Below are 144179 nucleotides of genomic sequence, written 5' to 3'. Positions count from 1 at the left end.
TTTTTGAGACAGAGTCTCACTGTTGCCCAGGCTGGGATGTGGTGGCCTGGTGCCCCTGGCTGCTGAGTCTCTGTAAGTCCCCTGCTTATTCCATAATCACCAGGCAACCCTGTGATGAGGACTCCACATCTCTCATGGGGTCCACCCATAGGAGAGAACATCTCAGTCACAACTCAGGAATTCTGAACAACTCACTGTTTATAATTCTCACTGGAATTGAGCACACTGATTCTGGCGTCATTAAAATAAAACAAGTACCATGGTGAGTCCTTGCAGGGAACTGCCCACACATGTTTGTCCACTACCATCCTCCCTCCTGGGACAAATATTGAAATGGTTCCCCCTTTATCTCTTCCCACCCCCAAAATAAGAAGGGGAGCCGTGGAGGAAGAGAGGAAAAACCAACAGTAATCTTGCAACTATCTTATCTCTTTGTAAAAGAAAAGCAGTATTTACTGAAAAATGTTGTACAAAAGAATCTCTCCCCACAAGAAAAAAGATGTAATCATCTCTTTAGTGAACAAAAAAAAAAAACAAAAACCAGTTTCTTAAAAACACAGTCATACTCTGCATATGGTCTGTTTAAATGCATTTTATTAAGAGTTATACCACTTAATGATGGCTTAAAGAATCGCTACATAAACAACACCATTTTAGCGTAAGAGGGTTGGAATATTCTAATTTGAGCCAGTAAAAACTCACTCTTCAGTGGTTTATGAAACTTGAATACGTTGATGTGGCGGCACTCAATTAATGTCAGGCCGTATGGATTTCAATCTGGCTTGAAATATATTTAAACAAATGAAGTAGATACAAATGTTAGCTCTTTGGCCAGCCAGAGCTAAAAAATCCATTTTCTATCCCATTTATAATAAGAACTAATTTGAATGTAATTTATCTGAAGTACAATGTTTCCTAATTTTTACATGCAACCATTACTTATAGTTTAAGTAATAGTTATATCCATGGATCTTAGTGCACTTAATTGAAAATGCATGTTATTAAAATGCAAGACTTAATCCTTCAAAAATAAAAGCATTATCCTAAAGAATAATTGAATACTCAGACTCAGATCAAGGGGAGGGGCCGGGGAAAGCTTTCTTTAAAAAAAAAAAAAAAAAAAAAAAAACTCCCCTTTAAATACCGCACTTCTCTCTCTTTACGTGGTATTAGAATTATGTCAGAGTGAAATTAGCCACTCTCGACCCGTTATTTCAATTCAGATTACAACTGCCTCTCATCCAAGTGTCAGACTTGGCACCAGAGTCAAATCCGTCTGCCGAGGAGTGACATGTCAAGGGTGACAGTGACAAATTGTCACTAAGTGAGGAATAACACATGACAGGGCATGTGTCCGTAATGAGGCATATGCATGCCAGTAAGCCTCGGGACGCGCGGGGCTGAGGGCGGAATGCTGGAAGCGCTCCGGATGCTGTGAGTTCTCATTAGGGCTCTGCGCATCCTTGGATGGGAGTTTCCATCATTAAAATAAATAAATAATAAGTAAGCGCCTAAGTGAACAACACATGGACAAAGGCCTATTCTGCTTTAAAATAAAAAAAGAAAGAAAGAAAGAAAAAGAAAGAAAGAAGAAAGAAAGAAAGAAAGAAAGAAGAGAAAAGAAATCCAAATGTTTGTAATTTTTTTTTTGAAGGTTAAAATAAAATAAAATAAAGTTTTCTTTCTTGACCTCATCTTCCATCTTCATGATTTGTTTCCTCCTTTAATTTCACCAAGATCAAGGAAACACAAACTTCCAGAATGAAATGATCCTTTCTCTGTGTGTTTGTACAGCTATTTCCATGAGCACTTTGAAAGATGGTCCCGTTTGCCAAGCAGAGGCTGTCGGAGACATTTCACAAAGGCACCACACAAGTGAATTTCTCACTGGTCTCCAATGAAAATAATGGCATTTTCACCCCAAGCAAAGAGCCAGTTGCTGGGATGAGGGCATAGAGGCAGGAGAGAGATACCATTATGAAAAATTAACTCAAGGCCACAAAATAGGAAGCATTCAGAAAGGAAGACTGAATCCCCTGTTGTTTTGTTCTGCTTTACTTTGTTCCATTTTGTTCTCTTCAATTTCCTATATGAGACCTCTGAAATTGTTGCTTGTCCCAGTGAACAGAGATGCTTTTACACCCAAGTCACAGGTATGCATAATGGAGTGCTGTTCTCATTAGGGCTCTATCCAATAAAAATATGGATTTTATTGGATAGATGGATAGCTGCATGGATGAATGGATGGATAGGTAGATGAATGGGAGAATGGATAGCTGATGGATAAGTGGATGGATAGGTAGATGAATGGGGGATAGATAGGTACATGGATGAAGAATGGATAGGTAGATGGATGGGGGAATGATGGATAGATGAATAGGTGAAGGGATAGTTGGATGGATGGATGGATGGGTGAATGGATACATGGATGGATGAGGGAATCGATGGATGGGTGAATGAAAAAGTGGATAGTTGGGGGATGGGTGGATGATTAATGGATGGATGGATGGATACATGGATGGGAGGATGGGCAGATGGATGGATAGGTGGAGGGATAGTTGGATGGATGAGTGGATGGATGGATAGATAGAGGGATAGTTAGATGGATGGGTGGATGGTTAGGGGAATGGATGGAAGGATGAATAAATGGATGGATGGATAGATAGATTTGGGGATGAAGAGATGGATGGATAGGTGGAGGAATAATTGGATGGATGGGTGGATGGATGGGGGATAGATGGGGGAATTGGTTAAATGGATGGATGAATGGATGGATGTAAGGATAGATGAGCTCAGAGGTGAGTCAAAAAGTGATGACTCGCAGGAATGGCTGGGGCAGGCCCTTTGGGGAATCAAATGTCTTGCTAAGAGCTTAGACTCTGTTCAAGGTGGAGGATTTAAAGTCGGGAATGACGTGGCTAGGTTTGCGTGGTAGAAAGATTACTCTGGCTTCAGTGTGTGCAAGCAAAGAAGACAGTGATAGTGGAAGCAAGGTGATGAGAGAGCAGTCTGCTGCAAACTCCCATCTGAGAAATAATATGGCCCAAGAGAAAGTGCTGAAAGAGATCAGGAGAAGTGAACGGCTTTAAGGTATGTTAGAAAGCAAAAATCAACAGAAACTGGTTAAGTAGCTGGATTTGTAAAGTGGAGAGAGAAATCCTAAATGATTCCCAGGTAGAATAGTAGAACCACTGACTACGACAGCAACTCAAAAAGAGAGCAGGTTTTAGAAGGCAGTGAGAAACTGACCATTTGGAAAATGCTGAAATCTTGAGAAGGAATCTAGATTTGGGAGCCCTCAGCACATTGGTGGAAATTCAGGCTGCAAAGGTAAAAGAGAGAACTCTGAAATCAAAGACTCTCCAATTTTGCTAAAATCAATTATTTTAGCAAAATTGTAGAGGGCTCAGGGGCAACATTTACACATTTCTATAGCACCTGTTTTTTTACGTGCAAATCTACATCTTTTAAGTTTTAAACACTAGTTTATAATCAGCTTCTTTTCGCTTAATAAAAATATTATGGACATTTTCATTTATCCTTTTTCTTTCACATCATTTAAAGGCTGTTTCAATTTATGAACATGTCATAAATTACTGAACCTATCTCTTCTGGTCAGGTATTTACATTATTTCTAGGTTTCCACTATCGTATGCATCTTCCTGTGATTTTGGCTCTAAATAATTGATCTTTGCAAGGGCTCCCAAGAGCTCCACTGTGATCAAAGGGAGGGTGAAGAAGAGAGGTGAGATGCAGAAAGCCAAGGCACTCTCAGTGATCATGCTGGGGACTAGAGGTTCAGTGGTGAGAGGTAATTTAGGAATCACACACCATCTGGGGTGAGAGGGAAGATGAAGATATCCAAGGTGGCTCTTCTAAGAATTCCTGTCTATCTCTGCAGCTCCACAAATTTCATGGAGCCTCTCCAGAAAATTTCTTAATAAACTATTCATTTGAAAGTCACTTTTAAATTCAATGTCACAAACACCTGTGTGCAGCTTAGACTGGCTTAGATTGGCCAGCTGAAGTAAGCAGCCTAAATACGTAGTGGCTTAACACAACAGAGTTTACTTTTGTTTCTGCTAAAAACATCACAATGTCTATTATGAATCTGCAGGAGACTCTGCTCCACAGTGTCCCTCAGGGATCCAGGCTGACAGATGCTCCACCACTGAACAGTTTCACCATCTGGAAGATTCTGCCTCTTTAGCTGCCATGGTAGAGGAAGAGAGATTAGAGAATCTCACATGGGCTTTCCACTACCCCTGCCAGGAAGTGACAGACATCATCTCTTCTCACAGTCCGTGGGCTAGAACTGACCGCAGGACCCAACCCACCTGCAAGGAAGCTGAGAAATGTGGGAAGATAAATGGAATATTAGGTGAGTTTTCTTGTCTCTGCCTTGGACATAAATAGCATATCCAAGCTACCCCAACCTGGGACAACAAAATAAGATTACTCTTCCATTAAATGCCCACTATACAATGGCAAAAGATTAGAAATGGCCTAAATGTTCATCACTGAGAACTTATTAATTATGTCACATCTATCATAAAATACATTTTAATCACAGAGAAGGCATTGATATGTTTCAAAAGAGAATGTATCGAAATAATTTCAAAATATATTATGAAATGAAGACATTATTACACAAAACAGAATGCACAGAATACTGCCAATGGGTAGAAGGGGATATATACAGTTGATGAAATATTTGTGAAATGTCTCTGATAAGACACACAGGCAGCTGGTGACATTGGTTGTCTTCAGGCAAAGGAGGAATGGCTGCAGCACAGGGGTGGATGAGACAGGTTTCAGTGCTATTCTTTCTTACTATTTACTTATTTAATTAATTATTATTTTTATTTTTATTTTTATTTTTAAGATGTAGCCTCACTCTGTCACCCAGGCTGGAGTGCAATGGCACGAAATCGGCTCACTACAACCTCCACCTCCCGGGCTCAATTCTCCTGCCTCAGCCTCTCAGTAAACTGGGATTACAGGCGTGTGCCACAGAGACAGGATTTCACTATGTTGGCAGGGCTGATCTCAAACTCCTGACCTCAGGTGATCCACCCACCTCGGCCCCAAAGTGCTGGGATCACAGACATAAGCCACAACACCCGACCTATTTATTTATTTATTTATTTATTATTTATTTATTTATTCATTCATTTATTTTGAGACATAGACTTGCTTTGTTAACCAGGCTGAAGTGCAGTGGCGTGAACATGGCTCACTGAGCCTCAACCTCCTGGGCTCAAGCAATCCTCCCACCTCAGCCTTCTGAGTACCTGGGACTACAGGCGTGCACCACCATGCTCTGCTAATTTTTTATTTTTATTTTTATTTTATTTATTTATTTATTTATTTTGTAAAGAAGGGGTGATTTAAAAAAAATTTGTAGAGATGGCGTCTCACCATCTTATTTATTTATTTTGTAAAGAAGGGGTGATTTAAAAAAAAAAAATTTTGTAGAGATGGCATCTTGCCCAGGCCAGTCTCAAATGCCTGTGCTCAAGTGATTCTCCACCTCTGCCTCCCAAAGTGCTGGAATTACATGTGTGAGACATCACTGGAGCCTTTCCTACCTTTTAAATGTTGAACTTTGACCTGTTTTTAAAAATAAATGCATAACCTATGCAAACAACATATAAAATTATTTCGTAAAAACCTTCAGTAATACTGACTTTGTGCCCCCCACACACCCATGGAGAAACTTACACACACATACCCCCTGAGCGCACCGGCGTTACTGAGAAGTTCCAGTCTCCTGCCTCTCTGGGACTCTTCTAAAACCACCTTGTCACAGGCGTGGCTGCCAATAGCCCTAAGGAGGCCACTCTCCTCTGGGAAGAGCCTTTCCCCCGTGGTGATTGCTGCTAACACTGCCCTCTGGCCTCAGGGAGGAGCCCCTGCCCTGATTCTCTCTGACACAGCCGAGAACAGGCTTTCAGGTCTTTCCATTCATCAGGGAAACCTCAAGCCTGACAAAGCAGACAGAACTTCTGCCTCTGGGCAGGGGGACCCGGAGGCCACAGACCCTGCTGAACGCTGCTCCCGCTTTCCAGCCCAGGGGCCACTCAAGCCACACCATGGAAGCCGCCTCCAAGTCCAGGCCCCACATCCGGCGAGGCCCAGAGAAAGGAAGCCCCCTCCCATCCTGAATTTCCTGTCCAAGGGTGGGCCTCTCTGTGGACAACTGACAGAATGCTGCTCCCAAGGAGGTGTGGCCTTGCCCTTTGACTCCCATAGGACAGGAGCCCCAGAATCCAAGAGCCCCGCCTCCGTCCGTGGGCAGGTACGCAGACGCGTGAAGACTTGCACGTGACGCTCTCCCACCCAAGCAGTGGTGCAGTGGGGAGGAAGCCAAAACACAGAACATCCAGGGCAGTGTGCAGAATCCTGTGCCAAGCTCAGCCCTGGCAGGGGTGAGATTCCAGCCGAGAGAGAGGTTCATGAAGGCTCCAGTCCACTAATTAATTTCAAGTGTTTGGGGAAATCAGAGAAAATTTGCTAAAGACAAATCCCAGACCTCCAATTGGCCAACTGCTCCCCCTGCTCCCCCCGCACTGATGTCTGGTTCTCTTGCAAATGTGTCCCCAGCCAGCCCAGCTCCTTCTGTCAAGCCCCCTCCCTGCCACCAGCCCTCCCCAGGAGGTCATCCAGCAGCTCCAGGGAGGCTTCAGACATAAAATCACGGTGGCTTCAGGCTGCCATTCCTCACCTCAGCAACAAGTGAGTCTTCAAAGCCTGCAGATTTCTTGTTTTCTTTTTTTTTTTTTTTTAAGATGAAGTCTTGCTCTTGTCACCCAGACTAGAGTACAATGGCATGATTTCTTCTCACTACAACCTCTGCCTCTTGGGTTCAAGCAATTCATCAGCCTCCTGAGTAGATGGGATTACAGGCACCCACCACCATGCCTGGCTAATTTTTGTATTTTTAGTAGAGATGAGATTTCACCATGTTGACCAGGCTGGAAATCCTAACCTCAGGTGATCTGCCCACCTTGGCTTCCCAAAGTGCTGGGATTACAGGCGTGAGCCACCATGCCCAGCCTGGTTGTAGATTTCAATTGTGTTGCAGGATGGACTGTGAGTCCTTGGTCTGGCCACTGAAACCCCAGAGTGATCACAGAGGTCCCAATCCAGAGATTCCAGGGGCAGGAGCTAATGCTGACTATGTCCTGGGCACTGGGAGAGAGCAGTGACCATGATAAAAAGTCACCCTGTCCTGTAGGTCCTGTTGAAGACACCCACATAGACCAAGAAGGATAAACAAAATGATTACAAACCAGGATACATAACACCCTAGGGTACAGATGATGACCAGAGCTGGCTTTGGACAACATGGACAGAGCCTGAGCCCCTGAGGGGAGAGGACCAGTGTAGACACCGCCTGAGCCCCCGGGGGAAGGGGACCAGTGTAGACACCGCCTGAGCCCCCGGGGGAAGGGGACCAGTGTAGACACAGCCTGAGCCCCCGGGGGAAGGGGACCAGTGTAGACACAGTCTGAGCCTCTAGGGGAAGGGGACCAGTGTAGACACAGCCTGAGCCTCTAGGGCAGGCGTCCCCAAACTGTGGCCCGTGGGCCGCATGCGGCCCCCTGAGGCCATTTCTCTGGGCCCCCACCGCACTTCAGGAAGGGGCACCTCTTTCATTGGTGGTCAGTGAGAGGAGCACAGTATGTGGCAGCCCCCAACGGTCTGAGGGCCAGTGAACTGGCCCCCTGTGTAAAAGGTTTGGGGATGCCTGCTCTAGGGGAAGGGGACCAGTGTAGACACAGCCTGAGCCCCTGGGGGAAGGGGACCAGTGTAGACACAGCCTGAGCCCCTGGGGGAAGGGGACCAGTGTAGACGCAGCCTGAGCCCCTGGGGGAAGGGGACCAGTGTAGACACAGCCTGAGCCTCTGGGCTGAAGTGACTGAGGGCAGAAGGTGAGGAGGAGGAGAAGGATCGGGTGCAGGGAGGGTAGGTAGTCATTCGGGCAAAGGGAAGAGTGCGTTTTGCATGGGCCATAGAGGAAAATGAGCTGGGTGTGTTACCACTAAGGAACATATCCAAGTCACACAGCACCAAATCACGTTAGTGGCGGTGAATCCATATGGGTCTGCAGCAGCCTCAATTCTTACCTCCTCAAAAGAAAGAATTCCACTGAGGCAAGTTTTAGAGCAGGAGTGAAAGTTTGTCAATAAGTTTTAGGGCAGGAATGGAAGGAAGCAGAGCACGCTTGGAAGAGGTTCCAGCGGGCGACTGGAGAGAGTCGGGTGCATGGTTCGATCTCTGGCTTGGGTTCTGTATGTTGGCATGCTGCTGGGAGGTTGCTTTCCTTCTCCCCTGATTCTCCCTTGGGGTGAGCTGTCTGCATGCACAGTGGCCTGCCAGCACGTGGGAGGGCTGCACGCACAGCATGTCTACTGAAGCGATGCGCATGCTCACTCAAGGCATTTTTCTTTCACCAGTTGAGTGTTTAAACTCTGCTATCTTTGTCTCTTACTGCACATGCTTGAGGCCACTTACCGAACTCTTGAGATCTTATTGGGAAGTTGCTGATCACAAGCTTCAGGTGTTTCTGTCTATTGGGAGACCTTTCCCTCACACTGGCTGCAACCAATTATTATTGTATAGAGACAGTTCTAACAACTTCCCGACCATCACCTGATGGTTCCTGACGTTCCTGGTGGGGCAGGGGACGCCCCTCCTGCCCTTCCCATGTCTGCCTGAATGCCCCCTGTAACAAGCATGTTTCAGAAACTAAAAAAAATAGAGCACAATGCAGTGCAGGGAGGGAGGGTGCAGACTAAGCTAGAAGGAGAGAGGAACCCAAGGAGGGAGAAGCAGATCATGCTGCCACCTGGGTATGCTTTTGCCCTAAGGGCTCAGAATGGGAAGCCATCAGAGGGGTTTAGCAGAGGACAGCCTGATCACTGGGACAAGTGTGGGAAGAATGAAGTCAAATTTAAAACTTCCATTCATCATTACACGAAAAGACAAATCACAGGTTGGTAGAAGGTGTTTCCCATTTGTATCAACAGCAAAGGGAAAGGATCTAAACATATATAAAGAACATCTGCAAATCAACAAGAAAGAGACAAAAATAACCCAAGAGGAGACTTTGAACAGACTTTTCACAGAAGAAGAAACACCAATAGCCCACAAACATGTAAAAAGATGTTCTGCTCAAAAATAATTCAAAGATGCAAATTTAGTGTGCATGAGCTTGGGAAGTTCTGGAGGACCCAATGAAGCACATGTTCCATTAGGAAGCAACTTGTGGCTATTTAAAAATAAAGAATATATATTTTTAGATGTATATGTATTGTCTTTCAAATGGCTACTAAATCATTAGGACATACATATGTTTTTTGACCTAATATAATAAACAGAACTCCTGGGTGTTTGGTTGAGGGATGAGTAGAAAAATTCCTGAGATCTTAATAGTGCCTGAACTGATTATGTTTGGGGCCTGTGGGTTGGAACAGATGAACTGTCCTGGAATAAATCTGTGAGGTTTCCCCTGAACCAGGCGGGCAGAGAAGGCAGAACCCAAGAAATCAGGGGCTGCATTCTGCAGGGGATGGGGATGATGGAAGAACAGACACAGTCTTTTTTTGGGGGGTCTGTAAGGATTCCTCCATATGAAACCGTTAAGTTCATGCTGGTCCCTGTTTCAGGAGGGTACAGAAGCAATATGGCTGGAGGTCTGATGGAGTGCAGAGGAAATGGTCCAGACCCTGAGTAGGGGGTTGTATTGTGTCCCCCAGAAGAGATATATCTAACTCTTAACCCTTGGAACCTGTGAAGAGAAACTTCTCTAGAATTAAAGGTCGTCACAGACATAATTAGGTTGAGAATCTCTATGCGTGATCACTCTGGATTTAGGGTGGGTCCCAGCTCCATGACTGGTATTCCTCTACAAGAAAGGCAGCAGGGGATTTAAGACAGAGGCTTAGCAGGGAGGCCATGATGTGAAGACGGAGGCAGAGACTGGAGTGATGCTGCCACAAGCCAAGGACACTGGGAGACAAGAAGATCCTACTCCAAAGCCTTCAGAGGGAGCAGGAGCGTGGTCCAGCCCACACCTTGATTTCACCTGACTTCCAGCCTCCAGAACTGCCAGGGAACAAATTTCCATTGTTTTAAGCCACCAGCCTGTGTTGATTTATTATGGCAGTCCCAGGAAGCTCTAATGCATCCAGTTTGGCCACTGCAGAGTATGCAAGGAAATTAAATCTTAGAACCCCAAACTCATTAAGCCAAAGGAAAAGTTAAGCTTGGAACTAGGTCACACAAAACTTCCCTGACCCCACTTTTGATTCCTAAATAAGATGACTACAAGAGGAAAAGCTACATGCCTCCGCCATATTTTGCCCACAAGGAAATTCCTAGTGAGCTCCAGGATGCTAATCCTAAGGTGTTCCTGTTAGAATTTCACCATGGCAAGGTAAATTGATAGCTTATCGTTACAGGTGCAGTCACACACCCCCGCCCACCAAACGCAGCTGCATATCTGATTGCTCCCCTGCCCCACTGTGTCTATGTTTCCGCATGTAAAAATGCAGACTCACTGAGCCACACAAAGTCAGAAATGACTATTTTCCCCTACCCCCACTTACATAAAAGTTGTATATTTCTCACTGTCCCGCCCTTTCCCCTTTAAATTTGGAGCACTCAACATCATCTTCAGAGAAAGTCATAATCCTGTCTCCTGGGAGCATGTCTTTAACTTTCACAAATAAACCTCCTAAAATGATTGAGATTTGTCTCATTATTTTCCCCGATTGGCAAGAGAAATGAGCAACAGCTCTAGCTGACACCCAGGTCCACCGCCTCCTGGGAGGGCGGCCTGGGAGCTGCTGGCGGCAAACCCACTGACCAGCTGACTCCAGCCCTCTCTCTGCACCATTAGCAACTCTGCACCTTGGTGTAGAGGCCTCCTGATGGGGGCTTGCTTATTTTCTCCAAGGTCAACGCTGTGTTTGGGGGAAGTAACAGCCACACACACAGTCTTGTTAGGCACGAGCAGGCAAGGAAAGGTGGTAGGGGAGCCCTGCGCTGGGTTCCGGCCCCTGCTCCACCTTTCTGCGCTGTGTGGCTGTGGGTCTGCCATTTCCCTCTCTGGGAAATCTGGAGCCCTCTTGCTGGTGGCCTCACTGACCAATGAGTTGGACCCTGCACAGCCATCTGCAGAGAGCCATGGTGGGTGTCTGGTGGCCTTAGACTGCTCAAAGGGGAGTCCCGCTGGGAAGACGTGTCTACCCTGGGTGACAATGAGGAGAGCACTTTCCTGGATGTATTAGCCTGCCAGGGCTGCCGGCACACAGTATCACACGCTGAGCAGCTTAAGCAACCAAAACGTATTGCCTCACAGTTCTGGAGGCTAGATGTCTAAAACCAAGGTGTCCGCAGGGTTGGTTCCTTATGAGCAACTTGAGGAAGAATCTTCCACTCTGCTCTCTCAGCTTCCGGTAGCCTCAAGTGTTCCTTGGTTTTTAAATGACTGAGTTTTCTTGTCTTCACATCCGGCTCCCTGTGTGTCCATGCCCAAATTTCCCTTTTTACCAGGACGCCAGCCATATTGGACTAGGGCCCCTCTAATGACCTCATTTTAACATGATTTCCTCTGTAAAAAGCCAATCTCCAAATAAAGGCACATTCTAAGGTATTTAGGGGACAGAATTCAATCCATAAAACTGGAACAACCACCAAAAAAAAAAAAATCTCTATCCAGCTCTTTCTCACATCTAAGTGAGGATAGGGCATAGATTCTTCCAGAAGTCAGTCAACCATTTGTGGCTTGGGGAGCTGGAGAGGGGAAAAAAGAGAAATTGGAGGTGACATTTGTTGGGTTGTCTTGGCAAGGAGGCCAGCCCTTGGCCATGCTGCCTGGGTTTGAATCTCCAGCTTTGTTCTTTGCTAGCTCTGTGGCCTTAACGCAATTTTTTTTAAAAAAAACCTGACAAGCCTCATTCTTCTGTAAAATGAGAATAAAATAATAGTACCTCTCCCCTAACAGTCATAGAGTGGCTGTGAGAATTAAATGGAAGGATACGAGTGGAGCACCCAGGATAATGCCAGCATACAGCGAGCCTTCAGCAGAGGGTAACTGGAATAAACGTCTCCGTGTCTCCAGTCTCTGGCAAACTCAGGAGTGTTTAATTCACATGTGGCAAGCAAGAAAGAGAATGAGAGAATAAAATATAAACCAATAAGTTGGCAGAATTTGCACAGGTTTAGAAATGACCATTAGCTGTGCTTGTCCATGGAAACAGACAAAGGTAGCTGGCCAGTGGAAAGGACTGCTGATGTCATGGCCTTTTCCCACCAGTGAATCCTCTGTGGGAGAAGGTAAGTTCACGGTTGCTCCCACTGTCGACTGGTAAATGTTTTATACTATTTACGAGGCAGAGAAATTATGTATAATTATTCCATAATGCAAACACATTATGAATACTTAAAGTACCATTTTCTTCCTCCTCCTAAGGAATCTGGTTGAACTCTGTGCTAAAGATGTTTTGTGTAATTGAAATTTAGAACAGGTGTAGAAAGGAATAAAAAGCCTTTCTGACTGAGGTTAAGGAAACTGCAATAACCTTTTTTGTGAAAATAGGAAAGCCGTTCTAGGAAGGCCTGGGAAGAGCTCTGTCATGGAGGTATCCTGCACGGCAGAGCATCAAACACAGCTGTGCAGAGAGATCAAGGGCTTTAGGGAAGCGGTCCCCCATAGCCAGTTGCTCTCTAACATCTCCCTTTTACATTTCTGTACCCCACTTGCCATTTATGGAATTATCTTTACTTTTTCACCTGTCCATGGCCTGCCTCCCCCACTAGAAGGGAAGAATTGGTGGTCCCATTCGCCAGTGTGTCTCCGTAGCCATGGCACCCAAATGAGGGCCCAGCACACAGCAGGCACTCAGTAAATATCTGTCAAAGAAGCAAGCAAATAAAGGAATAGCAAGACTGTATTAGTCTGTTCTCATGCTGCTAATAACATCCCTAAGACTGGCTAATTTATAAAGGATAGATATCTAATGGATACACAGTTCCACGTTTGGGAAGGCCTCACAATCATGGTGGAAGGTGAATGAGGAGGAAAGTCACGTCTTTCATGGTGGCAGGCAAGAGAGCTTGTGCAGAGGAACTCCCCTTTATGAAACCGTCAGATCTTGTGAGACTTATTCACTATCACAAGAATGGCCTGGGAAAGACCCATCCCCATGATTCAACTACCTCTCACAGGGTTCCTCCCACAACACATGGGAATGATGGGAGCTACAATTCAAGATGAGATTTGGGTGGGGACACAGCCAAACCATGTCACTCCCTGAAGGAAGAAGTAAGTGGAAAAGGAATCATTTCATTAAGTGGGCACTTGCTATACGGGCGCAGTCGCATGATCTCATTTAATCATTACAAGCCCTCTTGGGGTTCAGTATTTTACCCACAATGCACAGATGAGGACATTGAGGCTCGGAAATGTGAAATGATTTATTTGCCCAATATCACATAGGTACAAAGTGTGGAGATGAGGTTCTCACCCAGGCCTCAGCCCCTTTCACTCTCTGGATTGTCTTTTGCATCAAACATCAGGCACTCTCATCAAAGGAGCAATTTGAATGGGCAGCCAGATCACCATAAATCACCCAACTGGACCATCTCACTGTAATAAGAAGGGAGCAATCAGACACAAAAGCTGTTTGCAAAAAGGAAAAGAGAATCCCAGTGGCTGGGGGAGGCCATTCATTAAAGGGGCTCAATTGCCTGACAGCTGAATAGAAACTTGAACTGCAGCCTCTCAAACCTGAACTTCGGCTTGGCCTAATTCCATATCGAGTGACAACAGTTTGCCATCTGTCCTGGGTCTGGTCCTCCGAGGACCTCAAAGGGCAGATCCAATCTCCTTTCACTTGGCCTTGACATACATACCCTATCTGTTCTTACTTAAGAAACAATATTGGCATTTATTCTCCGGCTCCTCTCACAGATGGCTGGACAGTCGCCTGTTGCCTTATCTGCCACTCCACCTGAGAGAGTTAGGGGTAGGAGTGGGCACTCTAACAGTGAGGACAGAGCTGATAAAAGTACACATAGGCAGAGTATTTCAACTGGGGTGGATCAGGTGTAACCCACCCCCTTTGCTCTAAGCGTTGCTCAAGTGTTGGAAAGGATATGGCCTTGGGAGTCAAGCGCACTGTGTTTCAAATCCTCGCTCCCTCATCACTAGCTGTGACCTTGAGCCAGTCGCTGTACTTTCTCTGCTCAGCGGTCTTATCTACAAAAATAACTCCTTCCCTGTGGAGTTCTTGTGAAGATTTAATTTAGTGGGGGTAATGTATGTAAATCACTTTGGATCTGACATTGGGAACGAGCTTCTTAAACAGCAGGTATTATTATTATTAGATTACATAGATTCTCAGTAAATGTCTCTTAAACCCAAGAAGTCTCCAGGAACATGGATGAAATTGTTGTTGTTGAACTAACCTCTTCCCAAAACTCAGAGAGAAAATTAGCACAACATAGAGCTATGAAGATCATTGGAAGTCATTTATCAGTCCATTTTACAGGTAGGGACAACAAGGCCCAAAGAAAAGGAGACAGGTAGGCCAAGGCCACCCAGCAAGTCAGTGGCAGAGCAAGGAGGTGAAGCCCAGACCCCTGAGCTTCTCCTCATAACCCGCCTCTCTATGTTCATTTGCCTCCATTACTACTGTTGCATAGCAAATATCCCCAAAATGTAATGGCTTAAAAAAACAACAGTCATAGTTTACTAGGGCTGACACCACAAAAAAACACAGACTGTGTAGCTTAAACAACAGACATTTGTCCTCTCATGGTTCTGGAGGCTGAAAGTCCACAATCAAGGTGCCAGCAGGTTGGTTTTCCCCGAGGCCTCTCTCCTTGGCTGCAGATGGCCACCTTCTTGCTGCGTTCTTGGTGGCTTCTTCCCTGTTCATGCATATTCCTGATGTCCCTTCCTCTTCTTGTAAGGAAACCAACCCTGTTGGATTAGGGCCCACACTGCTGACCTCATTTGACCTTAACTACCTCCTTAAAGGCCCTATTTCCAAATACAGCCATATTCTAAGGCACTGGGGTTAGAACCTCAACACACAAATTTGGGCAGTGGGCTGGTTGTGGAGGGAGAGTTCAGTCCATAGCATAGACAGGTAGGCCAAGGCCACCCAGCAAGTCAGTGGCAGAGCAAGGAGGTGAAGCCCAGACCCCTGAGCTTCTCCTCATAACCCGCCTCTCTATGTTCATTGTTTCTGTCAGTCAGGAATTCCAGAAGGCTCAGCTGGACAGTTCAGGCTCAGCATCTCTTTCATGTCATTGCTGTTTCGGATGGGAGAATGGAGATGGAATGGCGGGGGCTGGAGCACCTGGAGACTGACCCAGCATTTCTGTCTTCACATAGTCTCAAGACTTCTCCAGATGGTCTCTCCATGTAGTTTAGTGTGGGCTTCCCCATGGCGTGGTGGCCCTCAGGCAGGCAGTCTGCTTATACAGCAGTACAGGGTGTGACCCAGGGGGTCCAGCGAGCAAGATGGCAGGTGTACAGAGCCATGCTGCGGCACCACCTCCACCTCCTCTATTGGTTACAGTCACACCGTGCTCGGCTGAGTAGTGCCCTAAAATGCAGGTCCACCCAGAACCTAAGGATGCCACTTTATTTGGAAACAGCGCCATTACAGACATATTTAGTAAAGGTGAGGTCTCACTGAAGAAGGGCTATATTAGTCCATTCTTACACTGCTATAAATACGCTACCTGCCGCTGGGCATGGTGGCTCATGTCTGTGATCCCAGCACACTGGGAGGCCAAGGCAGGCAGATCATAGTTCGGCAGTTCAAGGCCAGCCTGGCCAACAGAGTGAAACCTCGTCTCTACTTAAAGTGTAAAAATTAGTCAGCCATGTTGGCATGTAGCTGTGGTCCCAGCTACTCAAGAGACTGTCAGGGAAATCACTTGAACTGAGGAGGTGAAGGTTGCAGCGAGCTGGGATCGCACCACTGCACTTCAGCTTGGGCAAGAGTGAGACTTCAAAAAACAAAACAAAACGGAAAGATGCTACCTGAGACTGAGACTGGGTAATTTATAAACAAAAGAGGTTTAATTGACTCACAGTTCCAGATGGCTGGGGAAGCCTCAGGAAACTCACAATCATGGCAGAAGGCAGAGGGGAAGCAAGGCACATCTTACATGGCAGCAGGAGAGAGCGTGTGAGCAACGGGGCATCTGTCAAACACTTTTAAAACATCAGCTCCCATGAGAACTCACTCACTATCACGAGAACAGCATGGGAGAAACCGTCCCCATGATCCAATCACCTCCCACCAGGCCCCTCCCGTAACACGTGGGGATGACTATTGGAGATGAGATTTGGGTGAGGACACAGAAAAATCATATCAAGGGTGGACCCTAAATCCAATATGGCTGGTGTCCTTGCAAGGAGAGGGAGGTTCAGACACAAAGGCATCACTGAAAAGGCAGAAACAAAGGCCGCATTCCTACATGCTTGCATTGCTATAAAGAAATACCTGAGAATGGGTAATTTATAAAGAAAAGAGGTTCAACCAGCTGGTGGTTCCACAGGCTGTTGGAAGGAAGCATGGCAGCATCTGCTTTTGGGGAGACCACAGGGAGCTTTTGTTCCTAGCAGAAGACAAAGCAGAAGCAGTCACCTTCATGGCCAGAGCAGGACCGAGAGAGAAAGGGAGGTGCTGCACAAGTTTAAAACAACCAGAACTCATGAGACCTCACTCACTGTCACGAGAACGGCATGCAGTGGGAAATGCACCTCCATGATCCAAACGCCTCCCACGGGCCCCTTCTCCAGCACTGGGGATTTGGGTGGGGACACAGATCCAAACCATATCAAAGGCCATGTGAAGAGGAAGACAGATTGAAGCAATGCAGCTGCAAGGAACACCAGGGATGGCTGCCAGCCACCAGGAACTAGGACACGGCTAGAAAGGACTCTCCCCTAGAGCCTTCAAAGGGAGTTTGGCCCAACCAACACCTTGATTTTGGATGTCTGCCTCCAGAACTGTGACAGAATACATTTCTGTTGTTTTGTCACCCAGTTTGTGCTAATTTGTTACAGAGCCCTAGGAAACTAACATACAAGCCCACCCACATTCGAGGGGAAGGGAATTTCCACCTCTTGATGGAAAGTGGCAGGGTTCCAGCAGAACACATGGGACAGGAGATACTGTACCACCCATCTTGGCAAAGCACATTCTGCCACAAACTCTGGAGTGTATATGATGAGTGGGGCAGAAATGCTGAGCGTAAGTTTAGGGCTCCAAGCACAGCAGAGGTTTATTTCTCACTCATGTAAATCACAGGACTCCAGACCCTTCCAAGACAATCTAAGCTGTCTGAGGTTGACCATCCTAGAAAGCTCCTAAAGGATTTCTGATGTGTCTGGACCTGGGAAAGGAATAGAAGCTGGATAGTGTGGACAGAGAAGCTGGAGGGGTGGGTGTGGCCCCTGGCTCGCCCCAGCCATGGGGCAGGACTCTGAAACCAGCATGAAGCAAAACAACACCCCACTGCTCTTGATGCCTTAATAGGGATATTTACCAGGTAATTCTAGGAATGTGCCTGCACATTAAAGAAGTCTCATCTCTTCAGGGTGGCTGAGTCTTGAAGGGAGGGAATCTGTCATTTGTCCCCTGATTCTAGAGGTACTCTGCCCACCAGGGACACCTGTTCTAGGCTGCTTAGCCAAAGCCCACTCTTGCTGTCTTAGTCTTTTCAGGCTGCTACAACAATAAACTTGATGGCTTATAAACAACAGAAATTTCTCACAATTCTAGAGGCTATGAAGTGTAGGATCAAAGGGCCAGCAGATTTGGTGCCTGGTGTGGGCCTGCTTCCTGGTTCATCAATAGCCACCTTTCTACCATAACCTCACACAACAGAAAGGACAAACAAGCTCCCTTGGAAGTCTTTTAAAAGGGCATTAATCCCATTCATGAGGCCTCATGGCCTAATCACCATCCTGACCCAATCACCTCCAAAAGGCCCCATCTCCCATTGTCATTGCCTGGGGGATTCAGTTTCACATATTAATTTGGGAGGACACAATATTGAGACCATAGCAGTGCTGCCATAAACTAAACCTCTGCCTTGAGCTGCCTTGCCTTCAAAGGAAATGTTTTGCTTGCTAAAAATACAAGATTAGAAGTGGGGTAAACTCCAGGCACATTGTATTCATTCAAGGATCCCTAGCAGCAAGCAAAAGCAAACTCACAGATGATTAAATACTGAGCTCCAAACACAACTGAGATTTATTTCTCACTCATGTGAAGCCCAATGCAGGGTTCTGATTAGCAGGTGTCCCTCCTCCGAGGGGTGATTGAGAGGTCCAGGCTTCTTCCATCTTGTGGCTCTTCTATCTTCAACACGTGGCTCCCAATGTTGCCATGGAAACTGCATCAAATATGCAGAAAGGGAAAAAGCACAGAGGACGGGCTGGGGGCTGAGGGTAGTGAAGAACTGTCCATCACCACCTACAATTTATTGTCTAGAACCCAATCACAGGTCAGCACCTAACCACAGAGAGAGGCTGGGAAACTGAGTCTGGCAGCATGCCCAGGAGAAAGCCTAGCAAGCCCCAGAGGGAGGGGCTTGATGAAGAGATAGCCAGCATCTGCCTATAGGAAGGTCAGAGGCTCCTTGGCTCATTATGTCCTCAAGTGCCTGGGCTCTCTCCCTCTCCCCACATCTGCCCACAGAGACCACTCTGCCAGTGGTCCAGTCCATCTCTAGACTCCCCCGACCTCTTCAAGCTTTATACCCTACAGCAAGTCCATTAGCAAATCCAGCTGACTCTGCCCATAGCATCTCCAGACGCTGGCCTCTTCTCCATCACCATGGTGCCTGTCACCATCATCTCTCACCTGGGTAATCATGGCTGCCTCCTCACTGGGCTCCCAGCTGCTACCTGCTCCTCATCCAGCCCTTTCTTATCACAGCAGCCTGAATAATCCTTACAAAATGAGATTGCAGATCTGGTCTATGCCAAAACTGCTCATTGGCAACACATCTCACCCAGGCCAGTGTCTTCAAAGTGACTCAGGGGTCCCAGCACAATCTGCCCCATCCCTCCACACATGTTCTCTGAGACCTCATCTCCTCTCCCCTCCATCCCCCTTCCCTGTACACTCTGCCCCAGCCCTACCAGCCCCCTCACCACCCCTCCAGTATGACAGGCACATCCTGCCTCAGCCTTCCTGTGAACCATTCCCTCTCTCTCCATCACACAGCTACATCCCTCTTACCTCCTTCAACAGTCACTTTCTCAGCAAGGCCCATCCTAGCAATCCCATTTGAAACTTCAGTGCCCCTTCACTGATTTAATTTTTATCCTTGACACTTACCACCAGCCAACAAACTATAGTCTCACGTACATTCTGCCTCCCCTACAAGAATGTAAACTTCATAAGGGCAGAAAGTTCTGTCTGTTTTCTTCCTTGATGTATTGCTAATGCCACAAACATTGTGGACCCTCAGTGACATCTTAGTTGGATGAAGGAACAAAAAGTCTGCAAGGGCAATTGAGGCCGTATGCCTCCCAACTCATGCCCACAGGACAGGGAGAGGGTGTGTATTAGTCCATTTTCACACTGCTCATAAAGACATACCTGAGACTGTGCATTTTACAAAAGAAAGAGGTTTAATGAACTTATAGTTCCACGTGGCTGGGGAGGCCTCATATTCACAGCGGCGAGGAGGAGCAAGTCACATCTTACATGGATGGCAGCAGCAAAGAGACAGCCTCTGCAGGGTAATTCCTTCTTATAAAACCATCAGGTCATGAGACTGACTCACTATCATGAGAACAGCATGAGGAAGACCTGCCCCCACGATTCAAATACCTCCCACCAGGCCCCTCCCACAACACGTGGGAATTCAAGATGAGATTTGGGTGGGGACATAGCCAAACCATATCAGGGGGCTTTTAGAAATGTTTCTCTGGCCATGAACTATAGGCCTCCTTTTCCAGGTCTTGAATCTGGGCACATCTGGGAAGCATGTCTACCATGAAACTAAAATCCACCATCCTCAGTGAGGTTGCTCTTGTTTTGATTATTCTCCCCATGGTTGCAAAATGGCTGCCATGACCCCAAGCATAACATCACACCACAGGTCCCAAAGCAAGAAGCAAGAAGAGGCACTCTCCATATCCACCTCTCTCTTCTCATCAGAGAAGGAAATCTTTCCCAGAAGCTTTCCTATGAGTTTCATCATCCAAACCCAGCACACATGACCACCCTCAGTTTCAAAGGAGCCTGGGAAAGGGCATGTTAGGCTCTTTGAGCCTCAAGAGTAGAAGGCGGATGAGATTGAGGTGAATTTGGAAGGGATGCTACCTAGGCAACTAGTGAGGTTTGCCAACAGCCTTGCCGAAGGCAATCTCAGAAGTGGAGCACTGTGGAATCTGAACAGTGGAGGCATCCAGGCCAACAACCAGGCAAGTGAGAGGGGCCAGGCAAGGCCAGAGTTGGCATGGTCTGCTCAAGTTTCCCTATTTAACTAGGGGAGAGACAGCCTGTGCTGAAGTCTCCAATGGCCCAGTCCACCATCCTCAATCCAGTTCACATAAGTCCTACTCCATGAGAAGTAAGGGAGGAAGTTCTGGAAACAGCCCATGAGGCAAACATCATAGGTCAAGGCTGCTTCCCCTTCAACAGAAGTGCAAGGACAGAGAGAAAAGGCTTGGCTTTGAATAACAATCACTGCTTTGACCAAGCCCTGCATTTTTTGCAATGTTTGTGGTCCTCTATGAAGTCAGCAACACACTGAGGCAGGAAGGCTCCAGTGCCAATCACCCACCCACAATACCCACCCAGAGCGATTTTCTTCCTAGTTCATTTCCTCTCCTTTTGCCACTTGATAAAATATAGTACAATATTTTTTTCCTGGAAAGGACAGCTATTTTATCAGTATTACAAAGCACCTTCAATTTGAACTCAACTTGTAACCACAGCCGAAGACTATTTTGCTTTTAGTCACTATTATGTGGAATGTTATTCATTACTTTTTTTTTTTATTTCCAGCAATATGTTTTCTATCAATGTGTATCTTTCGTAACTCTTTTTTTTTTTTTAACCTGAATGAATTTCTCTCTACCACAATATTATGTGAGTAGACAACAGGCATGCAAAACTCGAGTTTCTTTGACTTCTTGGGAAAGAAAAAGCAAAAGAGAATTGAATTAACTCATTTTCCCTGGGCCCTTCCCTAGGACTTGCAGCAGCCCAAGCTCCTCCACTCATTCCCACCCTCACTTGCCTAATGAGAATGAAATTCCACAGGCCCAACAGGGGAGGGTGGATCTTTGTGGGTGTTCCAAGGTTTGGGTGCTGGGGTCTGGGATGGAGAAGAGTCTGTAACTCTGGACAGTAGCACCAAGTGTCACCCCGGCTTCTGCCACATGACTGGTTACAAGCAAGGAGCACATGGGGTCAGGTTCTCGATGCAGACTTCCATTTTTAGAGTGGGTGCCCTCAGAAAAGTCACAGAGCCTCAGAGAGCCTGAGTGAGCCCTGATGTCTATCTCTGCAGAGTTAAATCACCCTGCAGGGTTGGGTGAGAGCTGCAGTCTCTTCTTGTCAATGTGCTTGCCCAACTCTGAAGAACTCTCTACATGGGAGCTGTGGTTGCTCTTTAAGAGAAGCAGAGTCCCCCAACTTGGTCGCTGCTCTCAGGGCCTTACAGTTTGGGAAGGAAGGCCAGAAATTCTTCTTGTCCTCAAGGCCCTGGTCTCATGCTGCCTCCTCTAGGAACCCTTCCTTGTCCCTCCATACCTGCTCTGTGCCCGGGCAGCACCTGGCAAGCTGCTCCCTGTTGCCCCTTTCTCATTACACTTTGTGTTAGCCTGAGTGCCTCTGCCATGTCTGAGCTTCCCTCAATCGTCTCTGGAAGCCCAGAGCCTAAAAGCAACTCTGTGTTCAGAAAATACTAGCTGGCTTGATGGAGACACCAGGGCACAGACACAGGGAGCTGTTAATAAACAGCAATGCCATGCTCCAGCCTGGTGCATGGCAACTGCAGAGCTGAAAGTGGTGCCCTGAGTGGCATGAGCACTCTTTCAAAACGCTTCTCCTTCAGGAACTGCTTTGGGTTAAGGTGCAGCACACTGAGGGGCCAGGTCATGGCAGGGTGCTCATTTGGAAAAGCTAAATCTTCCCATATCATCACACTGAGAACCTATAACTAAACAGTACCCAGAAGACACATGGCAGTTTACAAAGAGCTCTGGGTCGGGGTGGGGGGGTGGGTTGCAGAAAAGAAAAACATATTTGAAACATCTAAGTCAGCAATGGATTCTATTTAAAATATGCAAGAAACTCCTGCAAATAGATAAGAAAAAAAAAGCAGACCTAATAGGAAAAATGGGCAAAGGAAAAGAACAGGCAACTTACAGAGGAAGAAAACAAAAGAACCAGCAAGTACATGAAGAGACACTCAAATGTTTTAGCAATCAGAGAAATGGTATTTAAAACAAAGATCACTTTACACATATCAGATTCACGAAAATTAGAAAGATGACTTGTCTCAAGTGATGGTGAAGATAACATGTGGCACAACTTAGTCAAACTAGACACCTGGTGCCACAAACAATTCCAATTCCAGGTTTATAGTCCACAGGAATTCCCACAGTGGCCAGCATTGTGACTTAGAAGGCCATTCTGCAGCATCACTGTATTCCCTTCAAACCAAGGCTCCCTCCATTGTGAGATACATCAGTATTGTATGTAACATTAAGAAAGGAAAAACAATGAAAAAATGTTCTCCTGTCACTAGAGACTTTTTATACAATTGTAATTCAAAATGCCTATTTTGAATCTTTTAAACTTGTTTAGATTTTTTTTTTTTTCAAATCATTTTTCACCCTTAGGCACATATAGAAAGAAAAATAGAAATAAAACAAATCGAGTGGGTCTTCATAGCTCTCCCTCACATCCCAAGCCCAGCTCTCTGAACCACCTCCTGACCCAGAATGGTCAGTGTCCATCTCTCCCCACACAGTGCTGCCTTCAAGAGTGTGACCATGAAGCATTTCTTCAGCATGCTCCACTATCACTTCCTGATATTATGCCACGTTACAGTCACCCCTGAGTCAGTTCCAACATTACTACTGATGTTCCTGCAAAGTAGGCAGTGGCAACTGTGTCACAGCTGAATATAGCAAGCACAAGAAGCCACCCAATGTGAGATGTTAAAATAAACCAAAAATGTGCATCTTAGAACCTCTAAGACATGGTGTTTGTGGATGTGGCAGCCATGATTTGTGTACCTGCCCAAATCTCATGTTGAATTGTAACGCAATGTTGGAAGTAGGGCCTTGTGGGAGGTGATTGGATTATGGTGGCTGATATGGTTTGACGGTGTCCCCACCCAAATCTCATCTTGAATTATAGCTCCCATAATCCACATGTGTCATTAGAGGGACCTGGTGGGAAGTAATTGAATCATGGGGTCAGGTTTTCCCATGCTATTCTCATGATAGTGAATAAGTCTCACGAGATCCAATGGTTTTATAAAGGGCAGTTACCCTGCACACATTCTCTCACTTGCCACTGTGTGAAGGATATATTTGCTTCTCCTTCCACCATGTTTGTAAGTTTCCTGAGGCCTCCCCAGCCTGTGGAACTGTGAGTCAATTGAACCTCTTTCCTTTATAAATTGCCCAGTCTTGGGTACGACCTTATAGCAGCGTGAGAATGAGCTAATACAGGATGTGTTTTTCTCCCTTTGGTGCTGTTCTGGTGATAGAGTTCTCATGAGATTTGGTTGTTTAAAAGTGTGTGGCACCGCCCCCTTGGTCTTCCTTTTCCTCCTGCTCCAGCCATGTGAAGACATGCCTCCTTCCCCTTTACCTCCCGCCATAATTGTAAATTTCTTAAGGCTTCCCCAGCCCCCATGCTTCCTGTACAGCCTGCAGAACCATGAACCAATTAAACCCCTTTTATTTATAAATTACTCTGGCTCAGGCGTTTCTTTATAGCAGTGCAAGAACAGACTAATATAGACGGGGAAAATGAAGTGGAGATATACCATGGAGCTCTGTGGAGCAGCTAGAAGCACTGGACAGAGGGCACACACACATGTACTGTTCATGTACATCAAAATGGTAATTTCCTCAAAACTTACTGGAACAGTTGCTTATATGGAGGGAGGATGAAAGGAGAAGAGAGTGGAGAGAAAGTGGAGTAACTACATAAGTAATTAACAGGAATGACAATGACAAAAACAAGAAAGGGGTCTTGCAAATGTTGGGAGGTCACAGGTTCCACTCCCTTAATACTCACAACTCCTACCATCTGCAGTGCGGAGATGGGTAAACTGAGGCTCTGAGAGAGTGGAAAGGGGAACTGAGTCCAAGAGAGGGAAACCTCCCATTTACTGAGCACCTACTGTGTACTGGACTCACCTCATGATATGCTTAGCCTCACGACAATCTGCCAAGGCAGAGAGATTGCCATCACTTTACAAGGGCAGACACAGGCTCAGAAAGAGGAACTGTCTTGCCTGGGGACCCACAGCTCATAAGAACCAGTTGAGATTTGAGCCCAGGTGTGAGACTCCAAAATTTACAGTCTCTCCATGATGTGCCTTTTTCACGATGTACCTATCAAAGGTTCAGGCCAGAAAAGGGTGGCAGAAGAAATCCCAGGGAATGGGCACCCAAGGCCATGCCTGCAAGAAGTAGAGAGGCTCTGTACATTGGGAGAACATGGGAGGGGTGCATCAACCCTGGGGAGGGGAGAAATCCCATCTCATAACGTGAAGCTACATGGCAGTCAGGTGGCCTCGCTAGCTGGGGCCTCACGTGGACAAGCAGGCATGGCTGAGGAGAGCTCAGCACAGGAGCAGGTTTGCTGGACAGACCATCACATCTCTGCTTCACCCCACTCTGTCTGACCCTCTAGGCAAGGCACAGAGCTTCTGTCCCCTGAACCACCATCCATCTGCCCTTCCTTCCAGCCACCCTCCCAATATACTAGTTACTTTGCTTATTTACTTGTCTCTATTTATGCCCCCAAAGACTGTAGGATCCATGAGGGAAGGGATTTTTGTGTGCTTTCTTTGCCATATCCCCAGAACCTGCACATAGCAGACCTCAGTAAAAGCTTTGTTGAATAAGTGAAATCATCAAAGGCCATATATCCCATGCCAAGGAGTATAGCTTGCTTCCTGAGGCAATGGGGTGGCCACTGAAGGATCTAGGCAGAGCCGTGAATGTTCAGACCTGCCTAACAGGAGTAGTAGGTGCAATGATTAGGAATGTAGACTTCACACAGCCAGGCTGCCAGGTATGACCCCTTTTGCTACGCAAGTCTTGTAACCTTGTACAAGTCACTCAATCTCAGCTTCCTCATCTGCAAAATAGGGATGAAAATAGTACCTCTTTCATGAAGTTTTGAGAGGATGAAATGAGTTCATACATGTGGTGTTTAGGACAGTACCTGGCACGATAATAACATAATAGTTAGTCATTCATCAGTTAGTTCTTGCTGCATAACAAGCCCACTAAAATTAGTGACTTAAAACAGCAATCTTCTATTTAACTCATGTCTCTGTAGTCTGGCAATCTTGGTTAATCTCGATCAACTGTGAGGTTCTTCTGATGGTCTTGGCTGGGCCCATTCCTGCTCAAGTTGGCAATCAGTGACCTCACTCATGTGTTATCTGGTTATCTAGCTGCAGCTGGGGTTACAGGGTACCTGGGCCATCTGTCTCTCTCAGTGTCCAGCAGGCAAATTCAAGCTTGTTCATGTGGTGGCAGCTGCAGGGTTTCCAAGTGCAGAAAGATAAAGCAAACCCCAGTGTACAAGCACAATCCAAGCTTCTGCTTGTGTCATTTTGCAAATAAGTTCCATTGGCCAAAACATATCACGTGGCCAACCCAGCTTCAAGGAGTAGAGAAACGGGCTCCACCCCTTAACAGGAAGAGAAGAATTGGTGGCCATTTTTACAACCTATGACTTCCTTTGCTATTTCAGAAATGACAAAGCCATCTAAAGAGAATTCAGGAGGCCTTTGCTAATGAACAGATTTGATGAAAGAACGGAAGCCCTACTGGGTGTGAGAAATAGGAAACCATCCTATCCTATCCCATATCCCTACTTTCCAGCCATCTGTGATAAGAACTAGTTATTTTGAGTGGTAAGTGGGCTATGCCAGAAGTAGGTTTCTGCTCTGTCTCAAATGGCCCTTGAATTTTGGGGGATGGAGAACAGAGTGCAGGCTTAGAGCAGATCTTCTTCCAGGGAGTGGTCAGAGCTGTCTGTCTATAGCACCCTGCGGGTGGCATCCCTAAGCCTCAGCCTCCACAATCCAGTCTGCAAAAGCCGATCTCACTTAGCTCTTTCTCAAACAATAATTTGAAATCAACGAATCCTGTGCTGACATACTCCTCCCCTATGATTACTGAGCTCTAGACGTGAGGAAACAGGCATTTCTCAACCAAGCCCTCCATCAGTGATTACCATTATTGCATAATTGGGGACCTCGGAAGCAACAGAGTGCCGTGAGCTGCCGGGCCCAAGCTCCTGCTCAAATGACACTCTGAGTTCAGCTGCTAGAGAACAGGAAAATGTGGCTAATTGAGACTAAAGACTGCTCTGAGTAGCTTTCTAATTTTCCACAGTTAGTTCCTTTTTATTCTGCAGTGGTATCCTTTTGGTAATTGACTTTCAAATAATACTTGTTACATATCATACTTAAACAGAGGTATTTCTGGCAGGGTTGAGCTATACAATGGATCTAGAAGTGGATTTCATTAAGGAAGCCAGCTCTACAGATCTGAGGCACTCCCACAGTGTCAGCCACACACTGATGTTCAAGAAACAAGGCCCATGAGATACGTCCACACAGTTATCAGTGTACAGAAATCACAGCATCATTGAGGTGTGCATGCAGCAACCACACACATGATCAGAAAATTCTTTTCTCTCATTTTTCATGGCCCTGTGAGTTTAAAAGGACAAGCAACAAATGAAGAAATTGAGGTTCATCAAACTTGGATCACAAAGCACGCTACTGTGCATCTACTATCTGCCAAGCATTGGAATACAGGTATGAATATGGCAACACCTGCCTTCAAGATGTTCACAACATGGGGGCATGGATGGGGACAGACAAAAAGCAAACAATTTATAATAATGCAGTGGGAAAGTCAACATTATAGAGATGTATACACATGCAAGATGGGGCACAGAGGAGAGTAACTCTGGGGACTGAGGAAGTGAAACTCAAGTTGAGTCTTGAAGGATGCCTGGAAGTCACCCTGGTGAAGAGGAGGCTAAGACATCCCAGTTAGAGCATCCCAGTTAGAGCAGCAAATAAATGCTGCCCATTGCAGGAAAGGAAGAGGTTTCCCAGGACCCATGTGCCAAGGATATTTAACAGAATGTGGACTAACCTCATTTAACAGAATGTGGACTAATGTGGAGTTCCCAGCTCTGACACGGCATCCATAGTTTTCATGTTTGTGTGCTGTCCAACTGTTTGGCAAATACGTCTACTTCTATGCTTCCATGGAAGCTTTCATAATGCCCCTTGGGAAACCACATACTCATTTCACTGGGGCTGTCATTGCTCCAACCTCATTTGGATTTTTATTTTAGAATTGCCATCAGAGTCCATTGTAAGCCATATAATGCTTTTGTTTTTACTGCAATACATTGTTTTTGATCCCAGGTGCTATATTCCTTGGCGCAACTATCCATTTTGTTGCTAGATTTGGCTCTAAAGAATTTGGAACCATTTCCAAACATTAAATGTATCCTCAAAGGTTGATGATGGCCACTGCACCGATCATGTTCAAAGAAATGTGCTCTTGTAGGAGAAGGGCATGTCTCAGTCTGCCACCTTCCTCACCCCTGCCCAAGGGAAAGGAACCTCCATCTTGAGCTACTCTGGGCAGAGTGCCTGGCGCTGGAAGGCCAAGGACTCTGTCTATGGGTGGTACTTGCCCTCCATTCAGTGGGATTATTAAGCTGATCCTGTCACCACCTCTGTTAAGGATGCAGCCAACTTATCCACTCTCATCTCAACATGCTCATTTTCACTTCAGATTCTTGTAGCACAAGGCCTGCCAGATGAGCCTAAAACCCCATGGTTTGGATTGGGAGTTAGGGAGTAATAGGAGGCTCCGTTTACTTTGATAAACGACATACTGATTAAGATGCAAGCAATGTGGAATGTTTGTTTTTAAAAGTCTGATCATTCATTTAAAAGCCACACCTTGAATATGGTTAGTGCCAGGGAGATTAACAAAGCACTTTCCATTAAAAATGTTTGCAAAATCCTTTTTAAAGAAGAGAGAAAGATTCTGAACCCAGACAGACAATGGAGACCCAGAGTTCATTTCTGGGCCAGCATACTAGTCACAAGCTTCTTCTCATTCAAAGCATTGTGCACCTGCCTTCATGAACAGAGGAGCCTCCTTGACCCCCATGCCGCCTCTCTAACACTGGTGTGTAAGCCCCCAGTCCAGAACCCTCACCTCAAGGAGGAAATGGTGGTTCTACAATGTCCACTTCAGCTCTCAAAATTACATGCTGTGAACTATTGAAAACAAAACCCCAGAACCACACAGGGCATCACAGAGAAAGAATGGCATTTCCAAGCTGGGGATTGCAAATTGAGGCACCTTGGTGAGGTCTGCAGTTCCTGCTCCCGAGGGCGACCAGGGCAGCTGGCTGCCCTGCTTTCCATGGGAGCTGGCGAGCAGTGTGACACTGTCACTCACCAAGAAAAGTCACTTCCCAAAATACCACACGCTGCAGGTAAACGGAAGAAAGGTCAGAATGATGTAGGTGTGCATGCTATAAACCATCTCGTACATAAAAATTGCCTAATTACTGGGGAGATATGAAAAAGCATACATTACTCCTCAGAGCGGCTAACCCTCGGGGCTGGATAGGAAGCGGGGCACCTCTCAGAGCAGCTCAAACACGTCAGACCTTGGGCCTGCTCCAGTTGCAGAGAAAATACCGAAATTCTTATGCCCTTACCCCTACCATATGACTACATATAAAGCAATCTGTGAAAACAGCATGAAAACGTCACATAAACTTGAATCTTTGTATTCATTTCATACTTAAATAATGTGACTAATCATTGTTTCTTTACCCTTTGTCCTTGAATTTTCATTATGAAGAGTCAAAAGATATAAATTTCATCCATTAGGTTTGGAAGCATACATAGTAGGCTATTTGAATGAATTAAATTTTGTTGACTTCTGTCTGTTCAGTCCGATTTTGAAATAAGGGGAGTGAACCTCACTTCCTCCATTGTCTTTTGTTATTTTGCTTGATATCTAATCTCTATGTCCCCCACCAACTCTGCAAATATGGGTGCCTTATCATTCAAAGATAATCCATTTTGAAGCAATATGGTTCTTTTAAAATCACTTTGTAATTCATTTGTACTCCCCCACCCCCATTGTTTGTTGAGTGTCCACTATGTTCTAGCCATTGAGAATCAGAGACTAAAGTCAGCAGACAACTATTGTTCCGGTATTTCCATGAGCTTGTTGGAGCAATATAACATATATCATTATAAAAACAGTTGTCTACCCTTGTAGAAGAGGGAGCAGATAGGAGAGACTCATCAGCTAGAGTGATAGGGTTGGGTAAGGCTGCCCAGAAGTGATGCCAGACTCTTAAGGAATTAGTAGGAATTAAGTGGAAAAGAGGAGAACAGGATTTGGGGGCAAAGGCTGTGCCATGTGCAAGGACTCGGCAGCCTGAGAGAGAGAAAGCAGCTCATCTGAAAACTGTGAGTGGCTTCTTTATGACGCATCACATCAATATGAACTTTGAGTGGCAAGTCTCTTATTTCTAGTTGGTTTTCTGTGCAATAGAGGACCTCCCTGAATCTTCCTCCTTTTTCCCCTTAAGGTATGTGTGTGAATCAACGTCACTAAGTTTACTGTATGTTTGTTTTGGGAGATAGGCAACATTAGAAAGAACACATATGCCAGGGTAACAGGGGCTTCTAGAGAGATGACTGAGTTAAAGGACTAATGAGAGCAGAGTAGCTCCTGGAAGAACCTGACGAAGCAAGGATCAAAGCCCACAGGAAGCAACTCTGATCATCTTTTCTGATCACAGAAAAAATGGTAGATGCAAAATCCCTGAAAGGGCTTGAATTCTACAGTCCTATCTCCCAGGACGCGTGTTTGTGTGTGTGCAAACACACAACTAGGGGACATTTGGGGAGGCTCTTGGGTCATTTACTCAGGCAGAGGGCTGACTAGACCAGTGACAGTTGTTGCATGGCCTGGGAAGGAAGCCCGGAAATAAGGGACACTTCATCAAAAAGGAGTAATTGCAGACTGGAAGCTGAGTTGTCTACAGCACAGTCATTGCCAGGATGCTAGTCACAGAAGCAAGGGCATCCTCATGATTCCTTCCACCTGCCCCCTCAGGAGAGGAAGTGTCTGTAACTATGGAGGAGGGGAGCGACTTTACCCTCCTGAGGTCTTCCAGAAGCGCTGCTTCTTTGTGGTGCCCACCCACGTAACGTGTCATGCAGTTATCATCTAGGACTTTCCATTCACCAGAATTTCTTCATCTGTAGTAACTGCAATGTTTTCTTGATTTCCAATATTTCCACTTCCTCCAAGAAAAGGGAAATATAACAACTGGAACTCTTCCAAAAAGTCAATTACCCAAGGGAAACTCCTTATCGAATTCATTGATTATGCCAGCGCACTAGTTCTGCCCTCAACCAGTCTCTCCTAAAAATGAGTGGCAACAAGGCTAGCTGCTTTGTGATCACAGAAGAAATGGAAGGCATGGACTCCATGTAAATGAACTCTTGGTCCCAGGTGGGAAAATGAGATTCACAGAGGAAATAACGGCACACAACAGAATGCAGCCAAAAGCCTGAAATGTATGTATTGAACTGAGATCTAGTCACCAGATCCTTACTGAGCATTTATTTAATCACTGGTTCATCTATTTCTCTCTCTCTCGATGTTTCCCAAGTGCCTTCTAGGTGCCAAAAAAACATGGGGAATATAAAGGTGAAACAGAAGCAAAGAGCTTCTTGCTTAGGACAAGCAAGAAGTGGAGACATGACTGCGATGTCAGAGAGCTGCGCATATGGTTCTATGGGAATTTAGAGGAAGGAGAGCACCATCCACCCTCACCCTTGGACAGCGTAGACTTCATGTAGGTGAAGTATTCCTTCCAGACCTTGAGGAAGAAACTGCAGAGACCCCCGATTCTCAGGACAAATCCCAGAGTCTTACCAGTCCCCCATCTAGGCATACATGGTCCTGTGGCAGCTTCACACTGGAGACACCCATCACATACCTAGCAATGACTTGAGCAACTATGGGAGCTGCACGTGTAGTGAGAAGAGCCTTGGACTCGCTCAGGAGGACTTGGTTGGATTCCAGACCTACTGCTGGCTTGCCAGGAGACCTAGATGTAGTGACATATCACCCCGATGCCCCTGCAGGACTGAAGAGTCTTCTTCCAGTTGTTAGGAATATGGGCATTGACTGCTGAGAGTTGCTAAAGAACTGCCCTTGGTGGAAGAGAGCCGCTTTACCGTGGGGCAGCCTATATCTAATAACAGTCCACATGGGGAAAGGAGACATAAAGGTTCTACCCTTTGTCTCAGTTTGGTACTATGCTGAAGCACCATCCCAGCTCAAACTTCCTGGGATTGGCCGAGGCCTTTCTTGTGACTGCCCTGTGATTTAATTTCTCTCTCTGCCTAGCCCAGCTTCCCTCACCTGTCCCCCACCAACAGGCAGTGGTGCGCTGGTACTGATAGCACCAGCTCGTGACAGCCAATTCTGTGCACCTCTTCCCAATGCCACATTCAGTGACTTCGAGTTGGTAGCTTAGAAATAGGCCATGGTAGGAGAAATTACACTAAAATTGGTGAATTCCACAAATCAAGGCCCCCGCCAACTCCCATGCCAGAGGATTGTTACACCTTCAGCAGCACATGGCTGTCCACAACTGTCAGTCCCAAGGCACCCCTCTGCAAACTCCTGAACACAAGACTCCTCCCCACCTCAGGGTCTATTTCCTGCAGACCCAACTTACGACACCAGATGACCTTAGGTGAGATGTATCTGCAAAATCAAGGCTGTCAGAACCACTGTGACTTTGAACATTTCACCTAATCTCACTGAGCCTCAGTTTTCTCATCTCAAAGTGGGAAATGGGACCCGAATCTGTGGGTTTGGGGGCTGTGCTAAGTGAAGGCTGAGTGCTCAGGGCATCTTTAAGTTCATGGAAAGGATAGTGTATCTCCACACGGTCTGAGAAGCGACCATTAGAGGCCACGTCTATCCAACAGTGATGAACCTCTCAGGTGGCTCTGAGGAGTAAATGACACCAGGAAACAAAAACCTCCTACTTCAGTGCCTCGCCCAAAACCTCCCTACAAGTGAATGCAAAATACTGATATATCCAGTGCTCCTGGACTGTGGTCCCATGAGCAGAGGATTCACTACCCACCCAGAACCTAGTGGCTCAAAAATGTGTTAAATGATTCACTGAAACAGCCCAGGTCTGTCTCTTTGCACAGCAGAACAGAATGCGGAGAGAAATGATGACCAACCAAGTCAAACATAAGATTTTTACTCCCGTTTTTTACTCTGTTGCTCCCAGAAACACAAGGACAGGCTTTTAATGGCCAAAGAGTTGAATGAAACCACCTCTTTAGAACCATTCTGTCTTGCTTCCCACGGTTAGGCTACTGGCTTGTGTACAGAAAAGGCTCTGCCCTGGGTTTTGGCATCACTCTCTTGCTTCATAGAGCAGATTAGCCTTACCCCTATCTACCTCCGTCCAGCTACAGTTGAGGGCTAATTGTTACCTTGGAGAGTGTTTACTACTGCAGTTCTCTCCTTGAGGAGGGAAATGAAGAGGATTTCTAGTAACCCAAGACGCAGAATCATTTCTTTCTTGGAAGCAGATGAAAGGCGTTTGTCTTTAGCATTCTGTTTTACACCTTACTGATTCCCGAATTACGTGTTAGGGAATACAGTCTGAAACATTGCAACCGTGTAGCCGTTTGGCATGCACTTTCTTGAGCTCTGTCACCTATCATTTGAAAATTAGAAGCAGTTGTATTTCAGGTGGGGCTTGGCAAGCAGATATACAGGACGCCCAGTTAAATTTGAATTCCGGATGAATAATCAACACTGGTTTTAGTATAAGGATGTCCTAAGCAATATTGGGGACATATTTATACTAAAAATTTCTTCATTGTTTATCTGAAATTCAGATTTAGCCAGGCATCTGCTCTGGTTTGAATGTTTGTGTCCCCTCCAAAATTCATGTTGAAACTTAATCCCCATTGTGGTGGTATTAAGTGTTGGGCGGGCGGGGGGGGCGTTTGGGAAGTGATTGAGACAAGAGGGTAAAACTTTGTGAATGGAATGACATGCCCTTGTAAGGAGGCTTTCAAGAGCTGCCTGGCCCTTTTGCCCTTCTGCCACACGAGGACAACACATTTGCCCTCTGCCATGTGTGCATGCCAGGAAGGAGGCACCATCTCAGAGGCAGAGGATGAGTCCTCACCAGAAGCCGAATCTGCTGGCACCTTGGTCTTGAACTTCCCAGTCCCCACCACTGTGAGAAATAAATTTCTATTATTTATGAACTACCCAGTCTAAGGTATTTTGCAGCAGAAATCGCCTGAGACAATATTCCATATTTTATTTGGCAACTCTAATTTAACAAAATTCAAGAAATCAAAAAGGGTAAGAGAAATGTGTAAGGTTCCAGTTGAAGCAGCTCTGGCCATGTTCCTTACTTTGCGTTCTGAGGGACGGGTAATCACTGTCAACCATGGACCCTTGCCAACTCTAATCCTTCCGCTGCTGGGGAGGGGCATATACAAGAGGAGAAGAATGGCACATTTTAATGACTTGAAATTAGAATTTCCTACCTTTGAAACCTCGTGAATTTTAGAGGTATTCCTGTATCCTGCAGCAAGAAAAAAGGGGAGAAAAAAGGCCCCCCAAGCTTCACATACATAAAACACGACTTCTGCCATCTGGAGTGTCTTCCAACTGACCTCAATCACTGCCCCTTTACCCACCATATCTATATTCTGAAAATGGCGGTCATGTATCAGTCAAGGTCAGAACCTCTGCCCTTTACACACTGGTTTATTTCTGGATTTGGTACCTAACTTTTCAAACAAGGACAGATAATTATGTTATGAGTAAGAGGGGAGGAAGAGAAAGAGAGAATCTGAAACTGTGTAGACACAGGACTTGTGCCCTCTGCTGTAGACATAAAATGCTTGACGGATGCCCGTGTATGTTCCTATACCAAATGCCAGACACCAGAAGAGAGGCATGGGGTGCACCCCAAAGTTCCTATATCTCAGTTGACAGTGGCAGCAGTGATAGCATAGCTCACCCTTCTACCACGAAGGCTTATTATACCCAAGGGAGCTACAAAATGAGAACGACCGTGGGTAATTATAAAACAGTAAGATATCTTTCCATGAGCCACAAGGAAATTCAAACCTTATTACCTAACATGCATGCCATTTAGGCCATGATCTGACACCAATAATTCACTTTAATTTCCTATTGCATAGGTGTGAAAGCCACTTATGTTGGTCACCATAAATACCTGCTCTGGGATCACAGCAGCCTAGGTCATGGGACATGGAAAAGAAGCAAATCCTTGTGATTTTTTTTTTTTTTCTCTGAAGATGTTACTTTTTCTTTTAGAGCAGTTTTAGGTTCACAGCAAAATTAAGAAGCAGGTGCCTACCCCCTGCCTCCTGCCCCCACACACGTGTAGCCTCCCCCACCTTACCCACTTCCCCTATCAGCGTGGTGCATTTGTTACAACTGACGAACCTCACCAACACATCATTATCACTCCAAGTCCACAGTGTACCTTAGGGTTCACTGTCAGCATCGTACACTTTGATGGGTTTGGACAAGTGCATAATGCTACATATTCATCATTATAGTATCATCCTTGTGATTTTTAAGCCACAAATTTTTGGACTCGTTTGTTATTGCAGCAGGACTTAGCTCACACTAACTAATACATTCAGGATTTAAAGTATTTGGGGGTTACAAGGGCCGCACTGCAACGGCTGTACGCGATATCAAGGTGGGGATTATAGCCACAGGGATAACTGCCAAGAGGGTGGCTCCGGAGCAAGACAAGTTTGGGCTCAGATGCTACTGTACAACTTAATAGCTGTGACTTTGGGCAAGTCACTTGACCTTTTTAAGCATCAGATTCCTAGAAAATCACAGCACTCCTGTCACAGGGTTGCTAATGGAGATTAAATGACACAAGGTGTATAAATTAGCACAGTGCCTGGAACACTGCAAGCTCCCTATAAAAGTTAGCTGATATTAATGCTTTGTCATTCTATTGTTATTCAAAGGCGGAGTTTCTAATGTAAGAATCCCACAGTAATACATTCGGCACTCTCTACTTGAAGTTTCCAAAGGTGAGTTCACAGCATCTTGGGTCTTCTGGTTCTACTTGAACTTAAATACCTATCAGCGTTGTGTCTTTGCTGCGACATCTCCCCTTAACTTGCACCTCCCTGGGCCTAGTTCCGCCTTCTTCAGTGACTCTGAAGAGTCATATTCTTCTCTCCTGTGACAGACTTCTGAGTATTCATAGACACTGGCCTTCTCCACGACATTCCCCACAACCACCTCTGTGTGCCTCTCCAGAGGTCTGTTTTACCATTTCCTTGTGTAACGGGTTTCTTAACCATTCTCCATGCTGCCCGCCCTCATCTGGAGCCACCTCAATTCTTCCAGTTTCATACAAATGAGGGCACCAAGATGCAGCCCACTGGGTGCAGAGCAGAGCGCGTCGGCTAAGCAGCCTCCACCCGGCCAAGGCGGTGGCGATCAACTCCAGCCTCCTGCCCTTTCCCATGCAACCTGCTGCTATGTCTCCTCCAACCTATTTTTGGTTAACTGCTATTCTTTTTTCTTAATATAAATGTTTGGCAGATTGATTTCATTTTCTAGTTCTACTCATCTCCTGACCAGTCATTCATTTACTCAACGAATCTCTCTCCTGCACAACCAGATGTGGGACTCAGACACTGTGCTTGGTACAGAGGCTGAAAAGATCAAGAAATGAGGTTCACAGGCTGCAGGAGACTGATTTGGAAATAGAAACATCCTCCAGAATCTTCTGACTCTATGTATCATGCAAAGTATAAACCGTTTTATCTGCAAGCATGATGAGTCTGACTTGGATGTTGATACAGTCTGTGTCTCCACCCAAATCTCATCTTGAATTGTAGCTCCCATAATTCCCACGTGTTGTGGGAGGGACACAGTGGGAGATAACTGAATTATGGGCATGGTTGCCCCCACACTGCTCTCGTGGTAGTGAATAAGTCTCATGAGATCTGATGGTTTTCTAAGGGGAAAGCCCTTTCACTTGATTCTCATTCTCTGTTGCCTGAGCCATGTCAGATGTGACTTTTGCTTTCCTCCATGCTTGGGAGGCCTCTCCAGCCACGTGGAACTGTGAGTCCATTAAACGCCTTTTTCTGTATAAATTACCCTGTCTTGGGTATGTCTTTATCAGCAGCGTGGGAACAGACTAATACAGGTGTCTTCATGTAGAAATGTGATGACTGTGGAAATAAGGACTGGGCACCCACAGCAGAACAGTGGCTCCTCTGGGTGACATGCGTCCTAGCTGCAATTCCGCCTGACGCTACCATGCCAAGATTTTGCACTTCTTCCAGGCCCCTTTGGCTTGTTAAAAATAAACTTTCACTCCTTTTCTTCCTTCTTTAGCAAACTAAGTATACTTTCACTCTTTATTCTCTCCTGAGGGAGAGAAGGAGGGAGGAAGGAAAGAAAACTTAATAGAGAAGAAAAAGGAAAAATTTAGGTTAGCATTATATATTTAAATATGTAAACCCAGGTAATATTGCAGGACGCTTGAAAACAAGTACAATATTTTCTCATTTCAAGTCTCTGTCATTTTTTTTTTTGAGATGGAGTTTCACTCTTGTTGCCCAGGCTAGAGTGCAATGGCACAATCTCGGTTCACTGCAACCTCTGCCTCTCAGGTTCAAGAGATTCTCCTGCCTCAGCCTCCTGGGTGGCTGAGATCACAGGCATGTGCCACCACACCCGGCTAATTTTTTGTATTTTTAGCAGAGATGGGGTTTCGTCATGTTGGCTAGGCTGGTCTCCAACTCCCGACCTCAGGTGATCCACCCACCTCAGCCTCCCAAAGTGTAATGATTACAGGAGTGAGCCTGCCATCTCTGCCATTTTTTACATTTTCCGTGATTACTCAGAAATCCCTAACAGTGGTCCAGCCATCATGCAACAGCACACTGCAGCTGATCCCGGTGTGCAACAGGCCAATGCTTGGACGCTTGGATTCTTTTGAACTGAGTAACTATCCTCTTGACGTCATACTTCTCTTGAGCTTTGAGCATCCCTTAAGGAAGTATTTTCCTTTTAAGAAAATGGAAACAAATTAGCAGACAAATAGTACTGCTGGGCTTTTCATCCACCAACATTAACACAGTGCCTGGTAGAGTGTGAAAACCTGATAAATATGTTAGGTAAGTACATTGCGATCAGTAAGTAAATAAGTTAAATAAACATATTTTTGAGAAGTGGAGAGGATGGAAGAGTAACTGAGCTAACAGAGCCGAAGAGGCCCTTCGGGGCTCCCCTGAGCGACACGGCCCTCCAGCTTCCTCTGGAAGGTGGGGACATAGGCACAGAGTTGAAAATAAGGAGACTCACTTGGACCCTAGCCTTCCTTCCCCACTCAGCAAGGCCTAACCTTCCAAAACCTTACTAAAATATCTCTAAAAATGCCGAAAGATAAAACAAAAACCTCTTCAAAAAAAAAAAAAAAAAATAGGATGAAAAAATAAAGAGAGAAAACAGGAGAGAAGTGCAACAAATAATTGCTGAGAGTTCTGGGAACACCGACAGAGACACCGGAGGGGAGGAAACCATCAGAGAAGTCATATGAGAGTCTTTCCCGGAACTGAAAAGCACAGTATGCTGGTCTGAAAGGGCCACTGAGTCAAAACCCACCGCAGGAAAGTCTGAAACAGCCTCCTCTGTGGTCACCCTGCTACAACTCGTATTCCCTCCAGTGTCAAGCAAAGGGAATATGGAGCAGTGTCAAGCAGAGCCTCCCACTGCTCTGAGTGTCACTTGCCAAGGGCTTTTCATTTCAAACGGGATAAAATCCAAAGTCCTTCTGGTAGCCCCTCATGATACGGCTTCTGCTGAACTCTTGGCCTTCCCACCTGCCACTCCTCATGCACTCTGGGCACACGGTGCTATCTGTTCCTCCCACATGCCAGCCACAGGTCCCTTCCACTTGCTTCTGCCTCCACCCTCTATCTTCCCCAGGAGGCCTCCTCCTTCTCACCTCTAGGCCTCAGCACTCGCATCACTTCCTCAGAGAGATCTTCCCTGGTCACCCTAACACCTACAGCCCAAAAAATATTCCTCAACTTCCCTTTTCAGTTTTATATTCATTGTACTTGTCACTGACTGAAATTACTGTATTTATGTATTTCTTATATTCTTTTCCTCTATCAGATTATAAGCTCCAAAAGGTGAAAATCTTGTCTTATTCACTGCAGTATCACTGGAGTTCAGAATAGTGCCAAAGAAAGTGTTCAATATTTGACAAATAATTGACTTACCGGCACAACAAATGACAAGAAGCCTCATTAAAGTGCAGGGCCATGAAATGTTACAGCAGAAGGACAAAGAGAAGATCCTAAGAGTTTCAAGGTGAAAAGGGCATCAGAATGTACTAAGCTTCCCCCTCAGCAAAATTAAATCCTAAAACGCAAAGAATGGTGGAACATCTTTAAAAATCTGAAGAAAAATTGACCTTCTTCACAGAACTGGAAAAAACCACCTTAAACTTCATATGAAACTAAAACAGACCAGCATAGCCAAGACAATCCTAAGCAAAAAATAAACAAAACTGGAGCCATCAAACTACCTGACTTTAAACTATACTACAAGTCTACAGTAATCAAAACAGTATGGTACTGGAAACAAAACAGAGATATAGACCAATGGAACAGAACAGAGGCCTCAGAAGTAACACCACACATCTACAACAACCATCTGATCTTTGACAAACCTGACAAAAACAAGCAATAGGGAAAGGATTCCCTCTTAAATAAATAGTGTTGGGAAAACTGGCTAGCCATATGCAGAAACCTGAAACTGGACCCCTTCCTTACACCTTATACAAAAATTAACTCCAGATGGATTAAAGATTTAAACATAAGGCCTAACACCATAAAAACCCTAGGTAGAAAACCTAGGAAATACCATTCAGGACATAGGCATAGGCAAGGACTTCATTACTAAAACACTGAAAGCAATGCCAACAAAAGCCAAAAAAGACAAATAGGATCTAATTAAGAACTTCTGCACAGCAGAAGAAACTATCATTATAGTGAACAGGCAACCAACAGAATGGGAAATAATTTTTGCAATCTACCCATCTGACAAAGGGCTAATATCTAGAATCTACAAAGAATGTAAACAAATTAACAAGAAAAAAACAAACAACCCCATCAAAAAGTGGGCAAAGGATATGAATAGACATTTTTCAAAAGAAGACATTTACGCAGCCAACAAACATGAAAAAAATGCTCATCATCACTGGTCATTAGAGAAATGACAATCAAAACCACACTGAGATACCATCTCACGCCAGTTAGAATGGCAACCATTAAAAAATCTGGAGACAACAGATGCTGGAGAGGATATAGAGAAATAGGAATGCTTTTACACTGTTGGTGGGAGTGTAAATTAGTTAAACCATTGTGGAAGACAGTGTGGCAATTCCTCAAGGATCTAGAAGTAGAAATACCATTTGACCCAAAAATCCCGTTACTGGGTATATACCCAAAGAATTATAAATTGTTCTATTATAAAGACACATGCACACATATGTTCACTGCAGCACTGTTTATAATAGCAAAGACTTGGAACCAACCCAAATGCCCATCAATGATAGACTGGATAAAGAAAATGTGGCACATATACACCATGGAATACTATGCAGCCATAAAAAAGGATGAGTTCATGTCCTTTGCAGGGACATGGATGAAGCTGGAAACTACCATTCTCAGCAAACTGGGATACAGAAAACCAAACACCACATGTTCTCATTCATAATGGGTGTTGAACAATGAGAACACATGAACACATGGAGGGGAATATCACACACTGAGGTCTGCTGGAGGGTGGGGAACTGGGGAAGGAGGGGATAGCCCAGGGTGGGGGTTTGGGGAGGGATAACATTAGGAGAAATACTTAATGTAGATGACGCAGGGATGGATGCAGCAAACCACCATGGCATGTGTATACCTATGTAACAATCCTGCACAATCTGCACATGTACCCCCAAACTTAAAGTATAAACACACACACACACACACAAATACTCAAAATTCACTCCTTTCACATTAAACAAAAATCTGAAGAAAAATAATTTTCAAACCAGGGTGCTATACCTAGCCAAACTATCTAACAGATGTTAAGATAACATAGATATTTTCCGACATGCAAGGATTAAAAATAGTAGCCTTACATACACCTTTTTAAAGAAGCTTTTGCAGGATGTACTAGTGCAAAGCAAGAGAGAAAATCAGGAAAGAAGCTAAAGAAATCAGGAATGAGAGACACAAAACAGCAAAATGGTAAAGAGAAGTCCAAAATTATGGTGAGTAGAAGCTTTAGGTGAAGCTCTGCACAACTTGATACTATGTGGAACAAAAAGAAAGGCTTCAGAAGGGAGGCATCCAATTTAAAAAGAAACTGATACATTTTCTGATAAGATTGAGCATGTGAAATAAAAAAGCTACTGATGAGTGTTATAACAGATCTGATGGGATAACTATAATCAAAAATATGTAGAAAACAGAAAAAAATTAATGAGGCAATTTTTAATTCCAAGAGAAGCAAAAAGTTTTATCAAAAAAGGAAATGATATCACAATACACTGAAATAAGTAATATCTACCTAGTCAAAACAATGTAAGCACTGACTACCAATTTATCTAAAAATACACAGTTACACAAAAAGGACAGGGGAGGGGGAAGATTATAAGAGATCTAAGATCTCATCTACCATAATAAGAACTCAATACTTAAGTTTTAAAATTGATAAATAGTAAATTCATCAATGTGAAAGCATGCAAGTTCCAAGCACAAAACTCAAAAATTGCATTTCTTTACACTAACAATGAATCTGTGGAAACTGAAATAACACAATACTGGCCAGTCACAGTGGCTCACACATGTAAGCCCAGCACTTTGGGAGCCTGAGGTGGATGGATCACTTCAAGTCAGGAGTTTGAGACCAGCCTGGTCAACATGGTGAAACCCGTCTCTACTAAAAATACAAAACTTAGCGGGATGTGGTGGAGGGTGCCTGTAGTCCCAGCTGCTTGGGATGCTGACGCAGGAGAATTGCTTGAACCTGGGAGGTGGAGGTTACAGTGAGCTGAGATCATGCCATCGCACTCCAGCCTGGGCGACAGAACAAGTCCCCATCTCAAACAAACAAAAAAAAAAAAAAAAAAAAATTACAACTGCTTCAGAAAAAGGTAAAATACTTAGGTATACACTTAACTGAGTTTCAAATTGGTATATTGAAACTCGAAGATCTTTTAAAAAAGGGATATATTGTGTTCATAGATCAAAAAATTTAACATAGTAAAGATGGCAATACTCCCCGAAACTGATCTATAGTTTCAATACCATTCCTATCAAAATCCCAGAAAGGTTTTTTATAGACACAAATTTTATTCTAAAATTTGAATAGAAAGGCAAAAGTTCTCCAAAAGCCAAACCAATCTTTAAAAAGGACAAAGTGGGAAGACTCACTCTAACAGCTAAGCTCATGATATAGCTACAGTAATTAAATCAGTGTGATACTGGCAGATCGATGGACATAGAGCCAGCTGAATATAATAGAAAATCCACAAACATCATGGAAACTGAACAACTGGCTCTTGAATGTTGACTGGATAAAAAATGAAATGAAGGCAGAAATAAAGATATTCTTCAAAACCAACGAGAATGAAGACACAACACACCAGAATCTCTGGGACACATTTAAAGCAGTGTCTAGAGGAAAATATATAGCAATAAATGCCCACATGAGAAGCAAGGAAAGATCTAAAATCGACATCCTATCATCAAAATTGAAAGAGCTAGAGAAACAAGACCAAAAAAAACCTCAAAACATAGCAGAAGACAAGAAATAACTAAGATCAGAGCAGAACTGAAGGAGATAGAGACACAAAAAGCCCTTCAAAAAAAATCAATAAATCCAGGAGCTGGTTTTTCGAAAAGATCAACAAAATAGACCACTAGCCAGATTAATAAAAAAGAAAAGAGAGAATAATCAAATAGATGCAATAAAAAATGATAAAGGGGATATCACCACAGATTCCACAGAAATGCAAACCATCATCAGAGATTATTACAAACATCTCTATGAACATAAACTAGTAAACCTGGAAGAAATGGATAAATTCCTGGACACTTGCAGCCTCCCAGCCTAAACCAGGAAGAAGCCAAAACCCTAAATAGGTCAATAACAAGGTCTGAAGTTGAGGCAGCAATTAAGAGCTACCATCCAAAAAAAGCCCAGGTCCAGATGGGTTCACAGCTGAATTCTACCAGACACACAAAGAGGAGCTGGTACCATTCATTCCTTCTGAAGCTATTCCAAACAATCCAAAAAGAGGGAATCCTTCCCAAATCATTTTATGCGACAAACATCATCTTGATACCAAAACCCGGCAGAGACTCAACAAGAAAAGAAAACTTCAGGCCAATATCCATGATGAACATAGATGCAAAAATCTTCAATAAAATACTGGCAAACCAATTGCAACAGCACATCAAAAAGCTTATCCACCATGATCAAGTAGGATTCATCCTGGGGATGCAAGGCTGGTTCAACATACGCAAGTCTATAAACGTTAATTCACCACATAAACAGAACCAAAGACAAAAACCACATGATTATCTCAATTGATGCAGAGAAGGCCTTTGCCAAAATTCAACAGCCCTTTATGCTAAAAACCCTCAATAAACTAGGTATTGACAGAAAGTATCTCAAAATAATAAAAGCTATTATGACAAACCAACAGCCAATATCATACTGAATGGGCAAAAACTGGAAGCATTCCCTTTGAAATCTGGCACTAGACAAGGATGCCCTCTCTCACCACTCCTATTCAATATAGTATTGGAAATTCTACCCAGAGCAATCAAGCAAGAAAAAGAAATAAAGGATACTCAATTAGGAAAGGAGAAAGTAAAATTGTCTCTATTTGCAGATGACATGATTGTATATCTAGAAGACCCCAACATCTCAGCCTAAAATCTCCTGAAACTCATTAGCAACTTCAGCAAAGTCTCAGGATACAAAAATCAACGTGCAAAAATCACAAGCATTCCTATACACCAAAAACAGACTTAAAGAGAGCCACATCAAGAACAAACTGCCATTCACAATTGCTACAAAGAGGATAAAATACCGAGGAATACAACTAACTAACAAAGGATGTAAAGGACCTCTTCGAGGAGAACTACAAACCACTGCTCAACAAAATAAGAGAGGATACAAAAGATGGAGAAACATTCCATGTTCATGGTTTGGAAGAATCAATAACATGAAAATGGCCATACTGCCCAAAGTAATTTACAGATTCACTGCTATCCCCATCAAGCTACCAATGACCTTCTTCACAGAAGAAGGTGGAAAAAACCACCTTAAACTTCATATGGAACCAAAAGAGAGCCCGCAGAGCCAAGTCAATTCTAAGAAAAAAAAACAAAAACAAAACAAAACCAAAAAAAGCAGGAGGCATCACACTACTGGACTTCAAACTATACTACAAGGCTACAGTAATCAAAACAGCATGGTACTGGTACCAAAACAGAGATACAGACCAATGGAACAGAACAGAGACCTCGGAGGCAACACCACACATCTACAACCATTCAATCTTTGAGAAATCTGACAAAAACAAGCAATGGGGAAAGGATTCCCTGTTTAATAAATGCTGTTGGGAAAGCTGGCTAGCCATGTGCAGAAAGCAGAAACTGGACCCCTTCCTGACACCTTACACTAAAATTAACTCCAGATGGATTAAAGACTTAAATATAAGACCTAACACCATAAGAAAACCTAGGCAAAACCATTCAGGACACAGGCATAGGCAAGGACTTCTTGACCAAAACACCAAAAGCATTGGCAACAAAAGCCAAAATAGACAAATGGGACCTAATAAAATCCCACAGCTTCTGCACAGCAAAAGAAACAGTCATTAGAGTGAATTGGCAACCAACAGAAGGGGAAAAAAATTTTGCAATCTACCCATCTGACAAAGGGCTGATATCCAGAATTTACAAAGATCTAAAACAGATTTACAAGAAAAAAACAAGCCCATTCAAAAGTGGGCAAAGGATATGAACAGACACTTTACAAAAGAAGACATACATGAGGCCAACAAACATATGAAAAAAATGCTCATCATCACTGGTCATTAGAAAAATGCAAATCAAAACTACATTGAGATACCACCTCACGCCAGTCAGAATGGCAATCATTAAAAAATCTGGAGACAGATGCTGGAGAGGATGTGGAGAAATAGGAACACTTTTACACTGTTGGTGGGAGTGTAAATTAGTTCACCATTGTGGAAGACAGTGTGGTGATTCCTTAAGGACCCAGACATAAAAATTCCATTTGACCCAGCAATCCCATTACTGGGTATATAGCAAAAGGATTATAAATCATTCTACTATAAGGACACATGCACACTAACGTTCACTGCAGCACTGTTTACAATAGCAAAGACCTGGAACCAACCCACATGCCCATCGGTAAGACTGGACAGGGAAAACGTAGCACATATACACCATGGAATACTAAGCAGCCATCAAAAATGATGAGTTCGTGTCCTTTGTAGGGACATGATGAACCTGGAAACCATCATTCTCAGCAAACTGACACAAGAACAGAAAATCAAACACCACATGTTCTTTCATAGGTAGGTATTGAACAATGAGAACACATGGACACAGGGAGGGGAGCATCACACACTGGGCTCTGTAGGGGGGAAATAGGGGAGGGACAGTGGGGGGCGGGGAGTTGGGGAGAGATAGCATGGGGAGAAATGCCAGATATAGGTGATGGGGAAGAAGGCAATGCATCACACTGCATGTGTGTACCTATGCAACAATCTTGCATGTTCACGTGTACCCCAAAACCTAAAATGCAATAAAAAAAAATTGAGGGGGGAAAAAATCCACAGACTCATCTACAAATAGGTCTAACTAATTTTTTTTTGCAAAGGTGCAAAATCAATTCAAAAGAGGAAGAGAAGTCTCTTCAAAAAGTCATTCTGAGGCCAGGCGCAGTGGCTCATCCCTGTAATCCCAGCACTTTGGGAGGTGAGGCAGGTGATCACAAGGTTTGAGACCAGCCTGGCTAACATGGTGAAATCCCCATCTCTACCAAAAATACAAAAATTAGTTAGGCATGATGGAGGGCATCTGTAATCCCAGCCATGTGGGAGGCTGAGGCAGTAGAATTGCTTGAACCTGGGAGGCAGAGGTTGCAGTAAGCCGAGATCACGCCATTGCGCTCCAGCCTGGGTGACAGAGAAAGACTCTGTTATCAGAAAAAAATAATAAAATAAATTGTTCTGAAACAATTGGACATCCATAGACAAAAAGCAGAATCTTGACTCAAAACTCACAGCTTATACAAAAACAAAAACAAAAACCCTCAAAATAGCTCAAAGCCTTAGATGTAGAACATAAAACTACGAAACTTTTAGGGAAAACTGAAAAATCTTCAGAATCTAGGGCTAGGCCAAGTTCTTAGACCAGACACCAATGGCATAATCCCAAAAAGGCAAAGCTGATAAATTGGATGGTGCTCTCTTAACCATGGCCTTCAAAATTTCTCTGGGCAACAGAACCTTCTCTAGGGAAATCGACCAATCCAAAAGACCTTAAGGTAATCATACGACAGCACACAAGGTACCTCCTGTACTGTGTGCAGCGTAAAACCCTCACTCATGGCAGCCCAAGTGATGTCAGCCAACTCTGCACAGGCTTCTGATGGCCCCTCTCCTTTGCTTCTCTAGGGGTTGTATGGGATGTCCGCCAGGAACACTGCATTCTACACGTGCAATTCAGGAGCGTGGGAAAGTTAGTATCCAAATGCAGGTTGTGAGATGCATTTCATAGGTTCCTTGGAAGGAACTGTAGGATTTCAGTGTCAGTCAGTTGACCAACTTAATGATACCTCCCCAGGCTGGCTCTCAAAACTTAGCGGGGTGTGGTGGAGGGTCCCTTCTCATTCCTTTGTCTGTCATTTCTCCTCCCCAGGATCACATTCACAAAAAACCTAACTCCATGTAAGCCTCTGTCTCAGGCTTAGCTCTCTGAAGATCCCAGGGGAAGAGATGAAGTCCTTCTAAAAATGGCCCACCTAAGAAGTTAAAAAAAAAAAAAAAAAAAAAAAAGACAGTTCTAAAGCCCCTCTCTGCCACAAGCACACTCTTGGAACTCCCAATCACCTGTTTAATGGCTGACTCTCATATATGAAGCTAGAGAGGATTCTCTTATAAATCAGAGCAGGGGCCGGGCATGGTGGCTCACCCCTGTAATCCCAGCACTTTGGGAGGCCGGGGCAGGTGGATCACTTAAGGTCAGGAGTTCAAGACCAACCTCGCCAACATGGTGAAACCCCATCTCTACTAAAAATATAATTAGCTGAGCATGGTGGCCTGTGCCTGTAATCCCAGCTACTCGAGAGGCTGAGGCAGGAAAATCCCTTGAACTCAGGAGGCAGAGGTTGCAGCGAGCTGAGATAGCACCACCACACTCCAGCTTGGGTCAGAGAGCAAGACTCCATCTCCAACAAATCACAGCAAGGCTGATCCTGCTTTGTCTCCCATAAGAGAAGCCATCAAACTCATCTTTCAGACAGTTTTTGACATGATTTCCAAAGCCAGTTTTACTTTTATTAAAGTCTAATTAGTTACACATACATTAATACACATTAATTTTACTGCATTTTAATCTGAAAATGGATAAAACGGCCTCTCTTCCCTTTTTCTATCAGCTTCTGGTATAGAACACCACCAGACACCATCCAGCATTTCTGTTGCTTTGCTAAGACATGTGAAGCTCTTCACCTTGTCAGTGAAGGCAAACTTTCATTTAGATGCCTCGGCCATCTAGCCAAGACTGAAAAAGTAAATACAGATGAAAAATCCCATGTGAATGTGGGCTACTAAAATGGAAATGTAATTTTACTAAATATTTGGGTTTCGCTAGAATTACCTCTACCCAGATTTTGTCTGGCACGTGGCCTTCAGTGAAGATAGCATCATCAAAGACAAAGCTTGATCACAGTTCTGGGAGTGACAGAGAAAGCTAGCTGTGGAAGAGTGGTCAAATATAGGGAGATGGAAAGTATTTGACCCTTCTAGTGACTTTTAAAAATATAAGGTTAAATACAATTTCTAATAACTTCTGAATGGGGGCAATAGAAAAAACCATCATTTGGAGTCTTAAAACATCTGTATATTTTTGAAACAGAAAAACTATTCTTTTCAAAATAGGACATTGGCAAAATGGGGCAGGGTTGGGGTGGGGAGTTGTTCAGTTGCACTGGACTCAGTCAAGGTGACAGGGTGTGTTTGCCCACCAGTGTCTCTCCACGTCTTCATTCCTAGGGTCCTAAAGATTCAGAGACGAATGTAAACTGAATACACCCTGTACTGGTCTAATTTCTTTTGACAGCCTGCATTACCAATTACAAAAATTTTTGAAATTAAGTATGTTTGAAAATAAAAAACTGAACTAACGTTCCAATTTGGAGGAAGGGGGACTGAATGTAGAAACTAAAATCATGGTAAACAAAAGGGTTGGGGAGTGTTAGAAATGGTCTTCTGACTTTAACCATAATAATAACGAGGACTATCAATTAGGCAAAGGGTGCTCTGAGCCTATGTGCTGGCTCCACTACAATTTTTTTTTTTTTTTAATGTCTGGCAGAATGTTTTACAAACTAAACCCAGCAAGACTACAATTCTACCAGAAGGTGCCTCAGATGGTTTTGCTAATAATTTTGATAAGCTAAAATGGAGAAAAACATCATTTCAAGTATTCACTTTTCAAAAACCATCAATTTTAAGTTACAATATTAAATGTCTCTTCCTTCCTCCCTTCACCAAACGGAACCAAAACCCAAAACCAAAACCCAAACCAAAACCCGCCATCAACCAAACGGAACCAAACCCTGGAAGAACCCTCACTAAAAGGTAAAGGGGGTAGGCACTGACATTGTTTAATATGTTAGCATGCTAAAATCTTGTCATTCATTTCTTGCTGCTCAGAAGTTATGTCCAGTTTACATGTAACTTTGTTTGAGGAGAGTAAGTCCCTTTAGAGAACTCAGGGGAAGCCGGCATTGCTACTGTCACGAAGATGTAAGTGCGAACCACCATATATTGGCTTTTGTTTTAATAGCCTTTTAACCAACTTTGTTAATGGACTGAATGCAATTTAGATATGGAACTTGGCTAAAACGTAGCTTCAATTGGCTATTAAAATTTAAGAGCCAACTAAGATAGCTAATTACAAAAAAAAAGCTCCAGTGATAATGCTAAGCAGAATTAGTAATAGCAAATGACAGTCTGTCTAGTCTTATTCCCATAGGGAAAGAAACTCTTAACTGAGAAGTCAACCAGACAATGTGCAGCAAACCTAATTGCATTACTGGAATTACGGCATACGAATCTGGCAGCTCCCTGGGACAAAATAGGGAATAAAATCTGCCGAACTCGAGGCAGAAAGCGACTGACCCTCTTTTACATGCCAGTTAGAGAAGATTCCAGGAAATGTTATTTCTATTCAGATGAGTAAATGCTCTTTTACTAAGGAACATTCCTGTAAAGCCGTAGTAAGGACTGAACAGTAAGGACAGAAGGAAACAGACCTTCCAAAAAGCACAGTTTCAAACGAATAGATCAGCCACCTATGCAGAATTAGATTTTTCCTTTAGATATTCAGGTCTAAAAAATACAATAAATACCTGCTAAAAAGTTTAGAGAAAAAAAATGTTCTGCTTTTTGCTTCATTACAGATACCCTCATTATGGCATCAGCTGAAGTGCAGACTGGCTCTCCTGTGAAGATTTATCATGTGTGGTGGCCACTTTGAATTGGAGGTACTGCAGTCTTTAACATTCCCTAGTCAAGTGTCTCCCTGCTGTGCCTGTAAATGTCAGTCCAGTTTTTTCACGGCTGTGCGCACAGATTAGAAACAGCAGGAGCGCTTGGGAGTATGACTACAATACCAGTAAGGACACTTGTCTTCGTGGCACTGCTCAAGTGATTCTTGGAATGCAGGACCCTGCTGTTTTCTAATATTTACACACAACTGGAGTCATCAAGAGCAGTAAATGCAGTCTAAAGGCAGCTTGCTTCTTTGTGTTAGGGACTTCACATTCAAATAGGGATATCAACAATAACACCAAAAAAAGAATTTTTTTAAAAACTTTCATATTTCCCCTCAATTTTGCTGCTACAAGACCAACCAGGTATTATCACGACTGTTCACTTAGCTTGACCCTCCCTTCCAAACACTTTCTACGTGCATCACACAGTTCACTGGGAACAGCAGGTGTTTTAGATTCTTGACCTCAAATTGTGTTTTTGCAGGCTGTGGTTTCTCTGACCTCTACAGGAACAGAGCGAGCCTTGGAAACCATTTTGATGTAATTTCAACCACCTTTGCTTTCTGAACACTTTGCATGACATATCAAAGACTTATTTTGAGGCTGCAGCACCTGGAATACAGACCACTTCTCTTTCAAAAGTCTAGTTAGAAACTTAAAAAAAAAAAAAAAGAAAAAGAAAAAAAAACCCATTGCAACTGTACTTGTATCTTAAGAAATGTCTAAATGACCCCACTTTAAATTATGAATGCTAGGATACACTACATTTTCTAAATGGCAAAAACCGCACTTTGGCACCAACCTAATACTTTGCCCTAAGTTTAATTATCTGCCAAGGATTTCTGGACTAGAAACTTGGGGTGGGAGGTACACAGGGACTAAATCATATACTTCTACAATTACAATGATAAGCAGACTGGGATGTACATTACTCCTCCAGTTAAACTGACTCACGTTTGCACCAAAATGTTCTGTAATAGTTAATGAAATAAATGAAGACAGGAAAACAAAGTTAGGGTGTTTGTGGTTGGAGCGGGGGAAGGAGTAGGGCAAACTAAAATGTCCCCAACATCAAAGGTCTTCCTAAGAACCTTGAAGGTACGTTTCTCTACCTTCTTGAAAAAGTTCAAGAAGTTTTTCTTTCTTCGCCAGGCAATCTAATAGTATCACTTCCCAGTTGTAACTTTCCCTGAAATACAACGTACTGTCCTGTAACTTTCCAGTCTTCAAGTTTAGCAGACCCTTCAATAGCTGTACTTTAAGTACTAACACATATTGGTCCCTTACGGGGAAAATCAACAAAAAGTGTGTAGGGATCCTGCTCACATCTGAGAAGCATACCAAAGACCATCACGAATTTCTGAGCTACGATTTTTGTGGAAAGGCCAGAGAGAATATTGAATACGGCAATTTTTCTACTTTTAAAGAAATTGTTGCCCAGATGTTATAAGGTGTTCATTTTAAATATCTGTGATGGCCTTTCACTGGCTTCTGCATCAGAAGCAGAAAGGCAACCCACAGAAAAGTGGAAATAGCATCCAGACTACTCTTTCACCCTCTCCCCATACTCTGGATTCACTCCTCCCTGCTGCATCCCAGGCACAAAGATTATATTATCGTCTCCACTCACACTGCTGACATCTCAGAACAACGTTCTAACATTGGACTTAAGTACGTTAAAGAAGAGGGTTTCCTGAAGATGATTTGTAGTGGTTTACAAATGAACCGGAATTTTCTCAATGCAGAAATTTTACTGGGAACTTCATGACAAGCCAAACTACACAAATGCAAGAATGCTATTCGTAAGTTGCAAAATGCTATGCCGTAATAAACTCACCACTGTATGTATAAACAGATCCTCAGTACAGTGGAAATAGTAAGCGTTTTGTGTAACACAAGTGATAGAGTTGTCTAAACCATCTGGTCAGCAGTAGACTACATACCATTACTAATACAGTGTATGAGGCTATCTGTATTTCGAGACCCTTTTATAATATTAATTCTTTACTGTAATTGTACTTTCCGCATCAGAACTTAATAAATTAGAAGATTACAGAATAAACTGTGGAACTTAAAAAAACTACAAAATTTTATCCATGCAACTGTTAAAACTAAAAAATTAAGCAGGCATGAAAACAGGACTAACACAGCCAAAGGACAAGAGTTAAGACTTCTGTAGTGGTGGTAGGATCATAAGTGAATTTTGATTTCTGTTAATGTGGCTTGAGCGATAAATTAGAATTAATAAGTAAAATGGCATTAATTAAGTCAGTGTGGTGCTGGCATAAGAACAGACAGATCAATGAAATTGAGTAGATAGTCTAGAAACAAAAGTATATAATAAAGCAGGCATCACAAACCAGGGGGGAGAACGGGTGGGAGAGATTATTTATTTAACAAATGGTACTGAAGCTACTGGCTAGCTGCTTAGAAAAAAAAATCTTTGTGATCCTCACCTCATAGCACACATATGCCAAACTGAATTCCATTTGAATTGAAAATTTAGAAGCATTAAAACAAAAAAAGCCTAGAGAAAGTCATGGTAAATATTTCTAATTTCCAGATGAAAAATATTTTAAAACAGTTGCAGAAATTACAATGAAAGATCCATAGATTAAAGCCATAAAAGCTAAACTTCATAAACATTAAAAATATACACAAAAAATAAATGGGGAAAAGTCAGCAACAAAAATGGCAAAGAGTTAAGGTCATTACTGTATAAATAGTACATACCAACACATAAGAAAAGAGTGATTAGTTTACAAATAAAGGTTTGGGTGCACTAGCAATAAAAAAGAAAATTTACCTTATCAAATTATAAAAATAAAACTTAATGTGTTAGTCTGGGTGGCTTAAATAGCAAACATTTATTTCACACAGTTCCGGAGGCTGAGAAATAGAATTTCTGCCAGATCCTATTCCTGGCGAGGGCCATCTTCCTGGTTTGCAGATGGTCACATGACAGGGACAGGCATCATCTCTCTCCTGTCTCCTCTTATAAAGGCATGAATCCCATTCATGAAGGCTTCACCCTCATGGCCTAATCACTTCTCAAAGGCCCACCTCCAAAGACCATCATCTTAGGGGTTAGGCTTAAACACAGGAACAATGCAGGGGACACAAACTTTCAGTCTATATTCCTCAAAAATGACAAAAATGTAGGCTGAGCACTCGGACCTACTGGGCGAAGTGTTAACAGACAGATTTTTGCAAAGCAATTTAATAATATGCATGCACAACTTTCCATTTCAAAGTCTTTGACTCAGTGGTTTCCTTTTGAAAATCTAAGAATATTCATATATGTCAATGAAGACTTCTGCCTAATTTTGTTCAAAAATAGTTTATAATATCCCAATATTGGAAACAATATTATGAAAATGGTCATGAAAGTCTCAAAAATCCATAAAAAAAAAAAGAGGAAACACAGCAGTTATATTCATGAAGTATAATAATATAAAAAGTATTTAATGTTAACTTTTAAAAGCAGAATATAAAGTTATATATGAAGTATAACTATTTAAAGATAAAAATGACAGGAAGAAAATGTGTCAAAACATTAACAGTGGTTGCCTGTGGGTGGTAGTATTATGGCTGGTTTGTCTATTGATACTTTTCTGTATATTCTAAACTATTTTAAATGGCCATGTATTATTAATACACCCTTATAATCCAAAAATATAGAGCATTAAAATAAAATTTTGAAGGATAAACAAACATATAACGTTCAACTGTGGACATGTATATCGCCCTACACAAATACAAATCAATTATTTATATTTCCACCACTTTATTGCTATGCAACATGGGTCTTTATGTGCACACGTAATTTAGTAATTCAAAGAGATAATCAGGGTTTTATAACTGGCTTATTAGTGTTTGATTTGTCTTACATCACTGTTAAAGAACACCTACAAGCTATTTCACTTCAGGACTCAGTCAATTACCAAAGACTTATCAGTTGCTTTCTAGAAAACATATACATCCTGTTGTGTGACGAACAAGAGCCTGGCAGTGGTGCTGATCCTCAACAGACTAAAAAAACCTCAGCTCAGTAAGGACCTAAGGAAAACGGCAGAGAAGGCAGGAGAAAATGGAACTAACACGTTAGAATATGCAAGTTGGATTGTGAAAGGAGAACAAAGAATGGCAAATCCACTCCATTCAGGGATTAGAAAGAAAATAAAAGCAATCCAAAATAAAAATACCAAACATAGAACTGAAAAGGACAAGGGAAAAAATAACTCCGAATGACGAGGTTGCTTAACCATTTCTTAAAAGGGGAACAGAATAAAAAAGTACAAGGTAGGGAATAAAATAGCAGAACGAGGGTTGTAGCTAACTAATCAAACTGGTTACTATGGCTAGTAGTTTTTCATTAATTTCTGTAGCCCTGCCAATATGGTAACATTAAAAAAAAAAAAGCCACCACTTGTTTAAAACAATATGTGAGGACGTATTTGTTTTCTTAATATTTAACCAACAAGTTTTGCTACGTTTTTGTGTTCTGAAAAATACAGCGACTACGGTATATACAGAAAAACACACCACACATGTTTTATTCTATTTTAAGCATTCATGTGTTTAAAACAGAATTTGAGAGTTGATTTAGATGTTACAAATAAACTTGAGGACATTAACACTGGTAAGTACTAAAAGCTAACATTCTACAGAAAGCAGGAGAAACCTCTGCCCAAAATCAAATTTTCTAATCTGTAAAGATACGTAGCTCTAGAACTTCAGGAGGCATTAAAAGGTTAATCTTCAAAGGGAAGTCTGCAGAGGTTTTGCGTTTTTCAGTATCTAACCATTTTGGTGATAAATGATTCTGACAACTGAATAGCCACATGAGAGGGCCAGAAGTTAAAAAGAGTCTTTAGGCCGGGTGCAGTGGCTCAAGCCTGTAATCCCAGCACTTTGGGAGGCCGAGGCGGGTGGATCACGAGGTCAAGATATCGAGACCATCCTGATCAACATGGTGAAACCCCGTCTCTACTAAAAATACAAAAAATTAGCTGGGCATGGTGGCGCGTGCCTGTAATCCCAGCTACTCAGGAGGCTGAAGCAGGAGAATTGCCTGAGCCCAGGAGGCGGAGGTTGCAGTGAGCCGAGATCGCACCATTGCACTGAAGCCTGGGTAACAAGAGCAAAACTACGTCTCAAAAAAAAAAAAAAAAAAAAAGAAAGAAAGAAAGAAAACAAACAAACAAACAAAAGAGTCTTTATACTGGTTCATAGTTTCTCAAACTTGGTACCATCCTGGTATGGTATTTCTGGTATGTCCATATCCCACCTGTACATTTATTTTTTTCCCTCAAATCAACTTGCCTTTAAAAATTGAAATACCTACTTTAGGCTTGTCCTAAGTAGTAGAGAAATCACCAGTTTAATGTGCTAGCTGTATACTGAATACATATTAAAATACTTAAATATTTAAACGAAACTATGTCCATATACATTCTAAACACACTGTGTACGTTATAAGTGGTAAGTTATACCACCCATCAGAAAATAGTCCGATCCCAATTTCTCTAACCAAGTAAAATTTGAGTAATGAATCCTGAAATTGTTCATAAATATGTTAAAATTCCAAGCTTTTGTTCCCAAGGTAACTTTAAAAATTCCAGATCTTAAAATTTCTAATCACTGAAACTCGGAAGCACTTGGTTTACTGTACAAATATTACATGCTATGAAAGAGAAACCTTAAGAAAAATAAACTCCTGTGAATGAACAATAGACTAGATATATTAATTTCTAGCCACAGGACTTCCTTGAATGAAGCCAGTCTTTATACCATGTTTAACCACACACCACTTGATCATTTATCACTGGTTTTCTTGTCATACAGCTCGCATACTGACGTAATTCTTATGTAATCTAACTTTCACCTTTGTAGATTTTCTCCCTCATGGATACTCATGTTTACTCCACTTTTTATTTCATATTCCTTTCTCAGCTTTGTTACTTCCTGTCTCATACAGCAGGTGCTTAATAAAAGATTCTGGAACAAAACAAAATCAATACAAACCAAACCTTATGACCACAACATATTGTGCATTTGTATCAAACAAAAGAGATTTTTATTTTAAGCTTTGCATTTCCTTAAAAGTGAGGACTTTGTCAAACATTTTTATCCACTCTGAGAAATGTACAATGATTAGAAAAGTGCATGTCATAGTAATTTTCTTATATATGTACTCCAAAACATCAAAAACATATGGCTTTGGAATAACTTAAGGAGTAAAACCTGAAGATTTTGAAATGTCATAAATTAGCCTTTAATAAATTGTACAAAATATTTATTTTTATAAAAAAGTTTATGTTTTCCAAACACATGGGTATTTAATTATTACTTCCACTTTGCAAGACTCACATGAAAATAAAACACTTTCAAATAGAAAAGGAGAAAAATGTCAAAGAAAGCAAAGAAAAGAGAAGCTGGTTCACAGCATCTGAATTACTTCTGGACTCTCTTTCTGGTTCTTGAACCTTGAAGACAAATCAAAGACACTTAAATCATTAATCAATAATTTACGAAAGCAAAAGAACAGAAATATAAACATCCCTTAATATAGTTATTAACATTTTAAAATTGAATTGAGTCTGGTGATTTGCAAAGATAAAACTGACACACAAAGGTATAAATGCTAACACCCTGAAAATCTTAGAAAATTGGGTCAATTTTTTAGTATGTCAAAAAATATGCTGACGGAACCTACCTTCTAGTCTTAAGCCATGTAAAAATCCTTTGACTTATAAAATCTATCCAATTTTTACTAACACTGAAATTGTTTTCTCCAAAATTTACATTTATTGTAAAATTTAAAATATTATCTCCACACATATAAACTGTAGCAATATAGAGAAGCATTCATTCCTTAGGGGGAAGAGATGAGGTCATGCATGTTATGAAAAGCAAGGGAATGGGTTGCTTTTTAAAGCCTATTACCTACAGCCTTTAGGCAGGAGAGTACTGGGATACTCTGAAATGGAATGTCTTTTCCATTAGGAATTACACGGATCCCAAATGAGTAGCCTCCTAGGAAAGGATCATAGGTGATACTGGTCTAAGTCCCTTATGACAGCTTCTATCTAACTAGTCTTGGTTTGGAATAAATCAGTGACTCTCTATTAGGGACATGGGAATTCTGCCTCACCAAGGAGACATTTCACCCCACCTACTACTCCTACTCCACCTCTGGGCGCAGCAGTCAGCCTGATCATGGCTCCCTAGTGCTGCCAAAAGATGCAGGGCCATTTCCTTCCCACTGTTGCATGTTACGCTCTGCCAGGAAAGAGCAGAGCCACCAGAGTGAGGGAAAGCATGGTGCTCACAATTAATCAATGACTGCATAAAAAACCAAAAAGATCAATAATTATTTTCTCAAAAGTACAAAACATTCTTTGAATGTGGAACAAAATTCTACCACATATATCTAAAGGTTTTCTGATTATGGGTTTACTTAACATACAGGTCAGTTTCAAAACTAGCATTTTTAATTTTTCCAAATTATACATAGTTTCTATATAATTGCCATACAGTTCAAATGACAGCAAACTATATGAATATCCCTTTTTCTGCCACTCATAATACATACCCTACATATTGTACTATGATTGATTTCAAAATTTGAGTTTTTTCTTCAATTTCTGTAACATAGCCTTCTATTAAAAATATCCCACCATAGACTTTTAGGTTTTTATTTCAAGAAACCAGTTAGTCAGTTAGCTAGTTAGTTAGTTAGTTACTTAGAGAGGTAATTTCGCTCTGTCGCCAGGCTAGAGTGTTGTGTCGTGATCTTGGCTCACTGCAACCTCCGCCTTCTGGGTTCAAGTGATTCTGCTGCCTCAGCTTCCAGATTAGCTGAGGATACAGGCGCCTGTCACCACGCCTGGCTAATTTTTATATTTTAGTAGAGTCAGGGGTTTCACCATGTTGGTCAGTCTGGTCTCAAACTCCTGACCTTAAATGATCTGCCCATCTTGGCCTCCCAAATGCTGGGATTACAGGCATGAGCCACCACACCTGGCCTGTTTCAAGAAATTTGAAATTAATTCTGCACAGAAAACTGAAAATGCTGTGATAGCAAGATGGGCATAAAGGGGTATTACAAAATCAAGGTCAATAATCAATACTTATATCTCCTTTCAATACATTTTCAATCTTTAACCACACTACAAAGCACACTAAAGTTTAACAACTATAGAGCTATAACTTAAATAGCATTATTCTCATTAATATCTTAATTTGCCATTTTACTCTGAAATTAAATATCATTGTTGCTTATCTTCATCAATCTAAAGTTTTTCACTGCAACTGAAAGTGGTATTACTGCCTGGATTTATATAATCAGTCCTATGCACCTTGTTGCATATATCAATTCAATATTTTCCCTAATAATCAATTCTGATTATTACAGAAAAAAAAAACTCTTTAATAAAATATAACCATTTCCTAATATACACTACTGGCAGAGGGTCCAATGATAAGACTAATGTAATAATTTGATATGTGGAAAATAACATACAAGTTTGGGATGCTCTTCTATGGCTCTGTAATGCAGTAGGGAAAAAAAGGTGGAAAATTCCTTTGTAGGGTTCCCTTAAAAATATCTACTTTTTGGCTAGTCAAAAATGCTTTCTCTGAAGATTCCTCTGGAACGGTCCAACATCAGTACCAACAAAAGCAGTCTCCATTTTATGAACTGGAGGGGAAAGTACACCAGCCATAAATACCATGGCTGTATTAGCTAATTTTTAGCACAATTCTGAAATACTGGCATGATTCTGAAATGCCAGAATATGTATGATTTTTAAAGGCTATCATTTTGTGAGGGGAAAAATTACTTGCAGCAAATAACCAAATTTTCTCAACTGGTAAAAATTATGCCTTGCATAAAAATAAAAGGATTAGAGGCCTCTGTTCTTCTTGAAAACCATCCCATCACTTCCTCTCTTTATTTGAGAAAACCTACACAATACACATTTTGAAAGCTTTCAGAATGTGTTCTTACACAATAGACCCCCAACTATTCAAAATGAGTTCAGGTGTATCAGAAAATTATACACGCTTTTAAAATGGTCTAAATAGATATTAAAGGAAAGTTGCTCCCATTTTGCTAGGCACAGTATTATGAAAGATCACAGTGAGAAAAATCTCTTACCATATTGTAAATCATAAATTGTGTTTGAAAATAAAATTGTTAATGAAGAAACTGACATTTCTAAGGCTGCTGTTAGAGGTAACCATTCTTGAAACATGTTTATGACAGAAAATCTTAAAGCTCTAAAACACAGAATTCACTGAATTGTATTATATATCTTGAAATTTTTTAAAAAATCAAATGTAATAATTTGTCTTCTCCTTCAAGTTACTTTAAATGGATAAATTTAAAAGTACACATTTACATGAACTCTTGGCTTTTTGTATTGGAAGCAATAACATTTTACCATCAGATAATATTTATCTCACTTATTATTATTTTGATAGTAAAATACCTTAACTTGCCTTGTACTTTAGGGGGAAAAAAGTGAACTGTAATGGGGGAAATAAACAGCATTTTAAGAAAAGCAATTCTGCATTTACATAAATAAGGGTGAATCTGATTATTCTTTATTTTCTTAAAAACTTATGTCAAACAAACTGAATTGTTCTTCTTAAATTATTTATGACTTTACTCTTTTCTCATTAATAAGATAACAAAAATACTAACATTTTGACTAGTCATGCTTTCTCCAAAGATCCCTCAGGAATGGTCCAAAATCAACACCAACAAAAGCAGTCTCCATTTTATGAACAGGAGGGGGAAGTAAATTTTTCATGGGAAAAACCATCAGTAGAAGACCTTACACTAAAAATTTAGGTTAAAAAATTTTCATAATTATACTAGAATTTAAAAGCATTTATCTATCAAAGTAAAACCCTTGACGTTCATTAAGCAAAGTTCAGGTAACAAATGACGTCCAGGCAGTCCAGAGGAATGAGTCTTCCTGATGCGCAGCTGAGACTGACATAATGAGTGTCAATCTCACTAAAACAATTCAGGATCTACCAAAACTAAACTTGCCAGGTTTAAAATTTAAGGAATTGTTTTTTAAGAATATTACTGTATCTTTATAAATGCTCCTTAATTTTGTTCCCACTCACTGTCATAGCTGCTGCAGCTAGCCTCTGGCTGAGACATGCTTCGGTGTATTGCTCCTTGGGACTCCTCACTTCCTAATAACAAAATGAACAAGACAGGGGAAGAGGGAAAAAAAAGACAGTAGCGAATGGAAAACGGCGGCAGAAAAAAGAGAGGGACTACTTCAAAACCTTTCACCTTCAGTGTGGAGTTACATATTCCCTCTTCGGATACCTCAATTTTTCTTTGGTTAAAGCAGATTAAACCAAAGGATATTCTAATCATAATAACAAAGAACACATTAATAAAATCAAGCCAAAAATAATTCTCTTTGAAAGCTGAACACTTTGCTTTCCACAAACATGCACTGATGCCACTAGCAAAAGGAAGGGAAAATAAATTGGTGGTCTTACTCAATATGGCATCTATGCTTTAAAAAAACAGGTTTTTTTTTTTTTAAATCAAAAATAAGCCTTTTCTGTTAGAAACCAAGAAATACTTCAGAATGAACAAAATAGTAATTCAAAAAAAGGGACAGGAGAAATCTTTAAAAAAAAAAAAAATGTACTGTGGGTCACACTGAGTAACTCTCCTTATTGAGTCAAGTACATCATCATATCATGTGAATCCTGGAACACATTGGCTGGTAGTTTATTAAACGTATCAGACCAGAGTCCAACTTAGTTCTGCTCTTTGCAGATGTTGCCTTTGCTAATGTCATTTCTGGAACTACTCCATTACTGAAGTACCTTCAGTGCCAGTTTATAAGCCATCTCAGAAGTGACTTCATACCTTGGATTTTTGTTTTAAGAACTCTGAAAAATGATCATCCACAAAGCTTTAATTTCTTTCCTCTTAACTTGCTCAGAAAAAAAGAAGCTGACAAACTTTATAAGGAACAATCAGGCAGCTCAGTTGCAATAAGTCCATGTCGGACCCCTGACACTCACTATCACAACCAGAGTTATGTGAGATCAATTTGAGGAAGTGGAAAGATATTAGCCTGAGAGTTAAGAGTTCTGGTCTCTATCACTAACCCTTTCGCAACAGCTCAGTCATTTATCTATTTATATTTTAGAGATGGGGTTTCTGTGTTGCCCAGACTGGACTCAAACTCCTGACTCAAGTGATCCTCCGGCATCAGCCTCCTGAGTAGCTGAGACTACAGGTACACGTCACCATGCCTGGCAGCTCTGCCACCCAAATCTGCAAAATGAAGGAAACTTCCCGGTCTCAACTTTATAATTATTGTGGAGAGTAAATAATCTATTGTGTGTACAAAAGACACTACAATACATACCATTTAAAGATCTTATGGTATTTTATTATAAAATCAAAAGGTCATGACCCAAATAGCTGGCCCCTCATCTAGTGAGAGGAAATGAAATGTATGTTTACATATGGAAGCAGCTAGGCAAAACTGTTCAACTTACGGGTCTGTATGGGCTCCTCTGTCTGTGTATTTGAGCATTCCATATCTTCAACATCAGATTCCTTGCTTTCTTCAATTTCTTTCTTTCGCTTCTTACATATAAAAATTTGAGAGAGAGACAGAGAGAGAGAGAAAAAAAAAAGATATGGTCTGACAGTCAAGTAAACGACAAACTTGTTACATATTGGGTGTGGGTGGGTGTGTGTGTGTGTGTGTGTGTGTGTGTGTGTGTGTGTGTCAAAACACACAGGAAGAATATTCTCAGCTTCAGGATAGTGGTTACCTAAAGGAATGGATGAGGGATAAAAGAAAAGGGGAGTCAGAGAACTTTCAGCTAGACAGTTAACCCAGATGGTAGGTGTATTTGTTATATCCACCTCCAACTTTTCAGGCTTTATATACTTCATTATTGAAAGCTATGTTTTAACCATCAGGACTGATGGTTACAGAAACTCTTCTAAAACAAAATTTTTTACAAACTTGCTATCACCACTCAGGCCAATGGTACTCTTCACATTGTACAATGTGGGTGAGTTGGAGAAAGGACAATCTATTTATTAAATGGAAAAAATATATGTCTTGCCCCATACATTGCATCAGTGTTTGTACCACATAACATGGGTGGTAAAATTCTATTTATGAATCAATAATGGAAAACTTGTAATAAATGTTTCTCTTTTAGCATACTGTTTATTAAAAGTTTAAGAAGGCCATCAACCTTAAATAATAGTCCTAAAAGTACAAAGCTCTCCTAAAATCTTAAAAACCGTCTGCATTTCCCATATTCTCTTGGGCCTGTCCTATTTTTCTAGTAAAGTGTCATTTAGGATTCAGTGCTTACATTCTGTCACCATCCATTCTTCCCAAATGGTCCTTCAATTTCATTTTATTACTTTCTACCAGTATACAACATTTTTTAACATACCCAGTTCTGTGTGAAGTTTCTAAATTCTCCAGCATCTCTATACATAGATAAAATTATAGAGGGACATTAGTAATAAATACAAAACTTGGAATTTTTTATATAACTTTATCTTGCGTAGTTTCAAATTTAAACAGGTTAAAATCCAAATTTTAATCCAAAGCTTCTCTTGGTTGCCTAAAATAAGACTGTATCATTTAGAAAACCATCTGATATGCCCCAAATTTCACAGGTTCACAATGAAACAAAATGTCCTCATTTATATTTTCTAACAATTAACAATAAGTTAAACTTCAACTGAGAGGGTTCCTTGCTGCACGCCATTCTGTATACAGCTAGAAAAGAGGGTAATACCTGCTGACAACACATTGTTCGTTTTCCTAATGGCAACCATGGGTTCTGTTTCAAAGAGAATTACATGGGAAAGCTGAACTCTATTCAAGCCACATTATCGTAAAACCTCCAAATGGTCAGAACTGTTATTATCTATGTATTACAATTAATCCCACTGTTTCAAAACATTCTTAAGGTAGCTGTGGAAAATTAGAACTCAGAGATACCCACCATGTTCCTAAAGAAAATGCTTCACATATACAAAAATAACAACTTGACTAAACCTCGAAAAACTTTAAAAGGCATTCACTTAGCAGATTTGTATATGGAGGTATTGTCTCTCAAAAATAACTGTGCGAGTGGCTACAACTTCACATAACTGACAAGAAAAGGGGAGAATGCCTTACATCTTTCTTTTCCGAAGTGTTGCTTCATGATTACCATCTAAACCCTGCTGGGCTGAACAGATTGGTTCGATAATTACATACAATAACTGCAGTGGGCAGGTAACCCTCAGCTGGCACAGGGCAGCTCCCCTGTGAGAACTTCCATATGCAAACTGCACTGATGGAGTGCATTAGGTACATCTTTCCTGCCGGTGCACAGGCCTGATTAACGCCAGCCAAGACTCCAAGGTTAGCATGTCAGCAGATTTGTGATGCATTAGGCAGGAATAAACACAGACACTTTTGTTCGTTCAGACCAAAATTAAGGAGGAATATTTCAGTGCTATATTGCTTTCCATACAGCAGAGAATGCATTTTCCAGTTTTTGGAGGGCAGATTTTTAAATGCTCATTATAAAGGGAGCTAGCTATCCAATACATTCTACCCAAGCGCCTAAGTGTATTCATCTAGTTTTCAAGCTTATTTAATAAAAGGGGGCTTTCTTAGTCTCCATGCAGGTAAATTACATAGGAAGGAAAATCAGACAGTATTCAACCAACAAAAGAAACACCTGTGCTTTAGGCAATATGCATTAGGTAAAGCACTCTACTGCATTAATCCACACTTCAGCCAGGCAACTCCTGCCCAACTTTTCCATCAATGTACGTAGTCTGGATAGAAAGGGCCAATGGTCTACAGACCAATTAAAAAACCAAACTAAAATGCTTCAAGTTTGGTAGTATCTGTTACTCATTTTAAAAGGCAGTGAGTAAAATTCTAAGCAATCTGCTGTCAGCGTCTTCCTTCTAAAAATTTCCAAATGCTTCATTTTATTTGTCAACATCCTTAGGCTTCAGATAGAGCATATTTTGGTTTCTTTTGAAGAGAAAAATGGCTTCACAAAGTGACTATGCTAATCTCCGATTTTGTCACATTCTGCATCAGGTCTCACAGGTGCCTTTATTTGTGTTTAATATGAAACCAAAACATTGTATGATATACTAGAGCAACTTATAAAATAAACTTAGAATATTCTTTTAATTCAGCACAACGAAAATATCTTAAAAACTAGACTTATTTCAAAGGGCACTAGCATATATATTACACATTATATTTTTGAGTTGTTCAGATATGCTAGCCTAAAGTTTAGTTAATTAGCAGCTTCTCACTTCCAATTTAGAAACAGGAAGAAAAACAGGCTAAATGCATTTGAACTGATAATTTACTAATAGTCTAAACACTGATTGGAGACCTGCTATAAGCTTAAAGCTGTTTTAACAGAAAAGAGAAAAAAAACTTCAGAAGCGAAAACCAAAGACCCAAGTTAAGCATCAAAAGATTAACTTTGCTTCCCAAGTTAAGCATCAAAAGATCACCTCTAGATGCTTTCAACAGCATCTAAGAAAAGCCAATCAGGTTCATGGCTATCTCCAAAAGAGATGAGTACTCAGGCAGTGTTACTTGGAGTTTTGCCCATCCCTTACGACAAAAGTCTACATGTTTATTTTAAAAATTTAGACTATATGGCCTAAAGTTTTAAAATGCTCCACATAGCACGTCATAGAATAAAGCACTTTAAATACCGTATGCACTAATCAGTCCATGTGACTACATTAATCAGTTAATCTTATTTTATTTATTTGATTAAATTATTACATTCTCTAACAGTGGTTGAAAATAGAATATTACTCAGCAGTAAGTAAAAGAAAAAAGATAAGACACATCTTTTATGAAGGTAAAGCAAATGTTATTATACCACAGTATTTACGAAACTGATAGATTTAGTTAAAATCTACTATACAGACAGAAAAAAAGCCTGAAGCTATGGAAAGAAAAAAACCAAAGAGAATGTGCTCAGTATTTCTCAGCTGGTAGTGACAAAAAGACCTGAACTCAGAGCTCTTTATTCTTATTGCAATTTCCTTTCCACAGAACTATGCTGTCTCCCTATGTGAACTTACAGCAGGCAACAGCAGTTTCTAGCTGCTGTGTTCTTAATGCATTTTTTCTAGAGTTATATTATAGTACAGACACCTGTGTACTTCATGTAAACTAATTCCATAACCTTCTCTATTTCTCTTATTATGTATGCTCCCTGAGGGCAAGGACTATAGTTTTCCTCATTTTTCTAAACCTCAACGAGCTTGAGACAGTGTTTTGCACACATACATATGTGCACCTGTAGAGTAACTATTCAACTATTATTGTAATAAAGAGATAATTTCGTATCTTCCTCTAAGTCTCCCAAAAACTGTTAATATTTAAGTGGACATTAATTACAGATATGTTTTAAGAAAATGCAGAAAAAGGTCAAATATAATTAAAAGGAGAAGAAATAAAAAGATGGAGAGTTAGGAAATGAATAAATGACTTAAAAAGAGACAGATGAATTTGACGAATAATCTAAAAATATCCTGCTAGAGGCCCAGCACAGTAGCTCAGGCCTATAATCCCAGCATTTTGAGAGGCCTATGTGGGCGGATCACTTGAGGTCAGGGGTTCAAGACCAGCTTGGTCAACATAGCGAAACCCCGTCTCTACCAAAAATACAAAAATTAGCCGGATGTAGTGGCGCGTGCCTGTCACCCCTGCAGAACTGCTTGAACACAGGAGGTGGAGGTTGCAGTGAGACAAGATCGTACCAATGCACTCCAGCGTGGGTAACAGAGTGAGACTCCGTCTCAAAACAACAAAAAAATCTGCTAGAATTTACTATTTTCAATAAGTTTCAGTGATGAAGACTGTAATAAAAATAATGAATATTGCAATTTTCTTCCATAACAGCACTGATCTCCATCTGAACAGAGGTTAGAGGTGAAGATCACCACCATATACTTACTAAGCATCTACTGTGTGCCTGGCACTGTCATGTTCAAGCTGAAAAGAGACACTATAAAATGGTTAAAGGAAAAGAGAAATTTTATTTTCTTTTATAAAAACATTAAACATACACGTGTTTAATTTCTGCCAACTATTTGTTTTGATGTAAACACTGTAAGAAATCCTTTTAGGGTTCCATAAATGAGCATTCTTACATAGGTGTCCAATGTAATCCCACTACCATGGAAATTCATTCTGTGAACTATCAATCCATATGTAAATGTAACACACACATTACCTCACAGTCTACTCTTGATTTGTTGTTGTTGTCTACTTGTTTAAATTTAGATCTCTCTCCTGTCAACATTTTTAGTAGATACCATCTACTATGGAGACAGAGGAAGTACAACTCAAGCAATTTTGCTAATTATTAACAGGTCTGAAGAAATGAGTTTAGCAAAAGAAAACGGTTAAATATATGGCAAACAAAGTTTGGAATATCTGTGTTCTTCACTAGTTCAAGCTATCCTACCCTACAATACCATGAAAAATTAAGAATTTACTGTAACTATCCAAAAATTGTGTACCAAAAATTAGGTAATTTATATAAATGTGCCAAAAAATACTGATACAATGGTAGACTTTTTCAGAATAAATAAACAGGGAAAAAAGCTATCTGGCTGGCTATTAGGGTTGATCAGTCCATAGGCAATACATTTTTTTTCTTTTTCAGCAAAAGCACTGCTTCACAAAGTCAACATAATTTGTCTGTTCACTTATTTTAGAGCACATGTATGTCCCCTGAGCTTGGCTTACTAAGGAACCAGTGAAAGCTGCTTTCAAGCTCTACTGTCATTCATTCTCCTAGAAAACACACTCAGTTGACGAGCAGATGAGCTGAGAAACAAGCTAATCCTTGATTACATCATCTATAGGAGTACTACATGCTTAAGAACTTACATCAAAATGTCATATAATAATAGCAAGCACAACCTAGAATGATCGCCCAGTGACACTTCTGAAAGCAGTAAATTCAATTTCCAACTTGTTGGCAGCAATGGCTTTTCACAATTCTAACATCATTCATATTACAAGGAGATCATGAAACTTTAATATGATCAAACCTATAGTCACTTAACAAGATGAAAGCTGTTTCCAGAGATTCGATGAACTAAGGTCTAGAAGACTAATATGTCAGTGTATTCTATTCTAGATTAAAGTCAATGTGACACCTCTCCACTCATGTTTTCCTCTGAGGGTTCCGTGATGTGCACCATTAAGGTCGAAAACTTTTGGCAAAGTTAAGATGTTTCAAGTACAATTTATAGGAAAAGGCAAATGAGTGGCTAGTTATGCTTTTAACATTTTTATGCCTAAAATCACTAGAATGCCTTGAACTTCTCTAAGAAAAAACGCTATATAAATGCATAATAATAATAATAATTGCATGGCCCTGAACAAGTCACCTAGTCTCTTCTGAGTTTTAGTCCCATCGCTTATGAACAAATTTCACAGACATACTGCAAAAGACATAAAAAATAATTTAAAAGTCCTGAAAGAATACAGAATACTACATAAATGCTCAGTGATAAAGTTTAAAAGGGCAATATCCTTTTACCTGTACTGAGTACAATCAAGTCTTCTGAGGAATTCTCAAGAATTAAAAATGTAAGATTTTGGAAGTTATTTAATATAATACTATAAACTAAGGAGGCTAATCTTTATAAATACATCAATGAAAACAAAAACCTATGTATATACTAGCGGGGTATTAACTGATCTCAAGCAACACATGAACAAGTTTATTACCAAACAAACTGGCCTACATTAGAGTTACTATTAAAAACAAACTACCTAATCTTCTCTCAATAAACTTGTGTCCACAAAACACCTGATTCCTAAACACAGAGGCAGAAAATAGCAGACACAGAATTCTCTGGTGGTCAGGAGTCCTCTGCTTTATGTCAAGTACCTATTATCCTTTAGTATCAATTAACAGCTTAAGGTTTTAAAAAAGGGTAACTACGAACTCATTAATTTGACTTATATGTTCTTAATGCAAGTTACGGAGCTATATTTTACTTATTTAAAAAAATTTTTTATATTCTTTTTTTTTTTTTTTTTTTTTTGAGACGGAGTTTCACTCTTGTTGCCCAGGCTGGAGTGCAATGGCGCATTCTCGGCTCACCACAACCTCTGCCTCCTGGGTTCAAGCAATTCTCCTGTCTCAGCCTCCCAAGTAGCTGGGATCACAGGCATGTGCCACCACGTCCAGCTAATTTTTTTTTGTATTTTTAGTTGAGACGGGGTTTCACCACTTTTGGCCAAGATGGTCTCGATCTCTTGACCTCGTGATCCACCCTCCTCGGCCTCCCAAAGTGCCGGGATTACAGGCCTGAGCCACCGCGTCCGGCTATATTCTGTCTTAACAAGATGGAGCTATAGTTTAATATTTATTTCACAGTAATTAGCATCTTGTCTTGTACTGCAAAATCAACTTTTACCAATTCATAATTATTTACTATTCAAAATAATCTATTTTAACATACATACTCCATAAGTAAAATATAACCCAGTCTTCATTCACATGTGCCTAATACTCTATTCCATAAACTGAACTTTTAAAGATGTGAGATGTTAGTTTATTAGAAGGTTCAAATTCCATGTTATTTTATTGTCATCAAGAAAGTAGAAAGGGATAGCATGGGGAGAAATGACAGATACAGGTGAGGGGACGGAAGGCAGCAAAGCACACTGCCATGTGTGTACCTATGCAACAATCTTGCATGTTCATCACATGTACCCCAAAACCTAAAATGCAAAAAAAAAAAAAAAAAAAAAAAAAAACTATGAAGCCAGCACTGGAGGCTTCACATGAAGAAAAAAAAAAAAAAAAAAAAAGAAACTAGAAAGATGGGAACTTTTTTAAAAAAAACTCATCCATTATTAAAAAGAAATGCACAGAGGTGGGGCATGGTGGCTCATGCCTGCAATCCCAGCACTTTGGGAGGCCAAGGCAGGCAGATCACCTGCAGTCAGGAGTTTGAGACCAGCCTGACCAACGTGGAGAAACCCTGTCTCTCTACTTAAAACACAAAATTAACCAGGTGTAGTGGTGTGAGCCTGTAATCCCAGCTACTTGCGAGGCTGAGGCAGGAGAATCCCTTGAACCCAAGAGGCAGAGGTTATAGTGAGCCAAGATCATGCCATTGCACTCCCGCCTGGGCAACAAGAGCAAAACCCTGTCTCAAAAAAGAAAAATGCACATAACTGTTTAACATTTCCTAAGAACTGGCCATTACATCAGAAAAACAAATCTAATAGTATCCTTAGAGATCTCAATTTTGAGTACTTCTTACAAGCATGTCCGTTCATTACTTTAAGAAATTCTGCTGGGCACCATTCAAGACATTTATATAATACCAAATTTCCTTATGTATCCCTTACGGTAATGTACTTATATACACAAAGGTCAAAATATAGTATCTGTGCATCACTGCCCACATGCAAAAGCTGGTCACGGGGCTGATAAATGCTACAATGTAAAGTCTAAAATGCCCAATATCTGCTATGCCTATTTGGAAAAGGGCTGCATTCTGCATGGAAGCTGTAATTCAGATACTCAAATTTTGATATGCAGTGGTTCTTAACTATGTCTGCACAATGAAATCACCTAGGAAGTTTTTTAAAAACTGTAAGGGTCCCAACCTTATAGCTTTTGATTTACTCGGTCTGGGTGCAGCCCAGATAGTGGGATACTTAAAAGCTCCCAGGTGAATCTATTATAATATGCAACCAAGGATGCCACCCACAGCTACACAAGCACCTCCATTAAAATGATCTGAGGTACCTGTGTGTTAAAGGACCCAGACTAGAAAAAGAAACTAGAGAAGCAGGGAGTCCTGGCACCCAAAAAACAAGTTATCTGGCCACAAATTTCACTCATTTCTGAAATCACTAGAAGTAGATGTCTGTAATAAAAATTCTATTAAACTAACAGGAAAACAGGCATTCCAATTTAGACTGAGGTATACCCTATTAAAATTAGTCAAACAACAAGAAAAGGACTAGATAATAAACATTGGGAAAAAACATCACAGAACCACAAAACCAAAACAGAAAGACATTAAACTCAAAAGGAACAATTAATCCCTATGCCAAAACAGTTAATATAGAAAAGTCTCATAATTACTATTCTCAAAGGAAGAATTTAAGAGGTCATCTTACCAATAAAACAAGAATATGCTGGCATGTTAAAAAAAAAAAAAAAAAAGAACTAGTACCACTGAAATATGACTAAAAAGCGAAACAGATGAAACAAGTGAGCGATACCGAACAGTGTTAAGGACAGGAAAATACGTGGTCGAAGAGCTGGCAGACATGGAGAAAAGTAACCAGCTTCCAGAGTTCCCAGATTCATGTGGTAGGAGTTCTGGAGGCACAGAACAGAGAAGAAAAGGAAAGGAAACGCTAACATACACAGAAAATAAATGTTTCTTTTTATTTATTTATTTATTTTTATTGCATTTTAGGTTTGGGGGCACATGTGAAGAATATGCAAGATTGCTGCATAGGTACACACATGGCAGTGTAGTTTGCTGCCTTCCTTCCCCTCACCTGTATCTGTCATTTCTCCCCATGCTACCTCTTCCCACCTCCCCACCTCCCCGTCCCTCCCCCATTTCCCCCCAACGGACCCCAGTGTGTAGTGCTCCCCTCCCTGTGTCCATGTGTTCTCATTGTTCAACACCCGCCTATGAGTGAGAACACGTGGTGTTTGATTTTCTGCTCTTGCGTCAAGTTTGCTGAGAATGATGGTTTCCAGGTTCATCCATGTCCCTACAAAGGATGCAAACTCATCATTTTTGATGGCTGCGTAATATTCCATGGTGTATATGTACCACATTTTTCCTATCCAGTCTATCGTCGATGGGCATTTGGGTTGGTTCCAGGTCTTTGCTATTGTAAACAGTGCTGCAATGAACATTTGTGTGCATGTGTCCTTATAGTAGAATGATTTATAATCCTTTGGATATATACCCAGTAATGGGATTGCTGGGTCAAATGGGATTTCTATTTCTAGGTCATTGAGGAATCGCCACACTGTCTTCCACAATGGTTGAATTAATTTACACTCCCACCAACAGTGTAAAAGTGTTCCTATTTCTCCACATCCTCTCCAGCATCTGTTGTCTCCAGATTTTTTAATGATCGCCATTCTAACTGGTGTGAGATGGTATCTCAATGTGGTTTTGATTTGTATTTCTCTAATGACCAGTGATGATGAGCATTAAACATCAGACCTAACACCATAAAAACCCTAGAAGAAAATCTAGGCAAAACCATTCAGGACATAGGCGTAGGCAAGGACTTCATGACCAAAACACCAAAAGCAATGGCAACAAAAGCCAAAATAGACAAATGGGACCTAATCAAACTCCACAGCTTCTGCACGGCAAAACAGTCAGTAGAGTGAATTGGCAACCAACAGAATGGGAAAAAATTTTTGCAGCCTACCCATCTGACAAGGGACTGATATCCAGAATTTACAAAGAACTAAAACAGATCTACAAGAAAAAAACAAACAAGCCCATTCAAAAATGGGCGAAGGATATGAACAGACACTTTACAAAAGAAGACATACAGGAAGCCAACAAACATAAGAAAATAAATTTTTCAAGCATTTAAGACAGGCATTAGGCCTTTAGATGAAAAAGGTCCCCCAAGCACCAAGAAAGATGAATGAAGTGTTAAAAACGAACTAGAACACATACACTTGTGTACACGTACCTGCAGAATGCCAGGACAAAGAGAAAGGCAAGAAGCTTCAAAGCGAGAGTGAAAACACAAAAATCAAATAAACAACAAAAATCAGGAAAATTGGATGTTAGAAGGCAACAAAGCAATGTCTTCAATTAAAAACTACATAGCCACATTAGTTTTCAACTAGGGAAAAAATACAGACATTTTTGGACTTCCTACAATTTACAAGTTTACCATTCAGAAGCTTTCTTTAAAGAAAAATTGAGCATATACTCAAAAACATAAAGCCAAGAGAAAGGACATGGATAACAAACAAACAAACAAATAAAACACAAAATATGTCAGACTCATGATAAACTCTAAATAATAATATATAGTATACAAATGACACCAAATAATAGAACTAAAAATTCCAGACGATTGTAGTATGAGAGATGGTTTGTGGAGGGCTCAGAGGGTAAAGGTAAAAACAGTAAGCTCTGTTTACTCTTGTGAGAAAGGATATAAATTCTAATTAAATGTTCATACACATAAACAAATTAAAATGTGTTAAAAAATAAAAACAAGAGTAAAGACATTTTGGAGGTTAAGATTTTACAACTTACCTCCACCTAAAATCTGAAGTAATGAACCCAAAATAACAATCAAGAAACATTTCCGCAGCAAACAGAAGTAGCATAGCTTCGCAGCATAACCTTTGAAAAGTGATGACCATGAAGTTTGTCAGACACTCCAAGAATGTGAGCAAACACCATTCTGAAATTTTTCACTAGTAGCCCCCAACTGAGAAGATGTAAGTCAGGCAGCCTGGGGGAGAAAAGACTTAAAAAGCCCCTTGAAAAGAGGAAACCCTCCCTATGCCCACAGTGACTCCTGAAAAGCAGGACCTGTAATTTTGTTTCTTCCCTGGCTGGGAAGAAACCTGGTGAAAGAGGGCAGAATAATCAAAATCATTATCTTCAACAGTAAACACGGAATTGCCAGAACCAGTGAGAAAAGAGAACATAAATAAGAAACACATAAAGAACTAAAGCCACGGAGAAGAGATCACCCATGTAGTCTTTTTTTCACTGTGGATTAACTAAGAACAACCCAAATTAATAAACTCACATTTTTGCTTCTTCTGGGTGTAGGCAGAGAACAGAAGCAAATACTGGAAAAAGACTGATAATTTGGCCTACAGCTCACCAGATCCACCCCTAAATATGTACCTGTAGGCAAAGAAAACGAATTGACAATATATCAAGCCCTAAAATCCAAACTATGAAGAATAACATTCTCAAAGGCGGGAAAGTCAAAGATTCGGGAATCCAATAACCTAGTAAATTCACATGAAGCTATCCTTACCCAATATAAATAAGACAGAATAAGCATGCCAACAAAGAATACCAGGAGACAAGAAAAACTGAAAGAGAAGCTCACAACATGCAAAAGATAGTTGAAGACTCCACCTCTGAAAGAAAACACTCCTCTCCCAAGGAAGAAAATTTTATAAAATGTATCAGAGGCTTTAAAAAAATAGATTAAAAAATACTTACTTTTTTAAAAATAAAGGAAACGATTTTTTAAAAGACAAAAGGATAACAAGGAAACTGCATAGCTAAACAAAACCACCATCATTATAGAACTTATATATATTAGAAATAGCAAAAAAACAGAGCAAATACAGCTGACAACCAAATGACATAAAGACTGTATAATCACAAGTAATCAAAAAAAAAAAAAGAGTAAGAATTAAGCAGTTAGAAGAAAACAGACATAGATGTTGTGTATTATGTCTACAGATACAGAAAACTACAAACACAACTGAGATAAATAGAAGAACATCTAAATAATTATAGGGGCCTACTACATCTATGGAAGAGAAGACATCAGTTCTTTCCAAATTGCTCCATAGAGTAAACGCAATGTCGGTCAAAATCCCAAAATATTTTTGTGGAAAGCAATAAGCCAATTCTAAAATTTATATGTAAGTTCAAAGAGCAAAGACTAGCAAAGACAATGTTAAAGAAATAGGAACCTGGAGAACGTATGCTAGCAGATATCATTATGAAGCCAATAGTTCAAACAGTGTGGCACTGGCACAAAGACAGATAAGCAGGCCAATGGTACAGAATAGGGTATCCAGAAAGACACTCAAACACACATGGTTACCTGAGAGCCCACTGCAATGCTCTCAGGACAGGACAGTCTTTTCAACAAACGGTTTATATCAACTACATAACCAAAAGAAGGAAAACAAATACTGACTCAAACCATGCACAAAATCAATTTCTGTTAAACTGTAGACCTAAATGTGATGGATAAAATTTCTGGAAAATAACATAACATCTTCATGATCTTAAAGTAGACAAAATATTCCCAAAAAGAATATAAAAAGGATTAACCATAAACAAAAAGACTGATAAACTGAGCTTCATTAAAATGAAGAGCTTCTATTTATCAGAAGATACCATATTAAGAGTGCAAAGCTTCATTAAAATGAAGAGCTTCTATTTATCAGAAGATACCATATTAAGAGTGCAAAGATTAAACACCAACTGGAAGATGATATGTGCAACACATATACTGTATACATATAAAGTATTCAACTCTGGCAAATCAAAAGAAAGCTAACAATCCCATTTTTTTTTTTAACAGGCAAAAGATTTGAAATGTACTTCATCAAAAAAACGATTATCAAGACTGGTGGGCATACAAAAACATTCAATCGGTATTTTTCAAGGAGATTAAATTAAAAACCATAAAGAAATCAGTGCACATCCACCAAAATAGGTGAAAATAAATATAATGCAGTAGCTAGTGTCTGTAACCACTGGATCTCCCCTATGCTACTGATAGGAATGTAAACTGTGACCGCAGCTTTGAAAACTGACTGGCAAGATCTACAAAACCTGAACGTAAGTAAGCCCTATGCTGCAGCAACCCCACTATGTACACATGCAACCTGAAATAAATATATGTTTCCCCAAAAAATTAATGTTCTTAACAGCACTATCACAACTACCAAAAACTGGAACAATATGAATGTCTGTCAATAAATTACAGGATAGTCATAGGGGCTACTATATAGCAACGAAAAACAACCAATTTTTGTTACATGCAACAGCACAGAAATTCAGAAATACAACTAAATGCAAGAAACAAAAGAGTATATGATATATACCATTACTATAAATTTTGCCAAAACTGGCAAAACTAATTCTGGCAATGATCCATATCTTGATCTGGATGATGTTTAAACAAGTATTTTGTAAAAGTGTCCTTATTCTTGCACTTTTCTATACATATGTAACAATTTCACTTAATAATTTAGGGGAAAAAAAGCCACTTGACAAAATTCAGCCAAGTAAGTTCAAAATAAAAAAGTCAATAACAGACCTAAAGAAAATAACTGCTAGCAAATGCTGACTCTACTTAACTACAGTACTATGATCAAACCATTAGAAAACAGAGATGTATCAACTTCAACAATCTAAATTTATATAATTAAAATACAGTTTATCTTTATTACCATATCAGGCTAAAATAGCCAGATAGATTTTTCCCAAAATTTAGAGGGTACATTCAGGGCAACCTGACTGAAACTATAGGCTACATGGTATAAAGACTGTATGAGGTATAATCCCCTCAGAAATAAAGGAAGAAAGCCGTCCACCAGAGCAGCTGCAGGCTACTGATTTGCAATGGAAGGGCTTTGCTCTTATTCAACTCTTTGTACCCTGTTTCAGGCTGAGTGCCAGTAAGGGTTTATTTAACAATGGTTAATGATTTTTTTTCGGGGAAACTCTAGAAAGGCCAATTAGCATAATGCAGCCAGAAAAAATAAAATTTAAAAATTTAAAAATTAGAGGACGTAAAATAGAGGAGAAGGAAAGAAAGGTATGTGCATATCATTCTTAGGGAGTAACAATATAGACTGTCTGAAAAATAAAATAAAATACAAATTGCAAGGCCATAATGTAGACCTACTCAAGAACTTTCCAGGGATCAGATTCCAAACAACAACTTTTTTTGTTGATTTAGGCAGGCAACTTAAAATCCTAAAAGAAAATAGTTAATGGAGGTGTTAACGTCCTTTTAACTTACTGAGCTCTTTCCAGTAAATTAAACTGTTCTTAATCCAGATGGAACAGGAAGGAATTCTTTAAGGATGGGACTACATGTCATTGATCTTTGTAGCCCCCAAGACCTAGCTTATATCAGGTAGGTAAATTAGACCTTTCACATAATTGTTGAGTTAATATATGAGTATACACTGAATCCAATAACTGATGCACTATACTGCCAGATTCTAAAAACTGAAAGTGTTTAGTTCCAATCAACAATAAAAATATTTGGCTTTGTACTTTTTAAAAGCAGATTTATACTTGATCTCTTTCTTCTTCAGCCTTATACCATCCCAAAATTCTACGCTTTAAATAGAACTCCTTGATTATTAAGCAGAAAACATTTAACATTTCCAAGTGGGTAAATTCATGTTTCACTCGTTTCCAAATATACTGCACCATAATCAAGCATGGCTGCAAAAAAATAGACAAGAAACCTTGCTTCATTCCATTGTTGATCAATTCCTGTAGGTTTTTACCAAAACAAAAACCTCTTAGGAACCTTTTACATGATTGATGAATGTTAAACTGATTAAACCTACTTCTTTCCAAAATAGATCTGACTCTGATATATACACAGAAAACATACTTTACACTTTAAAAAATTATGACAAAAAAGAGCGGGAACAAATGTACTAATTATAAAAATTTAACAAAGTTTCTAGAACTAAGCATCATACTTAGTTTTGAGCCTCCTGAATCCAGAGCAAAAAAAGACATCTGGGTTATAGATCTTGCTGAAAAAGAGACAGCAAGCTAGTTTCTCAAAGGAGAAAGCTTTTCCTTGTAGGGACCCCCCTAAGTTAACTTCTCATCCAGCAGCGCTCTGCTTTTATCTGGTTTCAATGAGAGCATTTACAATTTATTTGAAGAAAATGTTCTGCAGTTTAAAAGAAAAGCTTAAAAAGAAACTGGTCTGGTCCAATTCTTTCACTTTACAAACAAACAAAAAAAACCAAAATGCCAATAAAACTAATAACTCACTTCAGTTACATGGCTATCAAGTAGCTTTATGATGTTACCTACCCTTACCTTAACTTTTAGTTACTTTCTTTTTAATACAAAGAATAACCCTGTGTCAGCAATAAGTATACAAAAAGCAGCAAACTCATGAAGTAAACGTCCTAATAGTACAACTTGTTCAACTTAGTATTCATTTTTTCCCCTAAAAGAAGCTTTATACATGTAGGGGATGATCCAACAGAAAATTTCCAGCCTTCTGAACTATCCAAGGACACAACAGAATTATAAGGCCACAGATGTTAGCTCTGCAGCAGACTGACCTACTCAGCTGTAAAGTCAGCCAACCCGCAGAAACTAAATTTTCTCTAGCATGTAGGTCCAAACAACAGGGATTTGCAAAGGAAGGCGGGGGCGGGGGGCAGAGAGGTGGAGGGCTGAGAGGTGGGAGGTGGCTGCTCTAGACAAGTTCTCATATAGAAGAAATCTTTATTTCTCAATCAACAAAATTTTAGAGAAAAACACTATACAAGCTAGCTATAAATACTAATGCAGAGAAATCTATCCTGAGCAAAGCCATGCTGTTTGTTTATGCATGTACACAAAGAGTAAGTTTACTCTAATACCTTACTAAAAAATTCCACTTGGGCTTCCATTTTACCCTCTTCATTTCAAACATGGTATAGCTTTCAGCATACTTGTTCACCACAAAACTGGAGCAAGTGGAATCAAGACAAAACTTGTCCAAGAAAAAGAGGTATATGTGGATGCATGTATATAATTTCAGATTGTTTGATGAAAGTAATTACAGAAACCTGTTATTTGCCAAAGAAAGTCAAATTCTTGGTCCAATTTTGAAATTCCTAACTCTTCTGTTTTGAAAAGATAAACAATTTTAAATATGCTGCTTCTGATTTTAAAGAGAGAAAAATTTGTTTTAACCCTTTTTCTCAGTTTGGAATATGAGATTTCCAAAGAAATCTACTAGAATTTACAAAGTTAATGACAATAAAAATAGTTAATAATGTAAAACAAAATTTTGTCTTCTAAAAAGTCGCTTTCCTTCCTCATATAATAGCTAACACATTTTATTAATAATTTAGATCATAAAGGAAATCAGTAAGTTTATAAATAATTATTAAAAATAAGCACTAGCAAATCAGTAAGTTAATGCATACCTGTAAAATCTAAAGTGATGCCAGTTCTTTACATGCTTGTATAATACTTCTACCATAAAGTTCATTATTTAACATTTATCTCCAAACAATTAATCCCCTTATCTGCTGATATACAGCTTTACATAGTGATATTTCTTCACAGAGCAAAATAATGTTCAAATGGTAAAACATACCACATCAACAAACAAGGAAACTTTCAAATGCCCGTTTTCAACTAGTAAACACTGACCATATCCACGAATAAGGAACAACCTGACACAAGATGAACCCTAAGCGGTGACTTGGAAGAAAAGAGCATATAAATTATGAATTCAGTGTCTCATCAAAATTTCTCTGTCAGATATAAGTATTCCAAGTTAAAATCATTTCAGGAATTTAAAACTTGCTACCAAACATAAGAAATATATAAATATGTATTTTTCTGTAAACCTCTACACATTGTTCTGTATTATAAAAAGTGTTTGCCTTAATTGCCATGCAATCTGTTATTTTTCTTCATTGAAAAGTTGCTCTACTTTCTTAAAGTTAGTATTCACTGCAATTATAAACACAAGACCAAAGAATAACTTAATAACAAAATTCACCTTTGTTACTGTTTTTGCTTTCAAGCCTCCATTCTCCACAACACTGAGGTCCAATTTGCCATCGTCCTTACTTCCTATAGCTTTTAGTCCTTGCAAAAGAATATCGCGCAAATTTTGATAAAGAGGTTTTTCAGTGTAGTCTAGTAATTTCACTGTTTCCATGTATTTCGCAATTTCACCTAAAAGAATAACACAATCATTTTATAACTTTCGATAACAAATCTGTTTCTCTCATACCTCTAAAAAAAAAAAATTCATGGTTACAGTAAAGTTGGAATGCAAACACACATCTTGTTAAGATACCTATTTTTCTCAATCACTTCATTGAAAAGTATGCCTTTGAACTCAGAAAGTAATTAAAAATGTATTTTGAGAAACAATGTAAAACATACTTCTGTTAATTGTGAGAAACAAGACGTAACTTAAAATTTAAATATTCATAAAAATAACTATTATAGTATTAAAGCTATAAAAAATATAAAGCAATCTAGAATAAAGATTATGAAAGTAAAATTTCTTAAATACAATGAATATCACAGCCAATATGTTTTTGCCATCAAAGCCATTAGCTCTATAGCAAATAGCTACATTCTTTGTGTAAATGTGAAATAAAACACACCAAAAAAGAGATCAAAGAAAGAAGAAAGAAATAAGATCTAGCTTTCCCATAAAAGAGAAAAATCAGCTTTGGAATGATAAAGGTTTACTGTATACTTAAACAAAATGACACCATAAAAAGAAATTCTACTAATCAAGATCAATACTTCTCAACATTAAAAATCCATTTTTGAGCTAATGACTCACACACAGACCTTTTCCCCAACCTCCAGACTTGTAAATTCACCATTTCATATGTTGGTCCTTGAATATATACATAGCACCTTAAATTCCAACAAAGCCACATCTAAACTTTTGACCTATCCCTAAAACTTGGGGTTTTCTCTGTCTCAGTTACTGAGAATTTCATCCTTCTAGCTCCTCAAGCCAAAATCTGAGTTAGTAACCCTTGAATCATTTCCTTTCACACCCCAGTCTTTCAAAGGATCTTAACAGTTCTACACACACACACACACACACACACACACACACCCCTTCATTAACTCAAATATTTATTACGCACCTCCTATGTGACAGATTATTCCTAAATACTTGGAATACACCAAGAAAAAAACAGACAAAAATCCCTAACTTCCAGTTTCATCTGATAAAGGGGATCTACAAAAACCCAAAACAAGTTATCACCATGTATGATAAAACACTGAAAATGCTCCCCCTTTGGAGAGCAAAATGTCCACTTTTGCCATGTCCCTTCAGTATAGCAGAACAGTCATGTGTACTTTTCACTAGTACAATAAGAAAAGAAATATAAGGCATAAAGAGTGGGAAAAAAGATGTAAACCAGTCTTTATTCACCAACATCATCATACTACATGTAGAAAATCCTACAGAATCTACAAAAAACTGCTAGAACTAATAGATAAATTTAGCAGGGTCATAAGATGCAAGGTAAATATATAAAAATCTATCTTATTTCTATATACTAGCAAAAACCAATTGGAAAATAAACTTTTTAAAAAATACTTAAAATAGCATCAAATACTTTGCAACAAATACAATGAAAGGCGGGCAAGGTTTTCCTAGAGGAGACTGTAAAACACAGTTGAGAGAAATTAAGTCAGACCAAATTTAATAAAAGATATACCATATAAGTGGACTGTAAAACTCAACAGTATAAAGATGTTAGTGCTCCCCAAATTGGTCTACAGATCAATTCAATCCCAAGGTTCCAGTAAACGTGGGGATGGGTGAGTGTGTGTGTACTTGACAAGGTGATTCTAAAATTTAAATAGAAATGCAAAGGGCAAATAATAGCAAAGTACCAAAGTCTAGTTAAAAAAAAGCGTGCTAAAGTATTGGAACTACCAGATATCAAGCCTAAAATAAAGCTACAATAATTAAGACAGTGTGGTCCAAGAATAGGCAAAAAGAACAATTGAAAAATGAAGTCCAGAAAAAGATGCACAGATCCACAGATCCATATTTGATTTATGACAAACATGATAACAAAGGATAAGAACATTCTTTTCAAGGAAGGTCTTTTCAAGGGTCGACTAGATATAAGTAAGAGGATAAGAAAGATACACGATCCCTCCTCAAATAATACCCAAAAATCAATTGCAGGTAGACTATACATCTGTATGTGTAACTGGCAAACTGCAACTGCCAAAAATTGGAGACAATCTAAGAGGAGAATAAATAATAGTATATAACTACAATAGACCACCATACAGAAATAATAATGGAGAAACTACTGTTAAACATACAATAATAGGGCCAAGCACAATGGCTCATGCCTACAATCCCAACACTTTGGGAGGCTAAGGAAGGAGGACTGCTTGAGCCCAGGAGTTCAAGACTAGCCTGGACAACACAGTGAGACCACATCTCTACAAAAAAATTTTTTTTTAATTAGCCAGGCGTGATGGCATGCACCTGTAGTCCCAGCTTCTTCAGAGACTGAAGTGGGAAGAGCTCTTGAGCTCAGGAGGTTAAGGCTGCAGTGAGCCATGATTGTGCCAATGGACTCTGTGGATAACAGAGTAAGACTCTGTCTCAAAAAAACAAAAAAAAAAAAAAACAAGCAATAATGGGGATGAACTTCACAAACATATAACTAAGTGAAAGAAAAGGACATTAAAAGAAGTAAACATTAATTTCATGAGGACAGGGATTTTATCTATTCCACTCACTGTATTATTCCATTTCTATACATTTTAAACACAAATATTTTATATTGGAAGTTAAGGTAAGTGACTCATTGGGACAAGAGGGAGAGGCTACTGATTGGTATGAGGCCCAAGAGACAATTCTGAGAAACCCATATTGTATTTATTGGCATGAGAAGTAACTTGCAATTTTAAATAGCATTAGGTCAGGCTAGACCTCCCTGAAAAGGAGACAACTGAGCAAAGACTTAAAAAGACATCTGAATACATCCAAGCTGACCACTTCATACTGTTTGGCTGCTACTTCTCTCGCATAGGTTATTACAGTGGGCTCTTAACCTGCTTTCTGCCTAGGCCCATCCTCGCTCCCTCAGGAGTCCATCCCCACACCAGAAGCAGGAGACATTTCCCCTCAAGATAAGCTGTTCATGTCACTTTTCTACTCCAAACCTCACACTCCTGCTTGAAGTAAAAGCCAAAGCCCTCATGGTTACCTGTAAAGACACAGTCCTCGCACTCCCTGGGCACTAGTGTCCCTTCTGCCTAGAACTCTCTTCCGCAGACTTCTACACAGCTCACCCCCTCCCTCACCTCCTTCCTACAACTGCTCAAATGTCACCTCCTAAGTGAGGCTGTCCCTGGACACCCTACTTAAAATTACAGTCCTCCTCCCTACTTTACAACCCACCCCATCCCCATCCCCTAATTCTATTCCCTGTTTTCTATTTCCACACTACCAACCAGGGGAACATAAACATTTTGCTCATGTGTTTACTATCTAACTCCTCCAACTAGAATGTTAGCTTCAAGAGGGCAGGAATATTTGTTTTGTTAACTGATGATGTAACTACAGTCCCTGGCACACAACAAAGCCTCAATACATACTAGCTTAGAGGATGAATGAAATTTGCTTCCTTTGCTAAAAGCACTGAATAATAATTAAATAAAGATCAAGTATTCATTTAATAAACCACCTAACATCTTACGTTAAGGGCTACTCCATGGTATCATGCCTTTTTATCCACAGAAAACAAAACCCCTATTAACATTTACGAAGTCTTTTCCTACCTGGTTTGTTTTTCTCAGGAAAACATTTGTCCATCAAACTTGCAATATTTTCTCTATATCTGTTAAAAATTAAAGAATGAGTCACTGTTTGCAGCTTGATGTCATAGAGTATTAATATTAAATGAAAATATATAGCATATTAAGCAACAGTGTGCTACATCCTAAATATGCTTACAGACATTTTTCTAAAGTAAACAAAAGACCATGAAACCTGTTTAACAAGTACTTTCTTATTTCCATATCAGTATCAGTTGAAATTACAGTTCCTGTCAAGAAACTGTGACTAAAAATATTTGGCTTATCATAATTTTGCTCGAAATAATGTAAGTTTTCCTTTACCTAATTTTGGAATCTCTAACATATCTAGGATCTTTCAAATTATCCTCCCAAGGAAGATGGCCAGTAAGCCATTGGATCATGCAATAACCAAGTATTTCCAAATCACCACGTCTTGATGGGGCTACAAATGCAAAAGAAGAAGATTAGGTAGACTGAAATAATTTTTAATGTATAATTTCAAGTATATATAAAATAAGGTAAAAGAATCAACTCCACGGTCTGTTTTTCATCATAAAATTTTGACTGTATTTAACTAAGTAGTGAACATTGGATAGTATAAATAGCTTACTTCCCAATTTACTTCCAACTAACAATTTACTTTAAAACCCAAATTGGTAAATTTTACGGTTTCAGGTGGAGACTATCAGTCTAGAAATAAAACAATGGCATACTCAATACTGCCTTTGGAAAACTTGAAGATATTCTTACAATTTTTATATGCTATTAAGAGGCCCAGAGAACTGGGTGTTTGAGTTTTTCCACAGCTTTGAGCACAGAAGAAAGAAATTACTGCTGAAGAAATAAACTAACTTAACAGGTAACAAATAAAAGTTAGCTGTTATAAAGTTGTAGATGCATAATAAACTTACAGACTTGAGAAAAAACACAAAAACAAACTAACATTCCAATTAAATTAAATAAAACCAAAAGAAATCCTCATGGCAGTTGAATGAACCACCTCACCACTACCACCGTCTTGGTTATCTTTGAAGGCTGAGAGGAAAAGACAGGAGAGAAAAACACAGAGGGCCCTGAAAAGCATTTGTAGGAGTCTCACCTCTGCCTTCTTTCCTCATGCCACTGTGTCTTTCAATTCTTATTTGTCTATCGATTTATTTATTTACGCAAAATTAAGAACTACATAGGAATCTGGGAGAGAACATTAGCAGTTTATTTCTCACCCGAGCACTACTGACATACCCACGCCGTTGTGTGCATCGATGCTCGTGAATTCAATAGTGCCATCATGACATCTTTTGGGGTCTTCTTTGTATTCTTTATGAACTCCTTCTGGGCAGTACCGATAAGCAAGGCCATAATCTACCAAGTACACCTATAAATTTCCAAGCACCAAGACAAACTAAAGTCAAAATCACTGCACATAAAGAAAAATGTTAAATGACCACATAACTACAGTCTAGTCACTTGACATTATATATTTTTTTAGATAAGTATGTGTTATACTTGTAATTAATCTTGTCTCTTCAATTTGAACAAAATTATACATTTTATACTTTCTCTTACAGACTCTAAAGAAAACTAAGCACAGAGTAAACCGTCAATACTTGTTGCACACAGAAAAGCACACCCAATAGAAGACTGCTAATGATGGGGACACATGATATGTTACCTTCTACTCCTGTTTCTTCACTTGTAAAATAATCAAATCTCAATTTACTTTATTAAAATATTTCATACATCACAATAATGATCTAAAGAACTTTTAGATCAGGCGCTTATCTGTATTTAAATACTATATTCTAAAGCCAAGGCTTCATGATTAAAACTACATTTTAATATTATATACATAATTATCTGTGGGCACATACATGTGGGTCTGATTAGCATACAAAGCTAATAAACTTGGCTTTCTTCGATTCCATAGCCACACATTACAACTCTAATTCTGAGTTAACGTCATAAATGCAAGCATCTGGACACAAAAGGAAACTGAAGCAAAAATATGTGGCTAGATGTAGCATCTAACACTGGAAAAACAATCCCATCTAAAGTATATATCTGAAGGATAACAGAGCTGCAAAAATATTTCCATATAAACAAAAGGCAGCATGTTTTAGTCACCTGCAAAGTGATTTAGGGTGTATTTTATTATACTGTAAAAGTCCAGCCTATTTAAATTAATGGAACCCTTATTGTTCAGGTTCTTAGTTGCATTTTGTTTATTCTTAGCCTAGAAACATCCAAAAAGAAATGGCTAGCAGAACAGAGATGAATTTGATGATTGATTTTTTAAGATTTCTCCACTAGCACACTGTATTAATAGAACAGTAACGTTCTTCTTTTGTACTTAGATTCCTTTATATCCATCATAACTGACACTGGAGAAAGGGAAGCAAGTATGAGATGACAAAAGAAGAAAAGAGCACGAAAGGAAAAAGGAAAACGAAGCAAAGGCCGTGAAAGGTGAATTTGAGAGACAGAATGAAGCACAGGTACTAACAAATAATTACAATACCAACACATTATTTCCTTGGGCCTCAATTTCTACCCAAACACATTTAAAATGTTCAAATCTTCCTTTTTATATAAGATCAAAAAGTGAGAACATGCATTAAAAGCATGAACATCAACTAAACCTTACTTTCACTGAAATCACAGAAACAGCTACACAGGAAAATTGTATAGATCCCTCTACTCCAACTAAACTGACCTAAATAAAAGTATATTATTATAAGCTTTTCTCCTTTCCTTAGAAAGTAAAAATTACAAAGGGAATGTAATCAGCTAAAAAAAAAATGCACACTTGAATTCCAAACACTAAGGGTATACAAATTTAGACAGCTAAGATATTTCTGTAAACCAATTGATTTGAATAATCAACATGTTAAAGACCAAATTTTCCAAGTAATAGAACACTTACATTTGATGGATTTCTTGAACAAAGGAATAAAAAAAAGTGACAAAGCAGACAGGCAAACATAATTCATTGGTGTACTATATAATTTTAAGCTTCCACCCCCAAATAGCTATTTGAAATTCATTTTGTACCACAAGCACTTCTTCTGAATATTATTTAGGGCAAAATAGCCAACTTGATAAAGTGCCAACAAATCACATCAAAAATGTAGAATGTTAACTAGATCAAAGTGTCAAAAAGAAATATTATTACCACATCTACTTCAAAAAGTAAAACTTCTACATAGGTTCAAAAGTTCAAAGCAACCATATTTATTTTCAAATAACATGTTTTAAATAGTAGAAATTAAAGTTATAAAACTACCTGGTCAGGATTCTTGTAGCTCAGAAGAAGATTTGAGGCCTTGATATCTCCATGCACATACTCATGCTCATGAATATATTCCAGAATATCCAGCTATTAAAGTTTACACAGAATAAGTTAATGCAGTACCTAACACCAACCAGCAGAGGACCAAGCTTCAACATAAACTAGACTTTACCGTATTAAAAACAATTTTTTAAAAAACAAGAAAAACATAGCTCACATACAATTCTTAAGCTTAGCTGCAAGACAGTTTTCCGAGAAAACCTTTTGGCATTCGCTTCGTATATTTTCTGAAGGTCACTCCCAAAGCGATCCATTATCATAAACCTGTAACTGAAGACAAATACGAAAAGCCAATGAACAAAATACAAATCGAGAAAACCAACTTTGCAATGAGTACTCTCAAAGTATTTTTTTCAAGACAATGTTTAGTTAAGGAAGTGTTTTTTAAAAAAGAAATACAAACATTTTCAACAATTTCTCCCAACTAGAAATCTCAAGAATTCAGAGTGCTTTCAGGTCCTGCTTTTTACCTGGAGGGCCTCTTCCTGGTCTCAGCTAATTACAGGAGACCATTATTCAATTTAAGATAATGTTCACACAGAGAACCCAAAAGTTTTATTCACAGTAAAAATAAAATAAGCTGAATAAACATGACAGCAATGATTTTTCTCATAGTTAAAATTAATTAATGTTTCTGGATATCAGCTTCCTTTCCTGTGACTGTTTCTATTTTTAAGGTAACAACATTCTGCTAAAAAATCAAGATTCTGGGGAGATGCTGTAACAAGAGCTACATTCAGTAACATTGTTTAAATGGTGTAAAAGGATTCCACTTAAACATTCAATGGCCAAGATTTGGGGAAAAACGAAAATCCTGGGAAAATGTGAAGATAACTGGTTTTGCCATAAAGCAGCATGTCACCTTGGCCAAGGTCACATTACTGCCTTGGGCCTCAATTTCCACAGAAGTAAAATGAGAGAACAGGGACTCATCCTTTCTAAGGTCACTTCCAGGACCCAAAACTCAGATTCAATAATCATATGTTGTATTTTAGTATGTACAGAAAAGCATTGCCTATTTGCAATAACACTGCTCAGCTTCTGCTCTGAAGATCACTTTTATCTTCAACAGTTTTCCAGACTCTAACTTGTCTGGTTAAATCATTCAGTAAATCAATAAAAACCAACACCACACTCAGAATGTATCAGGATATCTTCCAATGAGGAAGACTATGCATCATCAACACCGTAACACCTAGCATCTACTGAACACCTGGTATGAGCACAGCACTACTGTAGTACTTAAAATGCTGTTAGGGCATTTAAACCTCACATCTATAAGGTAAATAACTCCTATCATCCCCATTTTACAGCAGAAGAAAACTGTTAAGTAATTTGTCCTCTAGTATGTGACAAAAATCATGCTTTTAACCACTGCACTACATATACTTAAATAAAAGTCAGGAGGATACAAAAATCCCATTTATATGTTGTAGGCTTCTATGATAGCAATATGACAAGTTCAATAGGGAAGGAAGAGTTAACTAACATAAAAGAAAAGATTCTGAACCAAAAAACTCAGAACTCTATTCATTTTTGAACTGGAAGGGAATTAGAAAATCATCTTGTCTAATCATCTTTTAATAAATAAAATAACTGAGGTCTTTGGAAGTAAAGTGACTTGTCCAAGGTTATAAAGTTAGCAGTGGCAAAATACATTCATTCATGTAAGATTTTCTAGTACGCTGGCTTGTAAGATAATAAAGGTGAAAATGGTAACTTTTGAGTTCCTGGTTTCCATTGTGTAACAGATTTTCTCAACCTTTAGTTGAGAGGTGAGACCAGGGCACATATACATGTTGGCTTTTACTAAATAGGTGATGTGTATAATAATTATAACATAGGTTGAGCATCCCAAATCTGAAAATCTGAAATCAGAAATGCTCTAAAATTAGAAAGTTTTTTAGTGCCAACATGATGCTCAAAGGAAATGTTCACTGGAGCATTTTGGATTTCCCATTTTCGGATTTGGGATACCAGTAGGTATTAATGCAAATATTACAAAATCCTCAAGAAATCCCAAATCTAATATACTTCTGGTGCCAACATTTCAGATAAGAGATACTTAACTTGTAATACATGGGTAACAAAAACACAACCTCTGTAACAGTCTGAAAGAGGGCTAAAACACAATTGCTTAATTCAACATGGGTCTATTAATAAATTCTACTATGTAGGTCTTTGTTTTTATTCACAAATCACCCCACCACCATTCTTATTAAGCCCTTAATCTCTTCACCATACCTAAATCATAAACATCAACTGAAAAACACGATTCCACAAATTTCATAAAACCATTACCACATTCTTCTGGAAAGACACCTCTGCCGCTGAGTAATAAAACGAAAGTTATTTCTAAGTAACTCCTTTAAAGTAAAACCTTTGATGGGTACTTTTCTGGAGACTAGGATAAACGCCCAAGTAAAAAAAAATAGATAGATAGATAGATAGATAGATAGATAGATAGATAGATAGATAGATACAGATATATAGATAGATAGATATCAGTATAATTTAATAATGATAGCAGCTAACATTGTTCCAAGTCCAACATAACATATTAATTCCAGTGAGTTACAAGAAAAACTAAGGATGTCTGGCAGGCGAGGGGGCTGGAAGAATAATCTACTTTCTATTTATTTACTTCTGTAAGACCTATAATGATTCTTTTTAAGAGCTTCAACCTAAAGAGTAAATCAATGCCTGATATATGATTAATGCTATCTTTTTAAAGGAGACATTTCTAGCAACCTCATTTTATAGAATAAATGGAGTGGGCGGTGAAGTCATCACTAGCAGATGGTGAGTTAAGACTCAGACTGTGTTCTGGTTGGTCACCACACTCTCTGATCCACACCAGGGAAGTTCTTTCCAGCAATGCCCTCGTCAGTCAGCTTACAGACTCAGTCTTCAACCCACGTAGTCCCTGGTCACCTCATGGGAGTCACACAAACAAAAGACCTGTTATAACTGGTTCTGAACTTCATCATAGAACAGGCATTAAGAATGAATATGGTAAAATGTGAAATGACAGTGTGGGCAACTTTAAGAAAGACCATCATTACCAAGCAAAATACCACCACTGACAAAAGTAACAGACCAACAAATGAAACCAATCATAATAATCCCAGTGATGATCGCTGCAACAAACATTTCCTGGCACTTACTGGGTATCTCTTACAATTTACATGTTTTCATTTCATCTTCACAGTAATTCATAAAGTACTATTGTCCTCATCTCACAGATAGGGAAACGAGAGAGACAGAAAGTAACTAACCCATGACCACACCTGATGAAGTCCATACAATCAATCTAGCACTACATTTGTTTGGTGTTTAGGTTTTGCTGCAATATGCTGTACTTGCTTTTTTTAAGATATTTATACTGAAATTATGGAAAGAGGAAAAGGCTGTTATTCCAAGTCTAAAAATGCTCTAGCCCCAGGCACACTTTTCTTCCAATCATCTCTATAAAATGTGGTTTTCATAATGCACTGTTTTTTAGGAATCTATTATTATATTGGAGCACAAAGTCAAATAGATTTTTTTCCTAGCAAGTCATCTACAAGGGTTTTTCTTGTCTTATTCCCCTTTAGACAGTCTTTAATTCACCATGTAAACCATTTTCCAAATGTCAGTTTCACCACTGTGTCACCTCATCCCTTGTCAAGTGCAAGCAATAGCTTCTGACTACCTACTACACATTGGTTACAAACTGTTCTTTCCTCTGTGGGTCTTCATTATCTGCCACCAAATCTCCAAGTGTATTTCCTTCTCTCTTACACACAGGCCCTCTTCCTCTGTTAGAGGAAGACGGTTATTAGGTCATACAGTAGAACAGAAGCCTATCCTGCCTGTGCTCATGTTAATCTCCCATTTAAGATGCTATTCCGCCTCCTCAATGATTTCTAAACCAGTAGGTTTTAACATTTAAGCGATTAAAAGACCCCTTTGAGAGCAAAAGCTAACATCTATGTTTTACATATACTCTTGTAGCTTTATTCTTAATCATGATTAAGTGGGTAGCTGTTACTCTATTTCACAGATGAGGAAATCAAAGCAAAACATTGCCCAAAGTCACACACATTTTAAGGGGCAAAACAAGGTTTTAAAACTAGGCAGTCTAGAATCCTTGTTCTTAACTAACTTAACTAATCCTTGTTCTATAGTATTATAAAAACTATAATATATTTTGCTATCCTAGCAAAACCACATAAAAGGAAATGTTAAAAGAGACTTCAGGGCTCCCCACAACACTGGCTGCCTAACCAACTACTAACCCCTCCTCTCAATCTTTTCTAACGGAGCACCAATTTGGTTCTGGCATTCCATCCTTTTCCACGTGGATCACTGTGACCACTTTGTCCTGCCAATGAATGGCTTAGGTATTGATAAAATTCTGACCAAGAAAACTGAGAGGAAGTCTGCCACAGGGCTCTTGGGAAAGCTTTCTTTGCCAGGAAAGTGAAACTTGCAACACACAATAGATATCATTTTCTGCCCCTGGGTACTGTGCCTGTATGTGAAGCCTAGAAATGGAGCAGCCACCCGGAGACCACGCAATGGAGAACTAACAGAGAACAAAACCAAGATGAGGAGGGCAAAGATACGGAACTTGGGCCCTTGACAACTGCCTGAGGCAACATTTTCCTTTACTTGCAGTTCAAATCATCCAAAGCAATACATCCCCAGTTCCAAAGTAAATCTACCCTTAGAGTCTCAGCTACCAAAGCCTTACTCCGTCAAGTTCCATTCATTCATTCAAATATGTATCAAGTGCTGCTTATGCACCGAAGTATTAGAGGTTTTCTCCAAATAAACTTTGCCAAGGAATTATCTCCATTTTCTGAACTCCTAAGACATGAGTGTCAGTAACACACAACTTAGCACTTAACTGTTCTCTAATTGTTTGATATGTCTGTTTTCACTCACCAGCTAGACTGAACCCCTCATAAAGGGTGAGTGTAATCTCATGTGGGCAGAATACGTATCCAACATGAAATGCCAAATGCAATCCTGAAAGGACTCCCTTTTACATAAAGAACAGAGGAGTTGTGTTTGTTTATTCTTAAGGGCAAATAAAAAAAAAAAATCCAGGGCCTGTTTGGCTTTATACCTCCTTGTCAGTTGGATTACAGTCAGTTGATACTGCTCTCTAGAAGTCCCCTGATTAGAGAGGCACCCCTACACTAATAGGGCATCATAGCATGCTGCTATGGAAAGCAGAAGACAGAGATAACATCTTATTCATCTACGTCACATACATTTCATATAGTCCAGATGGAAGCCTATTATTAAAGTGATCAGTGTTATAAGTGATCAGTAAATAATTACTGACTAAACCAACCAGTGAATGTTGCAAAGGGAAGGAGAAAGACAAATCACACATATTTTTACCTTTTTCCATTTTTGTCATGTAGACCAGACCCCCAATACTTAGGAACACCCAGGTACTTCAGCTTATGGGTACGAATCCATTTCTGAACTACAAATTAAAACAGATCCTCATGATTTCAATTGTTATACATAAATGATAATTTTTTTAAAAAATCATTAAGAGCAAAATGTATTTATACATGTGAATTCATCTTTAATCATAAAAAAAATACAGTATAACCAATAATGAAAAGCATTTTATGATGAAAACATTTTTATTAACCTACAAAACTGCTATTTTTCTTTAAAATGAAAAATCTACAAAAAGCATTTTTTTTTTTAAATCAAAACTACAGTACAGTCATTCCTTCATTCTACGGGCTTGTTTCCAGGAACCCCCATGCCTCAAGATACCAAAATCCAGATACTCAAGTCCCTCATATAAAATGGTATATAATCTGCATATAACCTCCATACACCTTCCTATATACTTTTATCTCATCTCTAGATTACTTATAATACATAATACAATGTAAATGTTGTGTCAGTCGTTATACTGTACTAGCTGTTTATTTGTACTGTTTTTTATTACTGAATTGTTATTTTTTATTGTTTTTTTTTTCCTAGAATATTTTTGATCCCTAGTCGGTTGAGTCTGAGGATGTGGAATCTGAGAATACAGAGGGTGGACTATCCTGAAGTTGCAGTTTATATCTCTAATTACGTACTGTTTACTTGATTCTATAGAAGACCTGTTTTTCATACCAATCTAAAAGGTGTTTATTCCTCAATCTAAAAGTCCTCAACCAGGAAATAAAGGTCTAAGAGAGATGGACAGAAGGGGCCAAAGTAACTAGGAGAGGTTCTGGCTTACTACCTTGATATCCTGTTCTAGTTCATCAAGAATTCTCAATGTTTAACAATTCAAGTCATTTATTATTAACTTTATTCTATATATCAATATAGGGAAAATATTGATGCAACAAACTCATTAAAAGATCAGAATTATTTCAGACAAATCTCACGTAAATGGAATTTACAAGGCAAAAAAATAACAGAGTCATAACATACGATATATAATGCTCTAGGTCTTGGCTTAAAACAAAACAAAAAACTGGTCATTTTTAAAGTGTAAACGTGTACTGCATTTCTTACTTTGCTCTGGTTTTGCAGCTCGTTGGTAGAACTTTAATTCAGTAAAAAGAGGTCCATTGTCACTGGGTTCCTTAAAATATAAGAGTTAATTAGTACTAGCAGTAGTTAAAATTACTGAGTTATTTTCAATGAACCTTCAAGAAAGACCAACAAATCTATTTTTCAGTCCAAACAATGTACTTTGGATACTTAAGTTTATAAATGTATTAAGATTAAGAGAAACTCGGTAGAAACGTTGAGAGAAATATTAGTCTGTTATTGCTCTCAAGCTCCATTTCTGTAAGTGATAAATTATACAAAATCAGATATACAGCTCAGCCTGCAGAAGTTTAAGAAAAATGTTTAAACTAATTTTCATCTTTATTAAGCTTTCTCTTAAGCAAAGATGAGCAACCATCTTAACTGTATCACCAAGGGGCTACAAAATTTCGGAGATTTAATAAAATTTCAATACCTGATTTAACCAATGAATGGCAAAATCCCATTCCTTTCCTGTTTTCATTACAGTTACATCTACTTTACCAGGATTGGCAAAAACAGACCTTACCACAAAGAAGAGTGCATATTCTGCATCTCCTGAACAATCATGCACTGTCCACTGATCTGCATCCTTTCCTTTCTAGATGCAGATTTAGAGACACGGATTCCTGCTTTTGTCAAACCAAAGAGCCATTCAACTTATTTCCCACATGATTTAAAGTCAATAAAAATACGGTGCTCATTAACAACTATCTTCTACCACTGGGTGCAGTGGCTCATGCCTATAATCCCCGCACTCTGGGAGACAGAGGCAGGCAGATCACCTGAGATCAGGAGTTCAAGACCAGGCTGGCCAACATGGTAAAACCCCATCTCTACTAAAAATAGGAAAATTAGCTGGGTGTGGTAGCAGGCGCCTGTAATTCCAGCTACTTAGAAGGCAGAGGCAGGAGAATCACTTGAACCTAGGAGGCGCAGACTGCAGTGAGCCGAGATCAAGCCACTGTACTCCACCCTGGGTGACAAAGCGAGACTCTCTCTCTCTCATAAATAAATATAGATATGGTTAGATAAATAAAGTACTTAGAGAAAAACCGATCGGCTAATCTGCAGAGTCAAGCAGTTATGAATGAGTATTTAACAGCGAATAGGCAACACACGTTAACACTTGGATCACAATCTGAAAATAAGCTTGCCTTATTTGTTACAGGTAAGTATACTTTTCACCCTAACCCTGGAAGAAAGCAGTATCATGACTTGGCATGCATCAACTCCTTAAGAAGTAGGACCTAACCAAGAGATTGAAAGTATGAGTGCTGATTTCTTAATTTATAAACTCAGTACCCAAGTTTCTCTATAACCTGTGGCTCCTTTCCTAGCAGCAGTAACAGCATGACACTTGAAAGCATTTACAAGAGACACTTACAATGTTTCCAGCCAATGGCTAAGAATAGGTCTTCAGCAGTAATCACAGAATCAGTGTAAGAAACAGAAATTCAAAAGGAGGAATTCTGGTAAAGTTCCTCTCCAAAGCCTACCTTTAGAAGAGCTGATTTATATAATTCAGGTTTGAAAGAGGTTTTCCTAAGACAAATCAGTATAAAATTCTGATTTATTCCGTTTCAACCTATGTCATATCAACTTTAACTTTCAAGTTTTCCTTCAGGCAATAATTTATTAAACTTACAATAATGAGAATCAACCATATAAATCAGGCTATTATAATGAAAGCCCACTACAATAAAGGCTCTCTGAGCTCATTTCATACTTCTTCTAATCCAATAAACTTCCATTATCACAAAATAAAGGAGCTACTTCCTTGGCATTGCACTCTAGCCAAAGCTAGCTATTCCTGTTGAAGAAAATACCTTAACTCGTAACTAAAATTTTATTAACATATTTCAAATCTGAAATACTTTGCCAACTCTATAATAGCCAAGATTTAGAAAAGAAATTGGGACTGACATTTTAACTAGAATATCACTAAACGTTTCTTTAAGACTTCTAAGTGTCAAAATGAAGATGACAACAGAAAAAAAATTAAAATGTGATATATTTCAATGGCACCAGCTAAAAGCAACTGGCTGCCATTTAAAAATGAAGCCGTACAAAATTTCTCCTTCCCACCAAAAAATTATGATATATGAATTAAAAATTCAGGTCATTTCTCGTAACATCAGTGAGGAAAATCAAACATCAGTCTGCAAACTTCTTTCCAAGGAACTGTGAAATATAGATTCATATATCAGTTCACACCAGAAAAGGACCATGATACAATGACCTGTTAGGATACCATCCAAAAGCCTGACCTCTGCCTCTAGTTCTGCTGCTGACATGACTGTAAAGGGTAAGTGCAATTCAAAGAACTACTAATTTCTTATTAAGCCTGTCAGCAAGAAAACACAAAAGAGAATTTCTTTCTCCTTGCATTATCCAACTTATTATCAATTTAAATTTAATGCAAAATTATACTTAATAATGTAATAGCATATTACAACAGTGGTTCAATCAAACAGTGGTTCTCAATCCTGGTTGCAGAGTATAATCAGAATGTCCGGGTGTAGGGCCTGGTTATTGGTATTTTTAGTAAAGCTTCCCAGGTGATTCTTTTGTACATTAAAACTAAGAACACTGGTAGAACTGAAATTTCTCTCTGCACAGTTACTTTCAGAAATAAAATACAGTGTCTCTCCTGTAGGTCAAGGATTAAGGCCCCAAACAAAACCAGAGACCATCAATTGGTACACAGGAGAAGATTTCTAGTATGTACCTGATATCTACCTTGAAAGTGTATGGGTTTTTTTTGGGGTTTTTTTGTTGTTTTTTTTTTTTTGAGATGGAGTTTCGCTCTTGTTACCCAGGCTGGAGTGCAATGGCTCGATCTCGGCTCACCACAACCTCCGCCTCCTGGGTTCAGGCAATTCTCCTGCCTCAGCCTTCTGAGTAGCTAGGATTACAGGCACGCGCCACCATGCCCGGCTAATTTTTTATATTTTTAGTAGAGACGGGGTTTCACCATGTTGACCAGGATGATCTCGATCTCTTGACCTCGTGATCCACCCGCCTCGGCCTCCCAAAGTGCTGGGATTACAGGCTTGAGCCACCGCGCCCGGCCTGAAAGTGTACGTTTTAACTTCACTCCAATGCCAAAGAAGAAATTTGTGGGTTAACTATTTGGAGCTGTTTCATAAAGATACATGTATTATTAGCAATAACCAATTCCTTGACAAACCATCCACATTCAGTTAGAAACCCTTACCAGCAGCACAGGGTACCTGCAAGCCCCTACTGAAAACAAAGATAAAAATGTGCATGCACACATGATTCCATTTAAAATAATTAAGGTGCTCTGTGTGCCAGATTCTACCAGCACTCTCAGTCTTGATGCACAAAAGAATCACCTGGGAAGCTTTACTAAAAATACCAATAACCAGGCCCTACACCCGGAGATTCTGATTATACTCTACAACCAGGATTGAGAACCACTGTTTGATATGCTCTTACATTATTAAGTATAATTTCGTATTAAAAATCAATTTGCCTTTATTTCTTAAGATTTGCAAGTTTTTTTCTCTGATGATAAAACACACGCTCATTTTAGAAAACATGGAAACACTTTCATGTATTTTCTTCATATATAATCATTTTATAAAACAATCTTCATACTACATATGGAATTTTGTACCCTGCTGTTTCAGAAATAATTATAAAATTTTCCCATAGTACACATTCTATATAATCTTTAATAGCCTATAATGTTATAAATGACAAATGTTCATCAACAGTTCTGATTTAAATATCAGAAAGAACTGATAACTCATTTTACATGTTTGTATCTGTGAGAAGGCAAATTATGAATGGGCCTACTTTCTATGGTACAGACAGAAAGTGAATGACAACAGGAAGTTGAGAGTAAATGAAGAGAGTAGTAAAAAGATAATGGACAATTAATGGCTAAACAGTATTCAAAAGAATAAATAAAATCAGCATCTAAAGACTGCATAGGGAAAACAAACTTTGTTGACAAGATCCTTATCAGGTAACTTAAAATCTAGTTAGAGAAACAGAACAAGCACATTGAGAAAAAAAAAACACTAAAAACTAGTGGCATAAGAATATTAGCATGTGAAATTGGGGTTTAAAGGCATTCAGGAGAGAGTGCTATCGAGGGGAAAAGAAGCAAACAGAAGTTACAAATTTCCCCTTCAAAGGGAAAGAGGAAGTCAGTAATACTGTTTTTTTCTTTTTGAGACCCTCTCGCTCCACAGTCGAGGCTGGAGTGCAGTGTCACCATCTCAGCTCACTGCCACCTTCTCCTCCCAGGTTCAAGTGATTCTCTTGCCTTAGCCTCGAAAGTAGCTGGGACTACAGGAATGCACCAACACACCCAGCTAATTTTTGTATTTTTAGTAGAGACAGGGTTTCACCATACCGGCCAGGCTGGTCTTGAACTCCCGACCTCAAGTTTTCCACTCACCTCAGCCTCTCAAAGCATTGAGATTACAGATATAAGCAACTGTGCCTGGCCAGTAATATTGTTGTGTTTATGACATTCTTCTAGGATAACTGCAACATCGAAAAAGTTACTAAAATATTAAATGCTAAAGAGAAATCAAGTATTTATTACTGTCTTAATTGCAAAGAGGAGAAAGTATAAAAGATAATGGAAACAGAACTAAATTAAGGGACAGGAGATATACAGTCCTGAACTAGGTACTTGGCCTTATATTTAAAAATATAATCTGTTACCTTAAGAATATAGAAAATGCCTGTTCCTGGCCATGTTTTTTCTTAACCATCTAAGTTAAAAAGGTAGTAAAAGTGAAGTTACATTGACTAACAACAGAAATAATTACTCACAATAAAGAACAACAACAGAAATATTTCTAATTACAGTAAGCAAGCACATCATTCTAAGATAAAACAAAACTTAAAGAAGTTCGGACGCTGTGTACCACGGCTCATGCCTATAATCCCAGCACTTTAGGAGGCTGAGAGGGAAGGATCACTTGAGCTTAAGAGTTTGAGGCCAGCCTGGGCAATAAAGCAAGACCTCCTGTCTACTAAAAATAAAAAATAAAAAAATAGCCAGGCATGGTGGTGTGTGCCTGTAGTCCCAGCCACTAGAGAGGCTGAGGTGACAGGATTGCTTGAACACAGGAGATCAAGGCTAAAATGAGCTATAACTGCACCAGTGCACTCCAGCCCATGCAACAGAGTGAGACCTTGTCTTTAAAAAAAAAAAAAAAAAGTTCAGGTTATACAGAACAAAAAAAGGTATGATTATACACCGTTCCACCTATAAGATACGATGCTGCCACACTTTCCTTCCAAGACACAGACTATGCCAACCAACTGCAAGAGGTCAGAAGTAACCACATCATTTGAACCTCAACATTATGAGATGTCATAAGGAGACTTGTTTTCTTCTCACAACAGCACTCTTAACGATCCTAACAAGAAATTCATCTTACCCATAGATTTTAATATTTTAATTTGTATCATCAAAAACAAATGCACACAATATTCTGCAATCAAATACAAATGACCCAGTGCCAGTTTATTTCAAGAGAGGAACTTTTCACACTCAAGTGATTTAAAACTGTACTTTTGTGTCTTATTAAATATTTTTTGTTAAAAATGTAATATGGTTTAACTAATTCTAGATAATCAAAAGGCATTTTACAAAATGACTACACCAAATCAACAGAAAAGAAACAAATTAGCTAAAATATTTCTTACCACTTTTACAACACAAGGTGCATCACTTCCAACTGACCCCGAAGAATTCATATCAGCTGTTTAAAAAAGTAAAATATTTAATATCAGAACAAGTAATATTATAAAGATATTAATATTTAGGTTTGTATATCTCTATCCCCTTGATAGAATACACTTCAGTTCTCAAATATGTGTTTCAGGGTATCATTACGGTACATTTCATAATTTTTAAGATTTTCATTCACGTTTTAACACAGCTGAATTTAGAATGCATCCTACAATTTCTTCCATATGATTATCAATTACATGTGGGAAACTTTGAGTTAAATAAGTTAAAGATTTTTTTAATTCAAAAGTACTAATGGTCTTTGATATGCTAATGTATATTGTAAATTCCCCAGAGGATAAGTGATACATTTTCTTAAATTTAATAAGCTATGAAATTCTTTTAAGAGGAGCATCTGAAGAGTTGAGAAATGTAAGGTAGTACGAAATGAGGGAGCTAAAGTTCTAAAATGCACTAGTTTGGGAAAAACTCATCTGGACCAGTAGTTCAGGACGTTGGCACTAGAACTTTCAACTGCCATCAGAATAATTTTAATGGGGCTGTCATTTTATTTCATGCAAATAAAAAGCACAGTTGCCCCAGAATACTGAGTTAGAAGTAAAAGGTTGCCCATATTCACTAAACAAATATTTACCAAGTACATACTAAATGTCAGTTTCTAGGAAATAGAAATTGAGCAATGAACAGGAAAAAAATCCTTAATCTTACAAAGCCACCATTTCAGTGTTAGGATGCAGAGCACAAATAAAATATGAAATACATTTGACAGTGTGAAGTGCTACAGAGAACAAAGTAAGCAGGAAAGAAAGGTAAGCAGTGTGGCCACACGGTAAGAAAGATCTAGACCTCACTGACAAGGTTTTACTTGAGCAGTAGTCTGAGAGCAGGAAGGGAATAAGCCATGTACGTATCCCAGGCAGAACAGCACCAAGATCCTGATGTGGGACGGGCTCAGTGGCTCACACCTATAATCGCAGCACTATGGGACGCTTACATGAATGGATTACTTGGGGTCAGAAGTTCAAGATCAGCATGGTCAACATGGCAAAACCCTGTCTCTACTAAAAACAGAGAAATTTGCCAGGCATGGTGGTGGCATGCACCTGTAATCCCAGCTACTTGGGAGGCTGACAGTGAGAGAATCACTTGAACCCAAAAGGCAGAGGCTGCAGTGAGCCAAGATCGTGCCACTGCACTCCAGTCTGGACAACAGAGCGAGATTCCAGCTCAAAAAAAAAAAAAAAAAAAAGACCCTGATGTGCAAGTATACTTGAAGTGTTTGGAAAACACGGGGGCAAAAGTAACTGGGGGAAACTAAGTGAGATGGAAGAGAAGACAGATCAGAAAGCAGCAGGGAACAAACACAATAGGCTTAACAGGTGACATAAAGATTTTGACTGTCACTATGAATGAGATAGGAGCCACCAGAAGGTTCTGAAAAGAGGATTAGCAAAATCAGACTGTGGTAATAAAGACTTCGTTGGACTGCTTTGTGGAGAATGGAGTACAGGGGCAAGGGCAGAAGCAGGTAGATCAGTTAAGAGGCTAAACCAATAGTCTAAGTATATGGATTATACCTCAGTAAAGCTAACATAAATTTTTCATAGGCTTGGTACAAAACAATGTAAAATAAAATATATTTTAAAATTTCTAAAGCATCACATACAAAGATCAAGAGCCAAAGGGCAGCCAGGTGGCTGAAGCATAGACTTTCAGGAGATAAAAGGGATGAAGACCAACGTTGTATGTGAAGGGTCTTGTATGCCATTTTCAAAAGTTCGGCATCTTATTCGAAGTGGACTGGGGAGCTATCAGAGAGATGTAAACAGGATGATTATATTGTCTTATCAGTAGACGTGGTCATACAAGCCATACTGAAAATAATGGTGTGCAAGGCAGCAAGACTGGGACAGGGAAGAGTTGGTGCTACAGTGAGTGTCCAGACAAGACATGATGATCATGACCTGACCTAGGACAGTGGCTGCAAAGATGGAGAGAAATAAACGGGTCTGAGAAGTCACTCAGGTAAAGCAACAGGACTAGAAAAGAAACCAGGCTATTAGTGAAGGAATGCTCAAGAACGCCTTCCCAGTTTCTGGCTTCAAGGCTGTCATTCATTGAGACAATCCTCATGACAGATCAGGAGATAAAAGATGATGATATACATTTTAGAAATGCCTGTAGAACATCTAAGTAGAGATCCCTTATAGTAGAGGGCAGTGGCTATGGGCCTGGATTCAGGAAATCAAGTCCTAGGCTACAGATAAAAGATATAGAAATCAACCGTAAAGAGACAGTAAGAGAAGCCTGATTTCACTCAGACAGAATATATAGAATAAAAAGTGAACCTAAGAAGACAAGCTGGAGCACAAAGAAGTACCTACAGAGATGACCAATTACAGCTAGAAAAGCAGAAAGAAAACTAGAAGAAAGGTATGTTATCATAACAGACAATGGAATTAACTGTTATGAGAAACAAAGATAAAAAGTATCAAATATACAGAAAAATAAATCCAAAGGAAATTCAAAATCAATCTATTTAATTCATTTACAGAAACTGCTAGCGATCTTGAATCTGGCTGTTTCAGTGTATCACGGAAGTGAGAGACTGGAGGCAACAATGTTCAAGCAAGTCCCTCCTTTTACATATCAGTCATCCCAGCCTTATAAAAGTAAAGTTTTATTACAGAGATCTGTCAAGCCATGGCCTATTAAAAATACTATTAGATGGCATCTTTTGATGATAAATACAAATAAAAGATGAGACAAAGCAAGTTCTAAATTTGCAAAAGGTTACAACAGTAAATTAATGTAAAATGAAGAACTTGCTTTTTTAGAGACAAGTTCCTATTAATACGAGATGGCATAAGTCCACATATCCTGTAGTAAAGACAGCTTACATAATCTACCATCTCCCCTAAACAACAAGATCAAAAATATATACTGACTAATATAGCCACTAATCTGTCATGGCTTCCAAGGATTTTTGCCATACAGCAGTGATATAGCCTAGTTCACTGGAATGGGTTTGGCTCTAAACAAAACCAGAGAATCAACACATATTTGACAAACAAGGGTGCCACTGACCGACAGGAATCATATGTATAAAATATGATAAAACACTATATTTCAAGCTATGTTTCATAAAGATAGCTCCAGAAACAGCAACTGATCAAGGACAGCCCATTGGTCCTGGAGCAGGTTAAGTGGGACTCCTCTTGAGTAAGAGCAGTGCTCTTTACCTATGTCAGTGGTACTCAAACTTTAGCATGCAACAGAATCACCTAGAGGACTTGATCAAACACTGCTGGCCCCTCTCCCTACAGTTTCTGATTCGTAATCTGAGGTAAGGCTCAAAAAACTGTAGGTCTAACAAGTTCCCAAGTGACACTAATCTACATCATATTATCAGTATTCTGAGTAAGATGTTGCTAAAAATAAAATTGTATAAACTTCCGTGGCAGAAAATAAATAATTAATCTGAGATTAGAAGTAGAGTGAGAATATAGAATGGAAAAGTTAGAAAAATCAGAAGCAAATATCAATTGCATCGTATCACTACTAATATGTACTGGTGAAGCAGACAGCTTTAGAAGCAATCAGTTAAAATATTTTTTAAGTCAATAATTTAGTTAACAGAATTTCAGGATTCCACAATGGGTCCCCAAAAATTTCAGAATAAGTATGCGAGTTATCTGCACGTTTAATCAAGCCTAATATGCAGTGTCTACGTAATTCTCTTAGTTCCAGTATGATGGTTATGCTGGTTGTACAGAAAGAAAAAAGAAACCCATACTTGGAAAAGATTTGCAAACTTCCAAATTAGACAAACACAGAGGAAATAAATCCCACTTAGGTGGAGGAGGGAGGGGAAAGATATGTACATAGTTTTCTTTGGGTCTCAAAAGAGATTATGATTATATAGAGTATCTTAAAAATCTAAAGCCTTAGTCCTCACTAATGACAATTTTACAGATATTTTATCCTCTTTTTCTGTTGCGATTACATTAACAATTTCCACTCCTATGTCAGAGATGCATTTTTGCTTAATCAGACAGTATTAAGTTGACTGCAGATTATTAGGAGCATCCTATAATAGCTCATAATTGAGAAACCATTTTGATAAGAAAGCCATATAAATCTTTGGATTGATCATTAGAAGCAGTCACTTACCAAGATATATACAGCCAAAACCTCCTTGGCCAACGGGTAATCCTACTTTCCATTCCTTTTTTGCCATGTCAGTTATTATCTCCCCAACTGCAAATTGTTCTGCAAGATGTCTCTTTGCAGGGCCCTGTCTTCCAGCTTGAGCTGCTTTTACACGAGGCATTTTCACTGTAACATAACAAAGCAGTGGTCAGAATTATGATCTTATAAATGTTTAAAACATTTTTCCGCCAGGCACGGTGGCTTAAGCCTGTAATCCCAGCACTTTGGGAGGCCGAGGCGGGTGGATCACAAGGTTGAGAGATCGAGACCATCCTGGTGAACATGGTGAAACCCCGTCTCTACAAAAAATATAAAAAAATTAGCTGGGCATGGTGGCATGTGCCTGTAATCCCAGCTACTCAGGAGGCTGAGGCAGGAGAATTGCTTGAACCCAGGAGGCGGAGGTTGCGGTGAGACGAGATTGCACCATTGCACTCCAGCCTGGATAACAAGAGCAAAACTCCGTCTCAAAAAAAAAAAAAAAAAAAAAAAAAAAAACATTTTTCCTTAAGGAAAACTTCTGTAAAGAGATGTTGTTCAAATTCCTACTTACTCCAAAACTTACAGGATATCTGTTAATTCTGACTTACAATGGCTAGAATCCTATTTGATTATCTTTTAACTTTAGAAAAGAGATAATAAAATCATATATGCAATTATTTTCAAAGAAATAATTAGGTTTAAGTTGCAATGGCATAATGATCAACAACTAAAAATGTTATGTAACAACAAAGAATTGCTCTATGAAGTTAAAAGGGAAAGGGTCTCCAAATAGGATGCACATTTTATGGGGAAAAAATGAAGAGTTTATTAAGGTCAGTACCAATAGGATAGAACACAGTACAGAGATTGAAAACATAAGGTAACTGAGCACAAGGGGAAAGGTTCCTGGGATATGCTACTAGATGCTTTACACAGGTTCCTATCTATCCTCATGACTCTGAAGATTATATCATCATCCCAATTAAGGCTCAGCAAGCTGCTAAGTGGTGGAACAAAGAAATTTGCACTGATGACTACCTGGCTCCAAGACCTTACCAACATGCTTCACAATTATGGAAGTCATTGTCAAGAAGGAGTACAACTTTCAAGAGTGACAAGAAAAACTGTGGCTTAGGCATCTGGGCAAAGCTGGTGACATCCAGCATTCCTAAGCTTCCTTTCTCACTAACTGTCCTTTCGGAGCTGAATCTTGATTCACTTTTCTAACACGTTAAGTTTATTGTAACTTTCAGAGAAAGTGGTGTTTTATTGTGAAAAAAAGTGCAGACTGGAATCAAAAGACCTGGATTGCAGGTATGACACCAGTTTGTTGGGTAATCTTGATCAAGTCAATTCACGCTGGGCTTCAAGTGCCCTCAGGTATAACTCACTTCATTGACTGAAGGAACTCAATTTGTATTTGTATGCAGGTGAACGTGTATGTGTTGTGTGATTTCAAACTCTCGGTTCTACAAATATTAATCAAAAAAGATTTAAAATAAATAATTGTTAGGATTCCATACCTCCCTAAAAATATACTGGAGACACATAAAGAAAGAAGGTTAATAAGAATCGTTAAACACTTGAAATGGCTATTCAGATGAAAGAACTCTATAGTTCAGTCTTGAGCCTAGATATGCTACTTACATACACACTACACTGAACTGGAATTTTTCAGCAACTCACCCACAATCACTCCAAATACACAAACTTCTTATCTGCAAATGTTCCTCATTAATTTACTGGGGATTTTTAAATTGGATTTCTCCTATAGAATACTAATGCATCTTTGCTGTCTAAATCTTCTCTGAAGTTAACAAAAATATCTTCAAAATAAATAAATGTATCTGTTATTTCTTCATATCAATCAGTTCTCTTGATTAATATGTTTTAATCGTGATAAAATCTTGTAAAATGGAATTTCAGTGCCAACCAAGAGAGCCTAGACTTAAAACCAAAAAAGGTTACTTTTACACCTGTGGTAGTAAACCAAATACAAGAAACAACTAAAACACACAGTACTTCCAAATATTAAAATGGACGCCCTTCTGAATTTTATCCAACTTTATCAAATTATCAGAGTACTCTCTTATTTGATTGTTTCTTTATAGTAATCAAAATAGTTTAAAATGAGTGCAAAACATGTTTTTTATCTTTATATATCTCAAAATAGTGACTGGACAACTTTTCGTGTTTTTCTGAAATTCCTTTCCCGAAGTGACAAAAATATCACATTTTAAATGAAATATTCTGGCACAGCACCTACTCAATGTAAATTGTGGTCAATAAAAAGTGATTTTCCTCCAAATAAAACTGTTTGCTTTTATTTTTAGTTTTATTTCTGTGGCCAACTAATTGAAACTAATTGTAATAATTAATTAAGGCTTGGAATGACTTTCTTTCCTAAAAATAGTCCCACAAAACAGCATCATTGCTGTCAGCCTCTTGAATACGCTTATAAATCACTGCTCCTGAAGGTTAACACTGCACATGGCGGAGGCAGCAGCACAGCTGTTTCATCTCCCTGAATTCCCCCATAAAAGTGGACAGGACAACTGGAGAGTGAAACTCAAAACCCACAGATAACCTCCCCAACCAAACAGACGGACAGTATCCCCTATCTCTATAAATCCCAAAATTTGAGCAGGTGAAGACAAATCATCACAAACAGGAACAGGTTCTGTGTGGTATCAGCAACTGTAAAGAAGGAAGCAGAAATAAGTGTGATGCCTCTGATAAATCTGAGAATCCCAAAATTACCAGGAGCTACTTGTTAGAAGCACACAAGACACTATGAGAACAGCAACTGAAACAAGGGGTCTGCCATTCCCGCAGCCAGAAGTGTAAGGGGTCCGTGGTGAGGTCTGAAGAAGCTGAAGCCTGTTGCCTCTACAGCTCTCAAAACTAACCCACCAAGGTCCCTTCCAGGTCAAAGCATTAGAAACTCTGAGGGATAAAGCCAAAATGAACATCACAAGGATAGTACAAATAAAGATAAAAGAAAGTTCAAATGAAAGTGGATCTATAAGTTAGCCTCAGTATTCTGGAATACTACATAAAAACAAGTGGAGTGAGAACTAAAGAAATGACACACACTCAACATGAACCATCAAATACTAACTGCACGTAAGGGAAAACTGGTTGCATATGAAACTCAGCAACAAAAATGGATCAATGCCTAGTCCTACAATAAGCTGGTATTTAAAAAAAAGAAAGAAAAAAAGCCCTTCAGAAAAATACATAAGAAAACATGCCTCCCAAAAGGTTGACAGCTATAAATTAGTATTTCAAAACAAGCTATAAAACACTTTGTATACAGACTAACATCAATCAGAATTAGAAAAATTCAGAAATCAGATGATAGAATAATTGAAAATGAAAGACAAAAATCAGTTCAGAAATAAAAACTAAAGTAGAAGGAACATAAAAGTAAATAAAACTTTTTAATGAAAGAGAAATAGAAAGTAAAAGAAAAAAAAAATCAAAAAGGACCAAAAGAAAAATGTTTAAGGAAACAGAAAAAAAACAACTTACATATAACAAAGAAAATCAAAGCAAAAGAACAGAATATTAAAAATCCTTTAAAGAAAACTTGCCTGAACTTAATTTTAAAAAACCATAAAACTACATTTTAAAAGGTCAAAAATCGACCCAGAATGACCATCACTAAGACACAATCTAGTTAACAGTAAATGAAAATATTCTTTGAGCATCGCAGATATTTTATAAGGAAAATAAAATCAAATTGTCATCACTTTAACAGCAACATTTTATGCCAAGGGGAAAAAGTAAAATATTTAAGGCTCAAGAAAAGAAACATGAACCAAAGATTTTATACCCAGCTAAATTTCAAGTATAAAGAATGCTAAGTGTTATCAATATAGAAAACAGCAGTAAGAACACACCAGAAAAAAAGTCCAGCAGAAAGGGTCTGCCACTCCCATAGCAATATCCAAAATGACTCAAGAAATGAGTGAGTAGTACATACATACTTGTAGAACTGAGACTTAACAAGGGTTATAAAAAAGAGGATAGAGCATACAATGGGGAAATGTACTGACACTGTAGATACAGTACAACTATTAAAAAATGGGATAACATATGGGAAAAAAAGGCAACTTTCCAGAAATCATAGTGTGATACTTGCTTTTGTTAACTAAGACTACTGTGTGCATACATGTGGAATGATGCAAATGAGAATGATGTGATATTATTATTCTATCATTCGCTTGTGTCCCTAAAAATCAGGATTTAGATATGAAAGAAAGGAGACAGAGATAAAGGAAGAGGTACAAATAAAAATACTGTACTTGGAAATATTTTCAATTCAGAATGTATCTTTAAAATAATCGCATACAAACAAACGCATCTTTGTATGTCCTAGCCCCATTCGCTAAAAAGCTTAGAAACAATAATCAACCCAACAGCAAAGAGCATCCCTAGCACACAAATTGCATTCTTGAAATACCACTTCCTGTGAAAAGAAACCAGGTTCTTTGACAAAATAATTATTGCTCCTATAATTAATAATCACCAAGGGATCAAAACTGGAAATCTTCTCAGACTCAACAAGCCTGCCCAGTGCATTCCCACCTCCCCTTCAAAAAAAAAAAAAAATTACAAGAATATACTCAGAAGCAAAATCTGTATTTCGTTTCTTGTAAACTATTAGTAACTTCTGCCCATTTTTCTTTTGAATTATTAGTCTTGCTTTTTCTTTACAGGTACATTTTATATGTTGCATATTAAACAGAGTACCTCTGTGTCTTGCAAAGACAATATTTTTCCCAATATTTTTATTAGTAACTATTTATTTAGCGTTATTTTTTGCTTTGGATTTCATGTTACCCTCAGAAAGATGTCCCCCAGTCAAATTAAATGTTTTTAATATCCCATGTTTTCTTTGGGTTATTTTATAATTCGTATTTTGCTGGTAACATTTTGATCTGTTTACACTTATTTTAGTAGAAGACATGAAGGAAAAGTCCAGCTTTTTCCAAATGGATATCCAGCTTTGTTTTTTCTTTCTTTTCCTCAGTCAGTATGTGCTACGAAAATCCAGTGTAGTAAACCAAGTACAAAAACTATTTGTATAAAGTTGGTCACATGTACATTCCAGATTACAGTTTCTTTGCAAAAAAGAAAAAAATATATAAAAAAAATTAGATTTATTAACTAGCATTTGAAACTAACTTTGGGCTTCAGTAAAAACTTCCCTCACATCTAAACCTGCTCCACATAAACGTTAAGAAGTCACTGAAATATACTCAGTGCTCTGCAAGAGGCTACTATGACAGAAATACTTCTTTAAAATATATTTAAATGAAACTCCCTCTTGTGGCTTCCAATGGAAAAAGATGTGGAGGATTCCCTCTTGTTGGCCCCTATAATCTCAAGTGCCCTCAGGCAATCAGTGGGCCTGTCAGTCCTCAGGGGCTGCTTCAGCCAGGTATAAGCAGGGCCAATGGTAATGGATTAATGAATATTTGTTCAATACTTAACTTAACATCTTGAGAAACACAAAAGACTTAAATGCAGCTGGTATACCACATACTCATATAGAGCTATTTAACACAACCTTTCTAGAAAAAAATATTATACATTTGGCAGTGGTTGTAATTTCTTTAGTGTGCTGATGAATTCTATTTGTTAATATTTTATTTAGGAACAAGACTGATACTCAGACACAATCGGGTGCATTCAGGGTGGTATAGCCGCAGACAAGACTGATATTCATAAGAATGGCCCGTAGTTTATTTTTTCTGCTATATTTATCAGTTTTAAGTATCAATATTATGCTCATTTGATAACAAGATTTTGGAAGCTTTTCTTCTTTTACCACAATCTAAGGAGTTTAAGCAGCATTGATCTATTCCTTAAGGTTTTGAAGGCTTCAGTTGCAAAATTCTCACAATACAAAGTGTTGGCAAGGAGGTGGAACAAACAGAATTCTCCTACACTGTATATTGTTTCATTCTGAAAATTTGTTTGGCAGTACCTGCTAACTGACCCAGCAATTCAACTTCAATGCATACACGTGTCCACCCAAAGACATGTACAAGAATGACACTAGCAGCTTTATTCACAACAGCCACAAACTGAAAATCCACATGTCCATCAACAGAAAAATGAATATAGTAAGATAGATGAATATACCAAACACTGTGTTAAGAAAAAGTAGCACCAGACAGAAGAGCACATATTATATTCCATTTATATGAATTTCAATAATAAACAAAACAAATCAATGGTGATACAAGTCAAACAGCAGATACCATTTTGGGGACTAAGAGTCAGAAGAAATGGCGGAAGGTGGAAGGTTCCTAGGGATCTGGTAGTGTTCTATATCCCAATCTTGATGTTTAAACAATTTGTTCCTGTTAAGGAAATTAATCAAGAAGTATACTTATTATTTCGTCCTGTTTATTTACGTAAAATTAACACAGTAAGTTAAACAAATCAAAAGTGTATTATAACAGTCAGAGTTTATTCAGGAGACAGAAAATGAGAAAATGTAACACAAAAAATTATTAATCTGTAAAAAGCTGTCAACTGCTAATAGATGTAAAAGACAACTTGAAGGAATATGGAACTAGCAAATGTAGGGAGCAGTTACTGTCTCCAAGGCTAAGGGAGAGTGCCCAAGAACACTTTACTGGACAGACTGCAGCAGGGACCCACTGGGTGGTAGAGTAGTTCTCTTCAGGGCCAGTGGGTTGGAACTGATCCACAGGTAGGATCAAGAAGCTGCCTACCAGGGTGCTAATGAAGCTTACAGGAGAGCAACCAGAGCTGACAGCCACACCTTAAGAGAGTAAGAGAAACAAACAAACAAAAAACAAGCATACTGCAACAAGAGAAGCCCTTCCTCTGCTAAGTCTTGCAGTATAGTATCTCTTCCTCACCTTCTACTGACAAAAATCTAACATTGTCCTGGAAAAGAAAAAATATTTAAAAGGTCTAGCCCAAGTATATAAACAGATCAAAAGAGGCTGACTTTGGAGGTGAGAGACAATACATTACAAGCTTGCACAAGTGTAGACTGATAAATTTTTACAAATGTACATACACTTGTGCGACAACCAAGACAGAGAACATTTTTATCACACCCAAGTTCCCCAGTGCCCCTGCCTGCCAACACCTATTCCTGTTCTCCTAGACAAAGGCTTATTAATGTGCTTCTCAGGGTGTGCCACTTTCTTTAGAGAACACAATTCTGCCAGCTTTTCTGACATCTGTGTCTCAGGTTCCCTTTCAGCATCCTCCTGGTACCCTATTTGACCTTCACTGCATTTGGCAGCTCCTTATTTTCTGGTTCAGAGATACAAAAGCTTCTCAGTTTCTGAGAATATGAAATCAGTGTTTCTAAATCTCCTCGTTGCTTTTCAGGCAATTTCTCAAAAGAAGAGGAATTATTTAAAACCAGAAGTCCCTGTTCAAAGAAATAACATAACCACAAGTATTTGCTTCAGTAAGACTTTAGTGAGTTTTCCGAAGAACTTAAAATACTAATTTGAATTAAACCATCAGTTTAGTCCATTATTGGTTTCTTCTAATAATGAAATCAATACTTACATTAAGGTTTCTATTGAAGAATACACTGAAAGGCACAAACTTTTAACAAAAATAAATCTTTCTACATAATTCCAGCCCTCTCTGACTCAATGCAAATCTATTATAGTAGCCAATGCAACAGAGGTTTTAAAGAAAAAAGAATTTAGCATCACATAATCCATTATATAATCTGACCACTTCTTTTCCTTTGATATTAAAGGAAATGCAGATGCAATTGAAAAGCACATCAAGATGCAAATCAATACTGCCCTTTGCTGAAATCACTCACTGGTATATTCCATATTAGCATATTCACCAAAATTTAATTGTAAACAGAGTAATTATGGTACTAAAGTTATTAAATACACAAAGCAAGCTTGGAACTATACATATTCAAATAGAATTTCAGTGGCAGATCAACTTTTATATCTGCAACAATACCCTAATTAATAGTCAGCTCTGATGATAAAATGGTCCTCTGTTTTTCAGATAACATTCCAAAAAAAGTTCTGCTATGAATATTAAAATAAAGTTTTGTGAAAAGATTTTTAAAATTTTCAGTAGCTATATTTATCACAATATGGTACTGTATTTAGACAAGTGGCATTCTTCAAGTCCTGGATTCAAATTTGAAATTTTTTTTTTTAACCTTCTGCAGAAGAGAGGAAAAAGGCTTGAATGAATCACGACAATGACACTTACACTTAATGAGCTCTATGAATTCATCATACCCAAACTGGAAAATCACAATGCTGAATAAAGCTCGTTATACACTGAATGACTACTCATAAATTTTCCCTAAAACAGTTACGCATGTAAACTCCTTCAGGGGGTCATATATTTTTATGAAATTTTCTTTAAAGTCATAAACTTCTCTGAAATGTTTTATATTGTATAGAGACACTCTGAATCAAGGAAATTCTGGACAAACTAGACTATTCACCATTCCATTAACATGGTACCAACATATTTTATCTCCATTCTTCCCAGCACAAAGTCCTTTCTCTCCTATAACCTCTCCTTACACATTTACTGACATTTTTCCCATACCTAAAGACATATCTCTGTTGAAGTCAGACATGACCTCTGAAGTTTCAGTACTGTTTGTACTTCTTATTGCATGTGATAAATAACTGTTCCCTATAAGCTTATAAGCTCCTGCTACATGAGAACTGTCTTGGTCACAAACACATTGTAGTTAGTAGGAACTCACTAAATTCATACAATTAAACAGCAAAAAAGTTAAGTCAGTATTTTTCCCCAAGTACCAGATATCTAACTTTATCCTCAATATACATCACCCAACTGAAAAGGACAATGTCATTCCTCCAAAGTCCAGCAACCATCCGCTACAACGACTCTGTCGAACTCTATTTATTCTTCCTCAAAACTCTAATTCCCCTTCCTAATCCACAATTCTCAACGTGTGACCTACTCTAGTTTAGAGAGAAAACAGAAGCTTCAGATGGGAATTCCCTATCTTTCTAAGAGCTATGTCTACAAATTACATGCACCCACTTCAAGCCAATCCTAGCTTCCTTCTCTCCTACCACACTGAAAGAAACTTTCTGCCTATCAAACATCAAGTCCTTCACCTTTGCTTTGGATCCCATCCACTCTAACCTGCTCAAGACTTATACTATTAATTAATCCTTCTTTCATATAGTCAATGTCTCCTTCAACTAGATCCTTCCCATCAGCTTTTAAAAATGCTTCTGGCTCTGCCATTTTAAAAAAATGAATGCCTTTAATCCCCCTCTGCTAACATCCTTACTTTTCCCTTTCAATGCCAAATGTTTCAATAAATCATCTGTATTTGCCATTACTTCCTTTCTCCTACTCATCCAACTCACTCCATCTGAGATCCACCTTCATGACTCCTCTCTAACAACCCTTGCTAAGGTCACCAGTGACCTCTGTGTTATGAAATCTAGCTGACAATGAATCACCTCATTTGCCTGCCCAGAAGCACTCAACACTGTTCATTCTTTCTTTAAATATTCTCTTCCTTTTGCTTTCAAAATATAGTAGTATCCTGGATTCCAGTCTATCATTTAGGTTACTCACAGTTCTAGACAATTTGAGGAATACAGTAAGTTCTTCTTTCAAGATGAAATGAGCTTTTTAATTCAAGGAGCTTGTTCCACTTTATCATATACATTTTTCCAGGGGTTTATCACGTCAAAAAAGCAGACCAACTACACTTCCACACCAAAATACAAATTCTATTATGTGAGAATAAATTATATATAAAAGAAAAATGTTCCATTAAATAAAATTAAGATCTTTGGAAATTCAGGACAGAGACAATTATTTGAAAAAATAATTGATGTTTATTCCTTTAAGCTAACAGATCTCAGAGAAAGAGTTTATAGTCTCAAAGAAGTAACTGTACACCCATGTGCACAGCAGCACTATTCACAATAATAGCAAGAGGTGGAAGCAACCTGAGTATCCATTAACAGATGAATGAATAAATGTGGCACGTATATACAATGGAGTATTCAGCCTTGAAAAACAGAAGTAAATCCTGACACACACTACACTACAGATGAATCTTGAGGACAGTTATGCTAAGTGAAATAAGCCAGTCACAAAAAGACAAACACTGTATGATTCCATTTATATGAGATCCCTAAAGTAGTACAATTCACAGAAACAGAAGGTAGAATGAAGGGTGCTAGAGGCTGGAGGGAGGAAGAAAAGAGAGTTGTTGTTTAGTGGTATGTAGAGTTTCAAATTCGCAAAATTAAGTTCTGGGGATCTGCTTCACAACAATATGAATACACTTACTGTATTCATATATTTACTGCTATTATACACTTACTATTCAATACTACTGAACTGTACACTTAATTAAAAACGATTAAGATGGGAAATCTATGTTTCTTACAACTTTTTTTTTAAAAAGAAAACAGTTTCTAGATGCAGCAGATAAAACAGGCAGAAATTAAGATGTATCAAGATAGTACCAACATGTTCCTAATGACTATAGCATCATTTCTGCCCCCATACACACACAATTGGAAAAACATTACAAGTGGTATTTTTTTCAGAAGTTATTCTTACAGATGCTAATTACATATACCTACTAGTCATCACAGCAATAAACAAATGTTAACTGTGAATTACGCAAATTAAGGAAGAAGAGTAATGACACAGTCTGTTCATTCACTCACTCTACAAATAGTCACTGATAATCTATAATGTGCCAAGCACTGTTCTAGGCACTTGCTATACCTCAAGAAACAAAACTAAGGTCCTGCTCTTTTAACACATTCTAGCAGGTAGACACACATAAAAAGAACAAATAATTCATATACTACCTAATATTTCAAAAAATGGAGTCATGTTTTAAAAACATAAAGCAGGTAAAGGGAGACACAGGATAGGAAGTAAAAGGTGAACGGGGAAAAGCTGCAGAGTTAAACACAGTGGTCATGGTCAGTCTCCTCTGGAAGGACTCTGTTCATTGGAAAAAGGACTTGAAGGAGTTGAGGGAGAGGGCCATATACGTATCTGGGCAGAGAGTATAGGCAGAGGGACGAGTTGTGCAAAGACCCTAAGGTAGAAGCCCACCTGACAACCGAAGAGGATGCCAGTGTGGCTGGTGTGGCGTGAGAAAGGAGGAAAGCAGGAGATGAAGTCCCAAAAGTTAGCACAGGATCAAGTTAACAAGAGATCAAGTACAGCCTTGACGGCCACTATCAGGACTCTGAATTTCGTCACAGGGTAAACGTATTTCTACAAGGTTTGGAACTTGCTGTATACTTGCACTTTAATTAATGCCACTTCAATCAAATTAAAAATCATACACTGAATACCTGAGTCAAGAAAAATTCTCCTGCTGATTTAATTCTCACCAAAGTTTTTACATTTTTTATATATTTTTGCTAATGTATTAGTCCATTCTCAAAATACATTCCATCTAAAAACTATATAAGCTTGACATAAATCCAAAATGTTAAGTGCTTCTGTAGTACCTCTGTCACAAAAGTCACCTCAAGATAGGAATGGGCTTGCAATGAATCAAATTCCATTCCTAAAAAGTAGAGAATAGGACTAGACCCTATTCTCCCTTTAACATAATTATCAGTAATTTACTAGTGCCATTATAGAGTGAATGGTTTGCAACTTTTTGACAAGAATTGTAACTTTTACCTTGCTATACTCCGCTTAAAATTTAAAATACTGAGTCCCATTGCAATTCTACATTATTACAATATATACTGCCTACTTCATTAATCTGTTTACTCAACACATATTTATTGACAGCATGCTCTGTGCAGGAGCTATTCTAGAAGACAGGAATAAAGCAGTGAATAAAAGAAACAAAAACCCCTGCCTTCATGGAGCTTATATTTTATTCAGTAGAGAAAAATAATTTTAAAAACTTAAGTCATATGTCCAATGGTATAAGGACTAAAGGAAAGTAAGGCAGGGACAGGGAATTGGGGGTGGGGAGAATAAAATTTGAAAAGATGGTCTAGTTAAAGCCTTACAAGAAAGTGACATTTAAGCAAAAACCTGTTTAAAAAAAAAAAAAAAAGTGAGAGAATCTAGCCACACAGATGCTCTTGAGAAAAGCATCCCACATTGAGGGAGGAGCAACTAAAAAGGCGTTAAGGCAAGAACATGCCCAGCTTGTTCTAGAAACGGCAAGGAGGCCGGTGCAGCTGAGGAAGAATTAGCCAGGGAAGAGCAATGGCTGGGGTCAGATGTAAAGCAGCACAGAGGTGGAGAACATGTCCAACACACAGGCTATTATAAGGACTTTGACTTTAACTCTGAGTGGGGAAATCTTGGAAGATCTTGAGCAGAGGAGGGACACGTTCTGACTTGCACTTTGAATGGGTCACTCTGGATGATACATCAAGAACAGATTGTAAGGGGGCAAGGCAGAAACAGCTACCAGTTATTACAACGGTATTGCTATTGGAATAAGCAATAATTGCATTCATCTTTACTAAGTATTAAGAATGTCGATGTTTTTTGTTTTTCAAAAAAAACCAGCAATGACTTTTTAGCCACTGAACAGAAGGGTACAGAATAACCTAAGGGTTCTGGTGTTTTGTTTTGTTTTGTTTTCTTTTAACTTTACACAAGCTACCCTCCCCCTCAAAAAATAAGTCTGCAGTGCCAAGTAGAAACAATTGATATTAGTGACAGATGGTCTAGGAAGCATGCTAATCATCTCTTACTCTAGATTTTCTAAACTATCTCTTTATAGCAATTTAGTTTGCCAGGAAATTAAACACTGAACTCCTTTTTTCCAAAGGCATGTATAAAATAACCTACAAAATATGTGCCAGGAACTGTGCTAGGGGCTGGAAATTCAAAGATGAATGAAATGCAACCGTTAGCCTCAAAAAGCTACATTCAGCTGTATGCAGAAACACCATCACACGGTTATGATACAATATTATATATCGGCTTCAAACAAGGATCAATAAAAACCTTCCCAGGGAAAGAATGTTTCTGAAGGCTTTGATAAAAGTATTTATTAAAGACAGTGAACAGTTGTAGACATCTACAAAATCAAACGCTCTCAGGTTCATGGTAGGGAAAAAAGTGTCTCTTCCAATGATTCAAGTGTGTAAGATATCAAGAGTTATGAAACTCCTTTTGCAATGAATGTCAGGAAATTTAGAACAAAATTATAAAGCCAAATGCATAACTATCCAACATTTAAGGTAACATCTATCTTAACTATACATTAAAATTATTAGGTTAGTGCAAGAATAATTTCGGTTTTTGCATTGTTGGAATTTGCTGTTTTGTACTGGAACACATTCTTAATTGTGGTTATGTCATACATCATTTTAGTGGGCATTTCGCTAATAACTTATTGCTTGCTTTTTGTTTATTTTAGACTATGGAAATGATGTTAGACAAAAAGCTAATTCAATCGATTTTCTTATTTGAGTTCAAAATGGGTTGTAAAGCAGTGGAGACAACATACAACATCAACAATGTATTTGGCCCAGGAACTCCTAACAAACGTACGCTACAGCAGTGGTTCAAGAAGTTCTGCAAAGGACATGAGAGCCATGAAGATGAGGAGCGTGGTGTCTCGCCACTGGAAGTTGACAATGACCAACTGAGAGCAATATCAACGCTGATCCTCTTACAACAGGAGAAGTTGCTGAAGAACTCAACGTTGACCACTCTACAGTCATTTGATATTTGAAGCAAATTGGAAAGGTGAAAAAGCTTCAAAAGTGGATGCTGCATGAGCTGAGCAAAAATCAAAAAAATAGTCATTTCTGAAGTGTTGTCTTCTCTTATTCTACGCAACAACAATGAACCATTTCTCGATCAGATGGTGATGAAAAGTGAATTTTATACAGCAGTCAGCGACGAGCTCAGTGGCTGGACCAAGAAGAAGCTCCAAAGTACTTCCCAAAGCCAAACTTGCACCAGAAAAAAGGTCATGGTCACTATCGGGTGGTCTGCTGCCAGTCTAATGCAGTACAGCTTTCTGAATCCTGGTGACACTATAACATCTGAGAAGCATGCTCAGCAAATCGATGAAATGCACCCAAAACTGCAACACTTGCAGCCAGCACTGGTCAACAGAAAGGGCCCAATTCTTCTCCAGGACAACACCCGACCGCACGTTGCACAACCAACACTGCAAAAGTTGAATAAATTGGGCTACAAAGTTTTGACTCATCCACCATATTCACCTGACCTCTCCTCAACCAACTACCACTTCTTCAAGTACGTCAACAACTTTTTGCAGGGAAAACGCTTCCACAACCAGCAGAATGCAGAAAATGCTTTCCAAGAGTTCCTCAAATCCCAAAACACGATTTTTATACTACAGGAATAAACTAACTTATTTCTCATTGGCAAAAACATATTGATTGTAATGTTCCTGTTTTGATTAATAAAGAAGTGGACGAGCCTACTTATAACGATTTACAATTCACGGTCCAAAATCGCAATTATTTTTGCACCAACCTAATTATCAGTTGAACTTTGGAATAATAAAGGCCCTACTCCGCAACAGCCCCAGTATCTTTACATGTTCATGCTACATAGAGTACTGTGATGCACAGAGTGACTCACTGACCCAGATTCTCTGGTACATCTTCCCTCGTTCATTAAGTCATTTATTTTCACTTTAATTGCTCTGTTACATACAAGTCTACTGTATTTGAGGATTTTAATAAAAGACCTTTCCAGTTCATTTTAGAAGTTGGGTAAAAAATAAACTTATGAATGATTCAGGAGGAGCCAAAACCACCAGTTTTTCCCATCCCATCATATCCCTAGGCCAAAATGACTCATTTTTATTTCAAACTTATTTGGGATTAAGAAGTAATTACATATTTTGGTATAACTGGCCTCCTGCCAAACTGCAGTAAGTCAAAGAGTAAAATCAAACGAAAGATAATCGGTCAACAAAGAACTTCATCACCTCCTCTGCTAAATTACATCAGAAACAATTTGAAAGCAATACATCTAAAGACAATCCTCTCATAAATGAGCCAGCTAATCAGAAGTTGATTAATGCATCTGATTAGTGCTAAGAAATCATCTGAAAAATAAAATACAGAATCTTGAGTTTATAAAGCCACTTTCCAATAACACAGAGGTTCCTCATATATTGTCTTCATTTTGATCCCACAAATCCTACGACTGATACATAACTGTAAGGATATTTATTGGCTATTAAAAGACGCTTATGACCAAAATCACTAAACATAAAAAACCTAAGGAAACTGCCCCTAGGTTCCTGCTAGGAACACCTAACCAATCCCCAAGTTTCACTTGGAGGAGAATTATGTGTATCAATAAAAGTATAAAAAACATTCATGGCTATACGGTACCTTTATAACATTAAAAAAGTAAGTGTCAAAATATAACACAGCAAACCATGAGAACATAGACGTGAACTTCCAGAGATGATCTCATAAATTCATAGATTTATTCCTGAAAAACATTAAGCTAAACTCAAACTGCGATACAATCTTTAGCAGCAATTGTCACACTAGTCATGTTTTCACACCTAAGCTGGAGAGAACTAGGTGAAGACTCACGTTTCTAACTCTGAAAAAGAAAGTGGCTATCTTCAGAAGAAAAAATTTCTTCCTAGTCAAAAATTTTTTTACTTGTATTAGAAAAGTGATTAATGTCAGGTTATAAAATGTTTTCATATAGTGAGTAAAATGCTTAAAATACAGTATCAAGTGTTCTTTCTCAACTTTTATTCGTTAAAAAAATTTCTAAAAGGCTACAGATTTAGTTTTCAACTGAGAATGCACAGTGTGGTACATTGGCAAACACAAGCCCAAGACACCTCACTGCTACCACCTTCCCCTACAAGGGAAAGATTCCATGAAGCCTTAGCTGTATTTCTGTTTCTGACTTTTGAGATAGTGGATAAAAGGATCCATTCCTGGGTCTCAACAGGTCTCCCAGAACCGAAAGTGACAAAGACAATACAATAACATCCATTCCTACAGAGATTAGAAAATAGGATCACTGTTCTGCCTATGTAAGAGAGTCAGTCAGACCTAGGAGATGAGCAAGCCAAAAGATGTCCACTTCAAAGGGGGGTGACACCTGGCTCCTTGATCCTGTGGCCTATGAAAAGAACACAAAGTAATGCTTACTTATATAAAGCAAACACTGAAAATTTTCTAAAATTAGAAATTGTGAAATATATAGCTAATACTTTTATATAACAGCATATTTGCAAAATTTAGTAAACAATAGATTTCTCATTCATTCTATTTAGGAGCAAAATTAACTAACAATTGTAACTAACTTTTACAATTAATTCTCTGGATGTTCACTATATAAATAATCTATCAATAGGTTTGATAGAACAGCTACTAAACAATATTTTTCCCTATATATTCTTGGAGCAGGGCTTCAGGGAAAAATATTTCCAAACGCTCTAAGAGGAAATTAGGATGACTAAATAAAGTACATGAGAAGTGTACTGTGGTCATTAAAAAATTCATGAAAACATGAAAGAACTTTTCAAAATCTCAGAGACAAGATTTTCCTAAGCAACACACAAAACAAGCCACAAAGATAACTGATACATTTAACAACATAAAAACAGAAACTCTCCACAGGTTAAAAAAAAACATCATAAGCAAATTCAAAAGACAAATTTAAAATATCTGCAAAATGGCCAGGTACGGTAATGGTTGATGCCTGTAACCCCAGCACTTTGGGAGACTGAGGCAGGCGGATCACAAGGTCAAGAGATCGAAACCATCCTCGTCAACATGGTGAAACCCCTTCTCTACTAAAAATACAAAGCTTGGTGTGGTGGCACGTGCCTGTAGTCCCAGCTACTCAGGAGGCTGAGGCAGGGGAATCGCTTGAACCCAGGAGGCAGAGGTTGCAGTGAGCCGAGATCACGCCTCTGCACTCCAGCCTAGCGACAGAGTGAGACTCCATCTCAAAGAAAAAAAAAATCTGCAAAACATATGACAAAAGGCAAATTTTCTTAGTATTTAAAGAATCGTTTAAATTATAGGACTAAAACCCAACAGAAAAATAGAATATGAAGAGGCAAACTCACAGAAAAAGAAATAAATACAGCTTTAAAGAAAAAAACTTTTTAGAAGAATTTTCAACTATATACACAAAGCAAAGAAGTGATATAATGAGTGCCCACATAAACATCACCTAGTTTCAACAACTATCAACACATGGCCAACTTGTTTGTTTCTACTAACCCCTTCCAAGATTACTTTAAAGCAAACCTCAGACAACACTTTTTCATATGTAAACATTTTTAACAGGTACTTTTTAAAAATAAAGCCACCATATATTATTGCCACACCTAACAAAATTAACCGTAACTCCTTAATGTCATCTAATAAGAAGTGTTCAAATCTATCCAATTACCTCAAAGGATGTCTTCTCACAGTTGACTTTTGGACTCAGGACTCAAATACTAGTCAGTGCATCTGGCTGATGTGTCTTTGAGTCTCTCTGAATGCCGTCACCCTCTTTTTTGTCCTTCCTCTTGTCATTTGTCCTATAAAATTTCCCATTTTGAATTTCGCTAATTGTGACCCTATAATATCACTTAATTTGTTCCCTTGTATTTTTTGTTACTGATATCATTGCTCAAATTACCCTACTTCTGTTATCAATGCCCTTCAGCCACGACCACCAGAAATATACCTATAGTTAAAAACAAGATAGGCTTAAATAATAAATAAAATACATTTATCTGCATCCTCCATTTCCTAGATGACAGAATATTATACACTTTGTTCTTCACCATGACTTCTTTCACTAACAGTACATCCTGGAAATCAATAACAAATAGGCTCAGCATCATTCATTAATAAAATGCAAGTTAAAATTACAATGAGACTTAATTTACAATTAAAATGATTTTTTCAGTTATCAGATTAGTCAAATTCAAAAAATAAGAAAATACACTGGGTTGGTAAGCGTGTGAGGAAAAAGGCACACTTTGGCATTATTAAAGTTTCTAATGCACACCCCCTTTGGCTCACTAAGTGCACTTCCAGTAATTTATCATGTAGGTATACTCACATACTGTCAAATATACATGGATAGTTACTACAGCATTATATACAATAAAAGACTAGAAAGATTCTTAATTACCATCAAGAAGGGGCTTTTAGGTTGGATCACAATTACTTTTGCACCAACCTAATATTAAAGAAAGCACATCATATCCACATAACGGAATATTACGCAGTTTTTAAAATAAGGTATATTATACACACTGGCATGGAATATTCTCCAAGATATATCATTAAGTGAAAAATACAAGTGAAGAACCATGTATCAGAACATTCCTATTCATATAAATTAAAAGGACCTATCATATATACGCTGCAAATGCTTAAATATATATGACCGCACCCCTGGGAGTTGTGCAACCAAGTATCCCCATGTGTGTATATACAGTACATTACTAGGATGCTATATAATCAATTAGTAGCAGAGGATGCCTTGGGGTAGGAAGCTTACTTTCCATTCTTTGCTCTTTTATATTTATACATTTATTATTGTGTGCATGTATTAATTCTTCAGTTGAGGTATTTTTTAAGAATTCTTCATGAAAAACAAAAAGTACTTTAGTAAACACAATGCCAAGTAATTCTTTCCAATATTAGTCTGGGATTTACCAGTGCTTCTAAAGCATCAGGATCAGCACAAGTCAGCACAAGTCAGCCATATCAACTGCCGCAAGTTTAAAGCACTGCAATTAACTACATAGAAAAATAACTCTCAATACTTTCATCTGCAGACACGATCATACCTTCATATTTTGAAGGTAAAGACGAGATCAGTCTTTAAAGAGCAATCGTCTCTAGTCTTTAAAGTACTACAGTCTCTAAAAGACAAGTAACTGAAAATGAATATTGACATCAAGTTCTTACATTAATATGATCACTTATTTTTGCTCAATTAATCCTAAACGAGTAATCTATACCAGGAAGAATCAATTAACCATTAATTTAAATTTATAGCTCTTATATATAAATGAACTAATATATTACAATTAATACCATCACTATTCAAGCATCTGTGTAACAAGCTATATGCTGGGTAATTTAAACACATTATCTCTAATTCTTACACTAACCATAAAACAAAGGTGTAATGATACTGACTGTACATACAAGAAAACCAAGGATAAGGGAAATTAAATAATTTGTCCATGGCCTTACAACCAGTAAGTTGTAAAAAAAAAAAAAAAAAAAAGTGTAATTTTTGAAAAAATGCCTTTTTGCTCATTAAAAGAGAAGACACACTGCACAATAAATCATTTGCAAAACAAAGTCTTAAGGTGGAAAAGCATTTAATAACTAGTAACATAGCCATAAATATAAATGGCATAAAAATAGTATAAAAGATCAAAAAGAAACATATTCACATGTTACTATAAATACATATCCATCCCATGGCCTAATTCTGGTGAGTAAAAAGAAACACAACTTCCATAAATCCGAAGGACAAAAAAAGTAACGAAATAAATCACTGATGTAAAGAAAATGTCTTCAGAAAAGTTTTTAGTTTTTTATACTGACACAAATTCAGTTGAAAAAACTTGATGTATAAGCCGCTGAAGAATACATGAAAAAAGCTAAGAAAACAATACACGTATATTAATAGTGCACTCAATGAGACTATCTTCTAGATTCTAGTGCAAAACCCTTAAGATTCTAAAGTCTGTTTCTTCTACAATCTGAAGGTTTTGAATCTGTTATCATTTCTTACTAAATGATCCAAACAAAATCAACTACTCAAGAATCTAATTCTGCCTATATGCAAAAGAAAGTAAGGTGAAAATCCCAGTCAGCACTGGGCAGCGTTAAGAGCACCGGACTGACTTTACATCCTTTCACACAATTCACAGCAACTGTGATATTGTATTACCATTAGTTGTGTATATGTCAATCTCTTCTGACATAATTTGTGAGGGTCTCCGAATCAGGGACCCTGTCTCACCCTGGTATCCCTTTAGTCTAACATACCTGCCATGTGATGTGAAATGAACTGATGATATTTCTTAAGAATGGGCTGAATAAAAGTCAAGGTCCAGGTCTACCTCTTGTGAACTTAAGACAAAACCCAACATTCTCCAGGTCTTTTTTCCTTTTCTGTAAAATGAAAGGCTTGGATTAAAGTCAAAGCCAGGTATTTTACCTACTGGTTTGGAGGGAAAGGAACAGAGTTCATTTTATTAATATAATCAGTATGAACCACAAATAATCTATTCCAATAACCATGAGATATACATTTTCCAGTCTAAGATAATACACAGCATGTATGCTGCCAATGGAACCTGTTGCCAAGAGAATGTAAAAGGGCTTGAAAACCCTCTTAATCCTCCTGCTTAATACAGAATGAACAGTCTCTGAACAAAATGGAAGAAAAAGAAAAAACACTGAGTTAAAAATAAATAAGAGTGAACATTAAAAGGTTAATGAACTCAAAAAGACAATTAAGCCAATTTAAAAATGGGTGAAGGATTTGGACAGACATTTCTACAAAACAGATAAATACCTAATAAGCAAACAAAAGGATACTCAACATCATTAGCTTTTAGGGAAATAAAAATCAAAATCACAATGAGATACCACTTCTTACTCACTACGATGGATATAAACAAAAAAACAGTAACAAGTTTTGGTAGGATCTGGAGAGATCTGAATCCTTACATGTTGTTAGTAAGAATATAAAACAGTACAGTCACTTTGGGAAAGTTTGGTAGTCTCTGAAAAACTTAAAGAATTACCTAGGTATACTCAAGAGAAATGAAAACATATATTCACACAACAGCTTGTACATATATATCCATTACCAGTGTTATTCATAATAGTCAAAAAGTAAAAGCAACCCAAAAGTCCTTCAACTGATAAATGGATAAATCCAATTCGGTGTACCTATATAATGAAATATTATTCCACAATAAAAAGAAATAAAGTATTGGTGCATGTACAACAAGGATGAATCCTGAACGCACATTAAGATACCAGTCACCAAAGACCACATACTGTAAGATTCCAACTACGTAAAACTTCCAGAATTGATAAATTTAGAGATAAAATTATGCATGGTTTCTTAGGGACAGTGTAGGGAATAAAGAGTGACTGCTAATGGGTAGGGGGTTTCTTTTAGCACTGAAGAAAGCATTCTAAAATTAGAGTATAGTGATGGTTACAGTCCTGTGCATACACTGAAAACTACTGAATTATACCTTTTAATGAGTGAATTGTATGATATGTAAATTATGTCTCACTAAAGCTGTTTGCGTCTTAATAAAAAGGGTTAATGAGAGGAAAAACCTGATAGCAAAGATAACAAAGAACAGTAGCTTTGTTCTTTGTTAGAAACTAAACCAGATCTTTTGAAAGAAGGGTAAAAAAGCACCTCAAAGCAGGTCACTAAGAACACAAAGGAACCAGCAAATGATAGATTTTCTATTCTGTCATCCAGGACGGTTCCTAACTCACTCTTCTTAGAGACACAAACATATTATGTAAACCTGATATAGTAATTTGGAACGTATGCCACTCTGCAAGATGGAAGAGAGAATTTGCCAAGACTACAACTCACTGATCTTGAATGACTTCTACTGATTCATGAAACTCTATGCTGATTACGTATGTGATTCTTAAAAGTTCAAGTATGAAGAAAGGGACCAGTAAGACAACAGTATGTGCATATGACTTTCAAAAATGGAATTTGCTGATTCATGAAACTCTATGCTGATTACGTATGTGATTCTTAAAAGTTCAAGTATGAAGAAAGGGACCAGTAAGACAATAGCATGTGCATATGACTTTCAAAAGGAGATAGCTAAATTGTTTTTTAAATGGAATTGGTGTCCTGCACCATGACTTACTGAAGAAAGCATGATGAGCACCTGGCAAGGGACAGATTTTACTAATAAGATCAGAGGCTGGGCGCGGTAGCTCACGCCTGTAATCCCAGCCCTTTGGGAGGCCAAGGCAGGCGGATCACTTGAGGTCAGCCTGGCCAACATGGTGAGACCCTGTCTCTACTAAAAATACAAAAAATTATCCAGGTATGGTGGCTTACACCTGTAATCCCAGCTACTCGGGAGGCTAAGGTAGAGAATTGCCAGAACCCAGGAGGCCGAGGTTGCAGTGAGCTGAGACAGCAGCACCACTGCACTCCAGCCTGGGCGACAGAGAGGGACTCCATTTCAAAAAATATAAAAAAAAACAAAAATCAGAAGAACAGGTGATCTTGGACTTGCCAACATGATCAATAAAACTGTCTTTTATCAGCAGCTTAGATAAGCTGTAGATGGCAGTTCGAACTGGGGACAACATAAAGCTGGGAGATGTTATGAATATTTTAGATAACAAAATCCAAATATAAAAAGATTCTAACAAGCCTCAATACAACTACAAAACTAGGTAGATCCAGCAAACCACAATAAGAACGAAAATCAGAAAACATTCCATTCAAATCCTTCATTTCACAAATGAAGCTGAGTCAAGAGGGATCTATGAATATGTCCAAGTGCAGAAGGCTCATTCAAGATAACCTAAGGTGGAGAATACTTGAATCCTAACTCCCAGGCTTGCGTCCACCTGACCCAATGCCACCTGCTACCACTACTTGTATGGATAACCATATGATAAAAGAAAAAGCAGCCCTGACCCCTACCTCACAACACACAAATCCTTGGGAACTCTGACCTAAATCTGAAAGGCAAAATACTAAAGCTTCTAGAAGATTAACATAAGAGAATAGCTTCATCAACCTGGAGTAACAGAGTAACAAAAACTTTTTAAATCAAATACCAAAAAAACACTTCCCTTAAAGGAAAAGATGGATAATTGGAATTGATTAAAATTTCGAATTTCAATTCATCAAAAACACATTACAAGAGTGAAATGACAAGCCATAAGACAGGAAGAGATTTTTATAATTCACATAGTCAAAAAAGGATTCACATCCAGAATATCTTAAAAACTCCAACATTTCAATAAGAAAAAAGACAATCCAATTTGTTTCAAATGGACAAAAGACTTTAGCAGGAACTTTATAACAGAGGATATCCAAATGGCCAACAAGCACATGAAGAAGTGCTCAAATATTATTATTATCATTGTCCTTAGAGAAGTGCCAGTGAAAAACTACACTAAGATCTTCTATACGACCACTAGTGATTAATTTTTTGTAATAATTAACTTACAATATCAAGAGGAAGCAAGGCTGCAGAGTAACTGGAACTTTCATATGTTGGTAGAAGTATAAACAGGTACAACAAGGATGAGAAACAGTTTGGCGGTGTCTACTAAAGCTAGCTACGTGGCCAGCACGGTGGCTCACGCCTGTAATCTCAGCAGTTAGGGAGGCCAAATCGGGTGGATCACTTGAGGTCAGGAGTTGGAGATCAGTCTGGCCAACATGGAGAAACCCCATCTCTACTAAAAATAAAAAAATTATCCAGGCATGGTGGCAAGTGCCTGTAATCCCAGCTACTCGTAAGGCTAAAGCAGGAGAATCACTTGAACCTGGGAGGCAGAGGTTGCTGTGATTCAATATCATGCCACTGCACTCCAGCCTGGGCGACAAAGCGAGACTTTATCTCAAAAATAAATAAATAAAATAAAGCAAGATGCACATACATTTTGACCAGGAATTCTTCTCCTACATATATACTCAACCAAATGATGCAGGCATGCTAAAAGATACACACACATATGTATGTATATGATTATAGCAACATTGTTCATAATTGCCTCAGAACAGAAACCACTGTATTCAAATATGAATAAATGAATTCTGGTATGTAATTTGTGGTAGTTTTAAAAAATGGCCATAAATTCTTTGACATACCTCTCATAAAGACGTAAGGTCTATGTTCCCTTCCCTTCAATCCAGGCAGGCTGTGTCTCTGTCAACCAATAGAGTATAGCGGAGGTGAGGTTACATGACTTCTGAAGATAAGCCACTCTCAGGAAGCTTCCTCTGGACACTCAGCCAACATGCTGTGAAAAACCAAAACCTCCTGGTCCCACATGTTGGCGCTTCAGTCAATAGTATCAGATGATCCTAGCCTTCTAGATGTTCCAGTCAAGGTACCATACACCTGAGTGAAGAAGCCTCTAAATGATTCTAGACCCCAACCATTGTAGAGCAGTGACAAGCCATACCCACCAAATTCCCAATCCACAGAATCCATGAGCATAAAATGGTTGTTATTTTAAACCACTAAGTTTTGGAGTGGTGTATTATACAATAACCAATAATCAAAACCAGTGTGTAATGCACGGATAGATAACCACAACTATACTGCTAAGTTTAAAAATAACAAACTACGTGCTCGCTTCAGCAGCACATATACTAAAAAAAAATAACAAACTACATGCAACAACATGAATGAATCTCAAACACAATGAGTAAAAGAAGTCAGGCAGAAAAGAAGTCCAGAGGGCATTATTCCGTTTACATATGAGTTCAAAACCAGGTAAAATTATAGTTATGTAAGTCAGAATCCTGGTTACCTCAGGTGGGAGTAATTACTGTCTTCAAGGTATCCCCACACAGTAGGATTCTGGAGTGCTAGAAAATGATTATCTTGATCTGCGTAGTGGTGATGACAGACTATTCACTTTGTAAAACTTTTAAAAATCATTAAGCTTAATGCTTAAGATTTGTGAACCTTTTTTGTTACACTTCAAAGAAACTTTTTTAATCACAACTTGGTAACCCAACGGAGGCAAGGGTATGAGGGAGAAATAAAGGACGACTTCCCAGTCTTCAGGCATGACTGAATAGATCACGCGTCCCCCAACTTTTTACACAGGGGGCCAGTTCACTGTCCCTCAGACCGCTGGAGGGCCGCCACATACTGTGCTCCTCTCACTGACCACCAATGAAAGAGGTGCCCCTTCCTGAAGTGCGGCAGGGGGCCGGATGCAGGGACCATGTTCTATTCATTTTTGATTCAAGTATCACCTCAGTGTTTAATACAGAGTCACTACTGCTTTACAAGACACTACTCTCATTTTCATCCTAACTTTTTGGCCACCACTTCTTGGTCTCCTTTGTTACCTCCTTTCTGCCCAGCTGCCTCTTAATATTGGTATTACACAGGCTTCCATACTCAATCTCTTTTCAAACACGTACACACATGCACACATGCAAGCACGCATGCAGAGAGAGAGACAGAGATAGACTTCTCTTGTATTTCCAATCTCGGTGCATAGCATCATCACATAAATGTTCTTTTAGGCTAGAAACTTCCAACTCAACCAAGAATTAGGATTCCAAAATATCTTTAAAAGTTGCAGTTAAGCTAAATTCAATAAAAAGAAATTATTAATGAGATAAACATAAGCTCCCATGGTTGGACCCCAAAACTAATGATTACAAACAGAATGAAAAAACATAGCTTAGATCAATGCAGGGATTTTATTCAACTTTATGTTCACTGTACGATATGGTCACAAAAGGATATAGCTAATATTAATAAAAATATAGTATGTATTAGAAGGAAGGTGATAGTCTTCCCTCAACTCACAGAAGAAACTGTTATATCTAGAACAAGACATACAACTCTATTTCCCACATATCAAGCCATGTCTGGAGCACTGCATTCAATTCAACGCACCACAGTTTAAAATGAATTTCTTTAAAAAAGAGGAAAGCCACCAATGTGGTAAACTGACATGAAACCATGCCATGTAAGGAATAGCTAATTAACTGGAGATCTTTCAAATCAAAAAGGCTGAGAATACTTGATAACTATTTTCACATATTTGAAAGGATGTTACATATAAGAGGGATTCAGCCTGTTCTACATTTCTCCAAAAGGCAGAACTGAGTAGAAGAAATAAGTAGACTAACTCAGTGTAAGAAGGAACTTTCTAATGGTCAAAGCTTTAACAAAAATAGGACAGGCTGTCTCTAGAGCAGTGGTTCTCAAACAGAGATGATTCTGTCTCCGTAGCCAGAAGTGCTTCTAAACATTCCACAGTGGTGCAGCGAACAACAATGACCCATATAAAATGTCAACAGTCCCATGGTTGAGAAGTTCTACCCTAGAGGTAGTTAAGTTCTCTGTCATTGGAGGCATTTCATCATAGACCAGATTATGTGATGATGTCATAAGAGTAGTGGGCCAGGAATGGTGGCTTGGCATTCCAGCTACTCAGGAGGCTGAGGCAGAAGGATCACCTGCACCCAAGAAATCTAGGTGGCACCACTGCACTCCAGCCTGGTTGACAGAGGGAGACTACGTCTCTTAAAAAAAAAAAAAAAAAAAAAAAAAAGGAACGATGGGAAGTGAAAGTGAGTTGAAAAAAATTTTCTGTTTCAGATACCTCTCCAGAGAAAAATATCTTCAGATATAGCAAAGTTAAAATGATGATGATGACAAACATTTATTTAACACTTACTGTGGGCCAGACATTATACCAAATGATTCATGTATACATTTTGCAGTTAATTCTCTCAACAACTCGATGATAGGTATTCTTTTATCTTGATTTGATGCTAAACTGAATTGCTCTTACAGCAGTCAATATTTGAACTAGATCTACCTGATCCAATTTTATATGTCACTGTCCAAAGCATAAACATCAAATGACTTTCAAAGCTTTCACATTCTGGAAAAGAAATGAACAAGCACATATTCCACAAGTATCAGGACACTGTCTGAACAGGGCTGTACTCACTGTAAACCTAACTGGCTAGGAGAAAGAGGAAAGGATTATTTGAAGTAGTCCTGTGATGAAGAAGAGAACAATTATCCTGATTGTCCCCAACTGACTACTTCTGTAAGAGCCAAGAAGCTCTTATATACTCATGGAAGCTGGGATTAATGATGACATCCCTTTATCCATATGCGTGAAAGCTCAGGATGGACAGACGTTTGAACATCCCCGACTGGGAATCCTGCCCTTAACAAATACACTAGATGCAGATACATGGTTTCTTGGCTGCCTATACTCACGCCCATCTGTCAGGATGGCAGTATGCCTGCTCACATGTTGGTCAAACTGTCACTAGGGCATAGGTGCCAAGCAATGATAGTTTTAAATGGGCAGCTTGCATAGCACTGTAAGAGCTTGCTCTTCTGCAGAAAAAAAAAAAAAAAAAAAAATTCTGTGATAATACTGAAGGGCTGCAATCACAAGTAAAATATTCTTGGTCAATCTCAACATTTTAGTGGAAAAAAGATCTAGACAAGTAGAAAAGAATCAGAATAAGGAAGTTAAATCAAACAGAAAAGGTACTTTAAAAACATGTGAGTTGTTCCATGAAAGCTTTTAACACTGCCCTTCTTTCATTAACACGTGTCAATGGTAACCTCTTACACTGTAAAATCCTTGGCTCAACAAGTCATCGCTGATTTTTTTCTTAACGGGATGACACATTTTTCCATGTTCTAAATAAGAGCAGAAATGCATTGATTTCTAGTTGTTTGACACTACACAGATTCTATTTATTGACTGATTATTTTTCAAATGACTTAAGTCTAATCTATATCCATGATAATCTTTTAAATGCACAAAAGAAAGCAGAAACCAAATGAGATCCCCACAGATGAATGGTGGGGGAGGAGAAGGGCATAATTTGCATAGAGAAAGAAACCAAGAATTGAAGTAGGCGCTAACAAAATGGAAAGTGAGTACTTTCAATCATGAATTTAATAGGACTCAAGGGCAAAAACATAGCTCTGTTATCCTTCACATCCCCCTGACTATAAGCAATTTCCTATACTACATCTAGGTTTCTAGTCTATCCTTTAATATCTCAAATGAAATACCTAATGTCTTTACTCTCTGGAATTCTTCCCTGAGACCAAAACCTTAAAACTGCAATTTGAGTCATTTGTTCTTATGCAGTCCTCAGTGATTTTGAAGAACAGCTGGTCATCATCATTCTCTGTATAGTTCTTCACATACAAGTATCAGGACATACTGATTAAATAATTCCTGAGTCTCCTCTTTGCCATGATAAATAAATCTGATTCCATTAACTTTTCCTCACTGGACCGATTTATGCACTCTTTATGTTTTTACGATTTTACTTGCTCAACTCTTGGACTCTTTTCAGGCCTGATAAGAAATGTCACCCACATCAACAATAAGCCAATGGAAACTACTCTTCTTCCCACATGTACAACTTAATAACAGTAGCATAAATATGAAACAGTTTGGAAGTTCAGCAGAGTTCTCAGTACCTATCACTGAAGACAGTAGCAAAAGTTTGAAATCTACCACTGCCGTCCTGAAAATACTAGGAATTTAGAACATTACACATTCTGAAGTAACACCACCTTTTTAGCTTTCTGGCAGACATTTGTAACACAAAGTGGTAAGTCAAGGGTCATGATTATATCCCGTTCTTCCTACCAACATATCACTGCCACACATTGTCCTAAAACAACTTCTCTTAAATACCATTTTTATCATACCATTTTCCCACTTAAAAACATACAGTACCTTCCTAATGGCCAATGAACCCGACTACAAATGCTTCAATCTAGCCAGAAGTTTCTATGCTCTTTTTTTTTTCATGAACCAATGATGCTTCCTTTACTACTCTACTCCCCTTCACCTGCATGACTCCCCAAAACAGCCAGTTCTTATTTTCTCTAGAACAGATCTTTGCCCATGTTATTCTCTAAAATGTTTTCCCACTTTTTCCAGATTCCAGCCCTGTTTATACCTTCAATAAACCTGTATTTATTAATACTTAATTGCTCATTCATTTCTTCCTTTGTTTTGATGCCCAATTTACAGTATACAGCCAACTGATTTTTGATTTTTAAAACTTACTCAATGGAGAAAGGGTAGACTTTTCAACAAATGGTTTTGGAACAACTGGACGTGCATAGACAAAAGGAAAAGAAAAACATACCAAGATCTAAATCTCACATCCTGTGCAAAAATGAAACCAAAAAGGATCACAAATCTAAATGTAAAACACGTAACTGTAAAACACTTAAAAAAAAAATGAGAACACCCTCCTGACGTAGAGTTAGGCACAGAGTTCTAAAACAGGCACTAAAAACACAGTCCCTGTATCGAGAAGTTAGACTTCATCAAAATTTAAAACTATTTTGCTGCTAAAGACAGTGTAAGAGAATGAAAAGACAAGGCAGAGACTGAGAGAATGTATTTACAAATCATATATTTGGCAAAGGATCTGTATCCACAACATATAATGACTGCTCTAAAATCAGTAAGAAAACAATCCAATCACAAAATGGGTAAAAGGCTTAAACAGACAAATCACCAAAAAAGACATGAATGGCAAATAAGCACATGAAATCATCAGCCATTAAGGAAATGCAAATTAAAGCTATGATGAGATACCACTATACACAAAAAGTATCAATACCAAATGACAGTGAGGATGTGGAGAAATTCTCTCTCATATACAGTAGCCCCCCTTCATCTGTGGGTATACATTCCAAAGCCCTCAGTGGATACCTGAAACCGTGGAGAATCAAACCCTATATAAATGTTTTTCTATACATACATTAGACATACATATGATAAAGTTTAATTTATAAATTAGAGACAGTAAGAGATTAACAACAATACTAAAATAGAATAATTATAACAACACGCCATCATCACTAATCTTGCATTTGGGGGTCATTACGAAGTAGATAAGTGTTTCTCAAACACAAGCACTGAGATACCACGCAGTCAATCTGATAACCAAAAGTGACTGACTAGCTGTTAGGTAGTGTACACAGTGTGGATACACTGGATGAAGGGATGATTCACATCCCACATGGGACAAAATAAGAAGGCTCAAGATTTCATCACTCTACGACCCAACAGTTACACTTCTAAGCATTTATTCTAGAACAATTAAAACTTACAGTCACACAAAAACCTGTACATGAATGTTGATAGTAGCTTTATCTGCAACCATCAAAAACTAGAAACAACCCACATGGCCTTCCATGTGTAAATGGTTAAATAAAATGTGATACAGCCATACGACGGACAAGCACTGTACAATTATCCGAAGTAGGAGAGTGACACTAATACAATATTCATCATTAAACTACTTGTTGAAATGTCAGCTTTTACATTATTTTGTGTGTATAATTCTAGGACACTGTGTTATGTGTACAGATTCATGTAGCCATCACCACAAACAAGACACTGAACTGTTCTATTATCTCAAAGAAACACAGCCTTATTAACCCCAGCACAACTGGTCTGCTCTCCATTTCTATAATTTTGTCATCTTGAGAATGCTATATAAATGAAATCATACAACCTCTGAGACTGGTTTTTTTCACTAAATGCAATACCCTTAAACTCCATCCCAGTTGCTGCATGTACCAGCAGTTTGTTTCTTTTTTTGATGATGGTGTTCTATTGCGTGACTACCACATTTTATTTAACCATTCACCCACTGAAGGACATGTGAGTTGTTTCTGGTTTTCAGCTATTATAAATAAGGCTACTACAAGCATTCATGTATAGGTTGTGTTGTGAACATGTTTTTTATTTCTCTAGGATAAAGGCCCAAGAGTATAATTGCTGGATATGTCAAGTGTTATGTTTAACTTTTCGAGAAATTGCCAAATTAATTTCCAGAGTGGTTATATCATTTTACATTCCCACCAGCAACATATGAAAGACAAATTTTAGAGTCACCATTTCTAAAGTATTTTCTACAAGTCTGAAAAAACAAGATTAAACTTCTTAAATGTTATAATCTGAGCTTTTTTAAAAAATTAATTTTAAAACTTTTTTCCTGATTCCCAAACAATAGATTTCTTTGTCTTATTAGCTCTAAGAAAGAAATGTATACAGCTGACCCTTGAACATGAGTGTAAACTGTGCAGGTCCACTTATACACAGATTTTCTCCTGCCTCTGCCACCCCAAGACAGCAAGACCAACCTCTCCTCTTGCTCTTACTCCTGGGCCTACTCAACACCAAGACAATGAAGATGAAGACATTTAAGATGGCCCATTTCCACTTCATGAACAATAAATAAATTTTCTCTTTCTTACAGTTTTCTTAACAACATTTTCCAACATGGTGAAACCCCGTCTCTACTAAAAATAAAAAAAATTAGCTGGGCATGGTGGCACGTGCCTGTAATCCCAGCTACTCAGGAGGCTGAGGCAGGAGAATTGCCTGAACCCAGGAAGCGGAGGTTGCGGTGAGCCGAGATCGCGCCATTGCACTCCAGCCTGGGTAACAAGAGCGAAACTCCGTCTCAAAAAAAAAAAAAATTTTTCTTTTCTCTAGCTTATTGTATTATAAGAATAAAGTACACAGAACATATAACATACAAATATGTGTTAATAAATTGTTTATGCTATTGGTAGGACTTCTGGTCAACAGGTTATGAGTAGTTAAGCTTTGGAGAAGTCAAAGCTTATACATGGATTTTCAACTCCATGAGGGTCAGCACTCCCAACCTAAGTTGTTCAAGGGCAAACTGTAATTACATATAATCTCTATGTTGATAGCTGTTGCCAAATTATATGGTAAACTGCAGTAAGATGTGAAAAAAGCAACTCTGAAGACTACAGTAACAGAAACAGCAAAAGTTTCTGTCCCTATGTCTTCCGGACATAGTCCATAAAGACTTAAGGTCTAACAGTTCTTCCTAACCCTTAATATTGTGAAATGTAATCACAATGCATTAATACTTAGTGTCATCAAATGATGACTTTTATTTTAGCTGTTACTTGGTAAAAACAATTTAAGAAAAGCAATTAACCTGAAATAAAGCTGTGGTTAGCTATGTCTAACTTCATGGTTTGTTTAATTTTAGATATAAATGACAATTAAATAGATAATGCACTCTCTTTAGGATTCTTAAAGCTAGTATCTAAGTCTGGAGCAAAAATATCTGCTGACATACAAACAGCTAGACAGACGGTCCTCAAAAAAAAAAGAAATACAAGGAAAGTATACTATCCCTGAAACAGTGGAATGGGGCTACTCTTCTTCCTAGTGACTTTCAGTTCTCATGTTTAGTCCTCTGCAGGGCCAACTATATTGTTCCTGATACTGAGTTCCACAAGACACATGTGTCCTTCCATTATCAGTATGTTATTTGCTTTAAAAGTATAACACAACATTCCTAAATCTCAAATTACTTTGCAAGTTAATTATGACTTCATCTAGCATATTTTCCCATTTAATCAATAATACTTACCAATAAACATTTTAGTACACACGTTTAATATTCATCTTAAGTATCTGCCATTGTGAACCGTATCTACCTTAATTTTCAAATCCTAGAGCACTGGTTCTCATCCTATGGCGAGAAACCCATAGAGAGAGAAGTAATTGCAAAGAATCATCAAAATCTATGTACTTACCTGAAGACTAAATAAATATGATTCACAAACATCTATTTTTCCAAGTTGACAAAGATATTGTGGCTAATAAAACTCTTATTAAATTTTCTGAAGAATGTTAGTAAAAGCACAGCAGTTGGTTTTCATTAGTATTTATTGACGAATACTAAAAATCTAACTCCTAATATGGGAGAAGAGCCACAGCTCAGACCTCTCTAGATCTAGAGAGCTTTTCTTTTTTAAAGTGTTGCCCATATGTCACTCAGAACAAGAGTAGTAGGATGTGCTTGAATTTGAGTGCAAAGATTTAAGACAACATTGGGAGAGATGGAGCAGGAGTAATTGGGAAAGTGTGTGAAATTACTTCAAAATAGCAACTTCGGAATGCTGGGTGCTTAAGTATCAGTCAAGCACCAAAGGGAAAAAAATTCAAAGGACACAGCCCTCTGCATCTTTATAAACGAAGAAATATATTCACAGGAATCTCGATCAAAAGAACCAAACTTATTCTACAGTAAAAACACATCTTGGTTATAGCACCTACCTAAATGCTTTATTAGGGTCCTAACACCCTTTTAAATTCATCTTGAACGTTTATTAAACACTTTCTACATATTAAAATTAATAGTGTAATTTTTCAAATATGCCCTGCACATTTATTGAATTCTGTGCTGGATGCTAAATGAAGTTTAAAAAAAAAAAAAACCTATTTAATTTAAAACAAAGAAAACTTGCTTCAGCAAAATACTACAATAGCAAGAATAGACTTTGCACCTAGCACAATTCCTTGCAAATAGGGGGCACGTGATCTCTGGTGAATAAATGAGTCCATTTCTTCTCACTCTGAAAAATAACCCTGGCAAGCATGTAAAATATCCCACCAGTCTGAAAAATATTCTCCAGTCCTATTCAGTTACCAATCCATTCTCAGAACCCATCAAGAGCAATTTTCATGAAAGCCTCACTCACACGCACAAAGAGGCAGCATTTAATTCCCATTAGGCTCACTGCCTGATCTATGGAGATATAAGCATTTGCACATTTGCATAAATTCAGGAGACATCCTTCATTTGATATAAGGTAAATCTTAAAGCTTTGCTTCATTTCCAAATAAGTTTTATTTTTCAAATCAAAAATATTTTTAAAGTTTTATTTTTCAGATCATAATTCTAATCGTAGTACATTATATCTTATTAGGGATGCTTTTAAGAAAAAATATAACTGTCAAAATTAAAATATTGTTTTTTCATTTCTAGACATCTGGGACATTTCACTTATATATTTATTATTATTTCACATTAGTTCTCAAAGTTAAAAAAAAAAAGCTGGCCTATTTCCTTTAAGAAATTTAATTTTAGGGTCTGTCAACATTTTGAATGCATTACTGTTATTTTTAAAATATACACTTGCATACTGGAATAAAACTTAGCATAAGCTTTCCATATAACCATTTCCTGGGCACTTACTAACTTACTATATGCCAGGCTCTATGCTTAACACATTACTCCATTACCTCATTTGTTTAACAAATATCCTCTCATAATTTTTGCAGCACTGAGCATAACAAGAAGCTATTGCACTATAAAACTGATATCTGTACTGGGTACCAGAACTAAATTGACAGTAACGCCTCACACAAGTTTATTGTTATTAAATTCAAGTTGTGTCACTGTATTAACACAGAATCTGATCAGCAATGCTGAGATGTACAGAGAATACCATCTGTGATAGCATCAACAGAAAATGCTATTATTAAGTGACTACTTGTTACATTCCCTTCTATAGGTAACTGATGAACATAATCTTATCTACCCAGAAATTTAATTCCAATCACTACATGCCATTTTGAAGAACATAAACGTAACCTACATAAAATGACTATATAAAGAACCCTTGCTTCCTTCTGAAAATGCTTTAAAATTCTACATTAAATTATTCCCCAATGTATCATGCTTAGCATGTCATAAAAAAAGGTGGCTTTTTTATTGGGAACTCTTGAAAATAAATGCTGCCCTTCATTTTTTTTTTTTTTTTTAAACTCTTGAATTTCAGACTCAACAGATGGGCGATTCCAGAAAAAAGCAAACAAGAAAGGAAGAAAAAGAAAAGAAAAGAAAAGAAAAAAGAAAACAAGAAAGGAAGGAAACGAAAAGAAAAACACGCAACAGTTAATGAGGTTCTTCAACAGTTCCCCAAAACCAACACCCTCCCAAAAGCAAAACCGGTATTTCCAAGTTGTTCCAAGAAAGGGACATAGGGGGAGGGAAGAGTCTACGTGAGAAAAATGGGTGGCCTCAAGAAGAACCTATGTCTGACTCTGCTGCTGTCAAATTTAATTCAATTACCTAAGTTTTGAGACGAGAACCAAAATACTATTTCGATGGTAGGAAAACCTATGCGTTGCTCCTGAACAGTTGCATCAGTTAAGGACGCCGCCCTGCCAGCTAGGGACAGGACAGAGGAGGAACTGTCAAAAGGGATATGAAAGTCCCTTGCAAAACGCACAAGCGGCTCTACCGCTTTGCACCAGACCGACCCTCAAGTTCAAGTTCACAGGGCCTCCCCGCGACGTAACAGGGAAACAGAGGGCGGCCTCGCAGTCCCCAGGCCTGGCTGCTATCCTCAGAGGTCAGGCTCCCTCTCCCCTCTCAGGTCTCTCAAGTCAAAGGTCACCTCCTCTGAGATGCCCTCCAGGATCACCTAACCTCAAGGGCCTCGCCCCCATTCCTCTAGCCCGCAATTGCCTGTCCCCTTTCTAAGAAAACATTTCCGTGTCCGCAAAGCATCGCAGCTGCGAGTGTGGTTTCCTTTCTGCACAATGAGCTCCGCGGGGCAGGGGCCCTGACTGTGCTGTTCACTCAGACCCCAACCCGACAGACCCGGCTTCCCGGCGAGGCCCGAGGCGGCGGTGGGAGCCTGGCCACGACAACACGCGCGTTCGGAACGCGGAGCTCGGATGGGGGCCGGCCTGTCCAGTCCAGGCGTTCCCGGGGGCGCCGGCGGGGCCTGGGCGAGTCCAGGAAAGAGCGGACGCCCGCGCAGGCTGAAGCCAAACGGCGGAGCGCGGCCCCGCGGGGCTGCCAGGACGGACGGCGCCTCCCGCACCCCCAGCGGACCCACAGGCCGCCCGGAAGGTCCGGCCCCGCCCCAGCCCCCGACCGCCCGCCTCCGTGCCCCCCCGCTTAGCGCGCGAGTCCTCGAGCCGTGTCGCCTGCGGCCTCCCTACCCTAGGCTGCAGACCCGTCGCCTTCTGCCCAGTACGAACTTCCCGCCGCTTTCGCCGACTCGCAACCCAGCAGCAGCGCCGGCCCCTTCCCACCCTGCAGTATGGAGCCTTCCCATTGGCTCGGAGGCGACAGGGAAGGGCGTGGCGAGCGAGAACGCGGTGGGTCGGGGAGGAGGCTACGCTAGGCCGGCGCCTCCCCGGGAATGCCGGGAGCTGTGGTCTCGCGCTCTCAAAGCATTCTGGGAGTTGGAGTCTCTTAGCAGCAAAGTGAGATTTCCCCGGTCCTTCTGCTCCCGAGGGCTTCTAGGAAATGTGGTTTACAGCCTCTGATTCCGCCCTTCTGATCAAATCCAGTACTGTATTCGACAGTGCCATAGGATCCGAAATAAATATGCTAGTGTTCGTAATAGCTTGATTTATTAAGTGTGTTGGCAGAGAGCTGGATGTAAAATGTTTCCTGTTTCTGTTAGGATTAAATAAAATAATCTAGAGACAGTACTTTAAACTTAGTTGGTGCTCAATAAATAGCAGATAGTATTAGGATTGTTCTGCCCACTCACTGACATGTGTGTAAATCCAACCTGGTTTTCGAAGCCTATTTCAACGCCTATCTCAAGGTCTACCTAACTCTCTGTAGTGTTTCATCTGTAATCAACGTATACCTCTGTTTGCTTTGTGTTTATTCCAATCAGCTAAGTCTCTGTCATCCATGAGACTGAAAGCTTATTGGGCACTGGGTCATTGTTCTAGGTCAAAATCACCGAAGTCACAGGCAGAGGGAGATTAACAATGAAGCCAGTGAAGCATTCACTTGCACAGGTGCCTCGATGAGTGTATGTAGCTTTAGGGGTTTTTTGTCGATTTAAATTTTTCTTTTTTCTTTTTTTTTGTTTCGTTTTTGTTTTCGTTTGTTTGTTTTTGAGATAGAGTCTCACTTTGTAAACCAGGCTGGAGTGCAGTGGCATGATCTTGGTTCACTGCAGCCTCTACCCCCTGGGCTGAAGCAATCCTCCCACCTCACCCCACCACCAAGTAGCTGGGACTACAGGCACAGGCCACCACACCTGGCTAATTTTTGTATTTTTTGTAGAGAGGGGGTTTCACATGTTGCCCAGGCTGATCTTGAACTCCTGAGCTCAAGCAATCTACCCGCCTTGGCCTCCCAAAGTGCTAGAATTACAGGTGTGAGCCACAGCACCCCTCTGATTTTTCTTAAAGTATGTCTCCCAAAATTGTGTGAGCTTCAGTCCCTACAAAACCTGGAATCACACTGTCCATTAGATAGTGCAGTATAGAGCCTGATGTCTTACATTTTCCCCTCCAGATACCCTCATCTGCTCCAAAGACTTCTCCTGCCTGACCTCTGCCACAGGAGGCTGACCTCTACAAACTACTTCCAACTCCCTGTGCTCTCTGGCTTTGGGGTGTGCCCAGCGGAGAACCCCACAGAAGATGGGGAGGAAAGAGAAAGTCAGTTAGAGTAGATTAGACCCCTGGATCCTTACTGGCAATGTCACCTCCAGTTAGCGGGTCCCTCAGCTGAGGGTCACTGCTTCCTGGTCCTCCCTCCAGTGTGCAGTAATAGCCCTTCTCTTTGTACCCCGGAACTGGAAGTGGTAACATCAGGACTGCTGCTGGCCCACAAGTTACTGCTCCCTCCCTCGTGGTTCTTACCTCCAACAGCATTGTAGATAGTCTCATTGCAAATAACCCTCCTCAAATTACCCTATTTCAAATATGTCATCTGCTTCCTGTTGAGACCCTAACAGAAACACATGGACAAGGTGAGCACTCGATAAAATGTATTGGCAAAAATGTCTTGAGATTCACACATCTCATGGGTGTGGAATCCCCCAGCAAGACTCTGTGGCCAGAATCCACTGAGAGAAAGTCACACACACACACACACACACACACACACACAAAGAAAACTTGGAACAGGACTTATCTGTCACAGTGTGACCATGTTCCCCTAACCTCACAATAGACATGTGGAAGAAATGTCCCTGCTTCCACACTGGGTTGACAATTGGCTGACATTAAGGCACAATTAAATCAGCAACAGTATAAGGTGAAAATGGAATGTATTTATTCTGGAGCTCATGGCCCTGGCACCCTTTGTCTGATGGCTCACTGTTAAACACTCTGTAAGTACGGCCCTGTTCCAAGGCAGTCGCCAGCACCTACAGCACCACCCACACATCCTGAGATGTCTTCCCAGTGCAGAGCATGGCAGGACAGCACTCCAAGCTGCTGTGGCAGAGACAACGTGTCTGAAATGCTGTAGATGGGAATACAACGCTCAAAGCTAGGAAACCCTTGACAGGTTCTTATGAGTTGATAGCTTGGTATCAAGATCAGGGGCATGCATAAGGTTGGCCAGTGAGGACTGGCTGTTGGTGGGCTTTAGAAACTAAGAATTGAACTAGTCAGGAAAGGTTCATAAAAATAATCTTGCCATATATTCAAAATACCTATACAGTCCAAACAAATGTTTACAGAGCACTTACTCCTGTGAGCCAGGGATTGAGCCCAATTCCAGGGATTCTGATTTAAGTAATGTTAAAGGAGGCAGTACTATTTGTCAGGCACTGTGATTTTTCACACACATTATTTCCCCAATTCTTAGAGGGAAAAAAATCTTGAAGATTTAAACAATGATTCTTGGTCCCCTGAATCTACTTCCAAATGTTCATTTTACTCTCCCTTTATGTCCAGCTTCAATGCAAGAGGACAATTCTCATAAAGAAATAATTTAGCACAGTGGTGGAGACTTGTACAGAATGCTGTCATAGCCTAGTACTGAGATTCCTGGTTAAGGGGTCATAACTGATGCTGCAGGGTGACCCAGTGAGTAAAAGTTTTCCAGCTTCCCAGTAAAGACAAACCAACTAAAAATCTATACATGAACTCTGTATTGATTTCCTGCATAGTCAGACCCCCGAGTTCCCTTTTTATCTCTGGGAGCCCTACCACAAAAAAAAGTGGAGAAATAAAAATAATCCAGGCATGTTGAGAAAGTGTGAGGAGGTTAGTGTTGGCTCCACTGTGGCAGAAACTCAATCTATAAACTTGAAACAAACACTATAGTTATTAGGAAGCAACACTGTTCTGGCAGGGTGCCCAGCAGGCACTGACTCAACCCGTGAATCAGTTTATAAATCCTTACCCTTGTTATTTTCATCTGTAGAATGGGAGCAATCATTCTGAGCCAACCAGCTCTCTGCCACCCCAGGCTGGTAGGAGGCGGATGAGGTAATGTTTGAGAAGGGCTTTGATCTATCCAGAACAAAGTCACTAGGGTGTCCTTACTCAGTGTAGGTGGCCTAAGAATGGCCCAAGGAAATATCACCTCCTGGGAGGGAGAAAAGGAGAAAGGAGTGAGGGCCAGAATGTGATCAGGATCTTCTGAGTATCCTGACCCTGGTCTGTGCTCCCCCACCACCTCTTGATGCTTCATCTCATCCCAGGTGCCCAGAACCCTTATATTACTTTTAGCAAGGACTTTTGAGCATCGACCATGTGTGAGGCACACTGTCTGATATGGATATGGATTAGCTCTTTCCCCACACAAATCTCATCTTGAGTTGCAGTTCCCGTAGTCCCCACGTGTCATGGGAGGGACCGGTGAGAGGTAATTAAATCATGGGGGTGGCTACCTTCATGCTGTTCTCATGATAGTGCGTTCTCATGAGATCTGATGGTTTTATAAGGGGCTTTCCCCTCCTCACTCATATTTCTCCTCGATGCCGCCCTGTGAAGAAGGATGTGTTTGCTTCCCCTTCAGCCATGACTGTAAGTTTCCTGAGGCCTCCCCAGCCAGGAACTGTAGGGAGGAACTGTGAGTCAATTAAACCTCTTTCCTTTATAAATTACCCAGTCTCAGGTATGTCTTTATTAGCAGTGTGCGAGCAGACTAACATAGTCCTTAACACATTTACAATCCCGTGGGAGCGCCAAACATGTCCTCGAATGTTTACAAGAACCTATTACATGCTGGGAAAACTATCTCATGTAACCCTGTGAGGTGGGCAATATGACCCCAGTGTCCAGATGAAGAGACAAAGCCCCAGTGAAATGAACTGATTTGCTCAAGGTCGCACTGCTTAGTGGCCAGTAGAGCTGCCTGACTTCGAATCTATCCTGATGTCAATCCCAGCTGTTGACGTAGGAAAGTGTAATGAGGCAAGAACTAACTGGAGGTACACAGACTCCACACCGTGAGAATACAGGAAGAAGTGTGCATTGTTCTACCAGGCCTCACAGAGAAGCCTGAGAAGGTAGAGAAAATGCTATGAACCCAGTCACTCCGCTGAACTAATATGGTTCCTCTCACGATGGTAGAGAGAGGCTATTTTAGATATTTCGATGCAATAATAGATTATCGTAATTATTCTGAGGTCAGAAGTGGATGAAAGAAGTTTTAAAAGTCTAGAAAATGTTTCCTTCTTCTTTTCTTCCTCCTGATAATGACATCGATGGTGGTGATGATGGTAACCATGACAATGATGACACTGACAATGGCAGCTTTAATTTATTGAGTTTGAAGCATTTGCCAGTTTGAAGCATATGCTAATACCTTATAAACACCATTTCCAGAAATCTTCACAACATTTTAGGTAGCTGGTAACTTTACCCCCCTGTAGAGGTAAGAAGATTAGAGCTCAGAGAAGGTAAGTCACTTGCTGAAGGTCACACAGCTGGTAAATGATGCAGTTGGGCTTTAAGCCAAAATTTCAACTGACTCAGAAGACCAAATGCTTAACTACTCTACCATGAGGTTCACCAAACACTCATCATTTCATATGCTTACGTCTTCTGAGCTGGTTTTCAAAATGCCATACTTATTTTCTCTTCCTCAAATCTTGAGAGATTTACCATGTGGGCCTCCAGGAATGACTGAACTGTTTCACAGTGTCCTGGTGAAATTCTCTGAGCTGAGGATGATGTGAGCTGCCTGCAGGTGGGTTGCTTCCTCCTTTCTTGTTAGGAGGCGTGCCCGATAGGACCTGTAGACACTCAGCATCCATTTCTACTGCCTCCTTCTGTACCTTCCTACTTACTGCACAGGCTGCAAAACTGAAAAGTTGCACTTTCCAGAAACCCCAGTACTTAGGGCTCTGAATGCAAAAAAGTTCCACCAGTTAAGGTCCTCAAAGAAGATGTGGAGGGCAGGTTGAGGTGGCAACATGGTCATGGTGTTGTCTTGGAATTTTTCCACAGCCACGTTCCACTGCCTTGTCCCTAATGTCACGACTGTCAGAAGATACTCATGCATTGTGTTGGTATCAGTATCAGCTTCCTGATGCAGCCATGAGATTACATAAGAAAGATATGGACCTTGCCCAAAGAGAGGTCTGGCCTTCATTCTCAGCAATCAGAAGCCCTTGGAATGTCATGCTTCATAGAAGTGTCTTTGTTTGCCAGGAGGCCTTGGGTCACCAAATAGTCTAAATATAATTTAGGGTGGGGCTGGTCATGCCAGATAGTCTTAGGATGGGTGGCTGCTCACGCCAGAAACATCAGCAATGCAATTTAGGGTGAGTGCTTTGAGTCACACTGCATCAGTGTGGTCCACAGGAACCAGAGACTGAGATCAGCCACGTGGGCAACCAAACCTTCGTGACAGAGCCCCAGTAGAAACTCTGGACACCACAGCTTGGATGTGCTTCCCTGGTCCACGGTACTCTGTGTGTATTTTCACAAAGTGGTACTGGGAGGAAACATCCTAACTCCATGAAAAGAGGACAACGCAACTGTGAACGTAGAACCCTCTCCAGCCTCCACTTCTTCTCTTGGCTGATTTTAACCTATAACCCTTCCCTGTATTAAACCATACCCATGAGTATCACGCCTTTTAATGAGTTCTAGGAATCTTTCTAGCAACTTATCCAAACTGAATAAGGTTTAGGGAGCCCCTCAAATTTTGCAATTAATTTCAGAAGTGAGGGAAGTCTTACAGGCCATGTTCTCTCCAGCTGTACAGTTGGCTAAAACTGTTGCAGAGTTCTCACACTCCCTAGTCCCAGGGGCAGCCTCCTCATTCTTCGCCTTTAGACTCTTGCCGAGCTGGTGACTCCCCGGCGAGGCAGTTCTGCCGTGCCCGAGCCAGTGCCTGCCAGTCTAGCCCTTCAATCTTTTAATCCCTATGTTAATACCTTTGTGTTTTAAACATCTAGCAGACTAACAGTTAACTGTGTCCTGTGCTAAACTTTGACTAATACAGGAGAGAAGAGAGACACAAATAAATGCAATCTATCATCAATTCTAAGAGGCACGCTTTTCCTATTTTAATACCTCTGAAATGTGGATATAGCTTGTAACTGATGCCAATTACAATCGGCAGTGGTTTTTTTCTTTATCAGCAATACATAAAATAATGGGGCATCTGATGGAGTCTTAGATTTGTTGAAATTTTAGGATACGTGGTGTCTGCTTCATCAGAAAGTCTTTCCAGATCATTTCTCCTCTTCATTTTACTTCTCACATTGCACACTGGATCCGATGTCCCCAGACCTGAGGGCATGGACTTCTTCCTTTCTTTCACTTCACACTCTTCGAAAGTGAAAACAAATACCCTTAGAGAAAGAGAGAAGCAATGTGTTCATGCAATAGGACATGAGTTTCATGACTGAGAGAGGCCTGAATCGGAAACATTCCTCTACCACTTAATTGCTGTGTGACCTTGTATAAATTATTAATCTTGCTGAGCTTCCTCTTCATCTGTAAACGATAGTGGCTGTTGGGATTAAATGAGATAGCACCTATAAAATTCTTGGCCCTAGGAGGCACTCAGGAAAGGCTTTCCCTCCTCCTTCTGCTCGTCCTTCTCTTACCGTTGTCCCTATGAACATCATGAGGTCAGCCGCTCACATCACTCCATGTCCCAGAGCCAAGCTGCAAGCAGCTGTTACCATTTATTGTCTGTGGCTAGACATAGACTCAAGACAAATATACGTTCATGTTCATATCCAGTCGCCAACTTGCGAACTGGGAAAGGAAGGAGA

At 39.3% G+C, this 144179-nt stretch overlaps 1 protein-coding gene across 12 annotated transcripts; it reads right to left on the bottom strand.

Annotated features, from left to right (window-relative positions):
* Window positions 1–51688: 51688 nt before the first annotated feature.
* Window positions 51689–137261, bottom strand: VRK1 (VRK serine/threonine kinase 1). Of its 12 annotated transcripts, none has more exons than XM_074393579.1 (15): window positions 137173–137255; window positions 125480–125537; window positions 121633–121758; window positions 101561–101725; window positions 97342–97397; window positions 91621–91690; window positions 90487–90574; window positions 85251–85359; window positions 85024–85116; window positions 82983–83115; window positions 82062–82182; window positions 81723–81781; window positions 77929–78107; window positions 60875–60965; window positions 55813–59536 (listed from the first exon to the last, which is right to left on the bottom strand). In XM_074393579.1, exons 3-15 carry the CDS (start codon window positions 121637–121639, stop codon window positions 59445–59447), a joined length of 1263 nt encoding a protein of 420 aa, XP_074249680.1. In that variant the 5' UTR covers window positions 121640–121758; window positions 125480–125537; window positions 137173–137255; the 3' UTR covers window positions 55813–59444. The 12 variants fall into 12 exon arrangements, with proteins under 12 accessions (XP_003928890.1, XP_074249688.1, XP_074249686.1 ...); XM_074393582.1 differs by lacking the exons at window positions 125480–125537; window positions 137173–137255 and adding exons at window positions 107857–107958; window positions 117661–119147 and having other exon boundaries at window positions 121633–125463; XM_074393583.1 differs by lacking the exons at window positions 125480–125537; window positions 137173–137255 and adding exons at window positions 107857–117730; window positions 119015–119147 and having other exon boundaries at window positions 121633–125463.
* Window positions 137262–144179: the final 6918 nt, after the last annotated feature.

This window comes from Saimiri boliviensis, chromosome 2 (genome assembly GCF_048565385.1).
Source record: "Saimiri boliviensis isolate mSaiBol1 chromosome 2, mSaiBol1.pri, whole genome shotgun sequence".
Taxonomy (NCBI): Eukaryota; Metazoa; Chordata; class Mammalia; order Primates; family Cebidae; genus Saimiri; species Saimiri boliviensis.
This window is presented reverse-complemented; position numbering and strand designations above follow the sequence as displayed.

Excerpts from the sequence above, each read along its gene's own strand:
- VRK1 (XM_074393579.1), bottom strand. Across the intron at positions 85,360-90,486 it reads CATGACAAAAATGGAAAAAG|TTACAGGTTTATGATAATGG; the intron begins GTAAAAATATGT and ends ATTTGTCTTCAG. Across the intron at positions 82,183-82,982 it reads CGATGCACACAACGGCGTGG|CCCCATCAAGACGTGGTGAT; the intron begins GTATGTCAGTAG and ends TTGCATTTGTAG.